The 144,179-nt window shown below is 40.2% G+C and overlaps 1 protein-coding gene across 1 annotated transcript; it reads right to left on the bottom strand.

The window, feature by feature from the left end:
* Positions 1-70,749: 70,749 nt before the first annotated feature.
* On the bottom strand, positions 70,750-134,749 carry LOC126248899 (UPF0669 protein C6orf120 homolog). Its single transcript, XM_049950370.1, has 7 exons — positions 134,559-134,749; positions 124,847-124,960; positions 96,615-96,805; positions 96,365-96,481; positions 91,061-91,238; positions 73,659-73,751; positions 70,750-73,563 (listed from the first exon to the last, which is right to left on the bottom strand). The coding sequence occupies exons 2-6, from the start codon at positions 124,877-124,879 to the stop codon at positions 73,674-73,676; spliced, it is 597 nt and encodes a 198-aa protein (XP_049806327.1). The 5' UTR covers positions 124,880-124,960; positions 134,559-134,749; the 3' UTR covers positions 70,750-73,563; positions 73,659-73,673.
* Between the last annotated feature and the right edge of the window lie 9,430 nt (positions 134,750-144,179).

Below are 144,179 nucleotides of genomic sequence, written 5' to 3'. Positions count from 1 at the left end.
CGATGAATACAAATTATACTGGAACAGAACCATTATAACAGATAAAACAACACCACATAACAAACCTGACATCATACTCACCAATAAAAAGAAGAAATTAACACAACTAATCGAAATATCCATACCCAATACAACAAATATACAGAAGAAAACAGGAGAAAAAATTGAAAAATACATCCAACTGGCTGAGGAAGTCAAGGACATGTGGCATCAGGATACAGTAGACATTATACCAATTATACTATCAACTACAGGAGTCATACCACACAATATCCACCAGTACATCAATGCAATACAACTACATCCAAACTTATATATACAACTACAGAAATCTGTAATTATTGACACTTGTTCAATTACCCAAAAGTTCCTAAATGCAATGTAACATATACCATACAGTTAAAAGGAAGTCACGCTTGATCAAGGTCCGCGTCACCTTCCATTTTTAACCAGACATAACGTCTGAGACAAGAAAGAAATAATAATAATAATAATAATGAACTTTAATATCATTCTTGAAAAAATTATCAGGACATGGGAAAAAGAAGTCAAAGGTATCCAAATTGGCATTAGAAAAGATAATAGATTCAATGTGAAGTGTTTAGCTTTTGCAGATGACCTTGCAATCCTCAGAAATAATACAAAAGAAGCCACTAACGCCATAGAGAAGTTACACGAAATTGCACAAATAACTGGCCTGCAAATTTCGTATGAGAAAACCCAATACATAGAAATAGTACCACAAAACAAATTGCCTATTGCGACAACCCATGGGATAATCGTACAAGTACCACATTTTAAGTACCTGGGAGAAATCATCCAGCCATCAGGGATCAACCTAAAGGCCAATGAGGAAAGAATAAAAACACTACAGAAAGCATATAAACTCACGTGGAACTATTATAACAAAAAGTGCATATCCATTAACGCAAAACTGAGGCACTACAACACGGTCGTACTTCCGGAGGCACTGTATGCATCTGAAACAACACAAATAGGTGGGCAAACTAAAATCAAAGAAATAGAGAAAAAATAAAGGAAAATTCTTAGGAAAATTTTTGGCCCGATACAAGAGCAAGGAATCTGGAAGAAGAGACCAACATCAGAATTATATAAATACACAGACAAGATTACGGACACAATAAGGAAAAGAAGAATGCAGTTCTACGGACATATCCACGGGATGAATGAAAACAGAATTTCAAAGCGAATTCTTAAAGTCATCAACTCAGATAGGGGAAAAACAAAATGGATAAAAGAAGTTGAAGAGGACCTCAGAGAAGCACACATAACAGTAAACGATGCAGAAAATAGAACTGAATTCAGGAACATCACCAAAAAACATAAATTTGACAACACAACACAGAAGAGACCAGGATGCAAATGGACAGCGGGGCGAAAGAAACAACACAGTGAACACATGAAGAAAATTTTGGCTCAGAAAAAACATAAACAATCATCATAAAGGAATTCAAGTTCAAACGCTCTCTTTAAATGGGAATAATCGAAAATAATAATAATAATAATAATGAACTGAAGGAAACTACAAATCACTTCAAATTAAATACAAATAAAATTGAATTGACGTTTTATTATATTAAAATCAATGACATAGCACGAGACGACAATGAAAGTATGAAGCTATTGGGGGGTGGACTACTGTATCTTAGCTGCATGTCCAGTCACTAATACGGATGCAGCCTACCAAGTGTTTTAATTACTCCACTGGTTGACTGAATAATAAATGAAAACTATACTATCACTCGAACTAACATTAACGGTATTCTGGCAAAGGTAGTCCCCTCTGCAAACATCAACGCCCAGATATCACCAGTGCTGCTGCATATTCTCACCAATTTGCTGTGGCGGTAAAGTCGGCCGTGTGTGGTCGCATGTGAAGAAGCAGAACCTCGCTCGTGAGGACCTGGACACCGCGAAGTCCCATTCACTGTCTGAACCCAGAGTTTTCGATGTCTAAAACCAGCGACCTTTCACCTTCCACATCAAAAAACAATAGTGTCTATCTTCACACGCCCCTGCTCCCGATTCTGTTGTTTGCGCCGTTCCGGCCGCAACCGCCAATCAGGAAAAAAAATTACTATTTTCCACCAATTGCGTAGAAACTGCCAGGTTTAATAAGTTCCCACCACTGAATGTCTCCAGAAGCGGGTCAGCCAGCGCACATCTCCCTCGACAGTTTTTTCTAGAAATTCCCGTCTAACGTCAGGAGGCGATGGGCGGGTCAGAGCGTTGTTTAATCAGTTCCAAATTTCCAGAAGCCTGACCAATTTAACGGAAACTCCACGAGGCTCCTCCTCCCACCATACAGGCCCAGACATTCCAAAACATTTGATTTCTTACAATGAATTATTAGGTAGCAGCCAGCACTTGAAACTACCACCCTCCGTCTTCCACAGAGCCGAACCCCTTCATAGCGTGATTGACGGAGGAGTTCCGTGAACCCTCTCAGGTGGCTTCTTGACACGCATAAGTCGGAAAAAAGCCTCTGAATGCCGCTTGGTCTCCCCTGTCGCTCTCAGAGTTCTGTGCAAACTGAGCGGTTCTCTCGCATTCTTAGAGTGGAACTACAAGCCTCGAGCGACAGCCATGCAGTTTTATAAGAGACATTCCTCAATATTAAATAACGTCATGAGACTTTTAGCGCGATGAAACTAAAGTGCTGTCGCCAGTCGTGACAAGGAGCTGATGAATTTAGCATATAAATGGAAGGAGGTAAGCCAGACAGCTTGTAACCTCTCAAAGTACCTGCATCCAGTGATTGTTCTGTAATTGTGTAATCATACAATAAAGGATCTTTTTGTCCATGTACACGCAATACATTACATTTGTTTGTATTGAGGGTCAATTGTCACTCGTTGTACCAAGCGTCGATCTTCTGCATTTCGCTACAATTTTGTAGCGTTGGAGCTTCCCTGTATGCAACACCATCATCCGCGAAAAGCCTCATGGAACTTCCTACGTTATCTACAGTCCAATGGGGCACGCCCAAAGTTAGTTTTACGTCTGAAGACTTCTCTTCATTGAGAATGACATGCTATGTTCTGTTTGCTAGAAACTCTTCGACCAAATTGTGGGGCGGCGGGTGGAATTATTTGTTATATAAATGTTTTGTTTTTCCCGGCCGATTAGCAACATATGTGGGGCGGCGGGTGGAATTATTTGTTGTTAATGTTCCTATTATTTATGCAGTCTTTTGCCGTTCTCAACACTGGCTCTCTAATTACAATATTGGCAACCAGAAAGTGATTAGCAAAACGTGAAGCCTGTAATTAGAATTCCTAGTGCCCACTTCATTTGAGAAATACATATATAGCTACAGCTTATAGCTCTGAGGAATTAGGAGATTGTCTGGGATTCATAATCAAAAACGATTCTCTCTAAAATGTACACTATATTCTGAAAGTCACAGACCAAAAAGAATCAACGCAATCCAACTAACAGAGCAGTTCAGAGTCTAATGCGCTGATGCAACTATGACTGTTCAAATTAACCGTTTAAGTGAATGCTCGCCATAATTTGATGATAATGTTCATCAAACGCCACGCTAAATAATGGTAGAATGTCTGTCCCGCGACGGCACGTGAAAATACGACATACGCAAACTGAAGATAGATCATTAAAGTCATCCCAGAATTAACACTTCACTCGAAAATGATTTCATGGTTACGCGTATCCCGAGTAACTTATTACGGCACCCGAGGCTGTTTATAGCAATGATACTGACGCGACGCGACTCCCGGCACAGGTGGTGTGCTATTCAGCGTCTGGAGAGAACTGGGGCCTTCTTCTCCCTTTTTTTTCCTTTATTGATTTTCAATTCCCCCCCCCCCCCCCTGAAGGGGGCGGGCTGGCAGCAGCTTAGTACGCTGCTCTACAGCCTACAGACTTTTATTCTAAAAAACGGAAGAAGAAAAGAAACAAGAAAAACAGGCGATAAAACGGTGACGTCAAGTGTAAAATGGCGGGAAAATGCGGAAAGTTAAAACAGAAAGCAAAAGGAGTTGGCAACGTTAATAAAAGACACAGGAATCAGACAAGTAACATAGTACACACACAATTAAAAAACACGGCGACAGTCTGGTTTCTGTTCGCAAGAGATAAAAGGCACACCCAGCGACAGTATGATGGCCGTTCGCAACACTTCCCAAAAAAAAAACACAACACGGAACACTCACTGTAGCCTTCTTCTCTCGCGCAGCGTTCTTATATATAAAGCCGTGGTGCGGACGGCTAAGGGAACGCCTGATCAAAATTGCTCTCCCGACTAGCCGCTGGGCTAGTAATGCACCACTTTAAGTTATCGAATAAATCATTGCTTCCTTTGCTGATGGCCAATGAAGCTTTCAATTTAAATGTGCAATCACCACACAGGTAAGTAATCATAATAAAAGTCTGACGTGGTTAAGTTAAATATTTTGGGCGAGAGAATTAATTTAATTACACTACACGCAGTAGACGAGCTCTTTGGAGATACGCTATCGCTATAGTTTTATAGTTATTCAATTGAAACTTCTCACATCTTTATGATTATAGCGGATCTCCCTTCAACTTAAATTTAAACATCCTAGCTTTCTTTATTAGCCTACTTAATCTATCTTGCTTCCTTAATTTTTAAGACAAAAACCAGAAAATCATGAATCTCAACTAAAATTTTAATTTGTGAGATCCAGAATACTGTTTCTACTAAATTATTATACAAAACTTACAAAGAGTGTTTGAAGACAATGGGTACTCTCCACAACAAATACAGAGGGCACTGAAAATGAAACCGAAAGAGGCCACAAAGAAAGCAGAAGAAGATGAAGAAACCTTTAAATCGATGGCCTTCCTGCCGTATGTGGGTAGCCTCTCATCAAAAATAGGACGCATCCTTGGCAGACACAAAGTAAAAGTTATTTTTCGTCCTCCACCCAAGACAGCTGCACTCGTGGGCTCCGTGAAAGATGATTTGCTGCTCCGAAAATCTGGAGTTTACAAAATTCCATGTGAATGTGGCCTTTCTTACATCAGACAAACAACTCGTACTGTCCAAGAAAGATGTACAGAACACCGGAGGTACACACGACTTTTACAACCTAATAAGTCGGCAGTGGCAGAGCACTGTATTGATAATGGCCACAGTATGTTGTATGACAACGTCGAAATTTTGGCAACTACATCATCGTTTTGGGACTCGATAGTGAAGGATGCGATTGAAATTCGCTTGACGACGAATTTAATTAATAGAGATAGTGGTTTCAATCTTGATAAATCATGGAATCCGGCACTTGCTGTAATAAACTCACAAAGACGTCGTCACAGTGCAGCTCACAATGATATATCGATATGCCAACACAGATCAACTGCGGTACTTTTGTGGGGAGAATTAAATGTCAGGCAGGTAATATTAATGAGATCGTAGTAATCTTCGGAAGTGACCAACAGTCACAATGAAACCACGTGTAGCAATAAGTTGAAATACTTCCATGTGCTTAAGTTAAGCTGAATTACTAGCGTGTGTACTATAAGTTGAAATATTTCAGAAGTAGCGTGTGCTGGACTTGAAATTAGAGGCGAGTACTTCCACGTGGTGAGTACTGTGTGAGTCTCAATCTGTGTATGAGACAAAGGATAAAGAGAAGTACTCGTCCATGGTATCAATTGAGGACTTGTGTGTGTGATGAATATGTTCTTAATATTACTTTGCGAGATATGTTTCCGTGTGACGCTTGATTCAAACTACAACACTCTGAGAGAGAAACAAGGTGAGTCAGCCGTCTATCCAGCAACGCCACTTGGCTTGCATTGCACAGGAAGACGTGCATATATCTCCAGAGTTCATAGTAGGAAAGTAGAATTACGAAGTGGGGCAGTGTCGTGTGAAACTGGGATAAATATTAATTGAAGTGGGAAAGCTGAAAGTGATAATGTTGTGACTATTCCCTGTGTAGTATTTCATGTTGTAGTGTGGTGTATGTCATGTAATTTAAGTATGTGTGGTTTGCATGGGAGAGTAGCAAGGTAGTTTCAGAGGTAGTGGCTTATGCGTGTTCCTTTTGTACTGCTCGGTCTGGAGGAAAGTTTCGTGATGATGATTGTGAGAGTCGAAGTGTGAGAAATAATAAAGGATCCACCATCCTATCCAGAAAGTGCACTGTAGCGTTAAATAATTACGAGACCATAAGATAGAGATTCACCAATGTAAAGCCATGCCCACTGGGCGGAATTTCTCATGTGTTATTGTTGTAGGTTATAGAATTTGTGTGTTTAGATTATAGAATTTATCGGAATAAATAAGATAGTGAAAAGAAAAAGATTGTTGGCCTTTTCCTTCGAATTGTATGTTGTCATGATATCCAGAATTTATAATGTGTGCGCCACTCATATTCAGTGCGATGGCCACATGTTGATAAAAGCCGTTAAATAAAAAAAAAAGGAAAATGTGGTATTGCCAGTGTGTAGTGAACGGTCAGAGTTCTGTAAATTACTGATAGTCAGATGAGCGTTTCCGTTGCATATTATTCATACAGGGGGATAATTTGTAACTTAATTGTGAGTACGAGAGTTCATGTTACTCGATAAATAAGAATGAATCCACTCACTTGGCAGACCACTCATCTTGCAGGCCTGACTGCTTGATGCCACAGTATGAGCAAGGCATGTGGGTGCCTCTCAAACTGTCCAGATCCTCTTTCAACGTATTGCAACCAGCCTTGAAGGTATTGTCCATTACCTCCAATCGTTTATTAAAATTAGTTTGGCTGACCACAATCTCATATTTTAATTCAGCATTATTGGATTCTTATTTATTGTCCATTACCTCAAACCGTTTATTAAAATTGGTTTGGCTGGCCACAATCCTGTTATTTACCTCAGTTATATCAGATTTTAACTCAGCTGTCATTCTAGCATTACTGGCAGCTATTGTTTGTAATATTACATTTAAATCACTAGCCCCAGTATCTTTGGGTTGCTCACTAGCTGGCTTTTTATCACACTCAGGTGACGAAAAACTAGCTTCAACACCAGAATCATCAAAACTAAATGAAACTTCTGATTGACCAGTCATATCTAATTTATCCTTTTTAAACTCTACCATCTCTGATGACTGTTTCATTTTTAATTCATCAGACAAACTATCATCCAATAAATTAACAATTTATGATTTCTGCTTTACTACAGGGATCTCTATTATTGAATCATTGCCCCTTTTCACACTACTGTCAGGAGACAATACTTCATATTTCACTTTAACATTACTATTTTCATGCATATTTACACTTGAACCGTTGTCTGGATTTACAGTTCCCTCAACAGACATAGGTTCTGATTTAAGTTTAACCTCAGTTTCTTTTGGCGGTTCCATTGCCGACAGTCTTTTAGTGCAGGTTAGTAAAAATTTTAACAGCTTTTCACATAATTTAGTTCCTTCTGCACAACGTATGGCGTTGCCGGCGTGGTGTACCATGATTACTGATGCGAGGCGGCGCGTTGAACTGCAAACAGCACTTCGACGGCTGCTGTGTGTTTGTGTGGCCCGCAACTGCAGGCGCGGCTCCGGTTGCTCCGGCAGACAACTGCGGTGAGGCAAAACTGGCTTCTCGCGATGCAGGAGGCGCCGTTAGAGTCAATGCGAGCTCCGTCAATCCAGATGCGTTGTTAATCCAATTGCGTCGTCCACATGCACACGTAACACTGCCTATTACTGTTCCATTGCTCAGTTGCATGTCGCATTTCACTCCCCAATCCAAATATTTAAAAATCACTTTCACTTTTACTCAGTTTCTTTCTCGGTCGATGCACCATATATGGGGTGGCGGGTGGAATTATTTGTTATATAAATGTTTTGTTTTTCCCTGCCGATTAGCAACATATATGGGGTGGCGGGTGGAATTATTTGTTGTTAATGTTCCTATTATTTATGCAGTCTTTTCTGTTCTCAACACTGGCTCTCCAATTACAATATTGGCAACCAGAAAGTGATTAGCAAAACGTTAAGCCTGTAATTAGAATTCCTAGTGCCCACTTCATCTGAGAAATACATTTATAGCTATAGCTTATAGCTCTGAGGAATTATGAGATGGTCTGGGATTCATAATCAAAAACGATTCTCTCTAAAATGTTCACTGTATTCTGAAAGTCACAGACCAAAACGTATCCACACAATCCAACAGAGTAGTTCAGAGTCTAATGCGCTGATGCAACTATGACTATTCAAATTAATTGTTTAAGTGAATGCTCGCCATAATTTGATGATAATGTTCATCAAACGCCACGCTAAATAATGGTAGAATGTCTGTCCCGTGACGGCACGTGAAAATACGACATACGCAAACTGAAGATATATCATTAAAGTCGTCCCAGAATTAACACTTCACTCGAAAATTATTTCATGGTTACGCGTATCCCAAGTAACTTATTACGGCACCCGAGGCTGTTTATAGCAATGAAGCCGACGCGACGCGACTCCCGGCACAGGTGGTGTGCTATTCAGCATCTGGAGAGAACTGGGGCCTTCTTCGCTCGCGCAGCGTTCTTATACATAAAGCCGCGGTGCGGACGGCTAAGGGAATGCCTGATCAAAATTGCTCTCCCGACTAGCCGCTGGGCTAGCAATGCACCACTTTAAGTTATCGAATAAATCATTGCTTCCTTTGCTGATGGCCGATGAAGCTCTCAATTTAAATGTGCAATCAGCACACAGGTAAGTAATCATAATAAAACTCTGACGTGGCTAAGTCAAATATTTTGCGCGAGAGAATTAATTTAATTACACTACACGCAGTAGACGAGCTCTGAACTTGCTCTTTGGAGATATGCTATCGCTATAGTTTTATAGTTATTCAGTTGAAACTTCTCACATCTTTATGATTATAGCGGATCTCCCTTCTAATTAAATTTACACATCCTAGCCTTATTTATTAACCTACTTAATCTATCTTGCTTCCTTAATTTTTAAGACAAAAACCAGAAAATCATGAATTTCAACTAAAATTTTAATTTGTGAAATCCAGAATACTGTTTCTACTAAATTATTATGCAAAAGGGATCTAAATACAAATTTTTAAGTTTCTAGCTCTTTTCTGTTGCGCCAATGATTTTTACACAAAAACGTCCAAATTTCGAAAATGGTTAAAGTTATTGAACTGACATTCAACACATATTGATTTAGTATTACTCCTGATATGCTAGAAACGTTTCAGGTTATTTACTTGATTTTTAAAGTATTGCACAACATTTATGACGTCAGAGCTAGTTACAGCGGACTAGGCTGGTACACAATGGAAAGACTGATGTGAATTATATACGGCGTGAGTAGGCTGCTTCCTTACAAAATCACGCTGGACTGATATTCCGCGTACTCGTGGTTTGTTGCCGTATGGGGTAGCTGCGCGGTCTGCGGTGCCTTGGACGGTTTAGTTGGCCTCCCCCCATCGGAGGTTCGAGTCCTCCCTCGGGCATGGGTGTGTGTGTTGTCCTTAATGTAATTTACTTTAAGTTAGATTAAGTATTGTGTAAGGTTAGGAACCGATGACCTCAGTAGTTTGGTCCCATAGGATCTTACCACAAATTTCCAAATTTTTCCTCGTAGTTTTTTCTTTAAGTAGCAGTGCGAAGCTGTATCGAACGCCCTCCAGAAGTCAAGAAACACTTCATCTACCTGGGCACCTGTATCTACCGTCTTTCTGGGTCTCGTGGACCAACAGAGCGAGAGGCCTATCACACGATCATTGCTTTAGGAACTTATGTTTATTTCGACAAAGGAAATTTTCAGACTCCAGGAATGTCATAACACACGAGCATAAAACACGTTCCAAAATTCTACAACAGACCAACCTCAGAGATACATACCTATAGTTTTGTGCGTCTGTTCGACGACCCTTCTTGATAACGGTAATGATCGCTGCTAGAAGAGAGGCAAGTTTATTTGCGCACTCTATGTAGAATGGATCTGGTATCCCATCAGATCCAGTGGCCTTTCCTCTGTTGAGGGAACTGAGCTGTTTTCTGTCCCTTGGTCACTTATTTCGATATGTGCTCTATCCCATACGGCGGATCGAGCTACAGGTGGGGTTATTCTAACCTCGATGATGGCACCTAAAGAAGTAACACTGAAGTTTGATAAAATGGACTAGTGATCTCCAGTTGATCGTTAACGAGCAACTGATAGTAGATACGCTACACAGGTAATTCTTCTGAGACCTTGGCAGGTAGATCTTGCTAGTGAAGATAAATAGATCGGTTTCTTATTACAGTCTCACGTCTGTAGTATCATACATACAGGAAAAAATAAACAAAATTAAGAATCAATTACATGAGTAATGTAAAGTCTCTCAGGAGCAACATGCGCATCTTTAACATCTACGGAATCCTAGCAGTAAGGTTCATACAACTGTCATAAATTAGAGCCTTCATTTGACCTTAGAATACAAAGTCCATTGTCTTCATTTGCGGCGAACGGGTTGACCGTGGAGCGAGATTATCATGATCAATATATTGACCCTGTAGTGTATGCCAACTCTTTACAGTAAAATCATACAAGCCTAGTAGTTATCAGCTGTATATTTTCCAGGAAGTGGTTCCCGGAGGGGTTACGGATTTTCACCTGCCTCGAGATGTCTCGGTGTTTGTGTTGTACTCATCATTTCATCATCATTCATGAAAGTGGCGAGATTGGACTGAGCAAAAGTTGGGAATTTGTACGGGCGCTGATAACCGTACAGTTGAGCGCCCCCTAAATCAAACATCATCATCATCCAGGAAGTGGAGGAAGACATATCCAAGCAACGTTGTGTAGAGCTTTCAGTCCAGTCTCTAAAGAAATACCATTGCTCGGTGACGAGCCATCGTAGACGACACAGTAAATATCCCAGAACACTCTCTGGAAGTTGGTCAACAAAGTTCACTTTCTGCCTGTATAGAGCATTGGAGAATGTAAAGTGAAAGTGTTTATTTACAATTTTGTATAGAAAGGAACATATGACCCTTGCCACTCAAGTACCGATGAGACGACTCTTTTCATTGACAGGGTTTGTGTATTTTTTCTGTATCGAGTACCAACGCAGCACAGCACCATCGGTCACGTAGTCAGGTATCAACAGTCAAAATGGTTGCGCAATATTTCCTGACGCTGACTCCATGATATTATGTTCTGAGACCAAGGTTAAATTTCACAACATAACTTTCGTAGAAGACATGAGTGTGAGAACCAATTAGAACTGTGAATTACGTAATTCCACTAACAGCATGTTACGTTCTCGTATTTGAACATCAATTCAACAAGTGCTCCAAGAATTGTTATGTTGCAATGATACTGATGCGAACCACCACTAAATAAACAAATCGGAGTCGGCTAATGCTGAACTTTGAGGTTAGATATAAGTCGTCGACTAATGTAACATAATTTCAGATATCACACCCAACGTTAGTTGCTACAGTGACACATTTTGGCTGAGACCTGAATCGAGCACTTTTGTAACGGCGCTAGTCCTCTTTTGTGCCAAATGACTGACAATTCATGGTCAGATTTACGCTACAGGTATTAATTTACGATGGGTGCTCAATAAGTAATGCAACACATTTTTTCTGAAAGCAGGTGGGCTTTATTCAGAATTCCAATACACCGTATTATGCCTCCCGCTTTTGGCTAAAAAAAACTATATTTCAACATAATTCCGTTAAATGCGACGGCATTACGCCACCTTACTAGGAGGGCCTCTATGCCCACATGGTACCAACCTACTGGTCGACATCGGAGCCAACGACTTGCTGTTGAACTAGTGTATCAGAACCACCAACAGAGACGTCCAGTTGAGCAGTGGGGTGTTTCATCATCTATCACCTCAAATAAAAGCGTCCGCACGTTCCAACACTACAGGAATCACGACTGTACGTGGACGGACGGACCATGCGAGATCGGACAGATTTGCACGACCTTGTTGCGATGATGACAGATGCTTCGCCCAAGAACATTCCGTACTTTTGTTCAGTGCCAGGTATTCGTAGACATTCTGCAAGCGCCTATGAGTACCTGGGATGCTTTGGCTTTCCGCTAAAAGAAACTTAATAACATCTCTCTACTACAACACACCTCCATTACAGACGCCATTTTGAAGCCTGCGTATGGCGCTGACACCTATCGTAACTTCATTAAACTGTAGGGGCTGAAATGGGAACATTCCACTGTCCCACAAAAAATTCTGCATTTTTCCAACCGAAACTGGCAGAGCAAGAAAGTGTTGGATTACATATCGAGCACTCCTAGTACATATTTCTGTTATCATTAAATCTGGATTCATTTTGCCAGTACTTCTGGATGTTACAGTTTTTACAAGCGTTAGTGTAAGACGCGTACACTTACACTGCCGTTTAGAGGTGATATCACAGGCCATGTACAGGGTGTTTCAAAAATGACCGGTATATTTGAAACGACAATACAAACTAAACGAGCAGCGATAGAAATACACCGTTTGTTGCAATATGCTTGGGACAACAGTACATTTTCAGGCAGACAAACTTTCGAAATTACAGTAGTTACAATTTTCAACAACAGATGGCGCTGCGGTCTGGGAAACTCTATAGTACGATATTTTCCACACATCCACCATGCGTAGCAATAATATGGCGTAGTCTCTGAATGAAATTACCCGAAACCTTTGACAACGTGTCTGGCGGAATGGCTTCACATGCAGATGAGATGTACTGCTTCAGCTGTTCAATTGTTTCTGGATTCTGGCGGTACACCTGGTCTTTCAAGTGTCCCCACAGAAAGAAGTCACACGGGTTCATGTCTGGCGAATAGGGAGGCCAATCCACGCCGCCTCCTGTATGTTTCGGATAGCCCAAAGCAATCACACGATCATCGAAATATTCATTCAGGAAATTAAAGACGTCGGCCGTGCGATGTGGCCGGGCACCATCTTGCATAAACCACGAGGTGTTCGCAGTGTCGTCTAAGGCAGTTTGTACCGCCACAAATTCACGAAGAATGTTCAGATAGCGTGATGCAGTAATCGTTTCGGATCTGAAAAATGGGCCAATGATTCCTTTGGAAGAAATGGCGGCCCAGACCAGTACTTTTTGAGGATGCAGGGACGATGGGACTCCAACATGGGGCTTTTCGGTTCCCCATATGTGCCAGTTCTGTTTATTGACGAAGCTGGCCAGGTAAAAATAAGCTTCGTCAGTAAACGAAATGCTGCCCACATGCATATCGCCGTCATCAATCCTGTGCACTATATCGTTAGCGAATGTCTCTCGTGCAGCAATGGTAGCGGCGCTGAGGGGTTGCCGCGTTTGAATTTTGTATGGATAGAGGTGTAAACTCTGGCGCATGATACGATACGTGGACGTTGGCGTAATTTGGACCGCAGCTGCAACATGGCGAACGGAAACCCGAGGCCGCTGTTGGATCACCTGCTGCACTAGCTGCGCGTTGCCCTCTGTGGTTGCCGTACGCGGTCGCCCTACCTTTCCAGCACGTTCATCCGTCACGTTCCCAGGCCGTTGAAATTTTGCAAACAGATCCTTTATTGTATCGCTTTTCGGTCCTTTGGTTACATTAAACCTCCGTTGAAAACTTCGTCTTGTTGCAACAACACTGTGTTCTAGGCGGTGGAATTCCAACACCAGAAAAATCCTCTGTTCTAAGGAATAAACCATGTTGTCCACAGCACACTTGCACGTTGTGAACAGCACACGCTTACAGCAGAAAGACGACGTACAGAATGGCGCACCCACAGACTGCGTTGTCTTCTATATCTTTCACATCACTTGCAGCGCCATCTGTTGTTGAAAATTGTAACTACTGTATTTTCGAAAGTTTGTCCGCCTGAAAATGTACTGTTGTCCAAAGCATATTGCAACAAACGGTGTATTTCTATCGCTGCTCGTTTAGTTTTTATTGCCGTTTCAAATATACCGGTCATTTTTGAAACACCCTGTATATGTATTGCTGTACAACTGCAATCAGACTGTTATACTCTGCTCTGAAACTTCCGAGCACTGTAGGAAACAAAAGAGCACTAGAACCGCTATAAAAGTGCTACATTTAGATCTCAGGCAAAATGTGTCATTGTAGCAACTAACGCCGAACGTGCTACCTGAAATTATGTGACATGAATCGACGACTCATATCTAGCTTCAAAGGTCAGCATTATCAGACTCTGATTCCAATGAACATGAGATTACTGGCTCATTTAAAATAATTGCTCCTTCAACGACAAGCCCCTTCAGGTTGAAAACTGATATGCTACAATACAAACATTAATAAATTGAATTTGATATTTACTGCTTGTGGTACTGGGGACTGATTGAAGTATAACTTCTTTGAACTGATATAGTCTGAAGGATATCCAAAGTAAATGATGATAAAAACTTTCTAAGAATTACACAAATACACACATAATCTAAGGTTTTGTCAGTGGATCGTCCATGCAGTCTGTTGTAGAGTCCTCGTGCAGAAGAAGAGGAACGTGATGGAATCATGTACCCTGAAAGGAGAAATGTCTTGAGGTAATGTGGTCGATCACACTGTCTTCAGAGCACCTATCTGGTAGAAATTTGCAGTCTTAGTAAGGTTTTTACTTTTCCCCTTATTTGTTTGAGTGTTCTAAAACTGGATGGTTACAAGTTTATTATGTACGTTTGGGGAGAGAACATTTCATTATGTTCAGCATTTGGTTTGTTCCCTCACAGTAAACTTATGCAACATCATGCTTCCTCACATCTTAACACCTGGACAACAAAAACGATCACATTTGACTACGAATTTCCACTTCTCACCATATGGGTGTACATCCAAAAGCATAATGTTTCACTGACTTACTGACCTCCAAATCCTTGACATGGTACACTCAGCGTTCAACATTATGGTAAAAGAGCTGTACTACTTGTGAGCGTACAAGCTGTGGCAGGAGTTTAGAGCGGCAGTTTCCCGCCACAGAGCACGTGGCTGGCAGTTGATAAGGGGCCGTGGCGAGTGGATAGCGTCTAGGAGACCTTGGAAAAACCCTAGCGGACGCTAGGCAGGGGTGCAAATGGCCGTGTTTTCGTGCTCAGAGGAATTTATATGATAGAGAAAAATTGATACAAACAAAACTAAGAGTGACACAGAGGTGCGAGTTGGCACTCAAGGACAGAAAAATATGGAAAACTAAATTATATAGACGCGCCACAAAAATATACAATACTTTAAAAGTTATTGTTGCCTTAGAAATTATAAATTTATGAAAGTTCAAAAGCTGATATCTCAGCAATGCTTTGACCGATTAATACAAACAAAGTGTCTACGGATGCGGCTAGTAGAGCTACATCGAGCAATCATAGCCGATTTAGCAGAATCTCTACCATTTTTAATGAGAGGTCAGAGTATGAGATTCGACTGAGAGAAACTGTGTTTTTTGGTAATAAATAAGTTTAAAGAGACGAAACGAAACAGGTAGATGAGTAATTAAGTATGTATTTTTATTTGTTTATCTATGTTTAGTATCAAAAATCTGGCGAAAGCAATATCACACCACAAGAACAAATGGTTCAAATGGCTCTGAGCACTATGGGACTTAACTTCTAAGGTCATCAGTCCCCTAGAACGTAGAACTAATTAAACCTAACGACATCACACACATCCATGCCCGAGGCAGGATTCGAACCTGCGACCGTTGCGGTCGCGCGGTTCCAGACTGTAGCGCCTAGAACCGCTCGGCCACCCCGGCCGGCACACCACAAGAACATTACTTGTGAAAAAACGATGGCAGATACAGAAAATTGGACCTTAGATTGTTACTGCCCGGAAATTTTCCATGTTTTTCAATGTTATCATATGTGTTTTGGTATTTCGTTTTAGAATATTCGTAATTCTTTTTGTCAAACATTGTTTTGTGTTAGGCAGTCGTTTCGAGGGTGCATAGGGCAGCCATCTTAGAGCGCAGTTGGTTTTGAGCAACGCGATGTGCCGGACGTGCCATGTATCTGGGCGTAGTAGTGGGTTGGTAGCCACGTTCGGGGATAAGTATGTATGTAGCGACGTTCGAAAGGGATCAAGTGGAGCGCAGTATAGTTGTTTAGGATAGCAGACAAGAGTGTATCACGACATATGAATTTTATAGTGAAGTGCTGTAGCGTCAGTTACTAATGGCCACCCTTACAGAAGAGCTCCTCAGACTGCATTGTAAGTGTTTAGTGAATATATTGAAGAAAAATAAACTACTTATTCAAATTATAAATCAACGTGACCCAATATTTTAAATTTCACCGCATACCTGCCTACATTGTTTTGTTATATTTTATTTTGTGTTAGCAGAAGAGCCAACACCGTGTTACGAGTGGAGGCCGAAATGCACGCGTTTTAGCCCACGCACGCTGTCGTGAGGGGGGAAGAACTATACTGACGTGAGGTCTGGAACATGACAAGGAATGGGAATTCAAAAAGCGGACGTAATTAGTTTGATACTTAACTTTAACCCATTAATGATGAACGTCGCTCTTGACGGTGCATGATTCACTATGTTATCTGTTCATAATACATTCTTGAAGTAATTATAGTAACTGAATATGGCGCCTTGCTAGGTCGTAGCAAATGACGTAGCTGAAGGCTATGCTAAACTGTCGTCTCTGCAAATGAGAGCGTATGTAGACAGTGAACCGTCGCTAGCAAAGTCGGCTGTACAACTGAGGCGAGTGCTAGGGAGTCTCTCTAGACTAGACCTGCCGTGTGGCGGCGCTCTTTCTGCAATCACTGATAGTGGCGACACGCGGGTCCGACGTATACTAACGGACCGCGGCTGATTTAAAGGCTACCACCTAGCAAGTGAGGTGTCTAGCGGTGACAACACATTTTATTTCAGCTTAAAAATTGAGTTTACGACAGGTGTGAGCTGGCACCCACCTTGTGACGAAAAACGTAGCCAAACATTGAGACTAGCCATATCTCTGGGCCACTCAATTAAGCTGACAAGGGGAGGCCGCCAATTGTGAAATTCAGATTCGATTCATACTGCGCATAATAAAAGCTCATGGCATAGCCGGCCGAAGTGGTCGTGCGGTTAAAGGCGCTGCAGTCTGGAACCGCGAGACCGCTACGGTCGCAGGTTCGAATCCTGCCTCGGGCATGGATGTTTGTGATGTCCTTAGGTTAGTTAGGTTTAACTAGTTCTAAGTTCTAGGGGACTAATGACCTCAGCAGTTGAGTCCCATAGTGCTCAGAGCCATCTTTGAACCAAAAGCTCATGGCCAGAGGTGTAATGTGGCAAAGCACCAAGATGCACTTCTCAGCCGTTGTCGAGAAAATCGACAGTTAAAAGAAACCGTTGCGGTGAAGTATTCTCTACGATTAATAGTTTTCTATAGCGTCGTGGCGCAGCGGTAAGCGTTCGGTTTCGTAATCCGAAGGTCGCCGGATCGAATCTCGCACCGTGCAAATATATATCTATATATTTGAAATACAAAAAACTAATAATAAAAAAATTTGCCCGGCGAATTTGTGTTCGAGGGGTCTCTATTCTAATTCGAACGTTTGACTTACGTTATACGTATTCGTTTCGGAATATCGTTTCTACGTCTTCCGTTAACTATACGTGGTTAACATTATGAAGACAATTAATAACATTTGTGAAATAGGACTTTGTTTGCGGAAAACATAATGATGTTCGAAGTCGCCAGTTTTTCCACGACAAACGACTTTCAACAACTTATTATATGCATAATTGTTGCAACTGATTGCCGGGATATATATATATATATATATATATATATATATATATATATATATATATACTCCTGGAAATGGAAAAAAGAACACATTGACACCGGTGTGTCAGACCCACCATACTTGCTCCGGACACTGCGAGAGGGCTGTACAAGCAATGATCACACGCACGGCACAGCGGACACACCAGGAACCGCGGTGTTGGCCGTCGAATGGCGCTAGCTGCGCAGCATTTGTGCACCGCCGCCGTCAGTGTCAGCCAGTTTGCCGTGGCATGCGGAGCTCCATCGCAGTCTTTAACACTGGTAGCATGCCGCGACAGCGTGGACGTGAACCGTATGTGCAGTTGACGGACTTTGAACGAGGGCGTATAGTGGGCATGCGGGAGGCCAGGTGGACGTACCGCCGAATTGCTCAACACGTGGGGCGTGAGGTCTCCACAGTACATCGATGTTGTCGCCAGTGGTCGGCGGAAGGTGCACGTGCCCGTCGACCTGGGACCGGACCGCAGCGACGCACGGATGCACGCCAAGACCGTAGGATCCTACGCAGTGCCGTAGGGGACCGCACCGCCACTTCCCAGCAAGTTAGGGACACTGTTGCTCCTGGGGTATCGGCGAGGACCATTCGCAACCGTCTCCATGAAGCTGGGCTACGGTCCCGCACACCGTTAGGCCGTCTTCCGCTCACGCCCCAACATCGTGCAGCCCGCCTCCAGTGGTGTCGCGACAGGCGTGAATGGAGGGACGAATGGAGACGTGTCGTCTTCAGCGATGAGAGTCGCTTCTGCCTTGGTGCCAATGATGGTCGTATGCGTGTTTGGCGCCGTGCAGGTGAGCGCCACAATCAGGACTGCATACGACCGAGGCACACAGTGCCAACACCCGGCATCATGGTGTGGGGAGCGATCTCCTACACTGGCCGTACACCACTGGTGATCGTCGAGGGGACACTGAATAGTGCACGGTACATCCAAACCGTCATCGAACCCATCGTTCTACCATTCCTAGACCGGCAAGGGAACTTGCTGTTCCAACAGGACAATGCACGTCCGCATGTATCCCGTGCCACCCAACGTGCTCTAGAAGGTGTAAGTCAACTACCCTGGCCAGCAAGATCTCCGGATCTGTCCCCCATTGAGCATGTTTGGGACTGGATGAAGCGTCGTCTCACGCGGTCTGCACGTCCAGCACGAACGCTGGTCCAACTGAGGCGCCAGGTGGAAATGGCATGGCAAGCCATTGCACAGGACTACATCCAGCATCTCTACGATCGTCTCCATGGGAGAATAGCAGCCTGCATTGCTGCGAAAGGTGGATATACACTGTACTAGTGCCGACATTGTGCATGCTCTGTTGCCTGTGTCTATGTGCCTGTGGTTCTGTCAGTGTGATCATGTGATGTATCTGACCCCAGGAATGTGTCAATAAAGTTTCCCCTTCCTGGGACAATGATTTCACGGTGTTCTTATTTCAGTTTCCAGGAATTACAAAAATCAAATACTAAAAAAAAAAAGTTGCATGGTACGAAATTCGATCCGGCGACCTTCGGATTACAAACCCGAGCGCTTACCGCTGCGCCACGACACTGTGGAATATTATTAATCGTAGAGAGTATTTCACCGCAACGGTTTCTTTTAACTGTCGATTTTCTCGACAACGGCTGAGAAGTGCATCTTGGTGCTTTGCCACATCACACCTCTGGCCATGAGCTTTTATTATGCGCAGTATGAATCGAATCTGAAATTCACAATTGGCGGCCTCACCTTGTGAGTGTTCGTGCCATAGCACTTGGGCCGGCCAGAATGGCCGATCGGTTGTAGGCGCTACAGTCTGGAACCGCGTGACCGCTACGGTCGCAGGTTCGAATCCTGCCTCGGGCATGGATGTGTGTGATGTCCTTAGGTTAGTTAGGTTTAAGTAGTTCTAAGTTCTAGGGGACTGATGACTTCAGAAGTTAAGTCCCATAGTGCTCAGAGCCATTTGAAGCCATAGCACTTGGGGGCTCGAATCAAACTATTCAAAGTTCAGTGTGTAGTTTAGGGTTTAGGGTTTTTTTTTAACGTCCCGTCGACAACGATGTCATTAGAGACGGAGCGCAAGCTCTGGTTAGGGAAGGATGGGGAAGGAAATCGGCCGTGCCCTTTCAAAGGAACCATCCCGGCAGTTGCCTGAAACGACTTAGGGAAATCACGGAAAACCTAAATCAGGATGGCTGGAGACGGGATTGAACCGTCGTCCTCCCGAATGCGAGTCCAGTGTGCTAACCACTGCGCCACCTCGCTCGGTTTCAGTGTGTAGTGCCCAGTACTGTCGTAATATGGGAGCTCGCCCAGGATCTGTCTTAACTGAACAGGCTCGGTAGGCAGTGCAGGATTGCGTTTGAAAGTGAAGAACATTGGGAGAAACGCGTTGCCGATCGCCGAGCAGTACGCTAAGTCCGAGGTCGACCACTAAAGCGAGAACTGAAGCGCTGCTGGCCGCCAAACATTGTCGCGCCAACTTTCCTGTCACACTCCGGAGCTGGGGCCAATTCCGCTGCCAACCTGCGAGCCGTTCCACGCCATACCACACCCCACCTCACTGCGCGACAGCCTACAGCCTCAGACAGCAGTCGTCATGCTGCAGCAGTCACATCAAAGCCAAGTCTTGGCAGCAGGTGCATTAATTTCTCAGTTCTCTATCTCACAGCCAGTTTAGCTGTGGAGTCCGAATTTAGTAAGATAGAGATAAAATAGTCAGCTATTGATGTTGAGTCTACACGGTGTGGGAGTGAGCCTCAGAGCCACACGGACAGGGAGAAGAAGCAAAAACTAGTGTAATGGCTATGCTTAGATCATTAATGAGCCAAATGGAGGTATTCAGAACTGAATTAAAAACTGATATGGGGGATATGGAAAGTTCTTTGGGGGCAAAAATCAGAGAATTAAATGATAAATTGGGGGATTTATCAGAAAAATTTGCGGAGGTAGAAGGAAATTTGAATGCTAAGATTGATGCAGTTGCTATTGAACTAAGGGGTAGAATTGATTCAGGCAGGCAGTTGTGTGGCACGAGGAATGATGAGACAAGGCAAGCTATGATTGATGTGGATCGGAAGATTGTGGCTAACTGTGATAGAACAAGAACGTCATTATTAAGTCAACTGGCAGAGACAGCTAGCGACCTAGGAAAGGAAATTGAAAATGTGTCTGCTGTTACTGTAAAGAGTAATGTAGAAATTGACGAAGTTAACAGTAGATTCAGTAATGCAGAATTATGTAGGGCTAATGGAAGTGTGGGGTGACCTATGGTACAAGTACCCAGTGGTAAGACTTTTTCAGGGGAAAGCAAGTACCATGCTGTAGATTTTCTGGCAGCATGCAAAGACTGTTTTATTGATGGTATGAGTGACAACAGCAAAATTAAACTGGTAAAAAGATTCTTGGAGGGCTCTGCTCAGACATGGGCAAATCAATGTAGTGAACAATTTAAATAAGTATATTTGAACAGATGTTTCTAAATAGGTATTGGAGCCAAGCAAAACAATGCAGATTACAGAATGATTTTTTGAATGGACCAGTTTACAGAAGAGGCAGGCAAACTATGAGAGAATTTTTTCAGGAGGAATGAAGAGAATTGGTACATTTGGATAGGCCACTGGGAATTTTGATTGAGATTTCTACTTTAAGGAGAAGGTTACCCAAAAATGTACAGTGGGAACTGATACATTGTCCAACAAATTCTATAGAAAATTTCTTGGATTTTATTGAGAGGATGTACCAGGCAATGTGCTATAACCCAAACTCAGGGGGTTATAATTCAGGGAATAATCAGAGGAATAATGAAGAGAGAAGAAATAATGTGAGTTGGGGTAATAACCACCATAATTCAAGCAGGGAAGGAAATCAGAATGGTAAGTGGAGAGAAAACAGAGATAGAATTCAAGATGAAACTTAGAGGGATAACAGGGAAAAATTTAACGGTGATGTCAGGTACCAGAGAGGTGCATGGGGAAATGGAAACAGGAGTGATCAAAGGCCAGTGCAAAAACAGAGAGATGGGAGAGGAGAAATTAATGCAAGGAGACCACAGGGACAAAATTCTTTAAACTCAGATTTGTTCCAAACATGGTCCAATTTGGGACAATAAACCTTGCAGGAAATAAGACCAAGAGATTGGAAAACAATTGTGGGAGAAATAATGGCGGATCTCTTAATAGTTTTAGGCAGAATAATGGAAGGTATTTTAACGAAAGCAAAAGCAGTGGAGCAAGGGAAGAGAAAGTATGGAATAAGAATTACAGGCAAACTAACAGGGGGTTTGTTGATCATGATAAAAATAAACAAGTGAGGGAAGAAAGGATTTGTGGAATGGAAGCAATTATGGGTAATGGTGAGATGTTTGGAGGCTGCTTTAATCAGCATGATAAGAGGAGGGCCTTGAGAAGTAAAAGTAATAGGAAATGTAGGAATTGGGTGGGAGAAGTAAATGTTGGGGGATTGTTAAATGAAAGGGATCAAAATGTGGGGGATAATGATGCACATAGTATTGGCTTGGCAATTATGTTAAGTAATTAGCATGTATCAGCAGTGCAACCTGTGGGAGAAAATGTGTGCTGTGATGGTGAAAGTGTGTATGTGAATGACAGCAGAAATAGCAATGTGTTGAATGCAATGGAACTGTCACCAGTGGTAAGAGGTATAAATTATGTAGAGGCCACAGTGCCTGATTCAAATATTGTTGTAGATGGAGATGTACAGGAAGGTATATGCTCCAGCAATGTGAATGTATTAAATAGTAAGCAGGCAGTGATCCTGTGTCAGATGTTATCATGGGTAATGATGTTGATATGTGGCACAAGGCTGCAGAATGTGTTAATGTATGTGGAGGCACTTACTCCAGTAATGATAGCGAATGTAGTAGTGAGCAGGCTATAGTTCCTGTAACCGATGAACGAGCAGTAGTTGTAGGTGAAGTTTTTAATGTGCATAATGGAGGTGCATGTGTTGATATTGTGGTTGAAGCTGTGAGGGATTCTGGTGATTCAAATAAGTTTATGTCTGTTGCAAATGGTATGAGTCAAGAAGCTGGGCAGACACATTCTTTCAAGGAAGCATGGGAGAATGAGGCAGAGAGTGATTTTGAGTCTGATGATTGGATAGCCAGGGCAAAATGGTTTAAGAAGTGGGCACCTTATGATTGGGAGATGGGCAAGCATGATTATGCCAGGCAAATCAGGGATTTATGTAGGGAAAGTGAGGTGTTCAAACATGCTTACAAGGATATAATTTATGGGGATAAAGATGTTAAATCATTGGATGAAGAACATGTATTTATGATGGTAAAAGATGGTTTAGGTGATAATAGTACTGTACATAACGATACAATTAGTGAGGAAGCTGAGGATGTTGATGAAATCCAAAATTTCATAGTGTATAATGATGAACAACAGATAGCCACGCATGAGGAGCTAAATACTGAATGGATAGGGAAAGATGAGTGTGATTATGATGCTGATGATTGGGTTTATTTTGCAAAGTTGCACCAGCAGTTGATACCAGAGACTTGGGAGCAAGAAAAATATAGAGTTGGTAGAAATCTATTGGGGTTGAGTGTAGGAAACTCTGGAATTAAAGAGGCCTTTGATTTAATATTTTCAGGGGATAGGGATATTGAATCTTTTAGTGAAGAACAGGTGTGCACTGTGCCTACAGATTGCATACATGAGATAGAGGAGGACTTGTTGGCTGAAACAGAATTGAAGCATGATTTTATTGTAAAGGTGCAGCTGATAATAACTGTTGGTGTGGCAGAGATCTTTGAAACTGTTTTGGTGGATACTGGAGGTTCTGTGTCTGGGGTGGCACAGAGCTTTTATGATCATATTAAGATCAGGGAAACAGTGGAATTTCCAGTCACAGGGGTGAGAATCAAAAATGCTACAGGAACCTTACGTAAACCAGGGAGAAAGGGGGTAGTTGTAGTTGTAAACATTGGAGGTGAAGTATTTAGCCACCCATTTTTGGTGGTCCCAAATTTAAGTATGAATATGGTGTTGAGGATTGATTTCCTGAGTAACTATGACCCATATGTAGATTGTAAGGACCAGATGGTGGAACGGAACACTGTTGAGGGAAGGAAAAGGGTTAAATTCAAAAGTACACTCAATGATGAAAAATTGATGATTAGTTTGCATGTAGCACAGTGCATAATGGATGAGATGGAGGTTGAGAAAGAGATAAGGAGTAAAGTAAACGGTACAAAGGGGATTTTTGACGATGAAAAGGCTGAATTATACCAATTATTGCGTAAGAACAAAGATGTGTTTTCTGAAAAACCAGGGAAGGTGATTGATGTTGAGTATTTGAGTATTCACTCAAAGTGAATCCACATGAACACATTAAGGTCAGGCAATACCCTATAGCAGTAGCAGAGAGGGAGGCAGTTGGAGGATAATTTATCATGTGTATGTTAGTTAAGTCTTTTTTTTTCTTTTTTTCTTGCAAGGTTCTCCTTGCTATATGCTGTTTACGTATGTGTGTAGTTTTAAGAATTTTCTTGATGGACTAGTGGTTTTCAAGTTTATCTTGTTAAAAGTGTAGTGGCACTTGAAGCTGTGGAACAGCTGGTTGACACAGCTAATTCTCTCATAATGACCATAATGACTAGTGATACAGGCTACAACAGTAGAGATAGTTCAGCATGGGATTAACTGATGAGAGTATGGAATTGACTGGTATTCATATAATATGTTCTTGTATTCATTGAATAATTAGGTTTGGTGGGATATATAATTTGTTTTTTTTTTTTTTTTGTCTATATGTTTAAGATAACTTATTTTCAGGGAAATATACGTTGATTTGTGGATTATGTTGTGCCATGGGGTATTTTATACATTTGATTTTATTCAGTTTGCAGTGCTGTAATTTTCATTGGTCATTGAGTAGCATTTAGATTATTGTTTGGGTTAAAACTAGAGATAGGGTTGTTGCTGGAACCTACCATGGAACCCATCATATAATAAATTTTTGCGTACTATTCTGGTCACTTATTGTCTTAGTTCCACTTTGGTTAGAGAAACCTTGACTCTGTGTTGTACAGTTGAAAAGATTTGGGCCATTTCTGTTCTTGAATGGAACAAATTGTCGCGATCAAAGAGAAGTCTGTAGCCAGCATGTATCTCTTGGTAACACCACCATCTGTATGCTTGTGTCAGGTATCGCCCTGAAATTTGGCTTTAACTGTGTCAAGTCTGGATAGCAGAAGGGATGGGCTTACATCCGACCGGTTCTTGGTACCCAGACACCTTTACTGATAGGAAATTGATTGGGTGAATTTTCTTTGTTCCTGGTAGATTCAGGTTAGCTGACTGGCAGGAGATCTTGAGAAACGGTGTTTGATGTCTTTGAGCTGCAGCACTGATGCAGATCAGAAGCACACCAAAGAAGGCAACAAAAGGTGTAGTGGTTACTGTATGTACTGTGTAATTCCTACTAAGAAATATAGTGCAGCGAAATAAAAAGATTGAAGAAAAAGAACAACATTTGGAGGACATTAAGACATTACTTACTACCTTTGGCCAGTCATATAAGCATCAAGAAAATGCTGATGAATAAATGTTGAGGGCGCAGATTGGGTTTAGTGCTACTTGCGAGACCATGCACTGCGTTAAGGAGTAGCAAGTGACGGTAATTGTGAGCATACAAGCTGTGGCAGGTTCCCGCCACAGGGCACGTGACTGGCGGATGATATGGGGCCGTGGCGAGCGAATAGCGTCTACGGGGCCTGGGAAAACCCAAGCGGACGCTAGGCAGGGGCGCGTATGGTTATGTTTTCGAGCTTGGAGGAATTTATATTCCAGAGAAAAATAGACACAAACAAAACTAAGAGCGCGACAGAGGTGCGACTTGGCACTCATGGACATAAAATATGTAAAGCTAAATTATCTACAAAAATATACAATAATTTAAAAGTTATTGTTGCCTTAAAAATTGTAAATTTATGAAAGTTCAAAAGCTAATACCTCGGCAATGCTTTGGCCGATTAATATAAACAAAGTGGCTATGGATGTGGCTAGTAGAGCTGCATCGAGCAATCATAGCCGATTTAGCAGAATCTGTACCATTTTTCATGAGAGGTCGGAATGTCGGATTCGACTGAGAGAAACTGTGTTTCTGTTAATAAATAAATTTAAAGATACGAAAATAGTGGCAGCATTCTAAAGTTGAAGGAGGCAGATGAGTAATTAAGTATGTATTTTTATTTGTTTACTATGTTTAGTATCAAAAACCTGGGAAAAGCAATATCACGCCACAAGAACATTATTTGTGAAAAAACGGTGGCAGATACAGAAAATTGGACCTTAAATTGTTATTGCCCAGAAATTTTCCACATTTTTCAATGTATCATATGTGTTTTTGTATTTAGTTTTAGAATATTCGTAATTATTTTTGTCAAACATTGTTTTGAGTTAGGGAGTCGTTTCGAGGGTGCTTAGGGCAGCCATCTTGGAGCACAGTTGGTTTTGAGCAACGCTAAGTGAGTGCCGGACCTGCCGCGCCTCTGGGGGTAGTGGTGAGTTGGTAGCTATGTTCGGGGACAAGTATGTATGTAGCGACGTTCGAAAGCGATCAAGTGGAGCGCAATATACTAGTTTAGGACAGCAGACAAGAGTGTATCACGACATATGAATTTATAGTAAAGTGTTGTAGCGTCGCCGGCCGCGGTGGTCTCGCGGTTCTAGGCGCGCAGTCCGGAACCGTGGGACTGCTATGGTCGCAGGTTCGAATCCTGCCTCGGGCATGGATGTGTGTGATGTCCTTAGGTTAGTTAGGTTTAAGTAGTTCTAAGTTCTAGGGGACTGATAACCACAGCAGTTGAGTCCCATAGTGCTCAGAGCCATTTGAACCATTTTTGTTGTAGCGTCAGTTATTAATGGCCGCCCTTACATAAGACCGAGCGAGGTGGCGCAGTGGCTAGCACACTGGACTCGCATCCGGGAGGACGACGGTTCAATCCCGCATCCGGCCATCCTGATTTAGGTTTTCTGTGATTTCCCTAAATCCCTCCAGGCAAATGCCAGAATGGTTCCATTGAAGGGGCATAGCCGACTTCCTTGCCCATCCTTCCCTAATCCGATGAGACCGATGACCTCGCTGCCTGGTCTCCTCTCCCCAAAGAACCCCCTTACGTAAGAGCCTCTCAGACTGCATTTTTAGTGTTTAGTGAATATACTGAAGAAAAATAAACTACTTATTCAAATTATAAATCAACGAGAGTGACTCAATATTTGAAATTTCACCGCAATACCTGCCTGCATTGTTTTGTTATATTTTACTTCAGCTTAAAAATTGAGTTCATGACAGGTGTGAGCTGGCATCCTATGACGAAAAATGTAGCCAAACATTGAGACTAGCCACATCTCTGGGCCACTCAATTAAGCTGATTGTAACAAATATACGAGAGTGAGTCAAATGAAAACCTTAAATTTGCAATATCGAATCGAAATTTCGCGCCGTTATCCTGCAAGTTGGTAAGCGTGCTACAAATAGCGTACAGAATGGCCTGTAGGTGGCAGCATAGTGCAGATGCTCACATACCGTCGTAGTATCAGTATAAAGATGGCCGCCCCACTTGCCACTTGCACCAGGGAATAACAGCGTTCTGTTATTCGGTTTTTGCGTAGTGAAGGTGTGACACCTACTGAAATTCATCGACGAGTGAAGGTTCAGTACGGTGATGCATGTTTGTCACAGCAGCAAGTCTACGAATGGAGTAGGAAGTTCGCAAATGGTGTGACTTCAGTGGAAGATGCTCCTCGTTCAGGTCAGGAACAACGAGTTGTGACTCCACAGAACATTGCAGCAGTTGAAGCCATAGTGAAGGAAAACCGCCGAGTGACACTGAATGACATTGCAGCATGTTTACAGATTAGATATGGATCAGCACACCACATTGTGCATTATGTGCTCCAGTTTGACAAAGTGTCTGCAAGATGGGTGCCACAGCAGCTGACCCCTGAAATGAGAGAACGACGTGTTGACGCTTGGAAGAACTTCAGCGCTTTGAACAAGAAGGTGATGGCTTCCTTGCAAGTATCGTTACTGGGGACAAAATCTGGGTTCACTTCCACCAACCGGAAACGGAGAGAGTGAGCAAGGAATGGCGCCATTCCTCATCGCCAAATCCAAAGAAGTTTTGAACAGAACCGTCAGCAGGGAAGGTTATGCTGACTCTCTTTTGGGACGAAAAAGGCGTCATTTTGGAGCATTACATACCTAAAGGGACCACTGTCACCAGTGCATCATACACAGATCTCCTAAAAAGTCATCTGCAGCCTGCAATAAAATCAAAGCAACGTGGATTGCTGTCAGCAGGTGTCCTTTTCAACATGACAATGCAAGGCCCCACACTGCCCGTACAACAGTTGCAACAATCACAGACCTGCATTTTGAGTGTCTTCCTCATCCACCACACTCACCAGACCTTACCTCAAGTGATTTCCATATGTTTGGACCACTCAAAGACGCAATGGGAGGAAAGAAGTTCCATTCTGATGAAGAGGTACGCCACGCAGTGCATGAGTGGTTTTGCAGACTACCAAAAGAATTTTTTTTCTTTAGTAAGCGCTGGAGGACTTGCAGATCATGTTGAAAAGTGATACAGCTTTGTACCACTTCTGCACAATAAATAATATTTTAAAAAATATTTAAGGTTTTCATTTGACTCGCCCTCGTATATATTTTCGTACCATAGCACGTGGGAGTTCGAGCCAAACTATTCGAACTTCAGTGTGTAGTGCCCAGTACTGTCGTATCCTCCCCCATGTGCGTCTTTTCAGAGGTGCATCCGGCTCTGACTTCAATTTAGTGGATGACAACGCACGATAGCATCAAACGGCACAGTTAGTGGAACATGTGGAACGAGAGGATATTATGTGAATGGACAGACCTGCCTATTGCCCCTACTTAAACACCATCGAGCATGTGTGGGATAGTTTGGGGAGACGTATTGTAGCACATCCACATGCACCAACGACCATGGAGCAGTTGCCAACCACACTGGTGGAGGAATGGAACTTCGTACCACAAGAACTCCTTACCACCCTCGTGGCCAGTATGGGAGTACATTGCACAGCATGCATTCCCATTTGTGGTGATCCCATGCCCTATAAGGAACCGTGTCCCGCCAGTTGTAATGTGCAGGGGACCATCATACATCGCGGTGATTTCAGAGTAAATACTGTCTTTCAATAATAGTGTTATTTCTATTCATCTCATTTCTTGTTTCTTTCAGTTACCTTCTGTACTATACTGAAATAGGTCTTTCTATCTATGGTCCGCAGCTCGTGGTCGTGCGGTAGCGTTCTCGCTTCCCGCGCCCGGGTTCCCGGGTTCGATTCCCGGTGGGGTCAGGGATTTTCTCTGCCTCGTGATGACTGGGTGTTGTGTGATGTCCTTAGGTTAGTTAGGTTTAAGTAGTTCTAAGTTCTAGGGGACTGATGACCGTAGCTGTTAAGTCCCATAGTGCTCAGAGCCATTTCTATCTATGTTGCAAGTTTCATCGAGCTATGCTACTCGTCAGTGACATATCATGTGAAATTTACTTTGGTCTTTAAGTTTTGCGCACCAGTGTATATGGTAAAATTAATGGTCCGATACACTACCCCCTGAGTACATTCGGAATCACTTTTATGTCAGAAGATTTCTCTCCGATAAGAATGACATGTTGTACTCTGTTTGCTAAGAACTCTTCAGTCCAATCACACAGCTAGTATGATACTCCGTACGCTCCTACTTTGTTCATTAGGTGGCAGTGTGGAACTGTGTCGAATGCCCTCTGGAAGTCAAGGAACACGGTATCAACCCTGGCGCCGGCAGCCACTGCTAGATGTGTCTTACGGACGTAAAGGGCGAGCTGGGTTTCACACGATCGTTGTTTTCGGATCCCATGATGATTCTTATGAAAGGACGTTTTCTATCTTCAGAAAGGTCATAATACAACAGTATAAAACGTGTTCCAAAATGCTCCCACATTACATCAGTAATACTGGCCTATAGTTGTGTACATCTATTCGAATACCCTTCTTCAAACGGCGCTGACGTATGTATTTTTCCAATCACTTGGAGCACTCATTTCCTCCATGGTCTATGACAGAGTGCTGCTAGAAGAGAAGCAAATGCTTTCGAATACTCTCCTCAGAAATCCTATAGGTATCTCTTCAGGGCCAGTCGCCTTCCCTCTGTTGAGTAATTTTACCGGTCACATGTTATGAAACCTATCATTTTCGTGTTTTTGCGACGACTGAAATGTAGAACTTTGATACAAACTCCCTGAGTGAAACAATTTTAGGAAACACAATTTATATTTGAGTCTTTTGTCATCCTTCATACCGGTGCCAGTATAGCCACTGAGTGACGGGATACGTTCACTGACTTCAGTTAAGATCAAAAGTCGTACGTTTTTCTGTCAGATCAGTAACCAGAATTTTACTTTCACATTCTTCAACGCTCCATGCATGGCTTTCCTGAGGCTCATCCTGGATTCGTTTAGTTTTTGTTTTCTGATATGGCTGTTGAACCTTGGTGTGTCTTTTCCACCCTTCATAACTTTGCTCAGGAGTTACCTGTCTAAGTTATTTCAGTCTTAAGAGATGAATGTTTGATAATGCCTGCTCAGGTAACCTGAAATCTATTTCTTGTCACACTTACCAAGCAGAAATATCTTCTTCCCTTTCTTAAATTTCCTATTGATACCTACAGTCAGTGATGGTGTAAGAGCTCTACGAACACTACATTAGTTGAATCGAAAAGTTGGAGCCTGTTTGCAACCAGGAGATGTAAGACATTTCCCTCGCAAGTCATTTCTCTACCTGTTCCAGCGTAACCACAAGCGTCTGCACGAAGACGAAGAAAGCAAGAGCAGAAAAGAGTTGACTAGTGCCGCACCACGACAGGAGCAGCCTCTACGAGAAGGGAATATAAGCGCCCACAGTACTAGTCTGGAATTAGTCGAAACCACGCCTTGGAGGAGAGCACTACAGTAGCAGTTATTAATGATCCATATCCATTGCTTACATGGACATTGTTTATAGCGAAGAACATTAATTATTTGCATGTCGCCCATCGTTTGTGACACATTCTTGTAAATACCAAGTTAAGTATTGTCAGTCTTCTTTATTTGTAATAAAAACTATTAATGTGAATTGTTGGAATTGTATAGCATTCTGAGAATGCAGCACCCTTTAGTCCCCCTATAAACGACGAGTGGGCAGGACCCTACACTACCTACTGAATGTAACTTTCGGATAAGGTGTTTATAACAATATCAAACGAATTCCTATCCTTACTACTGAGAGAGTTGGAGCAGTGGTTGGCACACTGGACTCGCATACAGGACGACGACGGTTCAAACCTACGTCCGGCCATCCTGATTGAGGTTTTCCCGGATTTCCCCAAAAATTGCTTCAGGCAAATGCCGGGATGGCTCCTTTGGAACCTTCCCTAACCCAAAGGGACCGATTACCTCGCTGTTTGATCTCTCCCCCCAAATCAACCAACCAATCCATCCTTACTACCTACCATACTTACTAGAGTCTCCCATTCTAGAACTGATAAGTTGAAGTCTGCCCTCCCAACACTATAGTACTGCTTCACAGCAGAATAATTTAGTCGTACACGTTTAAATTGTTCAAAAGTTCTGCCAGACGAGCTCAGAAGAAGACAAGGCTAGCCCTGGGCTCATGTGCCAATCTGAATGTCAACAAGGTGTTCCACTGATGTGACAGATGTCAGCACATGAAACGAGTACTGTTACAGAACCTCTGAGAAAGGAATGCAGAAATGCAAGCGTCGCAGTGCTACATAACAAGGAAGTGTGAAATAACACTTCATAACTTCACTGTCGTCCGCTCCCGGTAGGTGAGTGGTCAGTACGACAGAATGTCAGTCCTAAGGGCCCGGGTTCGTTTCCTGGCTGGGTCGGAGGTTTTCTCCGCTCAGGGACTGGGTTTTGTGTCGTCCTAATCATCATCATTTCATCCCCATCGACGCGCAAGTCGCCGAAGTGGCGTCAAATCGAAAGACTTGCACCTGGCGAACGGTCTACCCGACGGGAGGCCCTACTCACATGACATTTACATTTTCTTCAGTGTCAGAGTGCCAGTGCAAAGTCAAACGTAAGCTGAAAGACCCCAGCTCTGCGATACAGAATAATTACTGAATTACCACAGTGAAGTAAGGAGTGCTGATGGGACCGATAAACGAGGCCAAATACGTTCACCCACCCAGAGCCACATCGTCATAGGCGCAGGCTCGGCCGTTTAAATAACGAGGCTTCAGGAGCTCAAAGACACATTCCATTCTGTTGCCATATTGTCTATCTCGACAGAATCAGAGGGAATGACAGTCTATTAAGTTTCGGTGAAACCACAAAAAGCTGTTCGATTGTGGTCTGTCTGCCACCTGCTTGCTGACGCAACACTGAGATGCAGCCAGCCTAATGCATACCACAGCTGTGGTCTGTCACTCTGCCAACTGGAACTTCGGGGATGATGAGATTAGTGTGGAGTCAGTCCTCGTCCATTAGGGGTCATGGCGGATGATCTGCAAGCTGTCAAAAGCTGTTATTCAGCGCCATATACCTACAGTTAATAGCGCGCCAGTTTACAGAAAGCCACATCAACCCATAATGAAGGAGTTCGTAAATCAACAGAAGCACAGTGGTAGACAATGGGTTGCAAATTTTGTCATTGTCGCGAAAAAGTCATCACTTGAAACTAAGAAGTACAAATTCTGTTTCAATTACTGTTATCTGAATCCAAAAACTGTGAGAGATGCATAGCCTATCCCCAGTATTATGGAAACGTTAGACAACCTAGGAGAGTGCCACTACTTTACAACAGTGGAGCTAATAAGTGGATATCAAAAGCTACATGTAGCCCCAGAATACAGACTAAATACCGCTTTAACGGTCCTATGATGACATTAACAATATAAAAAGATACCATTCATGCTGAAAGCCGCACCAGCCAGGTTCCAGAGATCAATGGCTGGGGTCTTATGTGGTTTAAAGTCAAAAACTCACATAGTATGTACTGTAAAGGTTCCGTGGATGACAACCAGAGAGTTACTGCTATGGAAAAAAATGGCACCCGAGACCATAACTCCTCGTTATCGGGCCATATGGCAGGCGAGAGTGAAGTCGGTATCCCACAGTTGATGGGGAGTCTCCAGACAGGTCTTTGCTGGCCATCAGGGCTCTGTTCTAAGCGGGACACGCCAATGAATACAATGCTACTCCAGTCAATGAGATTCCAGGCTGCAGACGTGTCTAGAGACGTCCCAGATGGATGCGAGATCCCAACCTGACTGGCGCCTCCCAGATGGCCCGACAACAAGGAGTGATGGTATAGGGTGCCATTTCTTTCTGCCATCCGTGGCACCTTTATAACACCGCGGTAAATCGACGATATTATATGCCCTGCTTTGTTGCCCTTCATGGTACGCCATTCTGGGCCTACATTTTAGCAAGATAATGCCTGCCTGCACACGTCTTGTCTCTGTGCTTGCCAAATCCTACCTTGGCCAGCAAAGTCACCGGATCTCTCCCCATTTGAGAGTGTATGGGGCATTATCAGTGGGGCCCTCCATCCCTCTCAGGGTTTTGACGATCTAACACGCCAGTCAGACAAAATGTGGCACAATATACCTCAGGAGGGCATCCAACAACTCTATCAATCAATGCCAAGCCGAATAACTGCTTGTATAAGGAAGCTCTTGCTCGTGAAAAAACCATCCAGTTTTTCTGAAATTGATATCATTTGTTCATCTGTACGTGTACATCGCATCTCCCAATTTCTGTTCCATTTGGATAAGTCCTTCATGGCGCGTGTTTTTTTTCCTTTCTTGAAGTGTCTTTGGAAGACATCATTGTACTTTTAAAGGATATTCCATAGCATATGAAACGCTTGGAAGACATATTCGGCACACTATGTTCAGCCCATTTGATTTTTAGCAAAGACAAGTGCCATTTTACACGAAAGTAGGGAAACTACCGTGGGCATGTGATAGCAGGAAATGGGTTCTAAGCGATCCTTGCCTAACAGAGGCAATCCAGAACTTTGTAGTGTCACAAACCAAGAAACAACTGCAATCATTTCTGTGTTCATGCAGTTATCATCACAATTTGTAAAGAATTTTGTACAGATCTCAGAACCTTTGGATAGACTGTTGAGAAAAACCTTTGGATCAATTGTTAAGGAAGGGCATAAAATTCTAGTGGTCAGAAGACCATCGAACAGCGTTTGAAGCATTGAAGGCAGCATCAGTTTCTGATTTTGAGAAGGGATTTATTCTTTCCTGTGTCGCCAGCAATGGGGCATTTGGTTGTACTTTGAGTCAGAGTACTGATGGGCAGGAACATCCAGTAACGTATGCATCAAGGCAAATAAATAAAACATATTGTAAATACTCCAGTACAGAAAAGTAAATGTTGGCAGAGATGTATGAAATAGCATACTTTCGGTGTTATTTATGGGGACGGGTGTTTACGGTTGTCACAGACTATGCATCATTAAAATGACTGTTTGGGCTGAATGACCTATTGAGTACGTTAACGAGACTGGCACCCAAACTCAGCGAGTTCCATTATGAGGTGATCCAAAAACTGGGCAGGAAGCACACAAATGCAGACACACTGAGTAGGAAGGTTGCAGTACTGAACACACAAGGCAAAGGTGTAACAGAGTGTCAGAAAGCACAAGTGACAGACAAAGACTGTCAGCCATTGTAGGCAGTGATTCCAGCGGCACTCAAGGACGAAGTGTTGCGATGAGCGCAGGACCATGTGTTGTCACGCCATAGAGGACGCTGAACAATAGACAGAAGACAGACGAGTAGTGGAAAGGTTCTCGTAAAAAACAAGAAAGTGTGATGTCTACATGGACTGTGTACCTTTTCCACAGAGAGCTGATCATTGCCATCAAAACATTCTGTTTACAAAGACTAAAAGAGGCGTCTGAATCCTTTCAAACGATTGGACGTGATGTCTTAGGACCAATTAATAGGACATCCATTGGAAATAAATGTGTACTGACAATTCCAGATAATTTTTCAGGGTTTTTGGCAACGTTGGTAATTCCTGATCAACAAGCTAGTACATTAGCCCAGGCTCTAGTTAACAGCTGGATACTTAAATTTGGTGTGCCTAATGCCTTAGTTATGGCTCAGGGTGCGGATTTTGTATCACACTTGATGAAGCAGTTATGCCACATTCTTCATATCCAGAAGTCAGGGTCAGGCCTTTTCCCTCCACAAGCGAATGGCAAAACAGAACGAGTGTGTAGGACCATCTCTAAAATGTTATTATGTCAATAGCCATAATACTGTCTCGGATGCATATCTACAATACATAGTTCGTGCATATAACTCTAAAGTACATACCAGTACAAGTCGCTCACCCTTTGAGGTGGTGTACACCAGGAAAATGCCGTTCCCCTTCGATATCATGATTCCTAAAGTAGGACTTAACTGTAAATCGATTAAAAATTTGTGGAAAGAATATGGGAGGTACGGCAGAAAGTAAAGGAGCCAGCACTAAAACCTTGGAACCACAGGAACAGCGTCGCAACGTGTGAGAAACCTGCCACAATATCAAGTGGGTCAATGAGTATGAGTCACTAATCCCTACACACCTAAGGGAAAGACAGGTCAGTTCTTGACTAAGTTGAAGGGTCCTTATCAAGTGATTGAGATGATGTCGCAAGTGAACTTGAAAGTGCAGTTTCTGACTCTGCTCCTTGTAAGTAGCGTTCAACCCTTTAGGGGAATTGTGGTTGCTTTGCCCCAAGTCCAAACAGCAGAGCCAGGGTGCAAGGAAGCGCCTGAAAAAGTCAATAAGCTCTTACCAGTGGACAAGCATGATGCACATAGAATACTCTACAAGTTGACATCACATATTGTATTGTCTAAGAACTGTTTAATGCAGGTGTTATTTAATTCTTGTTTGAGAGTATTGTGAATCTGCACTAGTTTCCATAAGTTGCTACAGTTGTATATTGGTTATATGTAATTTCGCTTCCTGTATTTTACCCCTGCCACCTTTAGAATTTGAAAGAGAGTATTCCGGTCAACATTGTCAAAAGCTTTCTCTAAGTCCACAAATGCTAGAAACGTAGGTTTGCCTTTCCTTAATCTTTCTTCTAAGATAAGTCGTAAGGTTAGTATTGCCTCACGTGTTCCAGTATTTCTACGGAATCCAAACTGATCTTCCCCGAGGTCGGCTTCTACTAGTTTTTCCATTCGTCTGTAAAGAATTCGTGTTAGTATTTTGCAGCTGTGGCTTATTAAACTGATTGTTCGGTAATTCTCACATCTGTCAACACCTGCTTTCTTTGGGATTGGAATTATTATATTCTTCTTGAAGTCTGAGGGTCCTCTAGCCATCCCTGCTTAGCCATTTTGCACTTCCTGTCGATCTCATTTTTGAGACATTTGTATTCCTTTTTGCCTACTTCATTTACTGCATTTTTATATTTTCTCCTTTCATCAATTAAATTCAATATTTCTTCTGTTACCCAAGGATTTCTACTAGCCCTCGTCTTTTTACCTACTTGATCCTCTGCTGCCTTCACTACTTCATCCCTCAAAGCTACCCATTCCTCTTCTACTGTATTTCTTTCCCCCATTCCTGTCAATTGTTCTCTTATGCTCTCCCTGAAACTCTGTACAACCTGTCGTTCTTTCAGTTTATCCAGGTCCCATCTCCTTAAATTCCCACCTTTTTGCAGTTTCTTCAGTTTTAATCTACAGGTCATAACCAACAGATTGTGGTCAGAGTCCACATCTGCCCCTGGAAATGTCTTACAATTTAAAACCTGGTTCCTAAATCTCTGTCTTACCATTATATAATCTATCTGATACCTTTTAGTATATCCAGGGTTCTTCCATGTATACAACCTTCTATCATGATTCTTAAACCAAGTGTTAGCTATGATTAAGCTGTGCTCTGTGCAAAATTCTACCAGGCGGCTTCCTCTTTCATTCCTTAGCCCCAATCCATATTCACCTACTACGTTTCCTTCTCTCCCTTTTCCTACTACCGAATTCCAGTCACCCATGACTATTAAATTTTCGTCTCCCTTCACTATCTGAATAATTTCTTTTATTTCCTCATACATTTCTTCAATTTCTTCGTCATCTGCAGAGCTAGTTGGCATATAAACTTGTACTACTGTAGTAGGTGTGGGCTTCGTATCTATCTTGGCCACAATAATGCGTTCACTATGCTGTTTGTAGTAGCTTACCCGCATTCCTATTTTCCTATTCATTATTAAACCTACTCCTGCATTACCCCTATTTGACTTTGTGTTTATAACCCTGTAGTCACCTGACCAGAAGTCTTGTTCCTCCTGCCACCGAACTTCACTAATTCCCACTATATCTAACTTTAACCTATCCATTTCCCTTTTCAAATTTTCTAACCTACCTGCCCGATTAAGGGACCTGACATTCCACGCTCCGATCCGTAGAACGCCAGTTTTCTTTCTCCTGATAACGACATCCTCTTGAGTAGTCCCCGCCCAGAGATCCGAATGGGGGACTATTTTACCTCCGGAATATTTTACCCAAGAGGACGCCATCATCATTTAATCATACAGTAAAGCTGCATGCCCTCGGGAAAAATTACGGCCGTAGTTTCCCCTTGCTTTCAGCCGTTCGCAGTACCAGCACAGCAAGGCCGTTTTGGTTATTGTTACAAGGCCAGATCAGTCAATCATCCAGACTGTTGCCCTTGCAACTACTGAAAAGGCTGCTGCCCCTCTTCAGGAACCACACGTTTGTCTGGCCTCTCAAGAGATACCCCTCCGTTGTGGTTGTACCTACGGTACGGCTATCTGTATCGCTGAAGCCCGCAAGCCTCCCCACCAACGGCAAGGTCCATGGTTCATGGGGGGGAGATGTACACTACTGGCCAATAAAATTGCTACACCACGAAGATGTGCTACAGACGCGAAATTTAATCGACAAAAAGAAGACGCTCTCATATGCAAGTGATTAGCTTTTCAGAGCATTCACACAAGGTTGGCGCCGATGGCGACACCTACAACGTGCAGACATGAGGAAATTTTCCAACCGATTTCTCATACACAAACAGCAGTTGACCGGCGTTTCCTGGTGAAACGTTGTTGTGATGCCTCGTGTAAGGAGGAGAAATGCGTACCACCACGTTTCCGACTTTGATAAAGGTCGGATTGTAGTCTATCGAGATTGCAGTTTATCGTATCGGAACATTGCTGCTCGCGTTGGTCGAGATCCAATGACTGTTAGCAGAATATGGAATCGGTGGGTTCAGGAGGGTAATACGGAACGCCGTGCTGGATCCCAACGGCCTCGTATCACTAGCAGTCGAGATGACAGACATCTTACCCGCATGGCTGTAACGGATCGTGAAGCCACATCTCGATCCCTGAGTCAACAGATGGTGACGTTTGCAAGACAACAACCATCTGCACGAACAGTTCGACGACGTTTGCAGCAGCATGGACTATCAGCTCGGAGACCATGGCTGCGGTTACCCTTGACGCTGCATCACAGACAGGAGCGCCTGCGATGGTGTACTCAACGACGAAACTGGATGCACGAATGGCAAAACGTCATTTTTTCGGATGAATCCCGGTTCTGTTTACAGCATCATGATGGTCTCATCCGTGTTTGGCGACATCGCGGTGAACGCACATTGAAAGCGTGTATTCGTCATTGCGATACTGGCGTATCACCCGACGTAATGGCATGAGGTGCCATTGGTTACACGTCTCGGTCACCTCTTGTTCGCATTGACGGCACTTTCAACAGTGGACGTTACATTTCAGATGTGTTACGACCCGTGGCTGTACCCTTCATTCGATCCCTGCGAAACCCTACATTTCAGCAGGATAATGCTCGACCTCATGTTGTAGGTCCTGTACGGGCCTTTCTAGATACAGAAAATGTTCGACAGCTGCCCTGGCCAGCACATTCTCCAGATCTCTCACCAATTGAAAAAGTCTGGTCAATGGTGGCCGAGCAACTGGCTCGTCAGAATACGCCAGTCACTACTCTTGATGAACTGGTGTATCGTGTTGAAGCTGCATGCGCATCTGTACCTGTACACGCCATCCAAGCTCTGTTTGACTCAATGCCCAGGCGTATCAAGGCCGTTATTACGGCCAGAGGTGGTTGTTCTGGGTAATGATTTCTCAGGATCTATGCACCAAAATTGCATGAAAATGTAATCACATATCAATTCTAGTATAATATATTTGTCCAATGAATACCCGTTTATCATCTGCATTCTTCTTGGTGTATTAATTTTAATGGCCAGTAGTGTATTTGTTCTGTTGGGGGATAGTATACATGACAACATAGATAAAGGTATTTCTGTTATTTAGGTAAAAGCATACTAAATTACAATAGTAGTAGTAGTAGGTTTATACATAGGACCATATTTAAAATAAAATCAAAAATGGTTCAAATGGCTCTGAGCACTATGGGACTCAACTGCTGTCTTCATCAGTCCCCTAGAACTTAGAACTACTTAAACCTAACTAACCTAAGGACATCACACACATTCATGCCCGAGGCAGGATTCGAACCTGCGACCGTAGCGGTCGCAGACTGTAGCGCCTAGAACCGCTCGGCCACTCCGGCCGGCAAAATAAAATCAGCTGGGCAGTTCTGCACTGGTATAGTGAAGATGCACCTATAGGCACTGTATGGACACCAGACACTTTCATCACAACATAAGTAAGCCAGTCAGTCAGGCTGCATCTCTCGGCTGTTACACATCTACGGAGTGGCAAGTTAAAGTTTTATCTTTTCCTGTGTTTTCCTCACAGTATATTTCTTACATTTCGTGCATGTTTTTTTGTTTAAGAGGTTCAGTCTCGCGTTTTTTAAAGGTAAATTCATCCAGTCTCTAGCGCAATAGTTGCTTACTGAACAGCCAGCTACATAGCTAATTAACGCATCAGGAGCGTAGCAAGTTGCATACCTAAGACTCTGACTGCTTTTATAGTTCACTTGACAGTTAGTTTTGCTAGGATGGTTAGGATGTGTGTATGCTATGTGCATATGCAGGAGGAGCTGGCCGCAGTTCATGAACAGCTGAACGTGCTTTTGGCTACCGTCAGTCACCTTCAGGCTGCTGTCCCAGAGTGTAGCGGTGGCGGAGAATCTGGCGAGTCACATGGGACACCTCAGGTTTCACTTGTTTTGCCCACAGGCTCTGCTTCCAAGGCACCTCCTGGAGTACCCAACGTGATGGATCTGCCCTCACAGCATGGTTAGTGGCGGATAGTAACATATTCGAGTCGCTTGAGGAGGAGGGCCAATGTGGAGACAGTCTGACTTCCCTTGCCACATATCGACTGGCGAGTGTTCATCAGTACACCTCAAACTACCCTCTACCCTAAACAACCCTCATGTGCACCACACAAGTATTCTGCTACCCATTCACCCTGTGAGTTGACAGGTGGCCACTCCTTCAGCAGGATGCGAGCAGGCACAGGGGAGTATATGTTTACTAGTTATCAGACGCTCCAACATTACGTGCATTATGGAGCGCCTTAGGCCATAGCGTTCAAGGCTGGAAAGAAATCCAATTTGCCTTGGTATGTCTACCAAGGGGCTTCATCCAAGATGTGGAGGTGGCCTTGCCTGTGCCTATCAAGCATGAAGGGCGCAGTCGTCTCCAAGTTGTGGCTCATGTCAGTACCAGTGACGACTGTCGCATGGGTTCTGAGGCCATCCTCAGTTCACTCAGGCAGCTGACAGAGGAGGTGAAGACTAGTGGCCTCGCATGTGCGTTGCAATCAGAGCTCTCAATTTGCAGTATTGTTCCCAGAGTTGATCGGGGTCCTTCAGTTTTAGCCAAGTGGAAGGTTCCAGCCAAAGCTTTTGTCAAATCTGTGACGATCTTGACTGCATATTTCTAGACCTGCATTATTGTGTCAGAATTTGTAAGACTCCACTTGATAGGTCATTGGTGGACTAGACAAAAGAAGAAGCTACTCAGGTAGCAGAATACTTGTGTGGTGCACATGAGGGTTGTTTAGGGTAGAGGGTAGTTTGAGGTGTACTGATGAACACTCGCCAGTCGATATGTGGCAAGGGAAGTCAGACTGCATTCAGAGACTTTGACTGTCAAAATTTTATCAGTAAACTGTCCAAGTTCCAAGTATTCATAAGAAAGTTCCCAAACTTACTGCCCTCCAGGAATGTTCTTGAGCTCAAATTATTCTTGGGACCAAGAGCTGACTGAAACCCGAAGTGCATAGATCTGAGATATTTAGTGAGTCGTGTAATGTATATCAGAAAGACAGATTAGAGGCCATAGCAGGGGGTGCAGTCATTGCTGTTGACAAAAATATGGTCTCTATTGAGGTCGAAGTTGAGTATGATGGTGAGTATTGGAACAAAGCCAGCATCAGTCGAAAGTACTGTTATCCAAGATGGCGGCGATGAAGTCATCCGAAATGGCGGCTATGACATCATCAAAGATGGTGGCTGTGACGTCAATCAAGATGGCGGACTTAGGGGAGAAGTTTGAATTTTGGCAGGAAAGTGACACACCCCCCTCCCCCAGAAAAATGGCGTGAAGTTCTAATTACAGCAAGATAATGCACCATACCACTCTTATCTCTAATAAGCAAATAAAATGATGGGAAAAAAGTACTTGTCTTTATTATTTAACCAAATTTAAGCAGGTGTGTTCTCCACTGGGTCTGGACTCCAACTGGCTTAGTTCATATTGTCATCATCAGAAGACGCCAGCATGTCAGATCATGATGCAAGTGCAGTTATTCACGATGGCAGTACCCAGTGTGTTCATGGTGATCTCCAGAGCCCAACTGGCTTAGTTCATATCGTCGCCACCAGAGGACGCTACCGTGACATTGGTTGATGACACAAGAATGTCTGCTCTCTCTCTCCCAGCTGTTATAACCAGACACGCGCCATGTCAGCGGCCCGCGAGCAAATGGCTGCTGACCTCACAGCCTCCAGGCTAGACCTTTATACTCATGCCAGACATAGTCCTCTGTAAATATGCTAACGAATTTAACTGAACACATGTGACACCAACATCGCTCATCTTGAATAACTGCACTTGCGTCATGATCTGACATCATGCTGGAGCCTTCTGGTGGCGACAATATGAAGTAAGCCAGTTGGGCTCTGAACTCAGTGACAAACACAACGGGTGTGGCCATCTTGAATAACACTACTTGCATCAGCACCTGACATCACGGTGGCGTCCTCTGGTGGCGACAATATGAACTAAGGCAGTTGGAGTCCAGACGCAGTGGAGAACATACCTGCTTGAAATTGGTTAAATATTAAAGACAAGTACTTTTTCCCCGCCATTTTCTTTGCTTATTAGAGATAAGAGTGGTGTGGTGCATTATACTGCAGGAATTTGAACTTCGCGCCACTTTTCTGGGGGAGGGGGGCGTGGCACTTTCCCGTCAAAATCCGCCATCTTGACTGACGTAACAGCCACCATCTTGGATGACGTTGTGCCCGCCATCTTGGATAACGATAGTTTGGACTGTTGCTGGCTTTGTTCAAATACTATGGTGAAGTTATCTGGTCATGTATAATGGGTGTAGGTGAAATCAAGTTAGTTGTTGGATGCTTTCATTGGCCACCCAATTCCACTGTGACAGTTCTAGAGTCATTCAGTGAAAATCTTCTGTTGGTAGCACGTAAATAACCTGGTCATGCAGTACTAGTTGGAGGCGACTTTAACCTACTCAGTATTGACTGGGATGTCTATGGATAAATTGAGGCCGGTGCAGACACAGTTATGCAAAATACTTTTGAACACGTTTTCTGAAAACTGTCTTACGCAGCTATCTCGGCAGCCCACACACAATGAAATTATCTTATACCTTGTAGCTAGGCTGGACCTTATCGACAATATCAGAATAGAAATGGGGATTAGCGATCATGATGTCATTATAGCAACTATGGTTACGAAAGTTAATAAATCAGTAAAGAAGGCTAGGAGAGTGTTTTTGCCAGATAGAGCAGATAAGCAGTTTTTAGCATCTCACTTGGAGAGTGAACTGCCATGACTTAATTCCAGTAAGATGGACTTAGAGGAATTGTGGGTGAAGTTTAAGCAGATTGTAAATCGTGGTCTGGAGAGTTATGTACCTAGCAAGTGGATAACCTATTATGGTTTAATAACGAAATTCGGAAAATGCTGAGGAAGCAGAGGCTGTTGCACTGTCGGTTCAAATGAAAATGCACAGATAACGACAAGCAAAGTTTAGTAGAGATTCTTGAGTCTGTGAAAAGATCTATAAGCGAATCATACAACTACTACCACCATCATACCTTAGCAAAAAGATCTGGCAGAGAACCCGAGAAAATTCTAGTCCTATGTAAACTAATTTATACCATCATCACTATGGTAAAGCATTTTATCTCTAATTATCTTAATGCAGATGGAACATTAACACATTGACTTCCATGTGGTCGCCGGCAGCCGCAGCAGGCAGCTCTGCTACGCTGCTGGCGGCCTTGTGGAATTCAGTTTGTTAAACTCCTACCTTTGACGAAGATGTAGAAACATGCTTGATGGCAATGGTGTCACTGGGGACAGGAATGGCATCAGATAGTGTTTTCAGGCAAATACAGGTTATGTTTATTTGAAAATGATGGCCGCATTTTAGTTCACCACAGAGAAGAGGAGCGGCATCACAGTGACTGCATTCGCACAGGATGTACAGTGCCAACTCGAGGTCTTATGGTGTTGGATGCTATTGGGTACAGCCATAAACCACAGTTGGTGCATGTCCAGGGCACTGTGACCAGTGTATAACATTCTGAGCCCTGTAGCCATTCCCTTTCTGTACAACACTGTAGACACCATTTTTCAGCAAGACACTGCACGACCACATGTCGCTACACGAACACATGCCTTCTTCGTGTCACAGGATGTCAGCCTCTTGCCCTGTCCCGCCAGAACACCAGACTTGTCGCCAATCGAAAACGTGTGGGTTATGGTGAAACTACGAGTGCAGCACTCTGAGCCAATGCCAACCATCAGAGATGAACTTTGGAACCAAGTGAATGCAACATGGATGGCTATACCATAGGACGCCGTTGGCACCTTATATGTGTTGATGACATCATGTGTAGAACAAGTTATCAGTGACCACAGCGGTCCCTGTGCCTATTAGGCAACAAGACATATGCTGAACCAAGGTGACTGAAATGCTAATCATTTCTGTAAAACGTTCTAATGTACATAGGCTGTGAATATGAACGTCCTACCTCTAGTCGTTCAAGGTGTTCTGTTTTTTCAGAACACACGTGTTGTACAATATTGTCAATAAGTGCTATTTGCATGCTCAAAACACTGTAGCGTGATTTGGACACTGAACCAAAGACAGCTATCCTGCTGAAAGACATCAGTCAAGAAGAGGTGCAAGCATGAGGCTGGATAAAAGACATTGCCTGTATGATTGACTACAACTACTCAAAACGAAATGGTCATATGTAGTACAGCGCATATATACAGTAAATTTTATTACAAATTGATGGAATTTCGTTATTTTTCCTCTATACTTTCACTGGTATTGTATGGCTTTATGCAAAGAACTCTGAAATCTGTCTATTATCAATATGTAATTGTACATGTATGGTCATGAAACGGAAGTCTAAAAGAGAGGTTTTCTGGTACAGCTTCTCACGCTTTCATCCAACACTTGACTACTGTTGACCTCTTCACTGGAGCGTAAATTTTGATTACCTGTTAGGCTCAGATTTTGTCCTGCAGCTGTCAGTGCGCGTGCTACCGTCATGGTGGTGGTAACAAGCTGTAATATTGGACCTAACAGACTTTGAATGAGGCCAAACCAGCAGTGCAATAGGAGATCATCTTCGCAAATCCACTTGAAGCATATAGTGATATTGCATCAAATGTTATGATAACATACACTTGCAACATGTAATATAGGATGAGTAAGTAATTTATTTAAAGAAGACTGTGACTGATATATATCTTGAAGCTGATAGCCAGGCTTCATATGCTTCTAGAGCATGGTGTCAACAAAAGCAGTAGGACAAGATCTATACCATCAAGCTTATGGCTAGGCTTAATACGCTTGTAGAGAATAGTGTCAACCAAAAGAGTGAGATAGGAACTTCAGAAAGCATACAATGATGCATGGCGCCATTTGTAACAGTGTTGCTATAGTATGACTATGTATAGGAGAATTCGTTACAATTTTGCTGTAACATGATAATGTAGGGGTAATTTGTTACAATTTTGCAATAAGATGATGATTAATGGGGCATTTGGGAAGTTTAGAACGTCCTGATAGAGCATACACTTAAATGTAACCTGAGTGGAATGTAACTGGAATTATTTGTAGAGTGCACCCAGCTCAATTTAGAGCCAGGACACATATTCAGCCAGGAATTCAACATTTTGGTAGTACAAACAAGTAACTATAAACTGATTGGGATGCAGCCGCTGTATTATCACAAGAGCTTGTTACACTTTTCCTGTAACATGAGGCAGCTTGTTGCAGTTTTGCTGTAACAGGGAGCAATTTTACACAACTTTGTTTGACGTTTCTCTGTAACTGAGTATCGAAAAGAACACACACCACGCATACATATAACTGATTCACCTCGAGGGGCAATTAATCCACAACCTTCAGTTCGACCTCTAAAAGGAATTTAAAATTAGGAAGCATGAAGGACATGGACAGGGACTGCCAATAGGTGGCGCTGGGTGGAAATGTGGGTCGGCCAGGGAGCATACTGAGATAGTGTGGGCATTTGTGATACACATTGTGTATGGCTGGCACAGTGGTTAATGCAGCTAGTAAGCAGGAGATCCCGGGTTCGAGTCCCAGTCAGGCATACATTTTCATTTGTCACTGTTGGTTCCGCATAAAGTCCTGATGCAGCTGACGTCACTAGTTCCTCCCCTTTCATTTCATTTCCTTTCCTTTCCTTTTTCTCCCTCCAACTTCAATCACATAATCTACAGAGTTTGGTTCAGGAAGTGCAATTCTTCTGAAAGGGAAGGAAGAGGAAGAGAAAGAGGGGGAGGGGGAGGAGGAGGAGGAGGAGGAGGAAGAGGAGGAGGAGGAGGAGGAGGAGGAGGAATACAAGCAAAGGTGAACATGATGAAGAAGATGAAGACATTAAGGACAAAGAAAACAATGTATTTATGAAATCAGAAGGTGGAGATATTAGAGGAGGAGAAGAGGATGATTACAGTGAGGACATGATGATGCGATCACTGAAATATGAAAGGCTATCTGGGAAAAACCATGTATGTTGGGTCCACAACCTGTAAATTTAACAACTATTTGATAATGGTTGGGCATAAAGAATATGAAAGAATGCCAGATTTACTGAATCCAATACTCTTAAAAACTTAAAATTTGACAAGCATTCACAAAAAGAAATAGAAACGTATGATCAAATATTATGCATGACTGATGAATATAAGAAAACCAATGGAAGAACAAAAAGCTCAAATTGTGTAAAATACAAACGCATTATTAAACTAATGCTAGAGGATGGTCTTATCAATAGGATTATTAATATTCAATATAAAAAATGAACGCTCAATCCCTGCAAAATACATATATAGTTATAGCAATCGAATGGGTAACGGCCTTGCCACAGTGGATACACCGGTTCCCGTGAGATCACCGAAGTTAAGCACTGTCGGGCGTGGCCGGCACTTGGATGGGTTACCATCCAGCCGCCATGCGCTGTTGCCATTTTTCGGCGCGCACTCAGCCTCGTGATGCCAATTGAGGAGCTATTCGACCGACTAGTAGCGGCTCCGGTAAAAGAAAACCATCATAACGACCGGGAGAGCGGTGTGCTGACCACACGCCCCTCCTATCCGCATCCTCAGCAGAGGATGATACGGCGGTCGGACGGTCCCGATGGGCCACTTGTGGCCTGACGACGGAGTGCTTTATAGCAATCGAAACACAATAGTTGAATGATTAAGACTGCTTATAGAATTGGGCACTGCTGAGAATACATCTCATTTGAATGAAATAATTTCAGTCATTTCATAACTTCAAAAAATACATACAGAAATCGAAATGCCAGCTCAAACACATATCGCTTTCTGGTCATGAGGAGGACTGGAGTTTAATGTACTGTGTGTATCGATATCATTGGGGACAAAATGCTAGCTCACACTGAAGAGGGTATAAATTGTTAGCGACTCTGTTGAAGGAACCGCATCGACATAGCTTGGCTGATCTTAACGCATTTGGGCCAATATTGGACATAAGTTCTGCACCTTCATTTTATGGGAATTGTGTGAACATGTGATGTCACACACGTCTGGACACCTAGAAGAACCCACTGTAGCACTGCTTCACTAACATTCTCGATTTGCTGACAATCCTAAGCTGTCATGTGGAGTGCAGTGTACATCATAACAGCATTGATTCTACATACTCATTGAGATTTTTCCATATAACGGAAGTAATTTCACTGTTGGAGAAGATTGCTATCACACATAATCATTCTTATGATAGCACTTTACAATGGTATTTAGAAAGAACAGTGAATTCATAGCATGAAGCAAACCCGAAATTGCTGACACATTCTTGTAGCCATAACATCCAGAAACTTGATATTACTGTGCGCGAACACTCTTATACGAAGTTTATAGAGCCTCCTGGTGCAGGGTGGGATGGCTAGGAACCAGGATGGTGTGAGCAGGTGTTAGAGGTGAGTTGGTAGCCCATGTGGCTCCAGAGAAAGGCAGCTGGAAATGTAACAAGTTTTGTATTGATGCATGTGTGCTGCTTGATATACTAGCCAAGTGGCTGGCTGCCCCTTAAATTCTACTGGGCTGGCTGCTCTCACACCGCACATTGCTGACATAGTATTACACCGTGTTGATGGTCTCATTACGTAAGCTGGTTGTGCAGACCCTGCACCAGCAGTGTGCAAACTTGATGCTACTATACCTGCGGGCACGTTCCAGAGGCGTCACAGTGAGCGATGCCCTCTGCACTGTGATGCCCACCTGGCAGTGGTGGTTCAAATGGCTCTGAGCACTATGGGACTTAACATCTGAGGTCATCAGTCCCCTAGAACTTAGAACTACTTAAACCTAACTAACCTAAGGACATCACACACATACATGCCCGAGGCAGGATTCGAACCTGCGACCATAGCGGTCGCGCGGTTACAGACTGAAGAGTCTAGAACCGCTCAGCCACTCCGGCCGGCAGAAGTGGTGGATGGTGGCTGGTGGGCATGGGAAGCGACCTGCTGTCACTTGGGCAGGAGTCATCCATGCTGCTGGACACGATTTAGTGAGGCTAGCTGTACCGTGGCACTAAGTCCGGGGAGGGACTTCGTGTGTACACAGTTTTGCCCTGCCATGGCCTCGAACTGGTGACCTCTGCTGGAAGATCCATGTGGCATATTCATATGGTACTGCCTCGTATCCCTGGTTGGGCTGTGAGATTCCCAATAATTCTGTTACAAAAATAATCAGTACTTACAATCGGCAGTGACATTCTCTATCCACCCCTGACTTTACCTGAATTACATCATTCCAGGACAATGGATTGGAACAGGAGGAGCAGAAGATGAACTTCATCGCCAGTGGCCTCTGTGCTCTCCAGACCTCACACTTTGTGAGTTTTATGTGTGGGTTTATGTAAAAGACTGTATTTTTATGCCCCCTATGCCTGGTACGCTTTAAAGTCTGTCACATCGCATTGTTGAAGCTGTGGATTCGATAACGAGATACCAGCTGCTTCGTGTGTGGCAGGAAATAAGCCACCGTTTTGATGTTTGTCATGTAACACATGGTGCTCACACTGAAAGCATAAAAATATGAATTTTTCTCTTTCCAGGAGCTTCTGGAAGCAATAAATGTTTGAAATCTGTTCCTTCTTTTTCGATATTCCTGTATTTGAAAATGTATCGTAAAGTTCATTATTTGTAAACTACTGTAAGCAACTCTTGAGTAGTGCATGTCCCCGAGTTTCACATCGTTGAAGTAGTACTCACATTACTGTTGGCTTTAGAACCTATATTTTTCCATAACTTATCAGAATATTTTGATTGGCTACCTAGTTGTTTTACATGGAATGGCTATCAAATTACGGGACTGGTGCTGTCACAGAGTAAGTACGCATGCACCAAAGATGAACGACCAATAGCTGTGAAGCATCAAGCCTTCTCAGTCAAATACGGCATCTCTGTTGTCTGTAGACAAATTAATGCCGTCCTGACCTTCCTTTGTGCAAGGGCTGTTATTCTGTTTCGCTGGAAAAATGGTAAGTGTTGTAATTGGGAAACAAATTGTCGTGAATTTTCACATGAAACTTTGAAAAACTGCTCCCTAAACCAATCTTTCAGTAAAAGAAGTGTAATTCGAAGACTGTTTATCACATACGCGAGTTTTTGAGTGGTCCAAGTGTTTCCAATATGGCCGAGGAGACGTTGAAGATGACTCATGCCCAGGACGCCTTTCAACATCAAAAACGGAAGAAAATATCGAGATAGTAGGTAATCTGATTCGATCTGACCGTCGGCTGAGTATTCGATCGATTGCTGAAAATGTAGGAACTGACAAAGAATGCGTAAGGAAAATTTTGCGTTACTAATTTAACATGAGACAAGTGTGTGCAAAACTGGAGCCGAAAATTCTCACGATCGAACAAAAAGAAGCTTCTGATAATGTTTGTACTGACACTTTGAATACAATTGAAAATGATTCTAGTTTCTTGGAAAGAGTTATAACATGTGACACATGTTGGTTTTTCATGTACGATCTAGATACTAAGCGCCAATCCATGCTCTGGAAGGTCTCGCTTCACAGAGCGTGAAAAAGCTCGAATGACCAAATAAAAATTCAAAGCGTTGATGATTTTTGTTTTCGATATTGATGGAATTGTATCTTCACTTGCTTCCTAAGGGGGTCAAACTATTAATCAGCATTACTACCTTGAAGTTCTTGATCATTTCTGTGATAAAATAAGAAAAAAAGAAACGAATTGTGGAATACCCAGTCATGGTTTCTGCATTAAGACAACGCACCGGCCCAAACCGCATTGTCTGTTAAGAGGTTTATAGCGAGGTACAGCATCCCAGTGTTGGATCATTCACCTTCCCCAAGGTCAAATCTGCATTAAAAGGAACAAGATTTCAGTCTACTGAAGCAGTGAACGAAAAAGTGGCATGTGACATCAAGAAGCTCGTAGAGGAAGACTTCAAGCACTGTGTTCATCAATAGAAAATTCGCATGGAGCGTTGTAGGGATAGAAGAGGGGAGTATACTGAGGGTAACAATAAATATGTATGTTTTTGAAATGAATTTTTTTACAGCAATAATCCTGTTATTTTATAGCCACACCTCATACCAATGCATTTGAGCTTCCTCCTAATTTGTTAGTTTTTTTTTCTAGCAAAGGCATTAATTTGACATTTGTCATGCAGCAATGATGCTCACGTTGAATGCATAAAAATTTGAATATTTCTCTTTCTGGGAATGTCAGAATTGTGTTTCCGTCTTTTGTAGTTTGGAAGCAAAAAAAGTCTGAAATCTGTACCTACTTTCTGAGTAGACCTGTTGATATGGGTGCATCAGCATCCCTCCTCAAGCCTAGTATAGAATGTCTGGTGTTTGATCTGAGTAAAGACGGCAATATGCCAACTCAGTATTATCTATAGACAATTGGTGTAATTTCTAAGCCTACCAGTTTAAAAGATTTTCCTTGCAAATGTTAATTATAAAGAACTCTTTAACCATTTTGTGGCTTATGTTACATACCCTCCTCCAACTGGACTGGAGAAAAATGAAGTAAAATTCTTGAGCTCACCTGCTTGGCTCCGAGTTTTTCAAGAGCTGAAAGAAATTAAAACTAGTGCCCTGACTGTCTGCTTATATTTTGCGTAAAATGCTTATCCAAGTTGTTCATGAGTACCTCCTGTGTTTCAGAAAACGACTACACGAAAACTACAAGACACAGACAATACACACAACAGTGAATAGAACGTCTCTCCACGTTTTAACTCGCATTACAGGTGCTCAATATGGACACAGTTTGTTACGCGGGAAACGTAAACATGTACAGTATGTGCAGATTATTGAACTCGCTACTGCTGAGCCTAGAAAAACGCGACAGCAGCCAGCTTTGGACATTTATTCTTCGGATTGCCTATCTGCAGGTGCGAACTAATTCGATTGACAGTATGGGGTGGATGATTAGTCTCCTTGTTCTGACACGTCTGTTCCCTGTTAGTACAATCTGCAACTACGCCATGGCACATAATGACTCGAAACTTGGAAAGCTCCTCTATTCACTAATACTTGTAATTTTTCTGTTTGTCTTGTAGTTCCTGTGCAGTAGCCTCTGAAGCCCAGGAGGTACTTATGAATAACCTTTTATATGCCGTTCAAAAACTAAATTCTGCTCATACGGCACAATACTTCATTTGGTAACACATCATAGGCCATCGACAGCAGCTTTGTCACCAACACCGAACTGCCGGAAAATGTGTCTCATTGACAGTTGTGCTTGTCCCCCTCCTTATTAGTGGATGCCGTTACGAAATCGTTCCCAAAGCAAGGAATGAAGATTGGGCTTTAACATCCCATCGTCGTCAAGGTCTTTAGCCATGGAGCACACACTCAGAACAATTCATGGATGTCGAAGGAAATCAGCTATGCAATTTCAAAGTAAACACCTAGGCATTTGCCTAAAGCAATTTAGGGAGATCATAAAAAACCTAAATTTGGATCGCTGGACACATTTGAACAATCATCCTCCTGATTGTGAGTGCAATGTGCTAAACACATGCAACCTGGCTCAGCAAAGTCCTTCCCAAATTAACATGAACATGCATATGCAGTACCCCAGTTGCCTCTAGGCCTGTAACTGGTTTTTATTCCCATGGGAGGATTTTTTCCAGTTCTAGGCAAAGATATATCAGGCAGTATAGGAGCCTAGTACTGTACTACCACAATGCGGGTTCAAATGGTTCAAATGGCTCTGAGCACTATGGGACTCAACTGCTGAGGTCATAAGTCCCCTAGAACTTAGAACTACTTACACCTAACTAACCTAAGGACAACACACACATCCATGCCCGAGGCAGGATTCGAACCTGCGACCGTAGCGGTCGCGCGGTTCCAGACTGTAGCGCCAGAACCGCTCGGCCACCAGCGGCCGGCCACTATGCGGGTAGAAAGCTTCTATCCTGTCACTCATCGACTACTCTTGTGTGGCACTACAACTCAGCAAAAGGAAAGCTAAGGTTATAAATTTTGCATTTAAGAAATCATGCCTGCAGAAGGATCATACAAACAAACTGTTATTTGACTGTCGCACAGATTCTCGGTTTGATGGCATTGTAATGGCATTGTAATAGGAATCCCTGGGGGTGGAGAAGCAACTGAAAGAGATGGAAACAAATAAACTGCCAGGTCAGGATTGTAATCCCAATACAGTTTTACAGGGAGTATTCTATGGCATTGGCCCCTTACTGAGATTGAATTTAATGTGCAAGAAGTGCAATGACTCATGTACATAAGAAGGGTAAAAGAACAGACCTGCAAAATTACAGACCAATATTCTTAACATCAGTTTGCTGCAGAATTCTTGAACATATTCTGAGTCTGAATATAATAAATTCCTTGAGTTGGGTAATGCAAAACTTAGCTTTCCCTTTTCTCATGATATTCGGAAAACGATCGATGAAGGGCAAAAGGCAGATTCCATTTTCCTAGAAGCATCTGAAATAGTGCCCCTGGCGGACTGTTAATGAAGGCCCAAGCACATGGAAAAGGTTCCAACATGTGTGAGTGGCTCAAAGATTTCTTTTGTAATAGAACACAGTACATTGTCACTGATGGCAAACATTCGTCAGGGACACAGGTATTGCCATTTTTGCCCCGGGGAATAGTTATACAGCCACTCTTGTTCCATATATGCATAAATCATTTGACGGACAGGAAAAACAACCTTGTAACGTTCGAATTCAGTATTAGTGGTGCGCTGCTTGACACACACACCTTGATTAATATCTAGGGGTACTGTTGCGAAGCAATATGAAATAGAATGAGAGCAGCAGTAGGGAAGACGAATGGTCAACTTTGATTTATTGAAAGAATTTTAAGGAAACGTCTCATCTATAAAGGTGACAACAAATAGAGCACTAATGTGACCCATTTTTGAATACTGTTAAACTGTTTGGGATTTCAGCCACATAAGATTAAAGGAAAACGTTGTAGAAATTCAGAGATCGGCTGCCATATTTGTTACCAGTTGGTTCAATCAACATGTGATTATTATGGAGATGCTTTCTGAACTCAAATAGAAATCCTTTCAGCACAACACTATACAGAAAATTTAGATAACGAGCATTTGCAGAACAATTCTACTGTCGCCAATGTACATTTTGTGTAATGACCACAAATTCAAGATAAGAGGAATTAGGGCTTGTATGGAGGCATATAGACTGTCGTTTTTCTCTCACTCCGTTTGTGAGTGGAACAGGAAGGGAAATGTCAAGTAGTGGTACAAGATATTCTCCACAATGCACCATACAGTGGTTTACAAAGTATGTATGTAGACCAGATGTGTTGTTGCATTGGCTACAGTGAAGGATCTCTCAACCCCCTCCCCCCCCCCCCCCCACCTCCTCTTCCCATCCATCAGTGTACCTCACACTTTGTCCAGCATGGTTGGTTTGAGTATCTCTCAGCAAGGTCTGATCTGTTCCACTGCACTTACTGTTCACTTCACTATCAGCTGGTCCTGGATAATGAGATTTTACTCCTCGGCATTGAATATGCAGTGGTTTGCGTACTCATATCCTGCTCTTATGGGCCATGTTTTTGCACTACCAAGTTAGTCTCTGAGGAGTGGCCTGCACGGGAGGACTGCCTCACATTCATGCGTGATGACCTGGTATTGTTGACAATCTCCCCAGTCTTTTTTATGTGATCTATCCAAGCAAGGGCTATGAAGACCTTCACATACACTACAGCAGCTCGTTTTTGAAGAGCATGTCCCTTGTTGTTGTGAATGCCCTTTCCAGTTTCTCATATATTATAGAAACACACCATCACAGACGAGGCCAAAGTCGCAGCTTTAACAAATTTATTTGCCATCAACAGCCCATCATACTACATTGTTGCTAACAGAGGCCCATAGTTAATAACGAAGCAGTTTTCCGCTTTTGTGAGCAGAATAACACTGAACACGACCTTATGCCTTCAGTTTCCTCTCAATCATATGCTGAGGGAGTGCAGACAGTTCAAAAGTTCAAGTCATATGTACAAAGACGTTCTAGAGTATCACTGACCTCAATTTGCAGTAGGATATTGGAGCATATACTGTACTCGAACATTATGTATTACCTTGAAGAAAATTACTTATTGATACATAACCAACACGGATTCAGAAAATATCGTTCTTGTGCAATACAGCTAGTTCTTTATTCCCATTAAGTAATGAGTGCTGTCGACAAGGGATCTCAGATCGATTCCATATTCCTAGATTTCCAGAATGCTTTTGATACCATTCCTCACAAGCGACTATTAATCAAACTGCGTGCTTATGGAGTATCGTCTCAGTTGTGTGACTGAATTCGTGATTTCCTCTCAGAGAGGTCACAGTTTGTAGTGATAGATGGTAAATCATCGAGTAGAACAGAAGTGATACCTGGCATTCCGTAAGGTAGTGTCACATTCCTCTGCTGTTCCTGATTTATGTAAATGATCTAGGTGATAATATGAGCAGCCCCCTCAGATTGTTTGCAGATGACGCTGTAATTTGGCGCCTAGTAAAATCATCAGACGATCCATTCCAATTACAAAATTATCTAGAGAAAATTTCTGTATGGTGTGAAAAGTGGCAATTAGCACTAAACAAAGAAAAGTGCGAAGTCATCCACATGGGTACTAAAAGAAATCCGATAAATTTTGGGTACTGGTATACAATAAATCGCACAAATCTACGGGCTGTCAATTCGACTAAATACCTAGGAATTACAATTACGAGCAACTTAAATTGGAAAGACCACATAGATAATATTGTGGGGAAGGCGAAACAAAGACTGCACTTTGTTGGCATACCACTTAGAAGATGCGACAAACCCACTAGAGAGACAGCCGACATTACACTTGTCCGTCCTCTGCTGGAATATTGCTGCGTGGTATGGGATCCTTACCAGGTAGGATTGAAGGAGGACACCGAAAAAGTGCAAAGAAGGGCAACTCGTTTCGTGTTATCGCGCAATAGGGGTGAGAGTGTCACTGATATGATATGTGAGTTGGGGTAATAGTCACTGAAACAAAGGGGAAAATAGTTTGTTGACACCCACCTACGTTGGGAGAAATGATCATCATAATAAAATAAGAGAAATCAGAGCTCGAATGGAAAGATTTAGGTGTTCCTTTTTCCCACGTGCCATTCGAGAGTGGAATAGTAGAGAAGTAGTATGAAAGTGGTTCGATGAACCCTCTGCCAGGCACTTAAGTGTGAATTGTAGAGTAACGATGTAGATGTAGTGCAGAGATGGTGTTGATATTCTTTTGTACTTATCAGTTCATCCATAAAATCCTCTGTGTGGCAGCATCAGATGATGCTCATTTATTATGTGCACTGCAGGTTGCAGATCAGTGACACCACATTCAGTACAGTGCAGGTGCCTGTGTCTGGACTCACATCTATGAGCATCAGATGATGCAAAATCTGAGCTGTATTACGGGTGCGCATGGTTGCTGGATGTACTCCATTTCAGTTGAAGGCAGGCTTTATATCTGTCATCAAAAACGATTCTTTCTAAAGGATTACCAGCCAGCTTGGAACCCTGAGATTTCAGTATCTATGGAATCCACTTAGTCAACAATTGCACCATCCTCTACACTGAAAGTTTCACTCATGTCAAGTATCTAACTAGGCCAGAGCACTGCATGCTGCAGTGCCTCAGAGCAGCTACAGCTGGATCTATAGAAATGGATCCTGTACTGTGATCTGTCTGTGTAGACAGAGGCTGTTGCTGTGTCCTCAGTACAAGATATCAAGATTAATCTGGCATGAATCACAACGGACAGGTCTTCTTTTAATGACCCTTCTACCCCTCCCCTACCATTTTCTGCAGGAGCCTGCACAAATTTACATGTTTCCTCCCAAATGTGCAAAATTTGGAAGTGGTATTTTTTAAATCCTAATCAGTGTCTAATGACATGCTGAACTCATCAGTAAATATCACTATTTAACTCCAGGAGGGTGACAGTGGCTTAGAGCGCAGTCACAGATCATCATGTGTGACCACCGACTAGTAGAGCGTGGGGCAAATAAAAGTGGCCCGGAGGACAGAGTTCCAGGGTACAAAGAAACACAGCAGAGGAAAGGAAATATAGTATTAACTTTACTACAGCAGAAGTTTAAAGTGACCACTGCAGAATGTAGCCTCCTCTCCCTACTGTTGTGGCTGGTGGTAAGTGTCCCGGATGTTCTGCACCAGTTTCTCAGTCGGCTCCATTTGCTGGAAGGCCTCAAGAAAACTAGTTCTCCTACATATCTAAGTGGGCAGTGTGTCTGACTGCTATTCGGAGGATCTGGGTTCGATTCCTGATACTGTTAAGGATTTTTCCTTGGTTGAAGGACTGGAATGGGGTGCTCTCAGTTTCGTGATGCCAACTGAGAAGCTACTTGAGTGAGAAGTAGCGGCTGCAAGGTCAAGAAAGACAATAACGAATAGGAGAACAGTGTGCTGACCCCATGCCCTCCATACTGCATCCAATGACATCATGGACAGAGGATGACACAGTTGTCAGTTGGTCCCAATTGCTCCAGTAGGACCAGAATGCAGAGCCTGAAGAATACTAAGGGAATAAGAGGACATGAGAAACTAATTCTCCCAATAATGCTCCATTGGCTCCAGTGCCTTAAAGATCGTGTACAACTCAACATAATACTTTGACAGTATGACTGGTATATGGATCCTGAAGATATGGCCAGGAAAAACACTGAGCAGCCAAGATAATTACCCTACTTTCGCCCACCTATATATTATGCAATATTTTTATAGTGCTCATCTAGAATGCAGCACAGCAAAGATCAAAAAAATCATATTTTAAGTGTTTTTCTTTTCCTAATAATACAATTCTCTATTTCATAAGAAGCCAAGGTGGCGATTTACTCCAAACTTGAATCAAAACAGTAATGCTGGTCACACATAATTCTAAAAGAGTACCAGTACACTTTGCACAAATACCAAAAGACCCCATTGTTCACCAACAACTATTTAAAGTTGTTTCAAGGGTGAGTGAGCAATAGAATGGTGTGGAGGACCTGGCATATGGAGTGTATTTTGAATGCCTGTCACACCATGAGGTGAAGTAGCTGCTCACCAGCCTTGGTGCAGAGGACAGGAATGAGGATAGTCCTAACCATCCCTGAAGCTAGCTTAGTTCATGTTGGACTGCTTTCAGTACCTGCAGCTATGATGATCTAGCAGATTCATCAAAGTGCACTGATAATCAAGTTGGGACCACATAAAGGCTCTGTAAACCTGGAACAGGCAGAATCAGACTGTTCCTCATGCATCAAATTCTATGCATGTTACAATATTAAGCACTTTGGGGGACTAAATGGCAGCCACGTAAGGTTCCCATTAAAAATGAGTCCCCCATACCACACCAGACCTTCATTCTTTCAAATCAGATTCCTCATTTTCAGATCAGGAAGATTAAACTCACAAGAGGGTAAAGTTAGAAAGATCACATATGAAATTTTCTGGTAATGTAAAGTCAGCGTTTGTGCTTGTTTCCCCAGCCTCCTACTTGACATCTGCAGGTGGTGTGTACTGCTTCAGAGCTGAAAAAAAAACTAACAATTGAAAAGGCATACACAACTAGAACCCTTATCACAACCCTTTATACTGGAAGTAATACTATCCATAGGTATTAAAAACAGGATCTCACTTGAAACACTACCTTGAAGAAGACCAGTCTCTTGTATGAAATGAATTGGCAGGCTGTCACCGAATATCTGACACATGTGGTATGAAGTGAGGAATAATCACAGGGGAAAAAAAAGAGGTTGATGTCCCCAGAAGCCCCATGCATGGAGAAACGTTCTCTAATGGATTTTGCAATGACTTGGTGATGTGTTGTGTCATACAGATCCCACATGAGAAGGGGCTGTTGCTAACTTTATTAAGGATATAATTGAAGCTACTGTGGAAAGCCATATCCTGGCTGGCGCTAATGGTCACTGGAGAAAACTGCCAGCATATGGATTATGTCTCCTTTGCCTATCAGAAGGCTACAACTCTTCATTACGACATTAGCGAGGCAACACATCTTGAAACCCTTCCTATGTTTTCCCAAACATGCATTGTCTGGTGGAACAGTTGACAATGTTCACGACCTATGCCCTGGTGTCTTTTCGCTCTGTCCAAAGGTCGTAAGACTCTCATTAGAAGCTCTGTCACCAACTTCAGAGTGACACTCACCACTTCTTATGGACTGTCAGTCGTCTAAGCTGCCCTGAAGACTTTGGCATAAATACTTCTGCGGCATGATGGGTCATGATAGTGATGTGCTCTCTATCTTCACAAAACAGCAAATTGGGTGTACAGTGTGCATGTCTCCTTTGTGAGCAACCATGTGGATGGTTTTCTTTCTTGAACTGCTTAATCAGGTACATGCACATACACTGTCTGCCAAAAAAATGATTCACCCAGAAGGGGAGGAGGAAACGAAATGAAACTTCACAGGTTGCCCTAGTGTGTGATAATGCTCCAGTGATAAAAAAACCAAGTCAAATTTACAAAGCACTTGTCAGTAAGAGGCCCATATATTGGTATGATGCTGCATCCACTATGGCCTGGAATCAGGCACTGATTTGCTTAGGAAGGGTGTCATAAAACCATTGTATCTTCTTCTGAGGCATGTTGGCCCATAACTGTTGTAAGTGGTACTTGATATCCTGGGGATTTCGTTGGCCATGGGGATACGTCAACTTCATGCAGTCCATTCATAGACAGATGCGTCATGTGGAGGAGTATTGTCCTTTTGAAAAATGGCCCCATGATTGTTACATGAGAAGTAACACAAGGACGCAGAATGTCCATGATGTACCAGTGTGCAATCTGAGTCACCTCAATCACAACCACCCATGACCTGAAATCATACCCACTGGTTCCCCACACCAAGACAACAGGAGTAACACTACTATGCACCTCTAAAAAACATTCACAGAATGAAACTTCTCCCCAGGTCACTGTCATACTCACCAACAATGGTCATTTGGGGTAGTTAGGAACTGTGATTCAGTACTAACACAATTTGATGCCTTTTATCAGCAGTTCATGCTTCCTAGTCATGGTGCCACTCCAAATGCACCCATTTGTATTGAGGTATTAACAGTAGTCCATGAATGGGATGGTATCTCTCTCAGTTTGGCTGCTACTAGTCTCTGACCATTGGTGCAGGACGATATAGCAACTGAGAGTCTAGTACTTGTTCTCAGATTGCAGGTGTAGATGTGAAGGGTTATGATGTGCTTGGTGCACTATGCAACTATCCGCCTTCTTAGTGCACTACTTCTTAGTGCTCAGACTTGGTCAACCAGAACTTTGATGACAAGTACGTCTGCCCTCATGTTCCCATGCAGTCTAAAATCTGTCCAGTGTCACATCAAAATGCTTCCGAATCTAGACATTGCATGATTCAACTAACCAGACAAATGGAGACTCACAATGAGGCACCTTTCAAATTCTGTCAGGTGCTGATAATGGTGTCTCACATGAGTACACAGCATCTCCATGTCCTTCATAGTGATCATTCAACATCTGACATTTATCATGCTCCTTACATACCCCTGGTAACAACACTAAACACAAACAACACTAATGCTCTCAGGTGGCTGTTGTATCTGCCACAGAGAATTGGAACTCTAATCATTTACATACTCTCTGACGGAGTATGTGTTTACGAAGTTAACTGACATCTGACTATGAGTTCTGGGTACTTAACGTTTTTCATACAGCTGTGTAGACTGGAATGTGGTCACTAGACTGCAGGTCCTCCACCACTTTCCACTGAGCTGCATGTGTGAGGTCTGGAGAGAATTACGCTAGATCAATGCTGGAACGCTTAGCAGTGGTTGTGTTAAAGTAAATGTTTATATCCACATTCATAAGACACATATTTTCTGATATCATGAGTGGAGAGCCTCGTTGTCTCAAGCTGCATTAGTGAGAAAATAGGGACACTGTAACTCCATGTTACTCAGAATGTGCACTACAGCAGGTGAGAGAAAGAAATTTTAGTATACAATGTTTATAAAGATGACAATAATCGGCCCCCTCATGCTATAAAATACTTCACTGTGAAAAAAATAGCAAATAAGAAACAGTAAGATGGTATTGGTGATGATCATGACGATAATGTGTTTAAAGGTACTAAACTACTGGTCCACCGAAAGTGGAGGAGTATTATAATTTAGTGTAAAATCTGCTAGTGTAAAATCTGCTCTCTCTCAGGAAATGAAACACTTTGGTAGTAGCTGTCTAATCATTCACAAGCTCTGAGGTAGTGAGGTAGGCAAGCTGAGAGCGTGCCGCAGATCGGTCAGCAGGGAACACTGAACAACATGCACTGTTGTCAGTAGACTAACGCAGCTGCAGTGAGGAGGATCCTCCCAATGCAGAAGAAACGTGTGGTCGCCTCATGTGGCTGATGCATAGTGGCCACAACACAATGGCATCTTTTCGAGAGGCCTGGAAAGGTGTATGCCACACCTTAGTGGACCCTTTAACTGCTCTCAACTTGTTTTGGGTCATAGTAGCCTGCCATTCCAACTCCCAGAGCCTCAAGAATAGTCCTAGCAGGATAAAATCAGCATTTTATAAAATCTCAGAATTAAGTGGTCCATGCCCCACAAGGACCAACGTGGACCATATTCCAGATGTCTGTCAGTGCACAGGGAGAGGATGATAGGAAAATGGTCACTGTTACAAAGATTGCAATGAATGCACCACTGGATAAGTGGTAAGATACCAGGGCTACAAACTGTGAGATCAGTAGCTGAGCATGTTCTGTGGGCTGCACTGAAATGTCTTGTAGCTGCAGTGTTGAGTAGGCAGACGTCCAATTCTGAAAGGAAGTGTTCTAGTATGTGGCCTCTGTAAGAAATAGTGTCACCACCCCACAGAGGATTATGAGCATTAAAGTCTCCTAGTAAGAGGAATGGGGGAGGAGGCTGCTCCACTAACTCTAACACCTCATGAGGCTGGAAAGATCCATCTGCAAGTGGATAAACATTACATATTGTCATCCACACTGATAGGCAAACACTAACAGCCATGACCTCAGTGCAGTGGTAAGGAGCAACTACTCACTGAAAGTACCAGAGTGTATGAGGGTGCAGACCCAACTGGACGCTCTTTCAACGTTAACGCGGTTGGTGCAGTACAGCTTGTAGTTTTTCAGCGCTAGGAAGCCTGTTGCCATAAAACATATTTCCAGAAGTGCTATGCCAATTATGTGGTAAGTAGCCATTAAATGACAGTTTGGTCAGATGGCGATAGTAGCCATTACAATTCCATTGCTGGAGTGTTGGTGTCAGCTTCAACAAAGAGGCGAGTGGAAATGACGGAGGTGATTACTTCGCTGCCAGGTCATAGTCCACCCAACTGTGTGATCCAGGCATCAGTGTGCATAGGTTCTCTGGCACAGAGCACTGCGGGTTTCGTAGCTGCACCAGACAGCATGGAACTCAATGACCACTAGAGGTCTCTGCAACAGTTGCACCGTAAGCCATGGCAGCATGCGCTCCTGGCCCGAATCTAATGTGAGGGCACCACTGTGGAGCGTGTGGTCCCAGCGGCCAACAGTGACATACCCTGTCATGTATTAGGTGGCTGCCTCTCACTCAGTGAGGAAGTCTGGTATTCGCATTGAGTCAGTTGATCTCTCGCTTACAGACATCATGTTTACGTTGCATGTGTTTACTTCTCATTTACAAGTGGACATTGTTTTGATTTCATGAGGTTATTTATTGTGACCCCATTGTTTAATACTTCATTGTTGATCTTGGTGTCTTGCTCAGTTGTCTGTCATTGTGCTTGTCCTTCCATTCCCGTTCATCCATCTTGTTTGTTCAGGGGCCGTTCCCGTTCGGTTCTGCCAAATTTTCATTTGCAGCAACTCCGTGACCTTTCCTGTCGCAGTTACAACATTTTGGCGACTAGGTAAACGGTAGTCATTGTTAGCATGGAGGCTAAGTTGATCTGTCTTCAGGAACAACAGCAGCAGCTCATACAGCAACAGCAGATCCAGTTAGACATCCTACAGAAGTTGATGTGGTTGTTAACGGACAAAGTCGATGCCAGGGACACGCTACCACAACAGCTTCCAAGTCCTCGGGTGTCCAATGCTTTCTCACGTCCGTCATCATTCCCACCATTTAATGACCCTAAAGAAGACTGGGAAACGTACTTACATTGGCTGAAACAACATTTCACAGTTTTTAAAGTCACAGATGACTCCTTGCAGCAGTCATCGTTTTTGTCTTGGGCCTCCCCAGACACATTCTTTCTTCTCTGCAAGTTGGCACCCTTGTCTGATCCTGTGGCTCTCTCTGTCCAGGAGATATGCCTTTTGTTGACAAACTGTTATTCACAGCGCTACCATATGGTCATCTCTCGGCCAGAATTCCACCAGTACAATTAAACAGCATGGTCAATCATATCATTCCTGGGTCATGGGCTTGCAGGGTCTCACCCCATCGATGCGATTTTACATGCACCAATCAGCAGTGTAAGGCTTCGTATACAGACTCCCTGATCTGGGATGTGGTGGTTCAGCTGGCTCCCGATCCTGAGGTCAGAACTGCGGCATTGAAACTCGATAATCCCTCATTGGAAGAGATTCTCCGCATTGCCCACGCATTTGAAATAGCTCAGGTGGCTAACGAGTGTCTCAAGGCGCGGCCGCAAGTGGCAGTGATTGATGTGTCTCTGCGGGTTCCGCCCTCATGACATAGACATGGCCCAGCCAACAGAGGCCAGCGCCATCAGGACTCCCCTTTTTTCCAATGTCTCTACGGCATCAGAGCCTCCAGTCACCATGCGTCAACAGTCGCGCGGCCCACTTCAATTTGCCCACAGTGCTTTACTACACGCTCTCAAGCTCATTGACCCCACTCCTGTAAAACTTTCATGCTGTGTAGGAAGGAGGGCCACATCTGATCCGTTTGTCGTAGTCGCTCAACGTTCTCTATCCTGCCCCTCCTGGGCCTTAGGATACTGTACATGCCCTGCAATTGGTCGTCCTGTTGGAGGACCCATCAGCACTGTAGCTCTTCCTCATGCTCTGCCTTTTTACTGAGGCTGTCAGTCTTCAGATCAACACTAGGGCCACCGTCTTCCTGACTAATATTGCGACATATACCCACCTGGGCTCCCCCGCGTTGTCACCTCCCTCTTGGCGTTTGGTCGCCTACGGCGACAGTTCCATTCCTCTTCATGGCCAGTTCGTCGTCCACGCGACATTCAAACATGTTCCCCAGCTCCTTACCCTATTTGACGTCGACCATCCGTCGGCTTCAAATATTTTTGGCCTGGACGCATTTCAACTGTTTGGCTTTTCAATTTCTGATGAAGTTAAGGTCGTTTCAACGGCTGGTCCTTTTCAGGACTTGGACGATCTGTGCATGGCTTTTGCATCATTGTTTGCAATGGATCTCAAGTGTGCTTCACGTTTTCAGGCACACATCACATTTTGGCCGGATACGCAGGCCTCGCTTTTTCTGGGCCAGACCCATCTACATCTACATCCAAATTCCGCACGCCACCTGACGGTGTGTGGCAGAGGGTACCTTAAGTACTTCTATCGGTTCTCCCTTCTATTCCAGTCCCGTATTGTTTGTGGAAGGAAAGATTGTCAGTACGCCTCAGTGTGGGCTCTAATCTCTCTGATTTTATCCTCATGGTCTCTTCGCAAGATATACGTAGGAGGGAGCAATATACTGCTTGACTTCTTGGTGAAGGTATGTTCTCAAAACTTCAACAAAAGCCCGTACAGAGCTACTGAGCGTCTCTCTTGCAGAGTCTTCCACTGGAGTTTATCTATCATCTCCATAACGCTTTCGCAATTACTAAATGATCCTGTAACGAAGCGCGCTGCTCTCCGTTGGATCTTCTCTATATCTTCTAACAACCCTATCTGGTACGGATCCCACACCGGTGAGCAGTATTCAAGCAGTGGGCGAACAAGTGTACTGTAACCTACTTCCTTTGTTTTTGGATTGCATTTCCTTAGGATTCTTCCAATGAATCTCAGTCTGGCATCTACTTTACCGACGATTAATTTTATGTGGTCATTCCATTTTAAATCACTCCTAATGCATACTCCCAGATAATTTATGGAATTAACTGCTTCCAGTTGCTGACCTGCTATATTGTAGCTAAATGATAAAGGATCTTTCTTTCTATGTATTCGCAGCACATTACACTTGTCTACACTGAGATTCAATTGCCATTCCCTGCAACAGGCGTCAATTCGTTGCAGATCCTCCTGCATTTCAGTACAATTTTCCATTGTTACAACCTCTCGATATACAACAGCATCATCCGCAAAACGCCTCAGTGAACTTCCGATGTTACCCACAAGGTCATTTATATATATTGTGAATAGCAACTGTCCTATGACACTCCCCTGCAGCACACCTGAAATCACTCTAACTTCGGAAGACCTCTCTCCATTGAGAATGACATGCTGCGTTCTGTTATGTAAGAACTCTTCAATCCAATCACACAATTTGTCTGACAGTCCATATGCTCTTACTTTGTTCATTAAACGACTGTGGGAAACTGTATCGTACGCCTTGTAGAAGTCAAGAAACACAGTATCTACCTGGGAACCTGAGTCTATGGCCCTCTGAGTCTCGTGGACGAATACCGCGAGCTGGGTTTCACACAATTTTTCGAAACCCATGCTGATTCCTACAGAGTAGATTTCTAGTCCCCAGGAAAGTCATTATAGTCGAATATAATACGTGTTCCAAAATTCTACAACTGATCGACGTTAGAGATATAGGTCTATAGTTCTGCACATCTGTTTGACGTACCTTGTTGAAAACGGGGATGATCTGTGCCCTTTTCAAATCTTTTGGAATGCTACACTCTTCTAGAGACCTACAGCCAGCAGTCAAGCAGAACTTGATCGGCTCCAGGCTGCTGGCGTCCTAGAGCCTGTGACATTCAGTGCTTGGGCGACACCATTGGTGGTCATACAGAAACCCAATGGGGTCCCTTTGGCTGTGTGGGGACTTCAGCACTACTGTCAATGCTCAGTCCTTAGTAGTGGACACTTACCCCATTCTCCAACAGGAAGACCTTCTCGGCAAGGGGGGGAGGGGGTGGGGGGAAGAGTACTTTTCTAAGATCGACTTGGCCGAGGCATACCACCAGTTACCCTTGGATGCAAATTCCCAGATCATCATGGTTATCAACACACCTTTTGGATTATACAAGTGCCTTCCATTTGGTGTCTCTTTGGCGCCGGAAATTTTCCAACGGTTCCTGGAACAGCTCATGCAGCCTATCCCAGCCTGCGTGAATTATCTGGATGACATCTTGGTTACCGAGCGTTCCCACCAGGAACATTTGCACAACCTCAGCACCTTATTTCACGCTCTGCAGTCTGCAGGTTTACACTGTCAGCTGGACAAGTGCTGCTTTTTTTTCAACGGGAAGTGGAATACTTAAGCCACTGGCTTAGCAAAGATGGCATTCACCCTTTGGATTGCCATGTCGTGGCCATTGAGGCCCTTCCTCATCCCAAGGACTTATCTGAACTCCAGTATTTGGGCAAGGTTTCTTATTACTTAAAGTTCCTACCGCAAACTGCCTCCGTTGTTCAACCCCTCAATCACTTGTGTCGCAAACGGGTGACTTTTGATAGGACTCCTGCCTGTGACCAGGCTTTTCTCCGTTTAAAGTCGATGCTGAAGTCCGCCCCTTGCCTTATTCCCTTCTCTCCAGACCATGCCTTGGTTGTGGCAGCTGATGCGTCGGCATACGTCATTGGGACAGACCTCACACATTGGGATACCAATAGCTCATAACAGCCCATCACTTATGCATCTAAGACATTAATACCGGCACAATAGAACTACTGCCAGATTGAAAAGTAGGCCCTGGCAGTAGTGTTTGCCATCCAAAAATTTCATATCTATCTCTTTGGGGCAAAGTTCACCCTCCTGACAACCATAAACCCCTAGTTACGCTTTTCAGACCCCAACCTCACCTTCCAGAGAGGACGGCTCAACATCTCCAGCGTTGGGCATTCCTTTTATGGAATTACCCTTATCCGGTATAAGCCCACCACCCACCATGCTACGGATGCTTTGTCACGTCTCCCAACAGGCCCCGATCCTGCGTTTGACCAACAGAAGGTCCTCTACTTTCACATTGATTCCACTCGCCGGGATGCACTGGACGGTCTGCCTCTTATGGCTGCTCATATTGCCATGGCTACACGCCGAGACCCTATCTTGAGGCAGGTTCTCCGCTATGTGGTCCACAGTTGGCCCTCCTATATTACTCATCTAGTGCGGACCGACTTCAGCCCCTGGTGCCACCTGTACCAGAGTCTCTCCATGGTCAATGATGTCCTTCTGTTGGCAACGGGAGTCAGATGCCCATCGGGTGGTCATCCCCCCAGATTTTCGACATTGCATTCTCAGCTTGTTATACCGCGGACACTATGGTATGTCCCGCATGAAAGTTTTGGCCCGCCGGCACATGTATTGGCCCGGAATCGATGGCAATATTGACCACCTAGTCCGCAGGTGCACTGTGTCTGCACGTCACCAGGCAAACACCCCCCCCCCCCCCCAGTCATTTGCGCCCTGGCCTGTGCCTTGCCGGGCCGGGCCTAGGATTGCATCGATCTCGATTTTGTTGGCCCGTTTTTGGGGTCCACTTGGTTACTTATTGTTGATGCCTACTCCAAATACCCATGTCGTCCACATGGCATCCATCACCACAGAGGCCACACTCACGGCCCTGGCCCAGTTTCTTGCCATTGAGGGCCTGCCTCACACATTGGTCTCCGATAATGGCCCCCAATTCATGGCATCCTCCTTCCACGACTTCTGTCAGGCCAACGGTACCAAACATATCTGTAGCCCGCCTTTCCACCCTCCCTCCAATGGCGCAGCGGAGAGGCTTGTCCGCACATTTAAACAACAGTTAACAAATGCGGTCAACACATCTCTAACCACGTTGGCCCTAACCCTGTTCTTGAGCACATATTGCACCACGCCAATTGATGGACACAGTCCGGCGGAGCTCCTCCATGGGCGACAGCCGCAGGCCTTGCCCCATTTGCTGATTTCGTCACCCTTCCACCCCCACTCCCGGCCCTCTCAGTGTTACGCCCCTGGTGTAGCCATGTGGACTCACGTGTACAGGAGCATGGCGGGTTCGACGCACGCCACGGCCCATGGGCAGTGTGTGACGTCAGTGCAGACAGTGAAAGAGTTGGAGCGCTGCAATCATAACCAGCTCCAGCCACGTACCCCTGTGAGACTCCCGCCACCGCCTCCTCCTACACTACCTCCTTCGGGTACCAATGTGGTCCTCCAGTCGCCACCACTAACCCTGGTTGCTGCCTACCCGTGAGACTGCCACCAGCCCTCCCCACCCCCAGGTGGATTGGAGGCTCCCTCCGATGCCCTGGCCTCTAGGCAATAACATGGACACCTCGGATGTCCCTTCCTCCCCAACAACAGCAGTTGACGAGACCGGGTCTTCTCCCATCTGCTGACAATCATAGCACCGTCCGGGGTGTTTTTGCCCCTAAGTGCAAGTTTCAGAGGGGAGGGATCTGGTACTGAGCACCACGGCCTCTGAATCCATGCCAGACAGTATGGAACTCGATGACCACTAGAGGTCTCTGCAACAGTCGCGCCGTAAGCCGTGACTGCGTGCCCTCCTGGCCCAAGTCTAACGTGAGGGTGCCACCGTGGAGCACGGGGTCCCAGCAGGCAATAGCGACATACCCTGTCGTGTATTTAGACAGCTGCCTCTCACTCAGTGAGGCACTCTGGTGTTTACGTTGCATGTGCCTACTTCCCATTCATGAGTGGGCGTTGTTTTTATTTTGTGAGGTTCTCTCTTGTGACCCCATTGCTTAATACTTTGTCTTGATCTTGGTGTCTTCCTCGGTTGTCTGTCGTCGTGCTTGTCCTTCCATTCCTGTTCGTCCGTCTTGTTTGTTTGCGGAACGCTCCCATTTGGTCCTGCTGCGTTTTCATTTCCGGCAACCCCGTGACTGTTCCTGTCGCAGTTACAACAGGTTTGACCTCTGTAGGGATAGGGAGTAGAACATCTGAAGCATCAGAAATAATTTATCTTTCTTCTTACCCTCCTTATCCTTGTAAGATTTTGATTTCTGTGAAGTTTTCCCAATTTTAGCTTCTGGGAGCAAAGAGGACCACACTTTCCTCCTGCCCGCAGGCTGTGGCCGCTGGTGCTTGTCTTGAGAGGGGGCACTTTGACAGGTGTCCTCATCCCTCACAGTGCCAGAGGATGACTAGGCATCACTACTGGCTGAATCAGTGGTGTGGGAACTACCAGTTCTATAGGTGTAGGGGTTGAGGGAGCTGACATTCCCTCCCTTCATTGTAGGGCAGGCCCTGGAATACGATCAGAGCCAGGAGGTGTCATGTGAGATCATGACACAACAGTCGCATTAGAACAGCAGGAGGACATCTTTCCGAGCCTTTGGCACTTAAATCATATCATCAGAGGAGAAAAATGAGACCTGACATAACACCTATAAACCATGACTTTAACCTTCTCAGGTAAAATGTTGTCTTCAAAGACTAGGATAAAAGCTCCAGTGTTCACTCTATTATCCTTGGGTTCCCTCTGTTAGCAGCAAACAAAATGGACTGCACACTGTGCCAGATTAGTGTGCAGCCCTTGATCAGTTTGTAGCATTAGCTTCTGATGGAAGATAACACCTTGAATTCTGTTGTGTTTTTTGTGAGGAGAAACGGTGGCTGGTACATCTCCTAACCTGACACAGGCCTGAAGTGCCTACGATTGCTGGCATGCGATGTTTTGATCAGTAAAGATCCATTTCTCATCTTCTCTATTGCAGCATTCTCCCCAAACTGATCTTCAATATTTTCAATGAAAAACTGTGGCTTCATTGTAGCAAAAGATTCACAGTCAGTTTGGAACAAACCAAGAGCTCAGCAAAGTATCCACTTCCATTTCTCCTTGCCTGGCTCTCATTTTGATGCATAGTCAAAGACAGAAATGCCACAGAATTGTAAATCTCTGCATTAAGGTCACTGTTCTTGACTGGTGAGGTGGTCATGTTGGCATGGTCTCCATTAAGTCTCATCCATTTCATTGAAGATCATCTGCCCCCATGCCACTCACTCAAATTGGAGGCTCTCCTCATGGGTGCCACCTGACACAGTAGCCATTGCCCTCAAAGTGGTTAGGTACCTACTTCTTGGCTGACACAGGGAGGTTACAGCTCAATTATCAGCAGTGTGGTCCCTGAGGTGTCAGGGGGGAAAGATAGATTCACTTGATTGGTAGGTGCAAAAGATAATAGGGCACAGTTGAAAGTTAATGCACCACAATAAAGTGTCTTTCCCCAAATAGTCCGCACTTCTGTAAAATTTGGAAATTAGAGGTCAAACCCAAAATGCATACCAAAATTTAAAAAGTCAAAAATGGTGAGGGGGAAAAAGCATTCAAAAATGAAAAGAGCAAAAACCTTCAGATGTCCAAACAATAGTCAAAATACCAAAGTAAAAACGTGACCAAACAAAAAGACTCCTACTACTCACCTCTTATGACACGCAAGGAATGGGGTTGGGTTGTTTGGGGAAGCAGACCACACAGCGAGGTCATCGGTCTCATCGGATTAGGGAAGGACAGGGAAGGAAGTCGGCTGTGCCCTTTGAAAGGAACCATCCCAGCATTTGCCTGGAGCGATTTAGGGAAATCATGGAAAACCTAAATCAGGATGGCCGGACGCAGGATTGAACCGTCGTCCTCCCGAATGTGAGTCCAGTGTCTAACCAATGCACCACCTCGCTCGGTCACGCTAGGAATGGCCATGGATCTATTCTAACCCTAGACACCGTGCAGGGGTATTGGCTAATTGAAAATCATATGCAGGGGCAGTGCCCACATGTATACTGAATTCTACAAGTCATGGGGTTGCATATTTTTTTGGAACAAGTTAGGGAATTGAAGACACCATGGAAAATTGATTATGGTGTGTACTGCAAAGCTGATGCAACTTGAATCTGAATATTCAACATGAATTTTAAACTCACTACTTCAGAGCATTAGATACTGTTACATTTCACTCAATATGTCAGTTTCTCTAAAACAGCTGGAATTCAATGTCAAAAAATATACTTCTAGATGAGTGGATTTCCAGTTGTTTATGGACTGTTACCAATTTTACCAGCATCTATACACATTTTCTATCAATCCTACTGTAACTACAATGATAAGATAATACTGAATACAGTGGTACAAAAATCATAAAGTCTTATGAATCGATTAAATGTCTCAACTATGTGCTGCCACCTGGTTCAGGTTGCAGTACTAATCCAAATGTCAAATAGGAAAATAAAAACACTAAATAAATTACAAATTGGGAAGTAGCTTCAGTATGTCTGCTCAACACACACAAGACCAGTTGTTGCTAACTATCTTCCTGTATCATTCACATAGAAAAAAATGGCATTCCTCGGCTGTCATTTTTCTGAGTACCAAACACAATGAGTTTTATCACTTTCACATTTTTCACTACACATAACATGCATGAGTTTTCACTACACGACAAATACAGCCCTTAAAAGGCCAATTAGAACATGCATAGACTGCAAGTAATATCTGTCTTGGTTATGTTAACTGTTAACACAAACAAAACAGCACTGATTTTTTAATCAAAAATACATGAAAATGAACTATTAAAACATACAAATAATTACAAATATTTTATTAACATTTGTGCTTATCAGACTAAATTACAAATAAAAACCATAGCACAGTATTTCACAAATTTCATAGTACAAGGAAGACAAGGTTTTTAATGTCATTTTGGGTGACAACTACAAACATCTCACAGGGAAGAGAAATTGACTGCCTACAAAAAATATAGGTTTTTTAATCAGATGACACTGCCCACCCTAGGTCTGTCATATGAGATTGGTCCTATACAACTGTTTAGTCAGTTTATATCATGCTATGCTAACCTAAATTTAAAAAAAATATTTAACACAAGATCTCTTTCATATGTGTCATAAAGCAGGCTTCATATGAGGAGTAACACAATAAATATTGATATTTCAATGGAGAATACATACATAACATGCCATAGACACATTCAGTTTAAACAACAATATGTTAGAACTACACTTCTACTCAATCTTAAAGAAATAACAACCATTTTGGTATCACGGACAATAGCGATCAAAAGAACAGACCACCACTATCTTTGGACTGACCTTTGACCATTATTTACATTTCAAAACGGACTTTCCATTGCTATAATGATATTAGGGCTAGTTTTCATAACATAATACATTAACAAATACTTTCACTATTTCAACCTACTCGATGAAATGGACAGATAATGCTGAGTGATCAGCCAACACATTACAACAGTATCTGAATGGAATAGGCAACTAAACATTACCAAAGAACAGGGTGCAAATGATACTCACTGTAAGTAAATAATAAAGTAAGAAGCCACTGACATCCACCATTTTCTCAATGACAGCAACACAGTCCACAGATAAGAGTACTGATTTTGTTTTGGGAATGTACTTTGGAAACTACCCAAAGGATCTTATGCTTTTGATGTTTGTGAATATTCTTGACATCACCAGCATTTCAAGTGCTCCATAGGACAATGATTACTTAGAATGCATGTTTCATGAAATCAGGACAGAGAGAGAGAGACACACACACATAATGTGACACCAGTATTTCCAGTTCCATAGTCAATGGACACATGAGATATACTGGATGAGAAAGTCAATTTTGTGTCTCGATAATAAAACACAGCTTCTAAACTTAGGGCAGATCACATACACAAAAGGAATCACAAACCGTAGAGAATATTATGCCATCTTATATGTATAGCAACAATGATAAGCATCCAAAAGCTAGTAGGAACCAAAGAAAACTAGAACTTAGTAAAAAAGAGATGTTGCCATGTAGGTAGAAACATAAATTACACTGTCTTCAATTACAGACCTGTGACACACAGTTATTACTGTCTCTCCATTTAAATACATTGAAACAACTAAGAAAAAATACTTACATGAAGTAATATAGAAATGAAATGCCATATTCTGAAGAAACAGATTCTGAATCAAGAAAATTCAGTATATAAGAAAATTCAGTATATAAGTATATAAGAAAATTCAGTATATAAGAGACCAAGAGATCAATACACTAAGCAGATTCAGAAGGATGTAGGTTGCAGTAGGTACTGGGAGATGAAGAAGCTTGCACAGGATAGAGTAGCATGGAGAGCTGCATCAAACCAGTCTCAGGACTGAAGACCACAACAACAACAAGAATATTCACTTGACACCAGCACTTCGTAGTTTTAGACTGTAGACTGTTGAAGCGTAAAGCAGAGAACAACCCTTTGTGACTGACTTAGGTGGACTAACTGGCTAGATCAGTAGTTGGATAGATTGACAGAGATAAACAATAGTGTTTTTCGTACAGAAATACCAACTCATACAATAAAAATCTGGGAAGTCCGAAAGAGGAAGAATAACCATCCTACCAGAAACTTATAACAATAACCTAAGCACAATAGTTCTCTCTGGCATGCAAAATATGTTAATGTCATTAATGTACCCGACACTACAGTGGAGGGATTGTATGTTGAAATTAAATTTTTTGGCAGATTAAAGGTACATGGTGAATCATACTTCAAACCCTAATATTTGCCTATTGCAGGGAAGCCTCTTTCATCTGATTCTTCAGAGCACCCCACTTACTTTAATTCAAAGCTTCACTCTACTAATACTTACAAACTATTTTTCTAAACACCGAAGAGAGACTGTTGACTACTTAGATATATTATTAATATTTCCAAGAGAAACAGACTATGCACATGTTACACATTAGTACATAGTTTTAATCTGTCAGGTACATTGACTCAAATACCTTTCTCTCGAATGGCACATAAAACGGGTGGAGTATTAACTGCCCATCAGCACAACGTAAATAATGTTTGACAAAAAACATATTGAAATGTAGTGACTGTGCCACATTTCAGAATATCACACTTTGAAGACATGAGTTGTACATTAAATCATCTTAAAGCATTAACTATACACGATTACCACACTACACGTAATTTCAGCTGTTGCCGCAGTATTTGATACTGGCCACTATTTATTGTACTATCCAGACAATAACACAGTATAGCTACACCAGTGCAGTGTAATTCCACACAATACTCAGTCAAGCCATTATGTCTTACACTTAAACAGTTGAGGGAATTAATGTTCAAATGCTTGAAATATTAATTTCAAGCACAATTATTTAGTTGAAAGTCATCTAAATGGACGAAGTATAAAAAACATCGGACACATTCTGTCATAGGATAATGTGATAATTCATCACAGGAAAGCTCATTATTCACAGCACACTAGTGTCACCTTTTAACACCAATGACTGATGTTTCTGGAGGAAGAAGTCCTGAATTCACCAATGAAATACTTTGTTTCATTCACTTCATTGTCCTGGACTCTCAGGAACATTACAAATGCTGCAAAAATAAACACATCAGATCAGTGATAATTTAGTTCAAAGCTATAGTTGTAAAAACATTCAAAGACATACTTTAAAATATATGTTTCTCACCAAATATCAAATTCGTCAAATAAACATTATATCAAACGCAACTTCAAAAATGTAAAATACGAATGACCATATCACACTTTCGTCAGTTGTGTCCTGAAACAGAAATAACACACTTCACTGTCAAAATCCTACACTACATCAACAGACAATTATTTATTTGGTTTTTTGCTTTTAAAATAAATCACAAAAGAATGTTTTCTATTCCAAGACGAGACCTCCCCAACATTTACCTGAAAGCAACCTCTGAAATTATAGCACTGAAACTACTTGGATACGATTTTGTACGAGTATCTGGGTGTTGTGTATAGCACTTGAACTAAATGTAAGCGAGCAAAGAACTGTTTTTCTTTGAGAAATGATCATTACTGATGAATAGGTCCATGTTCAGAAGGAAAGAAGATTCGAGTTTAATGTCCCATAGATGACAAGATTATCACAGATGGAGTACGGAAGAACCATTCCAGCATTTGCCTCAAGCGATTTATAGAGAAACCGCAAATAAAACTGAATCTTGGTGGCAAGACGGGGAGCCAAACAGCAGTCATCACGAATGCACGTCTCGTGTCTTATAATCAGCAAGATGTACACTGTTTATGACATCATCAGCATGTGCAGTAGTCATGTGCGGGTTTTGTGTGGCGTGGGAAGAAGCTGGCAAAGACCTGAGGTGACTGCCTCTGTGATCACTTGCCTTGTGTGTCTCCATTTGGAGAACACCAAGTGAATTGTGTATACAACTTAATGACCTATGAGGCTAATATACATCATCATATTCACCTAAAAATCATTGATTGGCAACAATTTAAGATATATGGGGAGCAAAATGGCAAAAAACATAAATTATTAATGAGGAAAGAGGACATTCATGAAGATTGAGTGCAACAGTTCTGAGCCCTTGAGAAGTAGAGTAATAATTGGAGCTCTGTTATTACATTGATGATTTAATTAGATAGATAAAAGATCTACTCATCAATTGTTGGCAGGGGAACACTTCATGGCATGGTACTTAAATTTGCAAGCTTTTGGTGCCAGTGGCCTCTCCTCCTGGCAGAAGGATTCTCCTTCAACCTTTCTGCTAGAAGACGGAGCCACCTGCTCTGAAAGCTTGCAAATTTAAATACCATTATATGTGTGTTCTCTTGCCGCTGCTTGGTGAGTAGATTTTTATCCATCCAATTACATTATATTTCCAAAAACTGATTATTTTCATTAATATATACATTAGTGATACTTAGGTGCACTTGTTGTACACTACTCACCATTTTTGGCGTAGTGATAAGAATACAGGCTTCTTGCATTGGTCTCTAATGGAAGGTGAGATATTATTGTGAACATTGGTGTTCAAAATGTGTTTGGGCCAAATTTGTTGTTAATATTTAAATTGGAGATGAAATATTGTGATTGCATTTCTCATAAGGTTAAAGTTAATCCACCACATACCTTTTGCTTTCAGAATGTCGAAATAAGTAATTGGCTTTCATGAAAATGTATTTTTATCAAGAAGTTATGTAGAAATCTAAACTGTGCTCTCTTATTAAAATCAACAATAAAAGATTCCAAACATTTAAAACTGTTGTCATCTTCACAATACATGAGTAATGCCTTATTTAAATGTACTCTATCTCATTTGCGCAACAGTGAACAATATTTACACAAGAAGAATGTTATATTTACATTGGGTATGTACCTGAAATTTAAAGGGACAGTTCTGAATTATAATGTTGGATCAGGCTTCTTGTTCGAGTGAAATTTACATGAGGGGAGTGGAGGGGGACAAAGTAGTATGAACAAAATGCAATATCCTACATCTTTGCAAGTTGGCACCAATGCATACATGTAAATAATGTGATGTGGCTGCAGTGCACAGATGACACACCACATCTTGGACAGTACCTTTCAGTGTATTATACACTTTGTTATGCAACAATTAACACAAGCAGTGTAATGTCTCAGACTTCCAAAAAGGGCAACTCATTGACGTGTGGTTAGCGGGAGCATCCGTGACAAAAACTGATGAATTGTTCAATGTTTCCACAGTGACAGTATCCACGGTATGACAGCATACATTAAACGTGGTAAAACAACATTTGTGAAGAGGCGTTGTGGGGGTGAAAGCCAAAGATAGCTGACAAATATCATTGAGCATTGCAAATAATTGTTGACCAGATGGTGTAAAACTACTATAGCAAAAGCGTCTGCAGAACTCGACACTCACTTGAGTAATGCTGTGTCAACAAAAACAGGATGGTGGGAGCTCCATAACGCTAACATTCATGAAAGGGCGGCAATTGTGAAAGCTTTAATAATGGAAGCCAATGCAAAACTGTAAAAGAAGTGGTACCACAATCATAAAACCTGGACACTTGATGACTGGAAGAATGTGGTACGATCCAATGGATCTTTGTTTACACTGTTTTCTTCAAACGGCCGGGTTTATCTATGGAGAACCCATAAAGAAGCCTACGGTCTGGCCTCTTCGTTTCCAACAGTCAAGCATGGGGGAGATTCCATTACGATTTGGGTTGCTATGTTGTGGTATTCAGCTGGTCCTATCATTACCCTCACTTGTTGGATTATTGCGAATTAATGTCTCAACATCCTCGACAAAGCAGTACTTACTATGAGCAGCATATTGCTGCCGAACACTGCCATATTCCAAGATGATAATGCACCCATACACACAGCCAAAATGGTTCATTTTGAAATACTGTCCATGTTCATGAACTTCAGCCTTGACTCAAGAACTGCTTTCCAACACACAGAGATGTAACAAGCAACAACATTATGCTGTGGTTGTGTGCACTATGGGTAAACTGAGACAGAGTCCATAATTGGTATTGTTTCTTCAATGATGTTACAGTTATCTTATGATGTACATAGAGTGACACTGGAATGGTGTACACAGGAGTAATTAGCATTATTTAGAAAAGTAGGTACTCCTGCTTTCCCTCTCTCCCTCTTACAGTTATTCTTTTTGTAGTTGTAACCACTTCACACAGATGCATTATAAACTTTAAAATGTTTCTCCTGGACACATCTGCACAAAAGTCTTCTCTGCACAACATCTTTCAGTTTCTCAATGGATATCATGGTCTGGTATAGGAGTTATCTTAGAGGAGATGTTTTTTCTCTTTCTTTTCTCCTGTCTTTCCTCCAATGGAAGTCTTTATGGCAAAGGTATGTTACTTAAGGGATTTGTTGGTTCTGGCATGGTGTAGTGGTTCTGCACAGGACCTTTTAGGTTTCCTGTTGAAACTGCGTTGAGGTTTATTAACAAGCAGCATGTACCATCCTCATGATACAGTTAATTAAAGCCAAAAAATTCTGTCCTGTGTGAGACACAAGAGTTCAAGAATTGTCCAAAAAGTGGTTGCTGCACATCCAGAGTTTATGGTAACAGGGTACCGACTGATGGCACTGATTAACAACTAGCTCAAGAGTCCCCAGGTTAGCAACAGCAGTGCTCAGTCGACGCCTGTTTGCTCTCCATTCTGAAGGGGGGGAGGGGGAGAGAGGGAGAGGGAGAGGGAGAAATGAGTACAATAATTATGATCAGTCCCTATTCTTGTACAACAGATGTACGAGTTAATCTTCAAGTAACTTTTGACTACTGATACATGCATATGGTGTCATTAGTTTTTTTCCATGTGTTGATATATATTTCTTGTATCATTTACTTCTCCCATTTAAATTTTCTGATTAAACATCATACCTCTCACTCTTTTACTAAGATCTCCCAAAAAACAGGACATTCTGGCACATACCAACACATGTAATTGTATAATTTACAGCATTTTAAATCCTTTTACTCTAGGCAAATGGGCAATTTAGACTAAATTAAGTGGTTCAGGTTTCTTAATTTGTCTGAAGTTGATGTCAATATCAGTTTACATTGTATTGCAGACTGATTTTCCGTCACTAGTTTCTCCCTGCAGAATATCACCAGGAAATCTTGTGTTTGTTACAATGTATTCACTATGAAAGACCTCTGCATTTGAATATGTACGTCACACTAAAATTCACAATGTAGATGGGTTGAAGGAAGGCTGGAATTGGTGCTTATTCAGTAAGTGGAAGAGAGGTATTGGAATGGGGTTCATGGTGTTCAACTGTTCACTGCAGAATTTGAGTTGTTAGTAGTGGTACTGTCATGAATTGCCATTAAATGCTGGTTCTGGTAAAGTGACGTAGGGTTGAAACATAAGCATCAGTGTGCGATACAGTTGCAGTCAACATGGGTCTGGACAACATGAGCACAGCTTTACTCACAAAGCTGTTTTATCAAAAGTTACTCTATAACACATTTGGAGAAAACCACATCATTGGCCAATCATTCCAAACTGTGTGGCCTCTAATATCACCAGATTTGAAGCTGTGTGACTTCTGCCTGTGGGGTCGCCTGAAGAATACATTTTATCAGCAGGTCAGTAACTCACATTGAAGGTTGAAGATGAGTATAGTGAAGGAGGTAGCCAAAATCCCATCTGAGATGTTTTTGGCAGCAGTAGAGCAGTCTTTAGTGTGGTTCCAGGCTGCCGTGGATGCAAATGGTGATCAAAACTGTAGTATACACACGGCTGCTACTCCTTGGCAGGATGTTACACACTGCGGGTTACTGCTCGTAACTCCCACAAGTGCTCCTCCTTCGGAAACAAATGGTTATGCTTCTCGCCAGTACTTCCTGTGCTTGTATTTGGTAATGATTGAAGCTCAATGAGCACATGGAGCAAGAATGGTGGTGCTGCTGTTACAGACTATCTTATGTCCACATATCAGCTGATCCTCAAAGCCCCTCTCCTTTCATCCACGCTCCTTTGCTTGTTTTTCAATTGGTGTCTTTCTCCACCATCTCTGCATCTGGTGCAGTGGCTGCCGCCTCTCCTCCCAGTTTGGCTCGTGTTGCAACCGACCCTCCTGTCCCCACCACAACCAGCCCCATAGCTACTGCCACTAGCCATGTGACCACTGAATCAACGTCTCTTGTCGCCGGCCTGCCGGCGCGCAGCCCTGTCTCCGCCGCCTTGACTCTCGATGGCACTGTCTCTGCTGCTGCTGTGGTCAGTCTATACATCTCTTCGGGCACAACTGCGTGCTCTGGTGTGCAACAATATGCCTACATGCAGTCCCCCCTTCTGCCTCACGCACATGCACCACTAGTGATTTCGCTTGTTTCCTTGTGCCCCTGACTAGCACATCATGTTTCATCACATTTTTCTCTTTCAACAGGTGGCTCTCTGGCATGTACGGGCCTTCCACAGGCTCTCATCCAGCATTGCTCCGACCCAACTACCTTACCTGGCTGCCCCAACTTGGCCACCAACAGTCTAGCAGTCTCCTTCAGTGCTTCCAGGGCTGCTGTGAAGGAAGTTCTGTCACAAGTCCTGGCAGTGTCTCTCCTGCTGGCTTAGGTGGGCCAGCTACTCTTCCATGATGATGAAACCACCCTCGCACTGCCTAGTGCAGGCCTCTCTTAGGAAGGCTGTGCCATCTACGGGGGAAGGATGGAGTACACCCACGGTTGGGCCCCTGCTACTCCTGTTCTGGCACAATGCTACACCCTGTGGATTGCTGCTCCTCACTCCTGCAGGTACTCCTCGTCCAGAAACAAACAGTTATGTGTCTCGCCAATACTTCCTGTGTTTGTATTCGGTTCTGATTGTAAACATTCTGTTTACAGTATCAGCACCAGGGACCGCTACCATCACATACAGACAGTGTGCACAGCAACAGTGGTGGCACTGCTATCACACACTATCTCAGTCTATCTAAACGTCCACAGATCACATGAGCCTTGAAACCTCTCAGATATTCTTGTACCATGGTGTACTTAAGCCATGGAGCACGCTCCAGAGGCCAGTTGTGGTCACAGCTTCACTTCAGGCCATTCTCACTGGTCACCTACAGCATTCCATTCATTGGAGCACAGCCAACTATACATATGCACCACACTGCAGCACTCCATTACGCTGCCCTAGAAGCCATCATCACTCTGTTTGGGACCTGGTACTACAGCATAGTTCTGCAGCAGTGATTACATCATGACCTACATCATGACCTGTGTCAAGATCCAGTACACAACACACTCTTGGTGCTGCTACATTCATATCAATGAAGGACAATCTCATCTGCTACCAGTTTCTTATGTGGAACTTTTTTTTCATTGGTAAGACTGCAATAAATATGAGTTGCCAAACTAGCTGTGGAATCATAAATTTTTGCAGGCAATACAGCCCACTGTCCAACCTATGGACATAAAAACAATGAGCAACATCTTTGCTCTAGAATGTAAGTATGGCATGCAATTAACAAATGTTAGCCTCTCATGTGGAAACTAAAATGTGTTTCTTTCAATGGCTTATTCTGTATCTCTCTTCCACAGTCCTTAAAATGTTTCTCTAAAGGTTCACTGTCCTATGATCACTCACCATTCATGGGGGTCTACCAAGTAGCGAAAGTTTAATTACAACTAGCCTGTATATTTTTTTGTGTTTTCTGTAATATTTGTTTAAGATTTGGCATTCTGATTTGTAACCATTTGGCTTTTGTGTTGGTTGCCTGCATTATGGTTTACTTCCAAGATTCACTCAAAACTGAAAGGTTAACTTACTTCTGGTGGATATCTGATACAAGAGGTTGGACTAATTTCTCTCGTTCAGGTAGGAAACAGGTGGTCTGACTCTGTGTTTACTTTGTGTTTCATCATAAAATTATAACAACTCAAATGGTTCTAAGAGTTGCATGTCATGATTGCATACTCAACATGAAAGTTAAGCTGGCTTATTAACAGATAGTCCAGATGTAAAGTAAATATCTTAGACCACCTAACTACAAACAGAACCAAGTTTCTGAGACTGTCAACAAAGAAGTGGGGATGCTATTAAATGGGAAAGAATCACCAAAAACAAAAAGTCACCAAGAAATCTAGGACAGTATTTATATTTGCTAGAAATTATAGAAAGTCACTAAAATCCTACAAAATACATAAACTGACAATACTGGGAGCAAATCTGACTAATGTACATCAGTTTGTCACATATCCTTCAAATCATAAATAGTGCCCTAATATTTCAATTAAGGTAATGAAAATGGCAAAGAATGGTTTAATGGAACCATTCAGAGACTAACGAATTTGTTTCTGTGGCCATCCTCTGCAGCATGCACCGAAGCATTTCTTTTGTAAATAAAATCACCTTCTCTTGCTGCACTGTATTTTATTTTCCCAGACACATTGCGGCTTTTTTCACTTTAAGGCATCATCAGTGGGATCTATAATGATTCAATTATCATACACTTTTGTTTTGATATGTATTATTCGTAGATTATAAAAAAAGCTCACTTTTTATGTAAATGAGTGACTGCTTATGGTTCTTCCTGTTTTTAGTTAGCATTGGTGTTTCCTCCCACCTACTCACATGAAGGTCGCACAACTGATCTATTTCCAAAACATGTTTTTTTGTGTTTCGAACATTTTTCTTCACACTTTTCATTTTGTTTGCACTTGTTGTTTTGATGTACTATCAGTCTTCTATCCCAATATAGACGTAACACGAATATAGGCAGAACTACTTTGAGTTCACTGTGTATCTCATCCTGTTTGGTTTGTTCATGTACATGTAGCCAACCTAACAAAGTATATGCGTGGGCACGCGCATCCATTGATTTATTTTTATCTGAGTTTTGATTTAAATGTTTTGTGGAGAGGTTCATGGACAAGTGAGTGGAAGAGGAGCCGGGAGATTGTTATTATTATTATTATAGTATTCTGTTGTAGTTTTACTCTAATATTTTACCTATTAGTATAAACAATGAGTAGTTGGTGTATGTACTTGATCATTCAAACAGGGTTTTATTTTCTGCTTTGGTTTTCTGTATGTGATAATTTTCTTGCAGGATTAGGAGGTGTCTTTAATTGTTGAGTCTAATTATTTTTATGTCTTCTTCTTCTCTCTCTCTGGTGGTTGGTTTGTGACTGTGTTCTCTTAGGTGTTCTGCAAATGTGGAGTGGTTTGTCACATACCTCCAAGCTCTCATGTGTTCCTTGTATCTGACATCAAATGTTCTACCTGTTTGTCCTATGTATGTGCCATCATAAGTGTTACACTGTAATTGATATATACCTGCTTTCTGCTATAGATCTTTGTTTTCTGTCCATTCTGGGATGTATTTTTGGTTAGAATTGTTTGTTGTGTATGCTATGTTTATTCCTGTCTTTTGAAAATGTTAGTGATTTTATGAGTGAGTTTGTGTTTGTAAATCATTGTACGCTATCTTGTGTTTTCTCTTATGTTTTCCTGATTATTTTGTGTAGTTTTATGGTATTGAGTGACTGTGATTTTGTTTGGTTCTGTTGTGATGCTGTCAATGGTTTTGTGTTTTCCGCTTTTATCTTACTTTTAATTTTGTTGTTTAAGCTTTGTGACTGTTACTAGTGTATCCAGTGTTTTGAGCTATCTGCATTATTATATCCAGTTCTTTTTGGTAGTTTTCTTTGTTGAGTGGGACTGTGTTGAGTCTATGGAGCATGTGTTGAAGTGCTGCTTGTTTTTGTGAGTGTGGGTGGTTCGAGGATTGGGGGATGATAATGTCAGTTGCTGAGGGTTTACAGTAAATTTCAAACATATGCTTATTTTTATTTATTTTATTTTTTTGTTATATCCAGAAAGTCAATTTGGTTATTCTGTTCTCTTTACATTGTGCATTTTATATTTTTATATACCTTGTTGATGTCAGTATGTAATTTTTCAATTTTTGTTCATGGTTCATCTAATAAGCAGAGAATGTCATTCAAATACCTCAACCAGTATAGTATGTTGTATTCTTTTGCTATTATTTTTGAGAAAATTATCTGTTCAATGTGGTTTATAAAAGTAGTTGCTAAGGCATCTGACACTGGGGATCCCATTGGTAATCATTCTTCTTGTAAATAAAATTCATTATTGAATTGGAAGTAATTTTGTTCTGTTATGAGCTTTATTAATGTATTTCCTTAATCTGTTCATCAGGGAGTTGGCTATGAGTTTTCAGGTTCTCACTTATAATTGCTATTGTTTCTGGTACTGGTATATTGGAATGGATGCTTTCTATATCAAATGAGAGGAGTGTTGCTGGATCTGGGATTTTTATATCTTTTACTTGTTGTATTTTTAATGGTTCTGTCTTCTTGTACTCTGAAATTTCAGCCAGTAATTTTAACATATATCCTGCAAGCTTGTAAGTGGAGGATTTTCTGGAATCCATTATTGGTCTCACAGGAAGACCTGGTTTTTGGATCTTTGGTTGCTTCAGAGGACAGATGCAGTGGGACTAATCTGTCAGCTTTCTTTTATCTGTGTTTTCCAATGTGATGTCTAAATTTTACAGAATGGTGTTTTTTGTCTGGAATGTTTGTTGGGTCTGATTTCTGTTTTGTAATCTTATTTCGTAAGCTGAATTCTTGTTGTTTTCAGTGTATTGTTCTCCATATATAAGCATTACTGTGTTCCCCTTGTCTCCTTTTGAAATGATGACATTACGATTCTAAAGTTTTAGTTTTTTGAGTGTTATAGTTTCTGTGTTTGTGTTGTTTTTGATTTGTTGTGTTATCATATTGGTTATTATATCATGGATTTCTTTTTTTATTATTAGTTCTCTAGTTAATCCAACATTGACCTGCTGTTTTCTCTCCTACCTTCCCTTGTCAATACACTTTCTGTGTCTATAATTAGATTTTCTATGTAATCTTCATCTATTTCTGAATTTACATTGTATTTTAATCCTTTCTCCAACAGTTGTCTTTATTTACTGTTTATTTGTGTGTCTGTAAGGTTCGGTAATATTGGGTAGAATTTGAGTGTGTTTTTCTGTTGATTGTATGTAGAACCATTGTGTTGTGAGTGAAGTTTTCTGAATTGACTAAACTTTCTTCTATGAACTGTTTCCATTCTCTGAACAGCAGTTTTTGTGTATATATCAATTACAGCATAACACGTATGATGGAAGATATATAAAACAAACAGGCAGAACATTTGATGTTGGATACAAAGAACACATGACTGTCTGGAAATATGGGACAAACCACTACACATTTGCAGAATAACTAAGAGAACACAATCACAAACCAACCACTAGAGAAGAGAAAGACATGAAAATAATTAGACTCAACAATCTCCTAATCCTGCAAGAAAATTATAACATACAGAAAACCAAAGTAGAAACAAAAACCCTGTTGAATGATCAAGTACATAAATCAACAACTCACTGTCTACACTAACAGATAAAATAATAGAGTAAGAATACAACAGAGGACTATTATCATTATACTAATAATACCACCACCTCCAAACCCCCCTTCCATTCACTTGTCCATGAACCTCTCCACAAAACACTTAAACCAAAACTCAAATTAAAAAAAATAAATAAATAAACACACACACACACACACACACACACACACACACACACACACACACACACACGAGAGAGAGAGAGAGAGAGAGAGAGAGAGAGAGAGAGAGAGAGAGAGAGAGAGAGAGAGAGAGAGAGAGAGAGATAAAAGTAATGAATAGACGTTTGTTTGCAGCACATACTTCATTAGGTTGGCAACATGTACATGTACATAAACAAACCAAACAGGATGAGACACACAAGGAACTCCAAGTAGTTCTGCCTATATTAGTGTTATGTCTACATTGGGATAGAATACTGATAGTGCATCAAAACAACAAGTACAAAAAAAAAAATGAAAAGTGGGAAGAAAAATGTTCAAAACACAAAACACATGCTTATAGATCGGTAGTGTGACCTCCATGTGACCTGATGAGAGGAAAAACCGATGCGAACTGAAGACAGGAAGAACCATAAGTAGTCACTTATTTACGTAACAATGAGACTTGAAATGTTTTATAATCTATGAATAATACATATCAAAACAAAAGTGTATCATTATACGAGGGTCATTCAATGATTAAAGAGACAAATTGGTCAGGGGAGAAACTGTTAGAAGGGCAATTTGGTACTTTTACGGCTTTAAGTTGGCATGACTGGGATGAACCCAGATCAGCTGATATATCAACATTGTTTTGTTTACAACCTCAAAAATACATTTCAAGATGGGGAGTCCGCTTGAAACATCTACCGTATTTACTCGAATATTTAAGCGGAAGTTCTGAAAAATGTAGGTAGGTGCCGCCACAACTAACTTTTGCCGTCGAATATATGTAGCGCTACACAGGCTTGCTTTGTAGGCACAAAGATAGATACTGGCGCCAAAACCTCTGCGTCAGTAAAAAAAAAAAAAAAAAAAAAAAGGGTGGAAGACAAGCTTTTTTCTCCGCCCCGAGTTCCGACCACCACATTTTCATACATTATCCAACGAAGTAAATACAAATTCCGTATTGTTCGTCTTCGAATGTAGCAGCATTTCAATGTACTACGAAAATCCGACTGGCAAGACTGTTTGGGGTTTTTGTCAATATGGCCAACTCTACATTCTGAATTTTTTCCTACCTGTGAGAAGAGATGGTTGCTAATAGGAACTTTTACGAATTGTGAATCCACATACAGTATTCTCTTCACCATAAGAATAATATGTATATAAACATTTTGCCATGGATTCTTTCATGTTTGCTGCTATCTCATTTAAATCCTGTCTGCCTAATAAACTACGAAACTAGAGTGTGATAACAGCAAACACGGAAGAATATACATATCATGTCATGTTTATATTCATATTATTCTTATGCCTAATAGTGATACTGTCAGAAATGAAGCACGGCAATTGACTAGATTTTTAAATCTAAGATGACTAATTTCTGTGCAGAATGTAATGTACTAAAGAGGCGTCTGCAAAGATTTTCAGATGGAGAAAATTTTTTGCTAAACTCTCCTTCAGAACATCTTCTATCATACGCAGTCTATTATTTGGTTATTGTTGATCATTATCAAAGAAAGCAGCAGTGTACGTAACAACAAATAGCAGTCTCTCGCCATTGTTTCGCTTTTGAGACAATTTTTTATTGTAAGCTGCGGTAGCGCGCACGAAAGCAAGCCATGCCGCTAGCAACGACAGGTCGTAAACACTCATTATCAGAATGTGACAAACAATGCATGACAAAGTACAATAATGCATTTTCAGCTTAGAGTGACGTAAACACCTATAACATAGAGAACGTCACTTATGAGATCAAAGAAAAATAAGCAATCGATTCAAACCAGACGAAGCACGTGAAAAAGGAAGGGTACCCGTATAAATACGGATGGAGCGCCTGACGCATAGCAATGGCTACCTGGTAAAGCTTAACTGCTAAGCTTACAACTCGAACCAAACTACTGTAGCTGTATCGTCATTCATTTGACCTAAATTGTGTCTCACATTAAAGTGGACAAACTTTGTTTCCATTTGGAGGTGCGGCCTAATACTTTTCACTCTCCTTGAATTTCGAGTCTCAAATTTCAGGTGCGGCTTAGATTCGGGAAATTTTTTTTTCCTTGACTTCGAGTCCCATTTTTCAGGTGCGGCTTAGATTCGAGTGCTGCTTAGATTCGAGTAAATACGGTACATTAGTTGAACAATGTTCTGTTATTCGTTTTATACTTGCTGAAGGCAAGAAACCAGTGAATATATACTTAGAATGTCTAAAATTAATGGTGAAGGTTGTATGAATCATGCAAATTTTTCCAAGTTCAAAAATGGTCACAACTCAGTGACTGACGAACACTGTTCTGGTCGACTAGTTGCAGTTTCAACTCCCTCACTTGAAAGTCGAATTGATGACATTATTCGTGCCAACCGCCAAACCACCATGTGACTGTGGAAATGATAGTTGATAAGGTTCAAGTTAGTACTGGTACAGTTCATAACATTATCTGTAACAAGCTAAAGTACCGCAAAACATGTGCAAGGTGGGTCCCAAAGGAGTTGACGTAGCTACACAAGGAAACAAGGTTGAGAGTGTGAGCAGAGCTACAAGGATGTTATGGCAGAAGGTGAGCACTTCCTCAACAAAATTTTAACTTGTGATGAAACTTGGGTTCACTATTATGAACCAGAATAAAAAAGACAAAGCATGGAGTGAAAGCACACCAACTCACCTGTCAAGAAAAAATTCAAAACCAAAGCATCAGCAGGAAAAGTCATGTTGACGGTGTTTTGGAATGCTTAAGGACAAGTTTTTTGTGATTATCTCGAAGAGCAGTATACAATGAACAGCCAATACTACTCAGATTTGCTTTTAAACAAGGTGAAGCCAGCCATGAGAGAGAGATGATGTGGATTTCAGACGAGAGGTGTGACTATCCAGCAATACGACGCACGTCCTCATATTGCTCAACTAATCCATGAAACCATCGACAAAATGGGCTGGGAAGTACTGTCTCATCCCCCTTACAGTCCTGATTTAGCACCTAGTGATTTCCATTTGTTTGGTGCACTGAAGGAGGCATTATATGGGAAGGGGTTCTAGGACAATGAGGACATGAAAAAGTTTGTGGGAAATTGGTTCAAACATCAAGATAAAGAGTTCTTTGCAGTTAGAATAAAAAAAGCTTGTAGCCTGTTGGAACAAGTGTGTGAATGTTCAAGGAGATTATGTTGAAAAGTAGAAAAAGTATTGTTTTGTAAAAATAAATGCTTTTCCTCCAGACCAATTTGTCTAATTATTGAATGACCCTCGTAGATCCCACTGATGATGCCTTAAAGTGAAAAAAGGCGAAATGTGTCTGGGAAAATAAAATATAGTGCAGCAAGAGAAGGCATTTTTATTTGCAAAACAAACATTCAGAGAATGTTTCAAAAACAGAGACTTGTTATCTTTTCACTACATAAAAGAATGTAGGGAAACTTGGAGGAAAGTTAATGCTAACCCGTGCATCAAAGGGAAGAGCTATTATGAAGATTACAACAACTGATATAGTCAGATATTGTAAACAGTTCTGTCAGAAAATCCTTTGGGAGTGCTGATCCCACGTAAAAATTATGAATGAATCAAATTTTTTTATGTTGTCTCTCTCATGGATCAGTCGGGTGCTGAAAGTTAAGACAACAGACAGAAAGCTGAATTATTATATTCTTTATTTAAATGGAAAGGCAATGGGAATTGATGAGATTCCTGCGGAACTGATAAAGTCACTGGAGAAAGAAGGGAAAAGGGAGTTGATTGAATTGTGTAATCAATTATACATGACAGGAAAATTGCCAAAGGACTTTACAGAAAGTATCTTAATACCTATAGAAAAGAAAAAGAACAGCAAAAAGTGTGAGGAACATAGAACAGTGAGCCTGATATCGCATGTAGCCAAAGTCTTGCTGAGGACGCTAAACAGAAGGCTATATGGAAAGCTGAATTGCGTAACAGGAGATGAACAATTTGGTTTCAGGCAAGGAGTGGGACCTAGAGATGCCACTGGGATACTGAGAGTGATAGGGGAGAGGCACATGGAGAAGAAAGGGAAGGTGTATGTTGTGTTCATTGATCTTGAGAAGGCTTTTGACTGTGTCAGATGGGACATTGACTGTTGTTGAAGGCTCCTCCTAGAGCTTGAACTTTATGATGTTCCTGGAAGAACTTTTCTCAAAGTATCAGCATGGAATCTGGAAAAATTTGAGCCATAAGACAGTTCACTTTTTTTTCAAAAACATTACCTTGGAAATGGTAGATACAGATGAAGAAGGATATATTGTCTTCTTGTATTTTGAAAAGGTAAACCACACTGTGCCACACTGTTGAATGACAACCAAGATTCCATCATTTAGAGCAGCTTAACAAATATGACACCCAAAGACTTTTTCACTAATAGGACCCAGTTAGTATATTAGACTGGCACAACTTGACTAGAAGAAGGGATCGGTTGGTAGGACATGTTCTGAGGCATCAAGGGATCATCAATTTAGTATTGGAGGGCAGCGTGGAGGGTAAAAATCGTAGAGGGAGACCAAGAGATGAATACACTAAGCAGATTCAGAAGGATGTAGGCTGCAGTACATACTGGGAGATGAAGAAGCTTGCACAGGATAGAGTAGCATGGAGAGCTGCATAAAACCAGTCTCAGGACTGAAGACCCCAACAACAACCAACTGTTCAACCGAAACGAAAGTAACACTGAGTGTGCCTCGAGAAAAAGTAATAACACTGCGGATATTCTCAACAAACATGCACTCAGATTGTTCAGTCAACGTAAAAAAAAGAGCATCATCACTAGATGCTCATAATGAAATGAAGAATGACTTTAACAGTATTTCCACTTAGTGTACTGAATGTCAACCCTCTTTAAAAGTGTAAATACAAGATAACGCCCATAACAAACAGAAAGAACATGACAATACTCTATTAGAGTAAATCTATGTCTGCATTTACAGCTATATGATTACTCTGCAATTCACAATTAAGTACCTGGTAGAGGGTTCATCAAACCACCTTCAAGCTATTTCTCCGCTGTTCCCCACTCGAACAGCACGCAGGAAGAATGAACATTTAAATTATAATGTGCGAGCTCCAATTTCTATTATTTTAGTATGATGATCATTTGGTGGACAGCAACACAATTTTTTCGCATTCAGAGGAGGAAGTTGGTGATTGAAATATCATGAGAAGATCCGGCTGCAACAAAAAATGCCTTTGTTTTAATGATTGCCACCTCATTCATGTATCATATATGTTGCAATCTCTCCCCTAATTCATGATAATACAAAGTGAGCTACCCTTCTTTGAAGTTTTCCCAAGTCCTCCACAAATCCTATCTCATGTGGATCCCACACAGCACAGCAATATTCCAGAAGAGGACAGACAAGCATAATGTAGGCAGTCTCTTTAGCTAACACTTTTCATTATTTCGAGGCAATTGACACCTTTTCCACCACACAGATATCTTGTCCAAATAATTTTTCAATTGGTTTTGATCATTCCAGGGTTTTACAAGATGGTAAATGGCAGCATGATCTGCAAACATTCTACGAGGGCTGCTCAATTGTCTCCTGTATCATTTACCTTGATCAGGAACTGCAAAGGGCCTATAATACTTCCTTGGGGAATGCCGGATATTACTTGTGTTTCACTCAATGAATTTCTGTCAATTACAATAAACTGTGAGGGTGTCAAAAGCCTTCTGGAAGTCTAAAATTATGGAATCATTTTGACATCCCCAGTCAATAGCACTCATTACTTTGTGAGGATAAAGAGCTAGCTGCTTTTCACAATAATGATATTTTCTGGATCCATGTTGGCTATTTGTGAATAAAAAAGTTTCTTTGAAGTAAGTATCAGCAGCAAACTACTGGAGTCTGCCACATTGTTTAAGACAATGCTGTGAGTCAATATGAAATTGGATGACTGTGTGAAATCAGTGGTATGGAAAAAGAATAGAAGACTTATATTTGTTGGGAGAGTTCTGTGAAAGTGTGGTGTATCTGTAGGGGAGTAACAAGATAAGAGAGATCAGAGTATATGCAGAAGCTTAGAGACAGTCCTTTGTCCACTGCTCAAAACACATATGCAATAGGACAGTTACTAATATTAGTGTGGAGTAATTTCATAGTCATGCACTATTTTACTGTGGCTTACAGCATACTTATATATACAAAAATGTAGATGTAAACATTACCTTTTTTTAAAAAAACCTTTACTGAGCGAGCAAGATGATACAGTGATTACACCCTATACACTGTTTTAAAAAGGGTGGGATTCAAATTTCTATTTGTTGATTGTTATTGAGGTTTTCTGCAGTTTCCTGAAACTACTTGAGGCACATGCTTTGTTGTTTTCTTACAAATTAATGCAGCCAATTTGTTGCATCATTGTTTATATGAGTTTGTGGTCCATTGCTTATAACATCAATGTATACAGCTTGTTAAGATCTAACAAAGTATTTCTGAAAGTAACATAACTGCAACAAATTTTCACCAAAGTTTGATCTGCCTCCCAAAATACTGTTGATATTAGAATACTGTTTGAGGGGTAGCAAATATAGATATTTGCTAATGCGGAGATAGACAATCAAAACCTATTCACCCAAAAAGTCAAATACAGATTCAAAAGGAAAATAATGGATACTGAAAGGTGGAAAACATGTTGAATGTATACCTCAGCCCAAGCAATCAACTAATGGAACAGAGTAATCTTTAGCTTATCAAGAATGTAAAAATTCACATAAAAGGAAGTTTACATCACAAAATTAGTACTAAAATACTCAGAACATCAAAGCATTGTGTGTGTGTGTGGTGTGTGTGTGTGTGTGTTTTCTGAAAGGAGCAACATAATTCTGGGCTACAATTTTCAGCATCTTGTTCCCATGTGCTGTTCAACATCTATTTTACATGGTAAATTGGGGTCATGTTTCTAGTCCACCCAAGTCATTTCATTACTTCACAGAAGGCAATTTTTCTATACTTAGTAATTAAAAGATTACAGGCATTTAACAACCACTTTTCTTACATCAGAAGCTTTCTTTTTCTTTGGTACACCAGTGCTCCCAGTCTCCACAGTGCCTGAGGAACGGATATCTACATCTCCACTATCATGTTCATCATCAATATAGTATGCTTCAAGACGATATTCAGTTCTTTGATGTGATGGATGGCCATAGACTCCAATCCCAACAGGTCGCCTGAAACTTAGGCAAAAAATAGAATTTCAGAATACATATAAAGTTGTAGACGAAACTTCTCCAAAAGGTTCATGACCATTAATGTTGAGGCATCTAGTAGTCTTTATGACTATCTGTAATTACATATAACCTACAGAAATTTTAATGATGATGATGTCAGAGTTGTGAAGTAAATTCTATTTTTTCCAAAATTATTTTTTTATGCAGACATCGATTATTTAGGGGACAGAAAAGATAATTATGACTGAAAATGTAAGTTCTATGACAACATAGCTTCTCCACATTGCAGGTGACAGATGTGATTATAACTGTAGACACTACTGACGATTATTGGAGTCAGATGACAGAATGGCATATGACTCAATCCTCCAACAAATTTTTCATGCAGACTTGTGCTGAAGATATTCTTATAAGTAGCTGTTCTATTCCTGAGAGCCTCCAATAGAAAATTCTTGACAAAATAAACCATACAAAATGTGAAAATGTACTTTCCTTGTAGAGACACAAACATCTGAAATATGTGACAATTTATTCAAATGTGATTACACTGCACCTGGCTTCATTACAATTGAAAGAGAAGTGAGAATGCCACTCACCAGAGTCGAGGAAGCAAAACAACTTAGCTGCCCCTGAAGACTGGCGATACTACTACTAAATATCATCTTTAACAAAGGACATGTTTATATATACCATCAGCTGCTCTACATGCTTTACTGAAATGGGCCACTAGTTTTGGTTTATGTAGACCATCTTCTGGCATTGGACAAAAAGTGTTTTAGCACCTTGATGTCTGCTGTATTAAACATATTTGCTTTAACATAGACTTAAAAAGGCAAACATCTGAATTTATATTACATGTCAATAACACACTTTTGATAACAGCAGACATCTGTACTCCCACTGGAAAGGCAGCATATACACTTCTTGTGAGACCTATTCAAGATAATCTTATTACATTTACATCACAGTTGTTGCAGAAATTTCATAATTCCATTGGTAAAAAACATATTCCACTTGTCTGTGAGTCATCACATTGCATATTTACTGGAACCTTCACTTCTAGAAAGCTCAATTACCACCCGATCATACAGCAAATTTGCAATACAGTCTACTTGTCCAGTGCCAGAAGATGGTCTATATAGACTGAAACTAGTAGCACATTTCAATAAAGTTTATACAGCAACTGATGATACATACAAACATTTTCTTTATTAAATACATTATGGATGTGGAACACCACCTTGTAAAAATAAAGGTCATTAATACTCACTTTAAATCTAATATCTTTCCAATCATGAACACACTGAATGTGAAGAAGTAAATTCACCAACACACTTACGTTATAAATCTATCATAACAATTCAAAATTTGTGCCAGACCAAGATATGGCCCACAATATCCTGTTTACCTGACACAGCTGCCTTCAATGATTATAACACCTAAATATGCCTCCTAACCCAACTCAAACCTTCAATGTCACTCATATATGCCATCTAATACATCCAAACATTACAGTAAGTTTAAAAACTTCTACAAACCATCAATTGACACTTAACTGTATGAAAATACATTTTTGATCACACAATTACAACAGGGCTTGCATCACATGTGCTCCTCTATTTTTATTATGTGGGGATTATCATCAATCAAGAGAACGCTAAACCCAATATTTTCTCTGGCAGGCCTAAGAAATTAACAGACAAAACGCAGTAAACATAATGTATGAATTAATCCTCAGACATCCTGTTTATCTATTACATCAGAATTGGATTCCAGCTTAGATACACGGCCAGAATAAGTCATTGTAAAGTGCTGGCATTTTCCATGGTCATGCATTAGAGGGGGGGGAGGGGGGGGGATTTGTGATATCACATGGACTGATGCAACGCAGGTGACTACTTTGAAGGACAGTAACAAGTGCAAACATGTAACTCTTCCGTATCGGTTGTGAATAAACAGTTGCACTATTAAAGTTCCAACCCTCATATTAACATCAAATACACATTTAAGTGTTAGAAAGTATTTCCTGAAGATATATGTCTCGAGTGTAGCCTTGTATGGATGTGAAACATAGGCGATAAACAGTTCAGACAAGTCTCTCTCACACTCACACTTTCTCTCTCTCTCTCTCTCTCACACACACACACACACACACACACACACACACACACAAAATTCTGAGGTGCCCTCTGCAGATGACATAGCACTGCTGCACGTGGGGCCTCTCGCAAATCGCACACGCGCCCTGTTGTCTGGCAGGCCTCAACGTACACGATATACGAAGTGGATCGCTTGCTCCTCCAAGAATTTGCATAGTTATTCGTCTGCTTGTGGCATTAGGTCCCAGTGAAAAATCAATCCCTGTACCATGTTGAGGTTCTTATGGGGTGTGATGGTAACAGGTGCATCACCAAATTGTTTGCAAGAGACTAACATCTGAATTTGGGTAGGATTTGTCATCTTAATTAAAAAGGACCCACTTCATACTTTACTGAGGAAAGAGACTGCTACAGTACTGTGACGTGGGGACTTCGACGTGTACCAGCATTACAGACATGTACCATCAAACAAACTAAAAATTAATTGTGCAACTCTATTTTTCAATGTGGTGATTAAAACTTTATGACTATCCTTTACACAATTTTATATATGATAGCACAAACTGTGATTTTCTGAATATTAAGCTATCATCTTGTTACATGTGTGGATTTCTACAAACATTCGGTGCTATTCTGTGCAGTCTGTAGTTTCTGTTTCTTTCTCTGGTTTTCATCCAGCATAGGTTACCTTCACAAGATGAGAAAGACCTACTATGATCAAAAAGAAAATTACACTGAACATAGGTGATTGATTTTATTTCAGACAACTACATCTATTGGGAAAACATCACACCCTTCTCATGTCTACTTAAACGAAGAGATACATTCCTAATTTGGCATGTAAAAATGTACACAAATCATTTTACTGCTAATAAATAACACAACTTTTATGATCAGCTTTAGACCTATTTGAAGTGAAAATACCACTCTCATTGAAGTTTCAGAGATAAAATTTCTCCTTCTTCATCTGTTCATATCTAGACACCACATCCTTGCATAAGTCAGTGTTCATTTTCCTGTTATGTTCAAAAACTTTTTCCAATTGTCTCAGTGCAAGAAAAAGTATGTGAAAATTATTTGGAATGCTTTGAAAGTATGTAGTGACAAACATCATCATATATTGCATGTGCTGTCAACAGCACCAGCATAAAGATTCACTAAATGTGTTGAAAATTTGTTTTAAAACATAAAAAAAGAAACTGTCACAAATTTATCAAGTATTTCAGAGTCATGATAATTTAAAAGTTTGCTACAGAAACTATGTTCAGAATTCATAATAATAAACTGCAACACCATAATATGAAATGTATGTGACGTGTTCGGTTTGTGACGTAGCAGGTGGATTCTTAGCATCTGTTATAGTTTTCTAATCTCATAAATAATCAATTTTTTTGCCAATTTTTATATTACTTGCTGACAAGTAGTACTTACTTTAAAATCTCAAAATCCTGTATAGACCTATTTTCATTTAAATTTGTTACTCAGATTCCAATTTCAAGTATTCTGATTTCATTTGTGTAATTAGTTCTCATTAATGCACTGATAACTAAAAGTTACAATTACTTAAAGTTAGCACTACAGTTCACTACATGCAAAAACCTACAAGATAAATTTATATTTGGGAAGGGCGATCTACACCCTCTGAAAGTTAAGCATTTTAGTTTCCCTGTTAAGAATTTTAAATTAGTTAAAAACAGTTATCCTCTGCAATAATTAATATCAAAGATCACAGGTAGACTCATTTTCCAGCACAGATTTTGTAAGAAGCACCGCTAGTTTCTGAACTTTGACAACATACTTTTGTTGCCTTAAATTTTCTGCGTAGTATGACTTACAGCATTAGTTAATTCATTCACTAATTAATAATTTCAAATAATTTACCATGATTGGTGAAACAGCACTCATTCCTAAAAACATAGTGCATGGACAAAAGCGACCACATATTTTCAAAATGTCTAACCAACAACATTTTCTATAAATCAAAATCACATTAGTACTTGTAGTTTACAAAAACACTAAAATCCAACCTAGCCTAATTTTAAAGGACTATGTAGCTTTAAAAATAACAGTTTGTTCTTCCAGCCATTCATAAGTATTTGGATCTCATCCTAAATTGCCAGTTCGCAGTTTGAAAATAAACAAACATCATCTATGTCAGGTGCACTCTCAGTGTTGACTCGTGTCACAATTATGGACACTGTACATGAAAAGATGACCACGGGTCAATGCAAAACTCAAGAATTCTAATGTTTAATAATTTTTGAGTGAACCCTATAAATTAAATTAATGGACATTTTAAATATAATTTAAGTGTGGAATGTTGTCATCGAACTGAGGTATCCTTGGACATTGCGTTGGTCATTAGGGACTGACTTAATTGAACTGCTACAGTGTATGGTACTCTAACAAATTACTGCAGGACAATACAAACTGAGTTGATTTCATGTAAATGTGAACCGTGCTTTACGGTGCCATGAGAGAACAATTGACTTCACCATTGGATAGTGACTGTGTATTGTGGGCTCTAATCGGGGTATTTGCGCTGATAATTTGTTTGTAATTTATAAACTGCTCACTGTACTTAATGAAAAACTTTGAAAGGAATAAAATATGTCTTAATGTCATCCAAAATATGGCATTCTGCAAATCTTTGAGCAAACACCATCCCACACTCATTTCAACCAAGGATGTGACTATGATATCCAGGTCAGTTTTGTCACACTTTTTTTTTTTTTTAATGGAAAAAACAAGCACCTTTTATGACTACACAAAACAACCCTATCCAAATTAAAATTTCTCAATTCTTTTCTCTCAAATAACATGATGACTGATTAAAAATAAGTTACTGACAAAAAGGTTAGAAAGTGATGTCACACCCAGGACTGTTAAGAGTGAGTGATGTGATGCTTTACACATCAGGTTATAGTTAACTTGCATTTGACAACAACAGCAACAATAATTATAATATTAATACTAATAAATGAAAATACATCTTCAAAAAGAAGTGTCTTAGAAATTACATTAAATACAAACCTTCTTGGAATATCTACAACATCCACCCCACATGTTGTTGACTGAGCACAGTTCAGTCCTGGATCATATGTTGGCTTTGAAACATACTGTGATACGTACAGATCAGCATCACCATTTCTGAAATATATTCAAAATGCAAAAATTTCATCTAAACATCTCCCTTGAAACAAATTAGTCTAACTTTTAGTAGCTTCAGATTTGCTATGGATTAGTGTTACAACTAACTTTTTTCTAAAAATTGTATACTCACAGGGAGTACAGATAAAGTCTGATGTATCCTTCATAAGATAGACTGTAGTATGTGTAATTGTGAGCTGTTACTTCTTCAACCGACATGTGTAGCAAATGCTCTGCTGCACATTTTCCAGTGAAAATTAATAGCATTAGTGCAATTTTACATAACATGTTTGAAGCACTGAAGAAACATCTGTACACCACTTCCTGCAAGAAAAAAGAATGTCTTTGTTCAGAAAAAAATTTCAGACATCACGAACCTTACATACACATGTGAATGCTGTACACGAGTGTCTAAATTTACAAGATATTAAATTTAATTGGAATTTCTTGGTCACTTGTGATAAAGTCAGGTAAGAAGTCTGTGATCAATTTATCTGGAGCACTAAATAAATCATTTAACTTATTGCCAACAAACTTTACTTTGTACCACAAATCTGATAATGGAAATATTCTGGAATACGTTGTAAACTGAAGGTACAGCAAAGTTTGTTGATGATCAAGATAATGGATATTTCCTGAGATACAATTTTTTGCTGTTTGATTGCGTAAGTGTACTAAGTTTAATTTATTAAAAAGGGAAGGGGGTGAAAGTCTGAAGTTAGAGCTAGGTGTAGGGCTTCCAGTATTAATTTTCTAAGTGGTATTTGTGGAAAAACATATATGATCAGCAATATATCTGGATTTAAAGAAGCTGATTTAGATTATGTATTTTCCAACCAAAGTGCACAAAATTGCAACATGGTCATACATAATATCTGCTGTGACTGTTCATTAGTTAAGAAAGACAGAGGGATTGTTACTTTCTTAGATGACAATGCTCAAATTTTAAAAAAGAACAAACATACGCCCACGTAAACCACAGTGCATTATACTTTCCAGTCACGCTAATGTGACATCGTGCAGGAAGAGAGTCAATGAAATTCTGGAAGGTACTGACTGGGATGCAGAGCCACGCTTACTCCAGTGCTGTGGTTAATTCCACAATGTTTCTCGGTCAAGTATCCATAGCGTGAACAGCCCAATCGAGGTGGTCACAAAGATTCTTGACTGGGTTTTAATCCAGGGAGCTGGTGGCTATGGGAGTATGGTCAACTCATACCTTCTTCGAACCGAGCACACATACTGCATCTGTGCGATGTGTTGCATTGCCCTGCAGTACACGTCACTGTGCTGAGGGAAACCAAACTTCATGTAAGGGTGGACACGGTCCCCAAGGATAGATGCGTATTTGTGTTGATCCACTTTGCCTTCCAAAATGACAAAATCACCCAAAGAATGCCACAAAATCATTCCCCAGGCCATAAAACATCCTCCTCCTGCCTGGACCCTTCCGACAACTGTTGCAGGGTGTTTGCTTTCAGACATTTCACACCATACACAACAACAGCTGTCTAATGCAGAATAAAACATGGTTCATCTGAAATGGCCACCTGTCGCTGCTCATGGGACATCCAGTAGCAGTAGTGGCATGCAAATTCTAGCCTCCATTGATGATGAATAGCATTCAACATCGGTGCATGAAGCAGGTATCTGCTGCTGAGACCCATATAAAGAACGTTAACTGTTGCTGAGGAGGCACTGTTCATATGGGCAGTCAGTTCGCAGTCAGCATGTGTGCATGAAACAGGTGCCTACTGCAGAGGCCTATATGCATCAACGTTCCCTGGACAGTCGCTGAGATGACACTGTTGGTAGCCACTCGGTTCATCTGGGTGATCAGTTGCTCAACATTTGCATTTCTATTTGTCCGTATACTTCTCCGCAGCCGTCATTTGTCCCTGACATCTATCGGCCATGGTGCACCACAGTTGCCGTGGAGGTGGGTTTGGATAGTGTCATTTTGCCATCCGCAGTATACTTTAACCATGGCGACATTCTAACAGTTTACAGACTTAGCCATTTCAGAAATGCTTCCATCCTTGGACCAAAAGCCAATTATCACGCCTTTTTGGGCATCAGATAAATTACTCTGTTTCCATGGTACGACAATGGTTGCACAGTTTTACATGTCCGTCTGATTATACAGGGAAATGCTGACTGTAAATGCGAACTGAGTACTATTGCCTAATTAAAGAAGAGCAGTTTCACAAAGCGAAGATCTTATTTCCAGCTGTGTTACAATATAATCCAATACCTCAAAGTACATCTGTTTATATGGCCAACAGTTTGTTTTTCCTATTGTAATTCTGAGACACACCACTGAGCACAGGGAATAAAGCAGCCTCCGTTCTAGCTTCACTAAAATCATGAAAATGTTTTTTAATGTCGCTGTTGGAGTCCACTAGCCTCACAACAACAGAGCGTTGTGATTTGTCTGAAACATTTGTTGCTTTGTTCACAATGCAGGCATAAAATCATGTTTTATCCAAACTTGAATGTATATGTTCACAAATCTCTTGATTTATATATTCAATCAGTCTGTTCTGTATAGTGTTTTAAAATCACCGGAAATAGCCCGTTTTCTTCCAGTGTACTTTGAAATCTTCATTTCTGTTTAGCCCAAGTTCAAAAATAGCTCTGAAATTTGCAGGATTCAGGGAATCTTCTATCTCCTCCTCATCATCATCATTGTATTCTCTGAAAGCTAGCACCTGTCTGCACAAAAGACACATGACGTCAATTAGAATTTTCACGATGTGTCTGTTAGTTTTCACTTCATTATTGTGTCCAATTTTCATCACTGTGTGATGTTCATTAAGTAGTTCTGAAAGATTAAACACCTGTTTGGACAGTTCTTTATATGAAAAAAAAAAACTACTTAGATTATTTTAGAAGAAGCATGTCTAGCTAAACCTCCAGCCAGGTTCTTCAGATTGTTGAAAACCTCAGCAGAATATACAGTTTTTTCCCCGCATAAGAGCAAACAGGGCCAGAAGAATGATTTTTATTTTCTAGGGCTACGTCGTAACCACTTGCTCATGCCCTGAACTTTGGAATGCATGTGTTTTTATCTACATCGTCTTTCTGAGAAAGTGCATTGCCTGTATTGGACGTCCTTTCTTCGAAATTTCATGTGGTTCAGTTTCACATCTAGTTGAAAATGAAAGCTCCCGAAAGGAAGTAATGATGTCCTCGCTCAAAAGCATTACATCAGTACATGTACAAGGTTGGGCTTCATCCATTTTCACATATTCACTGTACACGGGACAACTAACGTAAGAGAAACCTAGGGGGGTGGCACCACAGCTAATGGCCTCCTATGCAACATTGCTAAGACAGTTTGTACCCCCCCACCCCCTTCTCAGCAACAACTACTACTACTACTACTACTACTACTACCACAGAAAAGTAAGGAGTCTGGCCTCCCTTGCCTCCTCTGATCAACCACCACTGTGCAATGGTCAAATTAGTGTGACTCGACTGTGTATATCTTCTCTCACTAAAAGAAGCCAGAGCACAGAAACTTTTTTTTTTTTAATGTCATTTTGGCTCGTGGCAGACTGTAAGTTAACAATAAATATAAGATTTTAAGGTAACTGCTAAGACACATACTGTGCATATCCACATAAGCTCTGCCAGCACCAAAAGACTCCTTTGCTGGGGCATGTATGGATGCCCCGAGTTTTGAGAGTTATAATTTAAAAGTTTCCTAATTATGGCAACCATACTTGTTTATTAATTATGACGCCTTGCAAAGATATAGTGTTATTAAAATTGAGAAGTGCCTTTCACTTGGAGTTCAAGAAAAACAGTACAGTGATATGATCCGAATCTACACACAGAAATTTTTTTTACAATAGATCTGAAATGAGTAAGTGCTATCTGAAACTTCCTGGCAGATTAAAACTGTGTGCCGGACCAAGACTCGAATTCGGGACCTTTGCCTTTCGCGGGCAAGTGCTCTACCAACTGAGCTACCCAAGCACGACTCACGCCCCGTCCTCACAGCTTTACCTTCTGCCAGTACCTCGTCTCCTACCTTCCAAACTTTACAGAAGCTCTTTTGCGAACCTTTCAGAACTAGCACTCCTGAAAAAAAGGATATTGTGGAGACATGGCTTACCCACAGCCTGGGGGATGTTCCCAGAATGAGATTTTCACTCTGCAGCAGAGTGTGCGCTGTGAGGATGGGGCGTGAGTTGTGCTTGGGTAGCTCAGTTGGTAGAGCACTTGCCCGCGAAAGGCAAAGGTCCCGAGTTTGAGTCTCGGTCCGGCACACAGTTTTAATCTGCCAGGAAGTTTCATATCAGTTAATATAAAGAGGCATCATTTAAATTTTTTTTGTGTAAACAGTGAAAGTAATAGCTTTTGAAAATAAATTCCAGTAAGAAAGAGGTTTCCTTAAAGTTAAATGTTCAGTATAAAAAGTGTGTTCTTTAGTATCTAAGTATTTTAGTATTTATCTAAAAACAAAGATGTTGTGACTTACCGAACGAAAGCGCTGGCAGGTCGATAGACACACAAACAAACACAAACACACACACAAAATTCAAGCTTTCGCAACAAACTGTTGCCTCATCAGGAAAGAGGGAAGGAGAGGGAAAGACGAAAGGATGTGGGTTTTAAGGGAGAGGGTAAGGAGTCATTCCAATCCCGGGAGCGGAAAGACTTACCTGTCCTTTTTTCCCCCTAAGCTAAGTCTTTCCACTCCCGGGATTGGAATGACTCCTTACCGTCTCCCTTAAAACCCACATCCTTTCGTCTTTCCCTCCCCTTCCCTCTTTCCTGATGAGGCAACAGTTTGTTGCGAAAGCTTGAATTTTGTGTGTGTGTTTGTGTTTGTTTGTGTGTCTATCGACCCGCCAGCGCTTTCGTTCGGTAAGTCACATCATCTTTGCTTTTAGATATATTTTTCCCATGTGGAATGTTTCCCTCTATTATATTTTAGTATTTAAGTTGGTTGGTTATAGAAAGTGCTTTTCTATAGATACCCCCTGGCCAAAGTTTTTTTAGCTTCCTTGAAGTTATCTTTTTCTCTTTTAAAAATGTAATGTATAAGGGTGTAGTAGTCAAATAATTCCAGTATCTACACCAATATTGTTTACGTGGGGTAATATTTATTTGAAGAAGCAACTTAAACAGTAGCAAGAAAGAAGGCAAAATTCATACTTCTGCTTTTCCAATACTTCACTATTTCAGTGCCTGGATAGGCTGGCGACCGTTAGTACATATTTTAAACCACTAAATGAACTTGGAACTGAATTGTCCTAGCTTCAATATAATACTATTCACACTGCTTTTCTTTCTAGCTGCTGGGTAAGATCTTAGGAAAAGAATTGAATAGTCTAATTTACTTATCCATTAGACACAACACACGGTCAAATCCTGTAAAAAGGGTAACTCTATTGATTAGCTTTTCCTATTAATAGGGCTACCCTCCCATAGTGTACTCTATTTGAAAACTAAACTAAATTTAGTAAGAGGGTTATATGTGGCAACATAGATACAGGGTTTTCTGTTATTTAGGTAAAAGTATACTAAATTACAATAGTAGTGGTAGGGTTATGCTAGTATCATACAAATATTCAAGGTGCTACTGTAGAACTACCTTAAAGAGTGGGGTATCATGTATTTATATGAGAGATGACATTTTAAAGCTAGTGAATACCTGATCACAATTAGTGTAAATAAATATTCTGAATTGGCACCCATTGGCACACACTGTTGCATGTACTGCTCACCTATTGGTAATACCGACACTTCTTGGAACAAATTAACTGAAGTCCTGGAAATAGTCTCAGCCCCCAAAAACTAATATAATAATATGTGGAGACAATATTAACACAGAAGCTGAGAGTGAAATTGGTAATAACTTCTTCAAAATTTTGAGCACTTCTGGCAAGGCAAAAATGATAAATATTGCCACCAGGGTATTAAAAATTTCAGCATCCCTATTGTACCACATGCTTAAAGATACTGATAGGGAAATCTGTGAAGCATTTATAAGAGATCTTGATCTTTCTGATGATTACTGTCAGACTGAATTGTTCCACGTAAGTGTTTTTAGCTGGTGTACCAACTGGACATGACCTTCCAAACTGGTAATGCACAAACAAAGAAGTAGTATAATTCAGAGATCTATAAACTGTATTCAGAATTTCCAAATATTGCAGTAGTAAAAAATAAAAGTGAATTTTACAGAGGATGTAATAAAACAAAATGGATTTCACTTAAACACTGATGGCAGAAGAGAAATCTATAATTTCATATTAGGAACCATGAAGAATGAAAAAGTACTAAGTGGTTCCATAATACCACTTAATTACTAAAAACAAATCATTCCCAGTAACAGTTTTACATCTGATAAATCTCAGTCTCTTAACTAACCAAAACTTGGTACCCAAGGTCAAAAACAGTGTAAATTATATAGATAATGCAAGTGAGTGCAGTACACTTAATATTGATAACAAATGTATGAAACCCAAGGCAAACCACTCTGCAGCAAGCCAAAACACCACAGTCACATCTACTGCAAAAAAGCTCTAAAGATACAATGAATAACCTTGTTGCCACTGTGCTGGAGTAAGCTGTCACCAGCACACTGGTCGGTAAAGATGTAGCAAGAAGATCGATAGTAGGTGCTGGATCAAACACACCTATCAGGGAAGAGGCCAAAGACAGATTTACAAGCAACATGTTGCCAACGCCCTTTTGACCACAAGTATTTAAATTGCGGCCCCAGACTGAAGGGCTCAGTCTCAGTTACGAGTTCATGTCTCAGTCACTAGCACAGTCGCTCAGTCAATAGCTCAGTCACTGACACACCAACCTGCACTCCAGTTTCGCGTCTGTCATTCATCGCACAGCGGGACTTTCACTTCACCAGCAGGGAGGCTAATGTGGACTAATACTGAAGAGCTTGTACCACAATAAATAGATGCTGTTAAAGTTAAGTAGCAGCTATCTGTTTAAGTAAATAAAAAACCCTGTTAATATGTGTGTGCAGTTGTCTTGTAGAAAGAAGGTACCGGCCATCAAACAACATCCTCTCCCTTGATTCCTATGGTACAAGACTCTAAAGTGGCAATGAGTATATAACAGCCACTAACACCATAAATGATGTTCAGAAACAAAATGTATGCAGTACTCATTAGAATGGGGAACAGGCAGACCTAAAAGGTAAGCTGGACAAATTGATAGAGCGACACCTCCAACCAGTGTTCAGCACTCCAAATGTAGATTCAAATTAATTCAACAAAACTTCCAAAGTCTTAGCAACAAGCACAATGACTTGGATACCATTGCAGCAGGGACTGATGACCCTGATGTTTTAGTTGTAAGTGAACACTGGTATACAAATGAGCTAATTAGTGTTTGTCAGCCACTCTCCAAGATCTTCTGCTCTGCCTTCAGCAAAACAGAGAAGAGTGGTGATGGGGTAGGACTCCTTGTTGCATAATAAACTAATGCTAATACTAAGTCAGCTTAACTTAACTTCCATAATATATAAGACCACTAGAGAGGTAAATAGCAGCAAATCATACATTGACAATGTTAAAGTTAGCATGTCTCACTTTACATACAATCCTGCCCTGATATGTACCTCCTCCCTGAAATGATGGGCATCCAAGATCCTTCTCACCCCTCCTCAAGTGGTGTACCATAGCCCATCGAATCTACACAACATCCTAGTTCATCCCTATGCCACTACCACTCCCAGCACTTTGGGTCATATTCCTACGGCAGACCAAAGTGGAAGACTTACCCAATGCACCCACGCCGCACCTTCTAATCTAGTCCTGTCACAGGCTTATCCTACACCACCAAAGGTCAAGCCACCTGTGAAAGCAGCCTTATCATATACCACCTCTGCTGCAAACATTGCACAGTTTTTTATATTGATACAATTACCAACCAGCTGTCCACCAGGCTGAATGGCCACTGCCAACTTTTGACACGAAAAAAGTTCATCATATGCAGCTGAGCACAAAATGCTCAGTTTCAATGGCTGCTTCACAACTCAAGCCATCTGAATTATTCCCTCCACCACCAGCTTAGAACTACACAGATCAGAGTTACCTTCACAACACATCCTCCACTCCTGCAATCGTTCTGGCCTCAATCTCAGGTAACTCACTGTCCCTGCAGTCTCCACCCAACAGTTTCCCCTTCCAATGTGTGTCACCCCCTCCTATAACACATCTCCATTGCCTTCTGCATTGGCTACTTCCCACTGGTCGCTACAGTTGTGCCAGTCCACATATCTGCCACCCCTTCCTCCCAAATTCCTAGCCAGCAAACTGGCTGCCTCCCTCGAAGCTGCTAGCCACCCATCCCCAATGCCTCACCCTGCCTCCCGCCTCCCTCTCCCTCTCCCCATGTCACCCGACACCACCGACTTTTGGTGAGTGGTCTCCATTAATCCATAAGTATTTACATTCTACAAGAACATTCCTACAAAATTTGCATACAACCCATCTGTTCTGAAGCTTGCTGTTTCTGACCACTCAGCTGCTCAGGTACTGATGAAAGCTGAAAATCATGTCAGCAACAAAAAGAAAAACTGATGTAAGAAAAAGAATTAACCTTGATAACAATGTTGAAAATCTCAACAGTATGCTAAAAGGCATACAATGGTATGAAAATAACTGCATTACTTTCAGTGAATTTGCATCACTTTTATTACTGCTTCAATGTCTCATGCTCAGAATATACCTTACTAGTAAATGACTGCAAAAAATACAAAACAAGATAAATCATGAAGCAGAAACAGCAAGAGAAAAACTGACTTTTCCAATGTGCAATGCTAAAGGATAGCAATAATCACAAACTACAGATAGAACTGAACTATTATGATTATTTCAAAGATCTACTATTAGAAACTAAGAGTAAATGGATAGCCACAATGTTAAGAAACTCGAGTAACACTGGCATAGCCATTTCGAAAGTTATAAACAGCTTTAGGGATTGTAAGGGCAAATTAGCTTGTTATCTTACCACTGACTACAAAGTTGATCAAATGTCAATATCAGATTGCAAATGTTTTTAACAAGTTCTTTTCTTCTGTTGGAAAATACATCAATGATCACTTCAAGAATCTCCAGTATAGATATATGGGCATTCCAGTTAAACAAAGCATATACTTGGCCCCAACTAACAGCAAGGAGATAAAATACGTAGTGCAGGTCACTGAAAGATTCAAAATCGGCAAGCTATGATGGGTTGCTAATCAGAACATTAAACTGGTGCATAGACAACAAGTATGACAGCATTAGGGTGACCCATATTTCCCATGATCTACCATATTACAACAATCTTTCTTTAATCCTCCCGGCTCCCTTACTGACCGCCTGTTTCTCATGCATATTTTGTCTGTGATGACTGTTATAAATATTAATCCAGTGAAGTATTATCGATAGCTCAAATTCCCTGACCAATAGATCTTGAAAAATTTTTGTATAATAATCAATACTACTGTGGACATATACTCTTTTTTTGGAATGCAAAAGGATACATATTGCTGACAAAAAATTTTCCTAAGGAATTCATATACTGTGCAAAAAAGATGGACCATTATTTACAAAAAAGATAGACCCAACTCAATCTTATCTGCATCATTATGGTAAATGAGGAAGTTATTTATACTAGACTAATGATGTTGCACCGTCAACACAACCCAATATCTGAAAATCGGAATGGCTTTACGAAAAAAAAGTCAACTTCAGTAGCTGCAGTACAGTCAACAGATGAAATAATAATTGCTGTAGAGAACAAGGAGTATGTTACTGGAGTCTTCCTTGATCTTGAAAAAGCTTTTAATTGTGTCATCACTGCCATATTATTTGACAAGCTGTTGGATCTGGGTATTAGAGGAACTGGCTACGAGTTGATAGAATCATATATGAGCAACAGGAAACAATGTGTGGTGTTTAAAACAAACAGTGGGTCATTCAAATCCAGAATTACTACTATCAAATATGGAGTGCCTCATGGTTCCATGTTGAGGCATCTTTTTTCTTGATTTATGTTAATGATATAAAGTACAGTTCTCCTAGCTCTAAAGTGATACCGTATGCAGATGTTATATCAACTGTGTGCAAACATAAAGCCTCTGACAGTCTGGAGGTGCCATACAACAGTGTTACTGATGAAATAGTCAACCATTTCAATGAAAGCCACCTAAAAGCAAGAGCTTCAACGACTGAAATAATCGAATTTAACACCAGAGAACTAACAGAAATTGCTATGAAATTATCCATGGGAAATGACATGGTAAAAAGGAAAAATGAACAAATCACAATCCAGGACAACTTCAAGTGGGACATGCATATACATATATATTCCTTAGTGTGTAAACTGCCATAAACCTGATTGGCAAATATTGTAACAATATGTATGTGCTATAAACCCCATCCAACTTCTGCAAATCATTTAAATTAGTTTTTGAGAAGGTATTTCCAAAAGTAGCCACATCAACAGTAGCAGCTAAAGGAAAACGGATGCACAATGGCAGGTATCAGAAAGTTCTTCCATGCACTTAAATTTCTCAGTTCTTTACAATAGCAGTACACTAATCCACAGTTTCTAGATTACTATCACAGGTTTTAAAAAAGGTACAGGAGGGTACTACTTGCTGTAGAAAAATTATTCAATGATAAAATAATATATATAATGGAGAAAATAAAAGCAAAGTTGATGGGATGTCATAAAAGATGAAACTTGAGAAGGCAGGCAGAAGTATAACAACATACAAACCAAAGATGGGGGTAAACAGAAAATCCTCAGAAATTCACAAATTCTGTAGATGAATATTTCTCTGCTACCGCAGATACGTTGCTGCAAAATCTTTCTAAAACACTTGCAGCATCCACAATGATGTACACAATGATGATGTTTCCCCACGACAGATCATGAAGCCACAAAGACAATGCAGAAATAAAAAATAAGAAGTCAGCATGCATAGATGAGGTTCCAGTCGCTGTTCTGAATGCATGCAAGGGCAGCATACAAGCCCCATTAATAATCATAATAAATGAGTCAGTTAATTCAGACAGTGTAAAGACATGCAAAAAAAAAGTTTTCTTTGATGATGGCAAAAATATCACAGCCACTGTTAAAACAGCAGAACTGCTATTAGTGAAAGCAAATGATATCCTCAAGGATGTTTATGATTGATCAATACATAACAAATTAACATTGAACATAAAGAATATGCACTTCAGCATAAAGAAGGAAAAGATGTCTGTTGCATCAAACATAGGTGATAAATATACAGATTGTGTAACAAACAAAGTTTTTAGGGATGAATATTGATTGTCAGTTAACACGGAGTGAACTGACAAAGAAAGAATATCAGTACATTAAATTCTTAAGGTTTTATCATTACCTCATAACAGTGTCTTATGGTGGTGTACTGTTCCTACATCTTTTCTAGTAGTGATTTCTATTCAATTACATTATATGAATTCTTGCCTATGGTATTCTTTCCTGGGGATCAAAGACACAAAACATGGACACAATTTTTAAACTGCACAGAAGGGCCATAAGATCCGAAAACAAAGGAAGTAGGTTACAGAATATTGCTCACCAGTGTGGGATCCGTACCAGATAGGGTTGATAGGAGAGAGAGAGAGAGAAGATCCAGAACATACCTTCTCTGAGGAGTCAAGCAGTATGTTGCTCCCTCCTACGTATATCTCACGAAGATACCATGAGGATAAAATCAGAGAGATTAGAGCCCACACAGAGGCATACCGACAATCTTTCTTTCCATGAACAATACGAGACTGGAATAGAGGGGAGAACCGATAGAGGTAATCAAAGTACCCTCCGCCACACACCGTCAGGTGGCTTGAAGAGTATGGATGTAGATGTAGAGATGTAGAACAATAAATAGTAGTAGCTGGGCTAATTGTAAGGAACTATTTAAAAAAAAAAAAACTAGGTATCATTACTGCACAAAGTGAGTACATCAACCAATCTACTGTGCATATCAGGGAAAAAATTACCACGTATTTCACTAATAGTTCTATATATAATCATGGAACAAGAGCCCATTTGGACCTACATTTACCAAGGGAAAAACAATCAAAAAATTAAAATCAGTATTTCCTATCAGGGAATAAAATTGTACAACAAATTTACCAAGGAAATGAAAAAGATTACTAAAATACGTATGTTTAAAAAGGCTGCTAAAAGTGCTTCATAAGCAGTGCAACTAAACAATTAAAGATGACTCAGAGTAGTAGTTAATTACGAAAGGGGTAACTCCAACAACCTATCACATTACAATACTTCATCACTATGTAATGTTTTTACAAGAAAATCATGTGTCAAGTTCTAAAGTGCACGACAGTACATCTCACTCATCATAGGGGGGTGTTGACTCAACTTTCAGGTGGACTGTGGAGAGTATATGACAATGTGCACAGAGTATAGCTCACAAGTTTGTGAGCCTGGAGTCCGATTTCCTAACAGGGCGCAGTTAGTGCAAGGGGCACAGCAACATGTTCATGGTCCAGAAGCCACCAAAGGGAGCCCTTACTGAGTGCACTGATGAAGAACAAAACAGCATTTTACATCAATCATAAGTTATCTGAAGCAAACTATATGTGAGTCAAAGAACATTATGCAGTAGGAACCTATTGAATGGGGCAGTTCAACTGTTTTGACATTGGCCCTCATATTCAGGAGAACGGAGTTTAATCTGTCTGACCAACCTGATTTGATATTTCCAAAATCATTTCAGGTAAATGTTGGGATGGGTCCTTCTTCAACACCACAGCCAACCAACTGTCCTACCCTCCTAAAGCATACTTCTATAATAATAGCATAGTATGGTAACTAGTATCTGTATACAATAGCTGAATATTAATACTATATATTAGAGATACAATTATTTTAAAAAAGGTTTGAAAATGGCTTATCAGGAGCTGGAACTGAGTGTCAACTAAAATTTATCACTGCACTCAAGCGTGTACAATGATCCTGCCATACAGGGTGTGTCTAAACATTTATAACAAATACCAGGGAGTGAATCCTGGAATCAAAGCAAGACAAAAGTGTTCCTACAAATGTATATCCTACAATGCAGTTCTGTACTATGTAATCTAAAAGAACTACTTTTTGCTCAACTTTTGAGTAGACTGAAAACAAAGCTCCCTAGAAATTACACAATGGATTTTTCCCTAAATTTTCATAGCCAAACGAGGACTGAGAAACAGACAAATGGTGTACATATATAATCTACATGGGTACTCTGCAAATCACATTTAAATGCCTGGCAGAGGGTTCATTGAACCACCTTCACAATTTTCTATTATTCCAATCTTGTATAGCAGGTGGGAGGAACGAACAACTATATCTTTCCGTACGAGCTCTGATTTCCCTTATTTTATCGTAGTGATCGTTTCTCCCTATGTAGGTCAGCGTCAACAAAATATTTTCGCATTCAGAGGAGAAAGTTGGCGATTGGAATTTCGTGAGAAGATTCTGTCACAAAGAAAAACGCCTTTATTTTAATGATGTCCAGCCTAAACCCTGTATCATTTCAGTGACTCTCTCTCCCACATTTCGCAATAACACAAAATGTGCTGCCCTTCTTTGGACTTTTTCGATGTACTCTGTCAGTCCTATCTGGTATGGATCCCACACTGCACAGCAGTATTCTAAAAGAGGCTGGACAAGAGTAGTGCAGGCAGTCTCCTTAGTAAATCTGTCACATTTTCTAAGTGTCCTGCCAACAGAATGGAGTCTTTGGTTAGCCTTCCCCACAACATTTTCTGTGTGTTCCTTCCAACTTAAGTTGTTCGTAATAGTAATTCCTAGCTATTTACTTGAATTTACAGCCTTTTGATTTGACTGCCGCCCCCCCCCCCCCCCCACCATGGACCTTGCCGTTGGTGGGGAGGCTTGCGTACCTCAGCGATACAGATAGCCGTGCAACCACAATGGAGGGTTATCTGTTGAGAGGCCAGACAAACGTGTGGTTCCTGAAGAGGGGCAGCAGCCTTTTCAGTAGTTGGAGGGGCAACAGTCTGGATGATTGGCTGATCTGGCCTTGTAACACTAACCAAAACGGCCTTGCTGTGCTGGTACTGCGAACAGCTGAAAGCAAGGGGAAACTAGGGCCGTAATTTTTCCCGAGGGCATGCAGCTTTACTGTATGGTTATATGATGATGGCGTTCTCTTGGGTACAATATTCCGGAGGTAAAATAGTCCACCATTCGGATCTACAGGTGGGGACTACTAAGGAGGATATTGTTATCAGGAGAAAGAAAAATTGGCATTCTATGAATCGGAGCATGGAATGTCAGATCACTTAATCGGGCAGGTAAGTTAGAAAATTTAAAAAGGGAAATGGAAAGGTTAAAGTTAGATATAGTGGGAATTAGTGAAGTTCAGTGGCAGGAGGAACAAGACTTTTGGTCAGGTGAATACAGGGTTATAAATACAAAATCAAATAGGGGTAAAGCAGGAGTAGGTTTAATAATGAATAAAAAAATAGGAATGCGGGTAAGCTACTACAAACAGCATAGTGAACGCATTATTGTGGCCAAGATAGATACGAAGCCCACACCTACCACACTAGTACAAGTTTATATGCCAACTAGTTCCGCAGATGACGAAGAGATTGATGAAATGTATGATGAGATAAAAGAAGGGAGACGAAAAGTTAATAGTCATGGGTGACTGGAACTTGACAGTAGGAAAAGGAAGAGAAGGAAATTTAGTAGGTGAATATGGAATGGGAGTAAGGAATGAAAGAGGAAGCCGCCTGGTAGAATTTTGCACAGAGCATAACTTAAACATAGCTAACACTTGGTTCAAGAATCATGAAAGAAGGCTAAAAAAATACATGGAAGAAGCCTGGAGGTACTGGAAGGTATCAGATACATTATATAACGGTAAGACAGAGTTTCAGGAACCAGGTTTTAAATTGTAGGACATTTCCAGGGGCAGATGTGGACTCTGACCACAATCTATTGGTTATGAACTGTAGATTAAAACTGAAAAAACTGCAAAAAGGTGGTAAATTGAGGAGATGGGACCTAGATAAACTGAAAGAACCAGAGGTTGTAGAGAGCTTCAGGGAGAGCATTAGGGAACGATTGACAAGAATCGGGGAAAGAAATACAGTAGTAGAAGAATGGGTAGCTTTGAGAGACGAAATAGTGAAGGCAGCAGAGGATCAAGTAGGTAAAAAGATGAGGGCTAATAGAAATCGTTGAGTAACAGAAGAGATATTGAATTTAATTGATGAAAGGAGAAAATACAAAAATGCAGTAAATGAAGCAGGGAAAAAAAGAATACAAACGTCTCAAAAATGAGATCGACAGGAAGTGCAGAATGGCTAAGCAGGGATGGCTAGAGGACAAATGTAAGGATGTAGAGGTGCATATCACTAGGGGTAAGATAGATACTGCCTACAGGAAAATTAAAGAGATCTTTGGAGAAAAGAGAACAACTTGCATGAATATCAAGAGCTCAGATGGAAATCCAGTAATAAGCAAAGAAGGGAAAGCAGAAAGGTGGAAGGAGTATATAGAGGGACTATAAAAGGGCAATGTTCTTGAGGACAATATTATGGAAATGGAAGAGAATGTAGATGAAGATGAAATGGGAGATATGATACTGCGTGAAGAGTTTGACAGAGCACTGAAAGGCCTGAGTCGAAACAAGGCGCCGGGAGTAGACAACATCCCATTAGAACTAATGACAGCCAGGCCTAACAAAACTCTACCATCTAGTGAGTAAGATGTACGAGACAGGCGAAATACCCTCAGACTTCAAGAAGAATATAATTATTCCAATCCCAAAGAAAGCAGGTGTTGACAGATGTGAAAATTACCGAACTATCAGTTTAATAAGTCACAGCTGCAAAATACTAACGCGAATTCTTTACAGATGAATGGAAAAACTAGTAGAAGCGGACCTCGGGGAAGATCAGTTTGGATTCCGTAGAAATGTTGGAACACGTGAGGCAATACTGACCCTACGACTTATCTTAGAAAATAGATTAAGGAAAGGCAAACCTATGTTTCTAGCATTTGTAGACTTAGAGAAAGCTTTTGACAATGTTGACTGGAATACACTTTTTCAAATTCTGAAGGTGGCAGGGGTAAAATATAGGGAGTGAAAGGCTATTTACAATTTGTACAGAAACCAGATGGCAGTTATAAGAGTCGAGGGACATGAAAGGGAAGCAGTGGTTGGGAAGGGAGTAAGACAGGGTTGTAGCCTCTCCCCAATGTTATTCAATCTGTATATTGAGCAAGCAGTAAAGGAAACAAAAGAAAAATTTGGAGTGGGAATTAAAATCCGTGGAGAAGAAATAAAAACTTTGAGGTTCACCGATGACATAGTAATTCTGTCAGAGACAGCAAAGGACCTGGAAGAGCAGCTGAATGGAATGGACAGTGTCTTGAAAGGAGGATATAAGATGAACATCAACAGAAGAATAATGAGGATAATGGAATGTAGTCGAATGAAATCGGGTGATGCAGTGGGAATTAGAATAGGAAATGAGACACTTAAAGTAGTAAAGGAGTTTTGCTATTTGGGGAGCAAAATAACTGATGATGGTCGAAGTAGAGAGGATATAAAATGTAGACTGGCAATGGCAAGGAAAGCGTTTCTGAAGAAGAGAAATTTGTTAACATCGAGTATAGATTTAAGTGTCAGGATGTCGTTTCTGAAAGTATTTGTATGGAGTGTAGCCATGAATGGAAGTGAAACGTGGACGATAAATAGTTTGGACAAGAAGAGAATAGAAGCTTTCGAAATATGGTGCTACAGAAGAATGCTGAAGGAGGTATTGAATAGAATTGGAGAGAAGAGAAGTTTGTGGCACAACTTAACTAGAAGAAGGGATCGGTTGGTAGGACATGTTCTGAGGCATCAAGGGATGACCAGTTTAGTATTGGAGGGCAGGGTGGAGGGTAAAAATCGTAGAGGGAGACCAAGAGATGAATACACTAAACAGATTCAGAAGGATGTAGGTTGCAGTAGGTACTGGGAGATGAAGAAGCTTGCACAGGATAGAGTAGCATAGAGAGCTGCATCAAACCAGTCTCTGGACTGAAGACCACAACAACAACAACAACAACAAAAGATTTGACTGATTTATCGTGAAACTGAAGTTTAATGAATTCCTTTTAGCAGTCATGTGGATGACCTCACACACAAATTAATGAACATGATGTCTAGCTTTGCAAAAATATATTTAATTATTTGATAATAAACACAGAAATTAAGAGTTTAATTATTGACTTGACAGAAAATTGAAATATTTTGTGACCAGCTGTTATGTATATGAAGTGTCAAAAAGTTTCTCTCTTCATGGACTAGCTATTTTGTGCATAAAAACCTCTCTGCTTTCTCTTGCTCTGCATACTGTTATAATAATACACCACCCACTGACTTTTAAATATGCTATATTTCATGCTTTCTGAACACAACTTGGAAATAAAAAAGAAATTGAAAAATTAAGGTCAATGTTTTGTGAAATGATTTGTCAAAAAGTTAAAAATAAAATAAAATATATTAGAGATATATTTGGCATGCCTAATTTGCTGAACATGATTCTGAGCATCAGTCAAAGACACATCAAATGTGTGTCTAACCTATTTTATTTCTTGCTTTTAGACAAATCATTTCACAAGCCATTTAAACCTTTTTCCCAATTATCTTTTTTTTCCAATCGCCAAGAACGAAAATGGAAAAGATGTCATTACAAATTTACATAGCACAAACAAGGGCAAATACTTATCCCCGCACCACAGCAGTCACTAATCATCAACACCATACTGAACTAATGTGTAGTGTAAATTTATCCACATGATTAACTGATGGACTGACAACTGAAATGGCCAGTGTACTTGGCCTTGAAAGATGGAAGGCAGGAAGGAAGTTGAGACTTTAACATCATGTCAGCACACTGAACAGTACTACTGCATAAGGAGGCTGGATTTGTTGCTAATCAAAAAGTCATGTTTCAAAAATAGAATGCTTTTATTACTCATAATATGATGTGTTTTGGACTTAGCCATTTACCATATACATGATAACATTATAACAGTAAGAAAGTCTGCAAAACAATATTTTAGCAAATAACAAAGCCACATGGCTGCCATCAGGTGGCAGAATAGTAGCAACATTAGCACCGTACTTTGTTGAAAGACAGTGGATATAACAAAAGCTAGAAAATTAAATAATATAAAATTACAATGTAAATAAATACTGGCAATTTCAGATTGTAATAAAAACACATGAAAGGAGCACAAAGGCTATGGCAGGTCTCTTTACAAAAACTGTAAAATGTACCATAACACAAAGATGCACACCTTTCCAAGAAACATAAAGATACAGTTTGTTACTGCTACTGGAAAATGTTAAGACACAAGCAAATGAGAATAAAACAGGCTGTCAGTGCAAACCAGATTTTGTATTTATAAACAAACTATTCATAGAACAGTAACAACGGTGTGAACAAAGTGTTCATAGCAGGGTGGGGTAGAGGCGAAGTAGTGGTGGTGGTGGTGGTGGTGGTGGTGGTGGTGGTGGTGGTGGTGGTGGTGGAGGGGGGAGGGGGGGAGGAGGGGGAATGTAATGGACCAAAGAGCTGCTACAGTTTAAGTAACACATCACATTATGTAGAACAAAACATTGGACAATGATGAGATCTGTATCTATAATACCGATACAAAAATACAAGACTTGTCAAAAACCATAAGCGTGCAGTATTATTACTGCCAGTATAAAAAGTTAAGACATCTGAAAATGAGAATAAGATACAATGTCGATGCAATCTGGATACTTGTGTTCAGAGATAAACTAAAATACAATCATTACAACAGTGAGTACAGTGTTCATAGCAGGAAGTGGGAGAGGAGAGGAAGGGGGGCAGGGGGAGGAGGGGATGCAACAAGTAAGAAAGTGTTATTCTTCATAAATTATATTCACTGTCAACCTTGACCACATTTGGTGCCACATTCACTACCATTTTGCCACCTGATGGTGGCAGCCGTGTGGTTTTGTTCTTTGCTGTTCATGTTTTAAACTTAAAAAAATATTTTGCAATCTTTCTTACTGTTATAATGTTATTAGTGTCTATTTGGCTATTGTATTTTTACGATTTAATTTCTTGGAATATGTTGTCAATTATGACAAAGTATGGCACCACCATCACTACTATACTGCCATCTGGCATGAATCTTTACATCCAAGTTTCATGTTAAGATTTTTCTCTAGTCTGCTTATGAGTCTTAAGTGCATATCTCATTGTTCGGTCTCAGAATAACATACTCTTCCAACACAGACCACTAACACAATTTAGTTTACATCTGATCATGGATCTCCCTTGCACTTCAGTACTACTTTAAAGGCATACTCAGGACGCAAAGACTTTCCATTAGTTAAAGCAGGCTTTGGACAAATTTAAGCCATATATTTTCTTAACAACCTGCCAAATGTGACCCTCTATCTGGTCACTTTAAGAAACAGATTCCTGACTGCCATGGTTCAACCAATTACAACTGCCCTGAACATGCCAGATGTCTTTTTTAAAGTGTCAACCATGGCTGAATGTCTTATTGCCATTGGTGATTTGAGGGCACACTTCAAAGTCATCATTCATCACAATTTCTGTGAAAGCGTTGTGGCAGCACATGACATGACCACAACATATTATTTATTACAATTCAAACTTCATTTATGTTGATTAATATTACAAAATTTACCAAGTAATATGAGTATACGCTGTTAAATTGCACTACCATGAATAAGTCACCAGAAATTCATACACTTTAAGGTGCATTTCAATGACAGATAAGGACCATAAGATACAGTAAGATTTACAATATACTGTAGTATCAGCTCAAAGGCATGGCTATCCTGTGCTACAGCCTAACAAGTTCCTTCAATTGAAACCCACAATTCCTCAAAATTTACTGTTAGAACACACCTGTGAAACAGAGATGACAAACATATATTCCAAAATGTTCGATCAGCAGCAGGTCTTATGAAGAAGCAGGCGAAAGGAGGAGAAATATGAGCAGAATCTACCATGCAACAACAACAAAAATTAAAACATTATGGGTAACACATTACACAACTTTTCCATATACAATGCCTGGTATTTGATGAAGGGAGGATGATATTTAGGCAATTAAGTCTTTATGTATATATATGTTAAGAGATCTTGAAATAAGTAACAGTTACAATCACTAGTGATACCAACCTGCTGACATCATCATCAACATACACTTCTTCTACAACCTATGAATATCCCCTCAGACTAGAAATTGAGGACATCAACTTGGAGCTAGTTAGTTACAGAGCAAGACTACAACAGTGATGGCACTGCTGAGTTCATGTTTATACCCAGAACCATGAGCACAAAGCTGATTCCAGAATTTAATGAAGGTACTTTTAAACTAACATTAGCACCTGCACCAGGTAAACACAGAAAAAAGTGAGCAACAGATTCACGTGGGCTCCATGCCTTGCTAAAGACATAAGGGGTAGAGCACTTGCCCGTGAAAGGCAAAGGTCCCGAGTTCGAGTCTTGGTCCGGCACACAGTTTTAATCTGCCAGGAAGTTTCATATCAGCGCACACTCTGCGGCAGAGTGAAAATCTCATTCCAGATACAAGCACTTTGTGTTATATTCTCGCTGCACCTTATTACTTCAGGTACTGCACAGCATACTTGACTCAATCGTGACCTGCACCTCTACTGGTGAAGATTCTATGACAGATTGTACTGTTACTGATTTTTGAATGTGTCTTTTCAGGTTGCTTACCTACACTAATAAAGATCATGGCTGTACTTGTATTAGATACAGTGATCATCACCCTGTAACTGCATGAGTGTGCTTCAATAAATATGTTAGCCATAATGGCACAGGCATGCATAAATAATTTAATTTATTTTCCTCAGGTTATGTGGGACCATATGAGGGAGAGCTAAAAACAAGGAATAAGGCATCACATAATTGACAGAAGAGTCAATCCATACCAAGTGGTTCAGCATTGATTGCTTGATCATCTCAGAAAAAATTGGTATTTGCTAGATGAGCCGCCTAATGTTTAGTGGACTCAACAATATTTTTAAAGCTTTCTGCTGTTCATCTTTTCGAAACAGCAGCCACTTTTGTTTCAGGCCACAAGCACTTTTTTTTTTTTTCAAGCATCCGCATTTTTAAATTATTCAGTAATGTGTTGCCCCATGCCTTTCAAATCAAAAGCATTTAGTTTAGCACACACTGATCTACAAATTAAAACCATTACCACCCAGCTGAATGTATTCTTAAATACATTTTTAATAGTTCAAAATTACTGGCCACAAATTAAAGAAATTCTATTTTTGAGCAGTAGTTCTCCAAAGGAGGAGTAATTTCTCAGCCTTAATACTTTCTGCACTATACAGTACAGTTACTTTTAATATAGTATCAATGGTGAGAAGCTTACACTTAATAAAAGACAGACTATTTTATAAAATGAATTTTTATTTCTTTTTTTTTCATTTTTGGGCCTTCAATATCTTTGTTACAGAACTAGATAAAAATCTAAGTTACACATTTAATAGACCTTTATGGTATCAAACTTCAATAAAAATTTCAATTTATAGAAAAGTCCAATGAACAAAATTATATTACAAAACCAATAGTCAATGGACTCTCAGACCATGACATGCAGTTCCTTCTGTTAAATGTTAATACTGAACAGGATATAAAATCTGTTAAATCTGAGTTCAAGAGGGTAATCAATGAGCCAAAAATTGATTATTTTAGGACACTCCTCAGAGACATTCACTGGACTGATGTTTACAGTGCTCATGGCATGAATGAAAAATATAACACTTTTGCTAATAAAGTGCTTACCTTATTCGAACACTGTTTTCCCCCAAAACTTACCAAGGTTAGAGCAAAGTCTACAAAGAAGCCATGGATTACTCAAGGAATAGGGGTATCTTGTAAAAAAAAAAAAAAAAGAAAAGAAAACTGTATCTGTCAGTCCGAAACAGTTCCGATGTTGATGCTATAGCACATTACAAGAAATACTGCAAAATATTAAAGACTGTAATACGGACATCAAAGCAAATATATTACATGGAAAAAGATAGTCATATCAGATAACAAAATAAAGACAATGTGGGATATAGTGAAGGAGGAGACCGGTAGAACCAGACATGAAGAGGAGCAAATAGCATTAAGAGTAAATGATACATTGGTGACAAATGTGTATAGTGTTGCAGAACTTTTTAACAAACATTTTATAACTGTTACTGAAAAGATGGGGTTGTCAGGTTCAGTAGATGCTGCTATGGAATACCTCAGACCAGACATTTCAAGTAACTTCAATAATATGAATTTGACCCTCACTACCCCGGCAGAAATAATGTCCATCATAAAATCCTTAAAATCAAAAACATCTAGTGGATATGATGAAATATCAACCAAGTTAATTAAAGAATGTGATTTTGAGCTAAATAACATATTAAGCTATCTGTGTAACCAGTCATTTATCAGTGGAATATTTCCTGAATGGTTGAAATATGCTGAAGTTAAGCCACTGTTTAAGAAGGGAGATAAAGAAACAGCATCGAATTTCCGTCCAATTTCACTGTTGCCAGCATTCTCAAAAATTTTAGAAAAGGTAATGTACAATCGGCTTTATAACCATCTTATCTCAAATAACATACTGTCAAAGTCACAGTTTGGATTTCTAAAGGGTTCTGATATTGAGAAGGCTATCTACACTTACAGTGAAAACGTGCTTAATTCATTAGACAAAAAATTGCAGGCAACTGGTATATTTTGTGATCTGCCAAAAGGCATTTGACTGTTTATATCACAATATCCTTTTAAATAAATTATAATATTATAGTGTAACAGGAAATGCTGCAAAATGGTTCAAATCTTATATCTCTGGCAGGAAACAAAGGGTGTTATTAGGAAAGAGACATGTACCAAGCAATCAGGCATCATCAAACTGGGAACCAATTACATGTGGGGTCCCATAAGGTTCCATTTTGGGGCCCTTACTTTTTCTTGTGTATATCAAGGACCTTTCATCAGTAACATTACCAGATGCCAAGTTCGTTTTGTTTGCTGATGATACAAACATTGCAATAAATAACAAATCAAGTGTAGTCTTAGAAAGATCAGCTAATAAAATATTTGTGGACATTAATCACTGGTTCCTAGCCAATTCTTTGTCACTAAACTTTGTAAAAACACACTACATGCAGTTCAGAACTTGTAAGGGGTGTCCCACAAGTATATGCCTAACATACAATGGACAAGCAGATAGAAGAAGTGGACAGTGTTAAATTCTTGGGATTACAGCTTCATAATAAATTCAACTGGGAGGAGCACACCACAGAACTGCTGAAGCGTCTTAACAAATCTCTATTTGCAATGCGAATTGTGTCAGACATAGGGGATATAAAAATGAAAAAGCTGGCATACTATGCTTACTTTCATTCCATAATGTCATATGGGATTATTTTTTGGGGTAATTCATCAAGCCAAGCTAAAGTTTTCCGGGCACAAAAACGTGCAGTAAGAGTTATATGTGGTGTGAACTCAAGAACATCCTGCAGAAGCCTGTTTGGGGAACCAGGGATACTAACTACTGCTTCCCAATATATTTATTTCTTAATGAAATTTGTCATTAAAAATATATCACTTTTTCAAACCAACAGCTCAATTCATGGAATCAACACTAGATATAAGAATAATCTTCACAAGGATTTAAAGTCACTTAGTCTTGTACAAAAAGGTGTGCATTATTCAGGAACACACATTTTCAATAACTTGCCAGCAGCCATAAAAAGCTTAACAACCAATGAAATTCAGTTTCAGAGAAGCCTAAAGGATTTGTTGGTGGCCAATTCCTTCTAATCCATTGATGAATTTCTCAGTAAAACCAACTAATATAATTTCTGCACAGTTTCAGTTCAGTAATGTGTTCATTGTAAATATGTGTGTGTGTGTGTGTGTGTGTGTGTGTGTAAGTATAATTTAACTTCTGCACCATTTCTGTGCAGTAATGTGTTCATTGTATTATAGTAGTTGTATTACACGTTTATTACCTTGTAAATAAATAAATAAACTTTTTTATTTTAAATTCAGTGCATTAGTATTTGTAAAATGACTCTTTCATACAGTGTTCATTAAAAAATGATGATCATTACACTTGGGACCAGCGGAATGGTACATTAGCTTATTTTTTTTTTTTTTAGCTGCAAATATTTGTCATGTATTGTTGTTTCTCTGACATGTTCTACATCCTGGAGGACCTCATCACTATAGATCAATTGGAATGAAAGTAAATCTAATCTAATAAGAGTCAAAATATGTTTTTAACATTTTTGATATATAGCTAACAGAATACAGTGTACCAATTATATAATTTCAACAAATCTAAGATTACTTGTTTTTCTTTATTGAAAATGAGCCACCTAATTACATTATCTTGTTCTCACTTTCTTTGCTTGTACTATGTTATTCAATGAACATCTGAGAAATTTCTTCACCCAGCCTGGGCATTAGGGTAAAAGTTCACCCAGTCACAACTGTAAATTCCATAGGACACATCTTCCACAGTACATTTTTAACTGGTATCCAAACTCGATCCTTCTCAACTTTTTTAAACAAGCACCTAGGTCCTGGTGGGTGATAACAATGAACATGCACATCTTGATTTTTATAATCAATATTATCTACTTCGGCAGTCCACCACTGTTCATCATAAACACAAGCCACTATGTCTGTATTTTGAAGTGTCAGTGGTGCAAGTTTTCCATATTGGTGAAGTTTACTATAAGGGGATGTTGATGTGAACTTACACTTGAGGAAGTTGTATGACTGGGGTATAAAACAATGACAAGTGTTGAATCATTCCTCCAAGGCACTGGCATATAGTTCTCACATTTCTTCACATTTTACAAAAGCGTAGATAATTTTTTACCTGTTCTTTACAGAATTTAAACAGTTTTGAGGTGTCAAGATCTCATTCTCATAGGTCCGCAACAGACTAGCTTTTGTGACAGTTTGCTTTGTTGTACCCCTGATGGCTCACACACATTCTTCCCATGGCAAATAGTCCATTTAAATTGCACAATATTAACCTTTTTATCTTTGAAGCTTAGTACCATTTTCTTTCACAGAAACACTATCTGTTTGCAGGCATCAAACAATTGTTATTGTCATCTTCATAAAACCTAATAACGTTTTTGATCATGTTCCCATCTATCAAATTAGTTGCATTTTCCTTCTGTAATGCAGGTACAATTCCCTCTTCTTTCACTAAATGTCTTGTTAATTTAACCAAACACTGTGACACATTAAATTAGTCACTAACTTTTGCTAAACTGTAAGAATTTGGCAGCAAACTGATAATTTTATCCTCTTTGTTTGAAATATGAAATTTAGGTTTGAGCTTTTCTATCAAATCATCATATTTCTTCAGTGAATTTTTAGAACTTGCATCACATTTAGTACAAATCTGCTTTTGAAATGAAACTTCCAAATTGTTTTTGACTGTAGCTGCCACGTTCTCTGTTCTTCCATTAAAGACAAAATGACTTTGTTCTTCATTTAGTTTCCTAATCTTACTAGCATGTGATATATTTAGAATTTCACAAGCTGAATCTACTGTTTCTTACAGTTTCTGGTAAGTCACAAAATTCTTTACCTGAAATATCACTATCCCTTTCTATGTTAATTACAAACATCTTACAATAAGATGTTCAACGCAATGATTTTCCTGGTATTATAATGATAAATGCACTTTTATTTTTACAACAATGAGCAAACATTATTTCTCTCAGACCTTTTGTTGTAGGCTTCCTACGTTTCTTAAAAGGGTCCAAGCATGCCTGGCCAAAAAGGTGGTGAAATATATTTAAGTACTTCATTTCATGGTGCTTGCAAGTTGACTTAACCTCTGAGTCAACTCTTAAGTCAAACAAGACGTTTTATTTTTCACTGTAATCTACAGTTAAAGTAATGTTTTCCGCAAACACCCCATACATACTTCCATAACAGGCTTCGTTAATGAGACTGCCACTGAGACTCCATTTTTCAACTGCAATGCACACTCCAGTACCTCATATTTAACTGAGTGCCAGTAGACAGCTATTGGTGGAAGGGGGAAGACGACACACAGAGTTGTATAGGCTTGTCTGTCAGCCTGCACAGACTTCCATATGCTGTCTTTTAGCCTGCTGAAACTTTCAGGAGAGGATTGTCTCAACAAATAATCATTAGTTACTTTAATTTGATGTGTTTAAATCATATAACTGATATACTTCATTCCAACAGTCTAGATATCACTGGTGTTAAAAATGTATTTTTGACTCATATTTGTAATTTTTGTTTCGTAACTTCCAAATGAGTTTCAAAGTTGAAATTTATACTCAAGTTTGACATCACAAAGATTTATCACGAGTGTAATTTTGGGATTTTTATCTGGTCCCCTAACCATGATATTGCAGGTCATAAAATGAAAAATTTTAAAAATGTATTTTTTAAGAATTGTCTACTTTTTAAGTGTAACAGCAAAAAAAATATTAACACTGAGAAATTACTGCTCCTTCAAAAAAATGCTGTTCCAAAATTGATTTTTCAAAATTTGTGGCCAATAACTTTGAGCTATTAAAATATATTAAGGAATACATACAGCTTAACTGGGGGGGGGGGGGGGGCACAGACGCTTGTGGGGAAGAAAAAACCTTGACGCCTGAAACGAAAGTTACTGTTATTTCTAAGTGATATACATTTTTTTTAAAAACAAAAAAGGTCTTTTGAGTCCACTAAACATTAGGATTAGGGCCACCACACAGTTAATATCAAATTTTTCTGAGATGGTCAAGCAACCAGTTATTTTTTTCCTGGACCAATTAGTATGGAATGACCCAGAAATCAGATATAGTAAATGAATAAATAATGTTAAAAAAACATGAACACAATATATTTGCAATAGAGTATATGACTAAACAATGCATTACAACTAAAGGATGGAAACTACTGTGAGGAAATTGTGGGAATAATAAAAGGAATGTGTCACCATGAATCCACTCAACTTAGATGAGAAAATCTGGGGTTTATCACTCATAATTTTTAGGTCTTCTAGAAGCCCACTTTAAATGGGACATGCAGAATAGTTAGAATAGTTTACATATTTCAATACAATAGTTTCAATCTTGTAATGTAATCAATCGTCGGAAATAAAGCTTATCTCATGTGAAAAGTACGATGCCCGCAGTAGAGAGTTCAGGTAATTTCATTATGTTGCCAGAAAATGTGTTTAATTTATTTAATTATGAATATTTTCTTTTATGATAAATAATGGACTTGTTTAAGACGTTAAATGCTGTATATTTATATACATATTTATTTATATGTATCTTTGGAGTTTATTAAGGTCAGTAAACCAAAGAATCTAGAATACAGGAATGTCTGCAACTTCCGGGCACATGTTGGATTGCCCACCACTTCTTTGTCAGTATTGGAGGGAGATGGACGTTTTTATGTGACAAGTGCAGTATAATGGATTTAGAGTATCAATGTTCATAGTGAGAATGGTGTAGTTACTAACAAAAAGTACAAATAAATACAATTTTTAGCTGAAAGTATTTCAGATCCGGTGGTGTTTATTTCAAACAAGAAGAAACCCCAGGCCATTCTTGTTGGAATGATTATTTTGCAGACAAAACTTCGAGAACCCCCTAGACAAACGATATCTGCAGTGTGTAATCTTTCAACAGGTACTAAAAAATAAGTCTTGCTGAAATTGTGCTGGAACTAGTCGTATTATTCTCATTCAAAAACACGTGGTGAGAGTGTGGTCCTACCACAATATACGACGTAAGATTCCACAATTTTTCAGTTATCTAAGAAACGAGATAGATAACAACCAGTACAATCTACACTTGATACATAAATGCTGTAGTAGTTTCTGAATGAATTCATATTATTAACCACAAATCCTTAATGTATTTGAATAGCAGAGTTAGAACCAACAGATACTTTAACAATGGCCGGAAATCAGTTTGCAAACTGACACTACAGATCACATTTTCTTGGGCTACTTAATAGTCTTAGTGAACACACCATGTTGCCACAAGGTATGATAACATAAGGAATTAATGTCTTGGGTAACAGTTAACAGAATGGTGTGGAACCCACAGCTAAATAGTTTCTCTGTGTTTTTAATCATTTGGGCACCCTTCTTTCCTTTGCAATTTCTGTTTTATCCTGTTCTGATGATTCATTTATGGTTTTTCAATTTTCATGTCAATACATTAGTCATACATCATAATTCTTAGTACATGGTCCTGTGTCTTTTACTCACACTTCCCGAAGCCCATAGTATATCCTTCCTCATGAAAACACATCATCAGCCGACCTTGCATCTATATGTTATGAGATGGTGATGGATCCTGCAAAGCTCCTTCAGTACCAGAACCTAAAAATGTTTGAAAATCTGCATCTTTATTTATTTACAAGCAAATATTTTTAGTCTGTTATATGGCTAGTTTGCACTAACAAATAATGCATGTTGAATCATTGATACCTTACTTGAGAGGGTCTATCATTAACATTACAGAGCTGTGTGACATTATTATGCATATATATGAAGATGGTGGGCAACGGTCTTGCCACAGTGGATACACCGGTTCCCGTGAGATCACTGTCGAGCATGGTCGGCACTTGAATGGGTGACCATCCAGGCCCCCATGCGCTGTTGCCATTTTTTGGGGTGCCCTCAGCCTCGTGATGCCAATTGAGGAGCTACTCGACCAAATAGTAGCGGCTTCAGTAAAGAATACCATCATTACTACCGGGAGAAGATGGTATCTGTTCTTTTGAACATGTCCGAAGAATGAAATTACAAGGAAATCCAGACCATTAGCTGCTTACAGGCATTGATAAATATCAACGAGGACAGCTGAAAATGTGTGGCCTGACTGGGACTCAAACTTGGAATCTCCTGCTTACATGGCAGATGCTCTATCCAACTGAGCCATCGAAGACACAGAAAATAGTGCGACTGCAGTGATTTATCTGTGGCATATTTCCAACTTACTGTCCACACACTACATTTGTAGTGCCTCTGCCCACTATACTCATTACTTGCGGCAGATGATCTGCCGATTTTCTGTATGAGTTTAAGCCATGTGACTGCATCCGCACTGCAGAACATCACTGGCCAGTAAGCCTTATCTATATGAAGATGGTATCTGTTCTTTTGGACATGTTCGAAAGAACAGATACCATTGATAATCTAGTAGCTCTTGAAGAATGAAATTACAGTGAAATCCAGACCATTAGTTGCTTACAGGCATTGATAAATATCAACGGAGACAGTTGAAAATGTGTGCCCCGACTGGGACTCTAACCTGGGATCTCCTGGTTACATGGCAGACACTCTATCTGACTAAGCCATCGAGGACACAGAGGATAGTGCAACTGCAGGGACTTATCTCTGGCACACTCACCATGAGACCCACATTTCCAACTTACTGTCCACACACTACATTTGTGGTGCCCTGCCCACTATACTCATTACTTGCAGCAGTCAATCTACAGATTCCTGTAAGAGTTTGAGCAATGTGAGTGCATCTGCACTGAAGAAGATCATTGGCTGGTAAGCCTTATTTATATGAAGATGGTTTTGAAAGAACAGTGTGTGGATATTAAGTTGGAAATGTGGGTCTCACGGGGAGCATGCCAGAGATAAGTCCCTGCAGTCACACTATGCTCTGTGTCCTTGGGTTCAAGTCCTGGTCGGGGCACACATTTTCAACTGTCCCCGTTGATATTTATCAATGCCTGTAAGCAGCTAATGGTCTGGATTTCATTGTAATTTCATATTATTATGGATGTCAAATAAAAAATTCCAGTTGCCAAAAGATTAATTAAACATTTATTTGCATTCCCAACAAAATCACTGAAGCACATCCCTAACCAGTTTGAATCAGCCTTCATGATTTTTTCCACACAACTAATGTATGCTAGTTTTTTAGCTGTCCAGTTTCACTGAACTGTTGCAGTGTATGTTCCTATCACTGAATGCAAAGCAATCATATAGTCAAGTAGTAACACAATGGTTGGTGTAGTAATGAAAAAGAGCCTCAAAATCCCTGCAACACACACTGCTGCACTTTGTTGAGTGCTAAGGGTGCCTTTGAAGCAACTGTACTCAGAAAGATTTGGGCTATTGAGTTAACTTCACTATTATGACGTTGTCTAGGAAATAAAATAGGCCATATAACCATGTATGTAATGTTAACACTTTTGTTTGTAACTATAATGGCTGTTTGCAACAGACATCTATAACAAAATACAGTTACTACTTAGTAGTAGTACTACTGCCACTACTACTGCTGGCACAGCTATAATCTCTACTCTTCTTCCTCCACTAATGGCATCATTTATTTCTTTAATTAACCTGCTTAATCTTATACAGGTGTATTTGTCACTACTACACACATTCTCAATTATACTGCTTTCTTCACTCTTTGGGCTTGTGTAGACACACTAGCAGTGTGTTCACAGTTGTTGTTGATTCTATGATTCAGTGAATCATCTTTGGACTCCTCATTTGTGTAGGATGTTTATTAGTAGAGGAGTTAATCATTCTGTTGAGTGGTAGGAGCCCTTCACAAGATCTCCCTGACTGTCCTGGATATCATAAATACAATGTCATCCCATGTGCACCATATTCTCCTATTCATCAGTACTGCTCTGGAACCCACCATCCTCATATCTTGTCACTTATGAACCACTGTATCTCTACAATGAGTCACCTGTGGCAACACAAACTGCATGCCAGTATCTGTGCACCTGTCTAATGGAACTCTTTTAATGTAACTGAACGCAGTCCTTTCCAATAACACAGCTGTAGCCATGCAATAACAGAGATGCCAAAGCAGTCAGTGACTTGACTGTGCATTCAGTGACATATAATGTGCAGCAGCTTTGTTTCTCTTCCAACTATCACCTGTATAAAACATGTGAAATTGCTTGATTTTGTCTAGGAATTCACCTGCAAATCTAGGAACTGTGTCTCTTTCAATTTTTATTGTTTCTCTTATTTCCTGATTGTCTGCCTTTCAGGTAACTCTTTTTGTAGTTAGGTCCATTTAACACCTTGGCACCCTCCTGGCTAAGAAAGAGCAACATTACACTTATCTTCTACCACCCTGACCACCACATAATAGTGAACACAATATCTGCATGTGTCACCAGTCCATTTTTGTGACAGCCATTTGGGAACTTCTGTAAAACTAAAATGACACATTCCTGAAAAACATTCAGCTGAAGTAATTTTTACAAAAAATATGGAAAACCTAAACCAGGATAGCCAGATGAAAACTGAATATCACTACTCCTCAATTTAAGTCCATTATTTTAACTGCTGTGCCACTTCATTTGGCCCCCAAATAGGCCCAGTGCCAATTACTAAGCCATCTCACTTGGCTATCCTTTCCTGTAGTCTACTAATTCAAGAAACAAGAAGAAGTGCTATAACTTCTGCCTTATCTGTCAGTTAAGATCTGATGATAACAAGAAAGCCAGGCTTAAGATTAGTTAAGTGTAGTTTTATTTCTGCATCACTGAGGTTGGTACAGAAGAATGGAAATGCCTTTTTATCATTTACTTACCTACCACAGAAACTACAATGGAACAATGCTTACAGAGTTGTGTCCATACTATTATTATACACATTCTATCAATTAACTTTGATCAAACTATAGACAGGAAAGGTGTATAAAGGTTTAGATTCTTCTTCATTTTTAACTTAAAAGTGTGATGTCTCTCAATGTGTAATGTTTGTCTGAAAAATGATTAGTACTGTGAGATATATACACTATTTAACAATAATTAACACCTACTCAATATGTGATATCAATAAACAAACAGTAATTAGTATTTGATGATTCATAATTCATGGCCTTTCATTATATTGAGTACATACATATGTAACAGCACCTCAAAAAACATCTTACCAGAGCCAGGGGATTACACAGCTGTTTAATAACAAGTTTCTGATTGGATGAAGTCCGTAGGTGTTTATTTTTTTTAACCTTTCAGCATGTTTACCATATGACTGGCTTCATAAATTGAAGTTACACATGTATATGTACTTTTTAGTAAAATACGTATTATTTTAAAGCATTACTGTCCGGTAATTCTCCCCTGACCCAGGGTACAAGGTGACTTTTCTGTACCTCTCCCCATTTCCTAAATCTCACCAGTCCTTTTCCTTCACCATTCTTCCATCTGCTCCAACCCTTCTGCCAGGAGGAGTCACTGGATCTGAAAGCTTTCACATGTTCTTAAGCTTTTTATATGAGTTTTCTCCTGCCACCACTTGGCATATATTTTCTTTGAAATATATTAAACAATTATGCATATAGAGACTTTGGAGTGTCATTATATTGAGCTGAATGAAAGTTTCTTACAGGATCATCTAGGACTCAGTTCTTGAGTACATTTGGTTGTTTTTTCTGTCATTTGAAAATACAGTTTGTACCTAAAATTTCCCCATAACAGTACTCCATATTGCAGTTCTGACTGACAGAGCATGTTGTAATACAGAACTAGTAAATTTTTAATAAAATATCTTAGCTTATACAGAAGAAAATTCAGAAATGTGAATTCATCAAATAGATATTTGATACGTTCATCCCATGAGTGTCTGTGGGTTCAACCCTCCCTTGTTCACAAACAGTAATTGTCACCTGTTGCTTAGGCAATATTTAATTAAATTTAGTGGTTTATCTACAGTTCCATAGTATTCTAGCTTTATTTGTAACATTCTCATCTGATATAGAATAAAAAGCTTTACTTAAGTTTAAAAGCGTAAACGAGGCAGACAATTTCCTATCATAAACGTAATGAATTGCAGACTTATCCTGAGCATGAAATTTTGCCAATGTCACATCATATTCTCAAATATCTATTATGTCCCACAATCAGTAACAGACTGAAGTAGAGCATGTGGATACAAGTTGTGCTCAATGAATGAAAATTTTTTCAAAGTAATTTTCCTGAGTAATCTGAAATCACAAACTCATGTGGCTCAACCAAAATAACAATGCCACAAAAAGGTAGCCATTCAGTCTAGCATACAAGTCCAGTCTGCCAATGAATGTTTAAAGGAAAAATGTTTTCAGAAAAATATAAGGACAACAGTTCACAAAAAATAAATAATTTCAAAAAGTTAAGAACAACTTAGTGAATCAGAAAACCTTCATTTAAGTTATAAAGCATGCTTACTATGCAGATGATGAGGCCTAAAATATATATCCAAACGAAGATACACTAGGAAGACACTTTTGTTAACTATTTTGTATCATTTTATTTATATAAAAAAATAATGCCATTTACTAGACCATTCGGGAGGGGCCACACATACACTTACAATAGAAATTTTTAAAAAAGCTAGGTGCATATTTTTCACAACCTTTTTAAATGTAGTATCACTCAGTTGGCCAATTGTTGTTGTCAACTGGTGAATCCACTTTCAGAAGTTGCTCAAAAGTTTAAAGAGATCAATGCAGTAGAATGGTAGTGAATTTTTGTTACACTGCTGTCTTTCTATTTATTCAACATTTCTGAGCACTGCCAGTGGGTCTAAGGTCCTATATGCTCAGAAATTAAAAGAAATTAATCAAGGCCAAATGATGAAACTAGGCAAATCAAGCCAAATCATAACAGAGATTTATCAAATGGCAGGGTAACTGCAAGAATGCCTAGCATTTGAATGCTGTTTACTTTAACAATATGAACCTTTTGAGTTCCTTGTTTTAGTTGATTTTTGTTACCTGTGAGCAATTTTCAGTTATATTGTGTGCATAAAAAAAGGCTATCAAGTCCAAACCCACACACAAACAGATAATGTCTCCAAACCTGCCACAAATGAAGTGTGTGCTAAAGTTATGAATCATCAAACCCTAAACCCAACTTACAGGCACTGGGAAAAAAGGGTTTTTTGGAAATTTGTGGTAAGTTCTATGGGACCAAACTGTTGAGCTTACACGCTAATTAATCTAACTTAAACTAACTTACGCTAAGGACAACACACACACACACCCATGTCCGAGGGAGGACTCGAACCTCCGACAGGGGGAGCCACGCGGACCGTGACGAGGCACCCCAGACACCACGGCAAAGAGAGATATATATCAAGTTTGTATACACTGCCCGTTCAAGCAACAGGGAGTCAGTAAATTATCCAGTTTAAAAAAATACCTGTATGTCCAATATTAACCATATGAAACCAACTCTTATAGGCTGTGTTTCAGCTACAAGGCTTTGCAACCCCTTCCTTCAACATCTATGCCAATATACACCATAGTTTATTTATTTGGAGGATATTATGTTCCACTTATGCCTCTCTTTCTATATCAAGTGATATCATGATTTCAACATTTATGGGACTCTCACAAAAAAAGTAATGGCACAAATTGATTGTGAGTTGCAATGGTGTGAATGTTGAAACTGTAATAAGTGCCTAATAAAGACAGACAGCCATAGGTGACAGATAACACCCTTTAAATGAACACGCATGGGCTGCAGACACTTTTCTTACAAATAAGGGACAATTTATTTACTTGTGCTCCAGACAAAAAATCTCCAGTTCAAAATTGTGACATTGATATAGTTAGGTCATCATCTGGCAAATTTCAATCTCAATATGTTGTTTATCAGAATTTAGAAAGCACATATGAAAAAAATAATAATTCATAACAATTTTCTGTTTAGAGTGCACTCTGGCGAGGCTCAAGTTCTAGTACACCAGTTTTATCTAGAGATTTACCAAACTCTGAAGGCAATTAAAACTCCCTCCCAACAGTTTACAAGTCATTCTTGAATAACTAGTCTTGCCTGTCACTTTACTTGATCTAAGTCTGTTTTTCTCCATTTATTGTGTAACTCAGAGTAATTTGGACTCCGCAATCCAACCAATACATCAACCAACATCAGATTTGACTGCAGGCTATGTTAGGGCTTCCATCTGCATGTACCATAGGAAAATATTAGAAGCCTGAACCAAGCATATATTCAGACACTTTTTATACTCAATGTTTAAAAGTTGGTAAATATATTATGGCTGCTTGTAACTCTAACATCTTGATTTTTTTAAGAAGTACAAAATGTATGTGAAACTATATGAGTAATTAAAGAATTTCCCCCAGCCAAGCTCACATTAACATTGAATATCCAATGTTCACACCCTGTGCTCACCTGTGCACCACTGTTTCAAGCATACAGCTCACAGGATGTAGCATAATTGCTGGACCAACTTAGGCGGTAGACTAAACAAAAGTTTCCACCAGCCAAGTACCTCCACTTTGCAATACCATACATGCTAAATATACATAGGGGAGTTACTAACTTCTCATTCAATAGTAGATAGACAGCAGCTAATTGATTGACTGATTAATGCAACAATGTAAGCAACATGCATTAAAGAGAGAGTGTTTGAAATAATAAAGCAATTTATCTGGCCTCCACACTCATTTTAATATTCTCCAGTTGAATATTAAATTAATTGGTTTACATATCATTTATATAAATGTGAGAAAGTGACTCATCAAACAAGTTGTCTCACGCTGTGATATTTTACAACTTTTCGGTTCAATTCTCAACATTTCTTAAATAACTGGCAAGGTACTGTCTTGTCGCACAATAAATGACAAAACATGTCACATAAAGCAATACTTTGGAAATCACAGGCAGCTTGTCGTAAATATGTATGTGGAGCAAGACATTTTGCTTTCTTTTACTTACAGTGCAACAGTTCTTTTTTTTTCCCCCTTGCCAGATAACATTACCTACATACTAAGTAATTAGGAGCTTTCCTTTCCTTTCTAAGCACATGTTTCGAGAGATATATTTAATATCAACAACAAAGGAAAACTACAGCTTTACAAGATCCTCATTTTCACTGAAGTTTATACAGACTACAATAGTACTAAATGAAACTCTACAAATAGTGAGTGCTTTGAAATTTACAAATCCATTGCATAAAAGCAACATGAGATGTACCAGTCATGACTGCACTTACCAACTGAAATTGTTTTGACCTGGGCATCTCCCCCCCCCCCCCCCCCCGTTTTTTTTTTTTTTTTTTTTTTTTTTTTTTTTTTTTTTTTTAATGTCCCATTTTGGCCACTGGCCATCTTGAAAGGGGTGTACAACAAGACAGTGTCAGAAAATAATCATGCAGGTAAACTGTGTAACTGTTTCCTGATATTATTGTGTAATAGCAACAACAAATTATTATATCTGCATATTTGTTTTTGATAGTTTATTCTTGTTATTTTGCAGTCCTCTGAAGCTGGTCAGTGGCCAAAACATGTAAGAAGTGAGCCAATAAAAACATTTCTCATCAAGACAAAACAACTGTGTTATGTCGGCTTTAAATTTAAACAAAACATTCACGAGAATTAAGCTTTTGCAACATCTTAAAAGAGTACGCTGAACCAATGTGGTTACAGGAGTTTCATGAGCAGTGCTCCTCCAATTGAGCCATAAGAGCATGCCTCAATAAATCATTCATTGCTTTCACTTACAACTCATTCCTCTTCATTCCTAGTTACAGAAAGTTTTTGCTGAAGAGTTTGACATTTCATTCTAATACCCTCAACTGCCTCCATTAAAATGTTTCCTACAATGATACACAAGTAATAGACTTTTCTCAAGGAATGACATATGTTATTAAAGTTTCATTTAATAAAAAGGTAGTAACATTTATGTAGTGTCCCCCCCCCTTTCTCTTGAGTTTTTATAGTTGATGTATAATATAAGTACACAACATACACCAAAATACTTGCTGGAGATTAATCTATTACATACTGCAAAATTTCTGAATATACAGTGCACTTTTAGTTTTTATACCAAAATTGACAACAAATATGGTGCGAACACAGACATCAAATACTTAAGATCAACATGTTATCACAACTGCTATTTTGTATTCATGTTCATTGTCTTCACCAACTCTTAAACAGTCATCTTCCAACCTAACCTACACTTAGGGCAACACTGCAATTGACGGTCAATCAAGATGTTGACTCCTACCACACCTGAACTGAAAAGGGAAAAAAAAAAAAAAAAATTATGCTGAATTGTATTGCTGATTAAACCAGTTGAACACTTTTCCGAATTCACTATGTTTACAGAGAGGTTGGGACACAATATCTTACAATCCATTAGATTGCACAAAAGTGAAACTAATTTAGTTCTACAAAACTTCAAGCATTTAATCTGCATAAACAGACACGTATTCAAACCAGTAATGAATTTAGTTTTCAATTTGTTCTGCATTAGTAAACTTCCAGAGCCAATCAGCTTTAGAATATTCATAATATATTACTTTAATGTAAGGTATTTCACACTGCTCAAACACATTTCTCCTTCAAAGTTCTGATGTCTATTATTCTGATGATTTAGCTGGTATTTTATAAAGTACTACTGAAAATAACACTATTCACAATTGCTATGTGTGTAAGACTTTATTTATCGTACAAATCGGTAGCATTTTTTGACATGTGTCGTACAAGAATAATCGCATGTCAAAATGCGGTATATCACACTACAACTTTTGGGTCTCATTTTACATGTATTGGAACTGCAACGCCTTTTCGAACTCCTAATTTCACGTGTCAGCGTTACAAGCAAAACTTTCTGTCGTCCTTAATTTATACTGAATCATAAGGTCAAAACATAAATTTGGTTTGCTCCTCCTCACTCTTATTCTTTGCCGTCTGAACCTCCAATAATAAATCTGTCAACTTCTTTTTGGCTTCGAGAATAGTATATTGTACATTTCTCGCCGAACGTACTTCGTGTTCATGGTTCAATTTCAACAAACAGCTTACAAATATTATTACGCTGGAAGTGAAGCATGTCCACGCACACAAGAAGTTTGGTTCCTTAATGTGGTTACGAACACTTCCACACAAATTTAATGTAAAGAAAATGTATAAAGACTATTGTTCCTTATAAACAGCAAAATAAGCAGAAAGCAGCAAATACTGAAACAATACCTCTACATAAACGTTTCTTTCTGTCGTGTCGCGTCAAGATGCTGACTGACACCAGTTGATCACTGCACTGAGGTATTTATACAAAACATTTCTTTATTACTTTGCAGCTTGAGGAAGGACAACAATCATTCGGTTTTATCGCACTTCAATCCTACAAGTTGTATATGCACGATGTTGACGGACAGCTGTTATCAAAGATATCATTAGGCAATTGTTGAATGTAAACAGAGACAACACCAAGTACGTCTTCCTATGGCTGAATTACAACCGTGTAATAAGAGAACGCGTTTTTTTGAATGAATATGAGTCAGTGACGGAAATGTGAATGAGTAAAGGTGCTACTCGTTCCCCCATTACAATATAACTTCACATCATAGCTGAAAATAAATGGAATTACTCCGCCACAGAAATATGTATAGGCCTACTGAGGTTTTCATTGTAGCTAAAGTTACAATGGAAATTGTTATCCTAAAACACGAGGAGGTCTTTAAAAAGTAAAATACATATCACTACGGCAGGTCAAGTAATTTTATTGAAGCTGCACTACACTTTAAAGTGACACAGATACATGACAATATTTTATCCCAGGCAGTCACCAAGTCTGTGAACACAACGGTTGGAGCGTTCTACAAATTATTCAACTACTCGACGATAAAAATGCGCTCCTTTGTCACGGAGCTATTCGAGAACCGCTGCGTTAATGTTGTCACAGTTTGATAATTTGTGATAGCTACGAATCAGTTCCTCCGTTGCCCGGAAATGTGCTCTGTAGTTGATATAGATGGCCGTTCTTCCCGATCAGTAACACTCATGTCTGTTGCGGCCTTGGTGAAATTGTTGGCACCATGCTGGAATGGTGAATCTGTGTACAATTTAGACATTTTGCCCCCAAGAAACGTACTGTCACGCGTACTTCAACTATGGAGTACCGAAAGTCTCCGGTTGTTTCAGCATTTCACACGCATGCACATGATATCCACACTGTAGCACAACTATGTCTGCAGGTAAACCAGAAGATGTACAATGCGCCACTCTGTCGCGCAGTGGTCTTAGAGTGGGACGACATGATTGTGTAACTTAATTTTTGAAGTCTCGTCGTATAACCGCAATGAGAGTAAATTAATTGTGCGTTAACCCTGCCTTGCAAATGACTTAAGAACGTCATGCAAAACTACGACCAAACTGTACTTCAGATCGAGGAAATTTAAAACTACCGGTACAGCTACGGGGATAAATATGGCATTTTAAGAAGAAGGAAAGACCTATCGAGAATATTGTAAGACTGAGACTAGTAAAACATACAATGGAAATCAGAAAATAGAGTTACAAGTAAATGATGATCTGATTGATTGATAGTCCCTACAAGTATATCCTTGTTTAATTCCTTTTTTTCTGAGTCTCACCTGATTTAGTATTAATCATCTGACCCGTGCATTTCACGCAATGTCTGATAAGAAAGTTTCTGAAATAAGAATAATAAAATTTATGCATTCCATGCACTAGAAAAGAAGAAAGAAAGAAAAGTGGGTAGCAGTTTGCCCATTGTTCGGGGTTTTAACTTCAACATATGCCATATGTATACTTTGGGTGGTGTCAATAGCATAACAATGTTTAGATACCACTGTGCTGCAGCCTAGGGACCTCTGCAACGACAATCAAGAACCAAACACAACTGAGGACTCAAACGGTCCTTTTAAAGTCTCATATCCTTCCAACAGAACACTTTTGCCCTTAGTTAACTATCTACCTACTTGACATTGAAGGCAGCAGTAAGATGAACAGATACACTCAGTCGATGCAGTCGTACTGCATAAAACTTTCACTGAAGACTGCTGTCAGCTGCGTAGCAGGGGTGAAATACCAGGATACAAATTTCCTACTGTACTAAATCAGCATGAAGTATGGTATTTCCAATTACGTCAGGACAGACACAGAGAATTAATACATACTACAATATTATACAAATGAAACATTTTAAGTCGCCTCTCTGAAACAACTGAATGCTAACATTTAAAAGGCGATTTGAAGTCAGCTAGAGAGATCCTGTCACGATTATGTACACAGAAAACAGTATAATCCTTGGACACCTCAAAAGCAATCATACTTCATGTGGATTTATTGATTTACTTATTTATTCATTCACCCATAGAACAACAGACATTGTATGGATGTCATCAAATGTTTGTACAATATTTCTTATTAATATAAAAATTTCTCTTACAGTACTTCACTTAGTTCTACTTTTATAATCGTACCCCAAAATTGTTATATAGTGCAATGTTCATGAACATTAAGTTATGATCTATAATTATTTTAAATATTCATTTACCATGTAGTAGCTATTATTTAGTAAATATTTTTTCAAGCTTAGACTAAAAGCGTGGTGATCATTTGCATCTTTCATTTCTTGTGGCAGTCTGTTGTACACTTATATTCCATAGTATAATAAACTACTTTGACTTTTTGACTTAATAACTTATTTCCCAAAACATTATCCCATAACTGAGGACTGAATTCATGTATCCAAAGTTGACTACTTTGAGGCATGTACACAGATGCAATGATTCACAGGACATAACATCCTAAGGATAGCGCCTTTGCCAAAATTCTCACATGTTCTGTCCATTTCAACTGACAATCTACATTATCCCCAAGAATTTGGTATCAGTTACACAACCTAGTATAGCATTATTTACTTTTAATATAGTATCACTAGGTTTTTTATACAGTCGGAAGTTTATACAGTTTGTGTTTTCACATTTAAAATTGCTCTATTCCTTAATTCAGGGTGCACTCAGCCTCACGATGCCAACTGAGGAGCTGCTCAACTGAATAGTAGCGGCTCCGCTCAAACAACACCACCATAACGATCTAGAGAGCGGTGTGCTGACCACACGTCCCTCCTATTTGCATCTTCATCTGAGGATAACACAGTGGTCGGATAGTCCCGATGGGTCACTTGTGGCCTGTAGACGGAGTGCTGCTTTATTCCTTAATGACCAGTTGTGGACGTCTCTGAGAACTTCATTCTCTTTTTCCACTGAGTTCGATTTTTATCTGTAATCACTACAGTGGTGTAATCAGCAAATAGTATTTTTTCTCCATACCTGGCACTCTGTGGGAAATCATTTATATATACACTAAAGAGCCAAAGAAACTGGTACACCTGCCTAATATCGTGAAGGGCCCTCGCGAGCACTCTGAAGTGTGGCAACATGACACGGCATGGACTCGACTAATGTCTGAAGTAGTGTTGGACGGAACTGACACCATTGGCAGCCCTGCAGTCAGGCGGACGCGCGTGTACGAAGCTCTCACTAAGTTAAGCGATTGACATTGAAATAAGAGCTAATTTAGTTAATATTACATTTTAGACTAGTGCATTTACTTCTTATCTAATCCATCTATTGAAGGTTTTGCTTTTCTAAATGTAATTACATCGAAAAGGAAGTATTTCGTAAAGGCCAGTAGTCGTGAGCTGGGTTACATACTTAGGCGTAAATTTCGTACAAGCGCAGATATTTGTTTTTGACTAGACTTAGTGCTTCAAAGTTAAATTAATTCGTGTCTCTCATCCAGAATATATGTGGTTAATTAAAGGTTTCTGAAGCAAGTTTATAAGTTTGTTTACATTAGTTTTAGTTACGTATTAGTACTGGTTACGAAACTATTGTGTTGTTGAAGTTATTTTCTGCTTTTGTGTTACGTTTTACTATCAAACCATGTGTGACAAGTGTGGTGGTTGCCGTAAAAATTTGAAGGAGGGGGTGTTCTGTATAGTCTGTAGGTTGTGGTTTCATTGGGGCTAGTGCAACGGAGAGGAAACGAGGGTAGATAATGAGGCTCTTCCATGACAGTGTAGGTTATGTAGAAAGGACAGAAAACTCGCGGAACAGGAGGCAAAGATTTGTGCCCTTAAGGCTGAATTAGAAATCGCGAATTTGGAATAATGTAAGCTAAGGGAGGAAAAGGACTCTGGGCGCTGGGAAAAGGTAGCAAACAAAGGGCGAAAAAGGGAAACAGTTGATAAAACTTCTGATATTCAGTTAGCAAATCAGTTTGGCTTGGTATCTGAAGTAGTGGAGGAAGGGCTTCATTCAGATGTAGTTGAATGTAGGTTGAAGCAGAATACTAGCTTAAAGAAAAGAGACAGGTCGGGATCAAACCAGAATAGGAAAAGAAAAATTCTGCTTACAGGTAGTAGGCATGGGAGGGGTGTGGGCCAACCGCTTCAGGAGAAATTAGGGACAGAGTATCAGGTGACAAGTTTTGTGAAACCAAGTGCTAGCCTTAGGCAGGTGACAGAAAACTTAAGTCAGCTATGCAAGGACTTTGAGAAGGAAGATCAGGTAATTATAGTTGGGGGAGCAGGAAACAGCCTGACTACGAATCCAAGATATAATATTAGGAGTGACCTGGATGAAATAGGAGCAGAAACTGAGCACACGAATGTGGAGTTTGTGGAGGTCTTTCAGCGCTATGATCACCCCTGGGTAAACACTGCTGTAAGGCGTGTTAATGTTAACACTGAGATGAACGGGATGCTCCAGACACTGGTGAAGTCTCACATGAGTGTTGTTCCAGTTGATGCTATTGGTAGGTGGGGTTACACTACACATGGCCTGGGCCTTAATAGGAAGGGTAAAGATAAGTTAGCTTCTCTATTAGCAGATACTGTAAGGGGGGTTACAGTCACACAAGGGGTGATCCCTGTGGTTATTGGGACCAGGCAGACAGGTTTTTTAGGTTAAAACCAAATTCCAGACAGATAACAACCAAGGAAATTAGAAGAAAAGAAACTTCATGCACAGCAAATAGGGATAAAGCTAAGGGTGGTATCAACTTACTTCACCAAAATATCAGGGGAATAAAAAATAAAGTAGATGAGCTGATAATGTGTTTAGATTATCTCAAAAATAAGAATGAGTTTGATATACTTTGTTTGTCTGAGCACCATGTAACTGTGGGGATGGAAAATTGCAGTATAAATGGGTATAATTTATCATTTTACACTTGTAGATCTAGTATGGATAAAGGAGGAATTGCCATTTTCATAAAACAAGGGTGTAAATACAGAACTGTCGAAGTAAGCAAATTTTGTATTGATCAACACTTTGAGGTTTGTGCATGTGAACTTCAACTAGAAAATATTGTTTTGATATTAGCAATAGTGTACAGCTCTCCACTAGGAGATTGGGAGCTATTCATAAAAAAGTTTGACTGCTTATTATGCTGTCTGTCAGACAAAAAGAAGAAGTTATTAATCTGTGGTGATTTCAATGTTAACCTTCTAAGCAACTCTGATAGGAGAAGTGAACTAGAAGTGTTGTTAAAAACATATAACTTAGAATCAGTGATCAATTTCCCTGCACCTATAACTCAGACCAGTAGTACTGTAATAGATAATGTATTTGTACAGCAAGAGGATGTAGAAGAAACACTTGCTTTCCCTGTGGTAAATGGATTATCACCATGATGCACAACTGATTAACTTACAAAACCTTACACTTCAGAAACCATTAAGTAACAGAGTGAGGGTGCTCACCCCGGTATCTATAGATCACTTCAGAGAAAGTTTAGGAAATGTAAACTGGGAAGATGTATATAATGAGCCAAATGCAAATGATAAATGCAGCATATTTCTTGATAAATTTGTATCCCCTTTTGAACATTGTTTTCTAAAGAAAATTACTAAATGTAACACCACAAACGTTTCAAAGAAACCTTGGATTACTACAGGTATTAAAGTGTCTTCAGAAAGAAAAAGAAAACTGTATGAGACCGCTAGAACTAGTAAAGATCCAGAATTAGTTTTACACTATAAAAATTATTGTAAGATACTGAGAAAAGTTGTAAGGAAATCAAGAAATATGTATGTTCGAGAGTAAATTAACAAGTCCAGCAATAAAATAAAATCAATATGACATATAGTTAGAAGGGAGACAGGAAAAGTAACCACTGGGGTAGGTAGTATTACTGTTAAAGAGAATGAGACCATCTTAACCAGCAGTACAGAGGTAGCCAATGTATTTAACAACCAATTCTTAAGTGTAGGAGAAAAAAATGGTGAGAATAGTTCAAAAGAAAAAGCCAGGCAGTACATGGAAGAGTCAGTTTTGAAATATTTTAGTCAGATTAAGTTTCATCTAACAACCTCTTGTGAAATAAGGCAAATTATTAAATCTTTGAAAAATAAATGTTCTGTTTGAGTAGATGACATCTCTAACAAGTTATTAAAACAATGTGGAGCAATGTTTTGAGTCACATATGTAATGCATCACTGACTCAGGGTATTTTTCCAGGCAGGTTAAAATATGCCATTGTCAGGCCTCTCTACAAAAAGGGGGAAACCACAGATGTCAATAATTACCAGCCAGTATCCTTGCTTACAGCATTTTCAAAAATCCTTGGGAAAGTAATGTACTTAAGAGTGGTTAGCCATCTCAACAGTAACGGGATACTTAGTAAATCACAGTTGGGATTTCAGAAATGGTGTTCCACTGCGACAGCAATCTACAATTTCACTGTCCACATAATAGAGTCTTTAAATAGTAAAATGTCACCAGTAGGAATATTCTGTGACTTATCCAAAGCATTTGATTGTGTGAACCATAACATTATGTTAGAGAAATTACAATTCTATGGTATAAATGGGACAGCATATGAGTGGTTTAGGTCATATCTACAGAACAGGAAGCAAAAAGTTTCTTTATATGCTTCAAGTGATTCAAAGGAGTTTCCCACTACATCTAACTGGAGTGAAATTACATTACGTGTTCCACAAGGTTCAGTCATAGGTCCCCTGCTGTTCTTGATATATGTGAAAGACCTCCCTTCTTATGTGAAACAAGATGCTGAACGGACACTGTTTGCTGATGATACAAGCATAATTATTAATCTAGTAAAAGAAAGTCCAATAGAAAATGATACAAATAAGGTCTTTGGGAAAGTTATTAATTGGTTTTCTGCGAATGGACTTGCTCTAAACTTTGAAAAAACACAGTACATCCAATTTTCTGCTGCAAAATGTATAATTCCTTCAATAAACATAACACATCAAAAGAATTCAGTAGCCAGGGTAGAGCATACTATGTTTTTGGATATACATATAGATGAGAATCTTAATTGGAAAAGCCATATTTTGGATCTCCTAAAGCGACTAGGTTCATCAACTTCTGCAATCAGAATAATTGCCAATTTTGAGGATGTAGAAATTACTAAACCAACATACTTTGCATACTTCCACTCTCTGATGTCACACAATATTCTGGGGCAACTCATCACTTAGGCAAAAGGTATTCACTGTTCAAAAGAAAGTTAGAATAATGTGTGGGGTTCATAGTCGCACATCTTGCAGGTGTCTGTTTAAAAGGTTAGGAATTCTTACAACTGCTTCTCAGTACATTTACTCAGTAAAATCAACAGCGACACTCATGATTACAATACCAGAAAAAAGAAAGACCTACACTATCCTTTACTTAACCTATATTTGGCACAGAAAGGGGTAAAACATGCTGCTATAAAACGTTTTGATAAATTACCAGATGAAATAAAATGTCTGACAGACAGCAGTAATAGTTTCAAAAACAAATTGAAATCATGCCTCCTTGACAACTCCTTCTATACCATACATGAATTCTTGAATATGAGTAAATAAGTCTGGAGATATAATATATGCATTTTGTGCCATTTAAGGGAATAGGATAGATAATAGAAATATTTAGGTATAACACTATAATCTAAAAAAAACCTTGTTTCCTGTGTGCATTTCTTGTGCATTTGATACGTTCCACATAATAACGGTTTTTCCATGTTATTGATCAGTGGAACACGTAACTAACAAACTAACCATGAATCCTGCAGGGCTGTTCATAAATCCTTAAGAGTACAAGGAACAGCATGTTGCAAGGCGTCCAAGATATGCTCAATAATATTCATGTCTGGGGAGTTTGGTGGCCAGTGGAAGTGTTTAAACACAGGAGAGGGTTTCTGGGGCCATTCTGCAGCAATTCTGGACGTGTGGGGTGTCGCATTGTCCAGCTGGAATTGCCCAAGTCCGTCGGATTGCGCAATGGACATGAATGGATGCGGGTGAGCAGATTGGATGCTTATGTACGAGTTACCTGTCCGAGTCATATCTAGATGTACAGGGGGTCCCATATCACTCCAACTGCACATGCCCCACACCATTACAGAGCCTCCACCAGCTTGAACAGTCCCCTGTTGACATGCCGGATCCATGGAGTCATGAGGTTGTCTTCATTCTAGTATACATCCATCCGCTTCATACAATTTAAAACGAGACTCGTTCGACCAGGCATCATGTTTCCAGTCATCGACAGTCCAATATCGGCGTTGACAGGCATAGGTGATGTTTAAATTTTAGTGTTGTACAGTCATCAAGAGTACACAGTGGGCATTTGTCTCCAAAAGCGAATATCGATGATGTTTCATTGAATGGTTTGCATGCTGACCCTTTTTTATGGTCCAACATTGAAATCTGCAGCAATTTGCGTAAGGATTGCACTTCTGTCAAGTTGAACGATTCTCTTTAGTTGCCGTTGGTCCTGTTCTTGCAAGATCTTTTTCTGGATTCGATGTCGGAGATATGATGTATTACTGGATTCCTGATATTCAGGGTACACTCGTGTAATGGTCATATAGGAAAATCCCCACTTCATCGTTACCTTGGAGATGCTGTGACCCATCGCTCGTGCCCCGACGATAACACTGCGTTCAAATTCACTTCAACCTGCCATTGTAGCAGCACTAACCGATTTAACAACTGCTCCAGATACTTGTTTTATATAGGTGTGGCCGACCGCAGCGTCGTATTCTGACTGTTTACATATCTCTGTATTTAAATACACATGCCTATACAAGTTTCTTTGGCGCTTCAATGTATAAGGAAGAGGATTGTGCCCAATTCACTTCCCAGGGGGACTCCTATATTAATATATCTCGGATCTGATAAGTGTTTTACTACTAGTCGCTTAGAAATATTTTAGATTTCGGCTCTTTGCGCCCAGTTTTCCAAATATGACTTAAACAAATTCTGTGCCATACCCCTTATTGCTAATATTTCTAATTTGTGTAGTGAAATTCTGTGGTCAACTGTGTCGAATGCCTTTGACAGATCCAAAAAAAATGCCTTTTGCATCCTCACCCTTGTCTAGTGCTTCAAGTACAACTTTAGTAAACTGTGCTATAGCTGACTATGTGCTTCTTGTAGGCCTGAAACCAAATTGTTCATTACATAGAAGGTTGTATTTATTTAAGTACTTCATTAGTCTATTTTTCTGTGGTTTTGGAAATGCAAGATAATAAAAAAATTGGTCTATGGTTTTCTACATTTTCTGGATCACCATTTTTTAGTATTAGTATTACTTTTATTTGTTTCAAGTATTCAGTAAAGTAGCCAGATTTGAAAGACTCATTAATTAACATGGTTAAGGGATTTTTACGTGTTTATACATTTCTTAAGCACACTGAATGGAATCTCATCTAACCCTGATGATGTTTTATTGTTTAATTTGGTGTATTACCAGTGACACCCCTTCCTCTGTTGTTGGAAAGACCACCATTGAGTGCGCAGGCTGATCCTAGTGGTGTAGAACATAT

Source organism: Schistocerca nitens, chromosome 3 (assembly GCF_023898315.1).
Source record: "Schistocerca nitens isolate TAMUIC-IGC-003100 chromosome 3, iqSchNite1.1, whole genome shotgun sequence".
NCBI lineage: Eukaryota > Metazoa > Arthropoda > Insecta > Orthoptera > Acrididae > Schistocerca > Schistocerca nitens.
The sequence above is the reverse complement of the archived record's forward strand: the minus strand, read 5'-3'. Positions and strand labels throughout refer to the sequence as shown.

Bases quoted from the DNA above. Each gene is read 5' to 3' on its own strand.
- LOC126248899 (XM_049950370.1), bottom strand. From the start codon at position 124,879: ATGAGGAAGGATATACTATGGGCTTCGGGAAGT. The intron at 96,482-96,614 runs GTGAGTATACAA...AATATATTTCAG, and splicing joins AGACTTTATCTGTACTCCCT to AAATGGTGATGCTGATCTGT. The intron at 73,752-91,060 runs GTAAGAAAAGTG...TTTCTGTTTCAG, and splicing joins AGAAAAAGAAAGCTTCTGAT to GACACAACTGACGAAAGTGT.